This window comes from Ascidiella aspersa, chromosome 7 (genome assembly GCF_963924565.1).
Source record: "Ascidiella aspersa chromosome 7, kaAscAspe10.2, whole genome shotgun sequence".
NCBI classification, from domain to species: domain Eukaryota; kingdom Metazoa; phylum Chordata; class Ascidiacea; order Phlebobranchia; family Ascidiidae; genus Ascidiella; species Ascidiella aspersa.
In genome coordinates, this window is record NC_139453.1 from 14,428,746 (window position 1) to 14,572,924 (window position 144,179).

The 144,179-nt window shown below is 37.1% G+C and overlaps 3 protein-coding genes, 1 non-coding gene and 1 pseudogene across 4 annotated transcripts; 2 read left to right on the forward strand and 3 right to left on the reverse strand.

Moving 5' to 3' along the window:
• The first annotated feature begins 19,497 nt into the window (after positions 1-19,497).
• Positions 19,498-19,572, forward strand: Trnaa-ggc (transfer RNA alanine (anticodon GGC)). Its single transcript has one exon. It is a non-coding gene; the product is annotated as a tRNA-Ala (tRNA).
• Positions 19,573-28,923: 9,351 nt separating this feature from the next.
• Positions 28,924-41,031, reverse strand: LOC146137975 (uncharacterized). The gene is made up of 7 exons (XM_083394492.1): positions 40,863-41,031; positions 30,608-30,756; positions 30,378-30,541; positions 29,922-30,015; positions 29,657-29,860; positions 29,422-29,577; positions 28,924-28,989 (listed from the first exon to the last, which is right to left on the reverse strand). The coding sequence occupies exons 1-7, from the start codon at positions 41,029-41,031 to the stop codon at positions 28,924-28,926; spliced, it is 1,002 nt and encodes a 333-aa protein (XP_083250618.1).
• A 47-nt stretch (positions 41,032-41,078) lies between these two features.
• On the reverse strand, positions 41,079-42,514 carry LOC146137976 (uncharacterized). The gene has a single exon (XM_083394493.1). It carries the CDS (start codon positions 42,219-42,221, stop codon positions 41,079-41,081), a length of 1,143 nt encoding a protein of 380 aa, XP_083250619.1. The 5' UTR covers positions 42,222-42,514.
• Positions 42,515-43,544: 1,030 nt separating this feature from the next.
• LOC146137977 (uncharacterized) lies at positions 43,545-46,674 on the reverse strand. The gene is given in 2 exon segments (XM_083394494.1): positions 43,545-45,582; positions 45,584-46,674. Coding segments are annotated over 2 exon segments (3,129 nt in total).
• Positions 46,675-111,547: 64,873 nt separating this feature from the next.
• Positions 111,548-115,037, forward strand: LOC146137978 (uncharacterized; annotated as a pseudogene).
• The last annotated feature ends 29,142 nt before the right edge of the window (positions 115,038-144,179 follow it).

Here is a 144,179-nt window from a genome sequence, read left to right on the forward strand (position 1 = left end):
AAAATAAATAAAACAGCACAGAACCAACTACTACAAAAAATGAAAACATCGAACGAACCAGAAAGCACAAACAAATATATACAATTAGACGAAATGTCGAACGCATTAAAAACTATGAATAATAACTCTAGCCCCGGAATCGATCGACTAACAACCGAATTTTACAGAACTTTTTGGAAGGAAATGAAAACAGAACTACATGAACTTTACATAAACATAATACTAAAAGGAAAAATGACAAAAACAATGAAAACAACCATAACAAAAATCATATCTGAAAAAGGAGATCGAACACTAATCAAAAACTGGCGCCCAATTTCAGTACTAACCACTGAATATAAACTGCTTAGTAAAATAATAACAGCACGACTGGAACCCAAACTAAACGATAAAATAAGCACAGACCAAAAATGCGTACTCAAAGGTAGAAACATGGATGAAAGCCATTTACAACATCACATCAACCATAAACCACGCAAAAGAAAAACAAGAAAACTTAGCAATAATCATCACGGACTTTGAAAAGGCATTTGATCGAGTAGATCATGACACAATTTTTAACCTTCTCAAAACACTCGAAATTGACGACAACCTTATATAGACTGCATAAAAACACTTTATAATAATATATACAGTCAAATAGAAATCGATGAACACAACACACCACCCCAAAAATAACAATTAAACGAGGACTTCGTCAGGGCTGCCCCCTGAGCATGTTGCTTATGCATGCATCGGGGAAATGCGCAACAAACTAATAATCAAAACAAACAGTAACATCAACGGCTATAAAATACGAAAAACACAAATAACAATTCAGCAATACGCGGATGACAATTCGTTCATCATAAACAACAAAAACAGTATAACTGAACTCTTTAAAACACTCGATATCTATGAACAAATTACAGGCCAAAAACTAAATAAAGAAAAAACTCAGATAATTACCTTTTCAAATCAACTCAATAACGAAATAAAGCACTCCTACCCCAACTGTATAAAAAACGAAGTTAAAATACTGGGCATCAAATACAATACACAAAACGACATCGTCAAAATTAACTGGTTAGCGAAACAAAACAAAATCATAAAAATCTTCCACAAATATAAAAATCTAAAAACATCGATATATGGTAAAATTCAAATTATAAATGCGCTCATGATGTCGCAAATTATCCACATCATGAACATAATACCGCCAACAAAAAACACAATCAAAACCATCAACAACATCATGTTCCAGTACCTATGGTATCCGAATAAACTCGAGCCAATCAAACGAACAAAATTAATAAACGATAAAAGACATGGAGGTATACGAATGATCGATCTAGAAAGCAAAATTGCCGCAGCACAACTCAAAAAAATCTCGCAACCATATCACGCGTGGTACCAATACCAATTAGGCTTCCAATTAAGACACATAAATCCCGAAATATACAACAACAACTACCCCAAAGCCTTTCACATGAATAAAACCTGGCAATATATACTCAAACATTATAACGCCATTCAAACCTCAACACCGGAATTCGACTGGAAAAAGAACAAAATGAAGGCTATATATAAATAACACATTCAAATATCGAAAGGCAACAACAATAACACTAAATATGCAACAAACCCCTATTAACTGGACTCATATTCACCTCAATAATAGCAACCAAAAGAAATTTTTCAACAACGCCGACAGAGAACTGAGCTTCAAAATTGCACATAAAGGCTTTCTATGGGGAGACTTTAGAAAATCAAAAAACATTTACAAAATCATAAAAGGATCCAATGAAATTAGCCACTGTCACTTCTGCCGTAACGACCACGATAACATCCTACGTCTAATCTACGACTGTCCAATCACCAAAAAAATCTACAATGAAACAAATACTTTTACAGCCAACGAATACCATTCCATTCCAACAAACACTCCTCGTCAAATACGCCTTGTCCCACTCGTAATGCCAACTTGTAAGCGGTTAAAATGCCAGAAAGTAACACCACAGATCTCGGGTTCGAATCCCGCATCCGACATTTAATATCACAGACAGAAACACAATGACTGTCGAGTCAACTAAGCAGCACTGCCTTCACCAAGCATGACCAAAATAACCATATACATCAGACATATATTAATACAGATTGCTATCTATCACCTATACATATAAGACTCTACACAGCTTCTACATACAGCAGGAATGTGTCCTCACGTATATGTATAATACACTACCTTTCACCAAGCATATCTACAGTTTGTGCATACTGCAGGAGTAATAATATACACACTACCTTCACCAAGCATATCTACAGTTTCTGCATACTGCAGGAATATCCTCATATATGTGTAACATACACACTACCCTCACATCAAAATAACTCAACCTCTCACAAAAAACACTCCCCCGGCTACATACAACTCAAGTGCGCAACGAGCGCCAACATACATTACTACCTTCACTAAAAAGGAACACAACTCGAATATAATCACCTGGCCTCTTGTACTCTGACCGCACGTCGCCTATACAGTTCTCTACTACCTTCGCCAAGATTACAACAATTCGCCCGCTCACTAGTCGTTTTATTCCACAATGTCGTGTTTATGATCAAACTAACACAAAAAGAGAAAAAAATTAAGAAAATTTGCCACAAAAAGAGAAATTCAATGTACCACACCATGACCATTTATTGCATTTTTTATTTATTTAAGGAAAAACATATGCTTGTTAGAGTTTGTAGTAGATTTGGCTTTTTTATTTTTTCTATCTGGCAACCCTGCCCTAGATAGCTAGCTAAAATAACCTGGGTATTTTTCTGGTTTAACTTAACCAATGATCTGAGTTTTTTACCTAACAGAAAAAAAAACGCTCATTTAGGAAATGTTCTTTACACAATATATCCTAAAGAATACTTTCCATACAGTAATTTTTCTTTAGTATGCCAGTAGTGTTCAGTGGGCAAATTAAATTTATGCCGTACTGCTGCTCTAAATAGTCTTCTTTCTATATAGTTGTTCCAGTGTTACAAATTAAGTCACATTGAAATTGATACCATAAACTAAAAATTAGTACCAAATTCTTTGTAAACATCGTTCAAACGAAAATTTTTTGCTATTTAACTAGCAAATATTATGGCGATGTGCTGTTTGTGCGAGTGAAGCGAGCAATTAGCATTTGTAAGGTAGTTACATTTGGAATCAGTAGTTACCAAATTTCACTGAATTCAGTTAATGATTTTGCAAATTATATTATTTGATTGCTCCGTATTGGAGTATGTTATAATAATGTTAAACTTCTCCACTTGGTTTATTTTTATAGAACTTGCTCATATTTACTAGTTGAACTAATAAGAACACATATTATTCGTCTGTAACTGTGATTCATCCATTCTGGGATTATGTTGGACATTGCTTAAAGACATATATCAACAGTACACTGGTGAAAAAAAATAGTCAGTCTAAGTCCTCAGAGATACAACAAACCTCTGGTAAGATTATTGTGACAATGAGATCATAGTGTAATGCAAACCATTATAGAATAGAGTATTTAATCTAGTTTAAAGTTTTCAGGGTATGACCTCTTTTATTTAAACTTTTAGACTCACTAGGTTTAACAGTTTAAAAAATAACATTTCTGGATGACTGCTTTGGCATGCATTTATTGAACTAATGTGCGTTACATAATTTGCCATTAACATACCAAACAGAAAAAATAACAATTTTATAAAGGTAGCACTTTGTATAAAATTTAACTCCATGAGCAAGCCCCAGTTTGAAAAGCCCTGGTCTAAAACTTAATCCGAGTAATTTTACCAATGTTTTGTTTGTGACTTGCTAGCATATTTTAAGTATTTATTTAAAATCTTTTTTTTAATTTAGTATTATGTTACACTGTTTTTCTATTATACAGGTTGGAAAAATGATTGGAAACCTCCAATTAAAAAGTTCTGGTCACAGAATGAGCAGATTATTTAAAGAGTAAAACACAATAAATTTCTTTAAATAGAGCAGACTATATACATGCGTGCCAGGAGCAGATAAACGATTTTCGTTAGGTCGGAGCATGAAGTGTTTAAAGTAACTGTCGAAAGATCAAACTTTCTGCTATCACCAAATAAATTGACCGTTATACGTCAAATTGAAATTGAAAACAAACAGCACGGTCAATACTGATCCAAACATGCTTAGATTTGTTTTATGGGTTTTTTTGCAGGTTGGGTCCTATTAGCCACCGATTTATTTTTTTAAATAAAATGTGTGCACTCCCCATTTTAATGGAAGTATTTTCTTTATGCTTGAATGCATTTCCCACAATTCCCAGCAGAATGTCGTGTGACAATTCTAGGCGTGAGGAGAGTTTCGTTGTTTTTATGTTAAAAACTAAATTTTAAAGGGTTCGGAAATTTTGCTATAACTTTCTAGTTTTTGGGCAGATATTCAAATGGTTTAATTTGGTAACAAGTAGTGTCCTGTTTATTTGAATAATGAAAGAAGTGTAGTATTTAATTTAATAGTTAATACATGTGAACTTGTCGAAATGGAGACAGTTGGCACCTATGAGCCACCTTGTGTGTGGGTCCTATGATCATATGGCTCATAGGATCCTACTTGGTGGAAATCCAAATCGTAATTAATTTATTGTTAGCAAGGTGCTTGTTGTTCGTATTTAAGCTAGTTAAGACTAAGTAAGCTGTTTGTGTGTATTTCTCAAGTATTGTTTAACATACATTTGTAGACCATATCTTTACATAAGCTATATAATTAATAATTCCCAAAACTAACCATAATGCCTCGCAATAACTGATAAAACAACTCATCGTGGTAAATTTAACCCTGGTGATATAAAGAATGCTGTCGAAAATGTTATGTTGTGGAAAACATCCATACGGTCTGCAGCAAATCGTTACAACGTTGACAGGATGACACTGACAAGATACTTGAAGGAGAAAAACAAATAAAGAAGAGGATGCACTTGCAGCTTACCTGATCAAGTCCTCTAAAATGTATCATGGTCTTTCACGGGAATCTACCAGACAATTGGCATACGAATATGGCCAAAGCTAATAAAAAAGCCATTCCTTCTAGTTGGGATAAGAACAAACAGGCTGGTAAAGACTGGTTCGTTCTATGGGTTTATAAAACGGCAAGACAGTCTTTCAATGAGGATGCCGAAGGCCACTAGCCTTGCTCATTCAATGGCTTTTAACAGGCACAATGTTGACCTGTTTTTCTCCAACCTAAGGGAGGTGATGGGACGATTCAATGTAAGCCCAGAACGAATTTGGAATCTAGATGAGACTGGCATAACCACTGTGCAAAAACCCAGAAGAGTCCTAGCTGAGAAGGGGCTGAAACAAGTCGGACAGTTGACATCAGCAGAACGTGGTGTGCTGGTAACAATGTGTTGCTTTGTAATTGGAGTCGGCCAAGCTCTACCGCCAGCATACATAAACTTGGCAAGAGACAATGGACTTAACATTGTGACTTTTCCACCTCACTGATCGCATCGCATGCAACCTTTAGATGTATCTGTGTATGGACCATCCAAGACTTATTACACGTGGCTCTTGTCAAATCCAGGGTCCTACCTTACCATATACCAACTTGCAGCATTAAGCGGCAAAGCCTTTTATCGTGCTTTTACTCCTGCCAACATAACGCGTGGTTTCCAAAAAGCTGGAATTTTTCCATTTGATGAACATATTTTCCCAGATGATGCTTTTCTACCAAGTCTGGTGAGTGATCGCCCCAGTCCAGTGATGGAAGAGCTCGATGTAAATAAGAAAGGCCCGTTGTTGGCGAACCTTCATCCACAAATGATGGTACTGGACCTAGTGGGTTAGGCCTACTTACTGAGCAAGTGAGTCCTTATCCTAAAGCTCCAGCACGGCTAAAAATATCAAAGCGGAAGAAGATCAAGTCTGCCATTGTTACTGATGTGCCTGAAGATGAAAGTTCATCAGATTCGGAGACCGAGTTGCCAATCACTAGTGGAAGTGAGATAAGTGAAGAAGGAAGTGAGGATGGTGTTTGTGATTCGCGTGATGATCCTAAAGAGGGAGACTACGTGCTCGCTCGTAATGTACGAAGGAAAAAAAAAGGTGCATTATGTTGGTATGGTTGTAAAAGAGGAAGATGAGGAGGGCGACTTAGAAGTGTCGTTCCTCAAAAAGCATTTAAAAGTGCCTAATGGGTACATTGAACCCATAGTGGAAGATATTCACGCTGTGCCAGTTTCCTCTGGGTCAACAACGAAAATTTTCGAATGATTTTTCTGCTGTTGATCTGGTGTAAACTAAAAATTTTAGAAATATTTCAGTTTTATAATCACTTAAGCCTCCATTTTTAACTTATAACAACCCATTATCTTTAAATGTGTTGTTGTGTTCCAATGTATTCATGTAAATACGTTTATTGTTTTAATTGTACCGTTGGCTAAGCATGGGGTCCTATGAGCCACTTCAACAAATTTACATTTTTTGCCTTAAATAAAAAATCTGACAACATACGGATTTTTTCTTTGATGATTTGAAAGGTTACCAAATTATGCTAGCGTGAAATATGAGATGGAAATATTAAAAAATAAAATAGTTATGGTGCTAAATCAAAAAGGTGGATCATAGGTCCCGACCTTCCCCTATGTATTATTTAGCTAACCAATAACATATTAATATAGAGATCGACCGATACTAAACACCTTTTTTGACGTTTTTGCCAACCCATAACTCCTGTATTTTGTTTCATTAGGAAATATGCTTCAGAATCTGGCTTTGGTGACCTCTTAAAAATTATATTTTGGACAGTAAAATTTAAAAGGTGCTATGCCGAAAAGACTATTGCGCTTATGTATTATTTTGCATGTTGTGTTGTAAAAGTCAACAATAAGTTTAACAAGTGCTTGACACATATTACCTAGGCACATTTCTAAAAACAATAAAATTATGTTACCAAAACAAAAGTCAAAAAAATTGCAAACGAATCCCAACATAATCTTGAGACCTAAAAAAAATCAGTAAAACGGTAATCCCTGTTTTTCAAGTTTTTATTAAATTTATTGTAAAAAAGTTAAACCAACCTGGGAAACCATCGGTTTCTTCTAGAGGCAGATTGGCCAAAATTGCTTTCAAATTTCTTGACTTAATATGCCCTTAAACCAATTAACTTTTGAGCAATGTTTTTGAAGTCTTTTCGATGTCCGGGATGGGTGGAATGTTAGGTTGGACTCGCTTAAATTCCCTTAACATCTTTGTAAAAAAAAACATTTTTCATTACAGGATCATGGATAAATGAACATAAGTTATCAAAATATTTAGTATGGTTATATTGTTCAGAATTTGTATAGGTATATGCGAACCCATATTTGCTGCTACTGTATTACCATTACTTTTTTCAATAAATGCCATTAGCTGTAAAGATTCTACTGAATATACTCAGTTTTCTTCCTTCTAATAAGGAATGTATCAGCCATTTTTTCTGCAATAAGTATTTTATTGCGTGAAACAGAAATCTTTTTAAATTCAAGCAGCAGTATCTGCAAAACATAATATGTTTACAGCGATGCCAAATTATTTAATATATTTGATAAATCTTACAGGCTATCAAAGCTTGCATTGTTTAGTTCTAAACTAAAATTTTCATGATTTGTCCTTTCTTCTCTTAAGCAAAGTAGTGTCAGCAACCCAAGAAACATTATTAAAGGCACGTTTGGAATTTGATTTTGGTTTTTAATAATTTTCGTTGATACTTTGCTTGTGAATTGACTTTGGAGAGATCTTTTTATGTCGAAATGTCTGTGTACAAAAACCTCTTCTTACAAATACCCATTAAACACGTCTTGGCTAGAAAACGTTTTATTTTGGTGTACATCTGGAAACTCGTCTTCGACTTAAATTTGACGACTTAGAAACGTCTTGAGACGTTTTTTGAAATACAAGAAAATTATGAATATGGTGTGGTTTTAAGAAGACCTCTACAAGTTGTATAATAATCGGTTTGTAAAAAACGCTTTTTTAAAAACCGTTAAAAAACGTACATGCTAAACCTAAATAAATGTGTTTTTATAATTCGTCAAAAAACAACCTTTTTAAAACCTTTTGTTAAAAACCATTATGGAGCGTTGCTTAAATGTAAGTACATTTCACGGTCCGCCAAATATATTACAAATTTATATTTCAATTACAAAATGTAGGATGTTGAAGGCTTATCCATCAAATTTAGAGAACTCCGCCAGCTACATAATTTGCAGCATTCTGACGACTTAACATATGAGTTAATGGTCTACTTTGAACTTCATTGTACGTCACAATGCTGCAAGTGTTTTGCTTCACTTTTTAAAAGTAGGCTGCCACGTGCAACCCGTTTAAGTCTCAAACTTTAATACCAGTTGTATATGAAAACTAAGAAGGGTTTAGTGCCCACTGTTGCGTAATTAAATTTGGGGCTGATTTAAATTTTGAAGGTTCACCAGTCTGCAAAATTTATTTTTAAACTTTATCGGTCCGTGTACTTAAAAGCTTAAGAACCGAAGTAACTAACAATAAACGTCGTCAAGTTCGTTTACTATAGCTTTAATTAACAATTTACAACATAGAGTGCTGTAACAAAAAGAACGTTATTAGTAACGAATATAAAAGAGTACCCAATAAGAGAAACTGACAAAAACTGACGAAGCATAGTAAAGTTACACGAGTTATAAAGGGAAGGAAAGAATGCAACAAGACGCGGGACGTATAATGATAATTACGGAGAGAGGCAAGGAAAAGAAAGGAGAAACGCACAGAAGAAGCAAATAGCATAGAATAAACATAAATCATTACATTCATCCCTTCTAGATAAAAGACCCTTCAGACAGTCCAGTCCCGTCGGATGTCGGGGAGAGGTACTTCGATTTCAGGAGAGGAGGCGGGTTCCGAGGTCGGTTCATCTTCAACAGGTACCGAGGTGCTTCGCCTTCAGAGGTCCGAGAGGTTTTGGCGTCGCAAGGGGGAAAAGCGACACGGAGCGAGGTCGAATGTAGAGACTGTACTTTCGCGCCCATCAGAAAACCGAACATGGGCGTAGGATGGAATTTGCAAGTTAATTTGGAAGTCAAATAAGCTGAATATTGGCCTAATGACCTTGGGTGGTTACCAACCGCAGAACACACTTCTGAGTGTTTTATGGTGTAATGTTACTTCGGCAACTTCACGCCTTTTGAGGAAATTGCAAAATCGCTGCATGTGGAGGAGTAAAGGTTATTATAGCAAGCAACTGGTTGCCTTCCTGAAAAAACGCTAACGCCCACTCCATGTGAATATTTATAGCAAGCACTAAATTTGTTTTGTCACCAACATGAACCTTATTGGAAAATGGCCACTCACATAAAATTTAGATTTGCCTGATATAACCAGCAAATTTAGTTGGTATCCGATATTCTACATTAAATACCTTTAGGGTCGAATTCATAAACTCGGATCAGGATTGATCCGAGATTCACAATCCTGAGCTGGGTTCATTTCACAAACTCGGATCAACTGATCCTGGATCAGTTTCGTGATGCATTTTCGCTACAGCGATGTTTTACAACTTAAATTTCACAGTCGGGTGGTTTCAAAAGTAGTTGTCGAGGTTATATTGACAGCTAAAAGTCGTCTTCACACGGCAATACAAAGATAAAGTAATTTAGTAGGCTTTTAAAATGAATAAAAACAAATAATTTTGGCAAAAATTGTTTAACAGGGTAGGTATGTGAATACCATAGAAAATAAAAAGACAGACGTGGTCTCTAGCGTCTGTAAAAACGCGGCATGGTTTCGGATTAAATTGTCAAAAATATATATATAATTGCATAACACCACGGCAAAAGCGAGATGCCAGATGCCAAGCATTTGTGGCAGCTGTGGAAAAGAACCTGAAGGCAAGTGGGGCCTCAACAATTCAACAAGTAGAAATGTTTCTGGGAAATATTTTTTAGAGCTGTGTAACAAAACACCCGTAAATAATATATTTTTAATTCACAACAAAGACCAATTATTGGTTGACAAAATAAATAACAGAAGACAACATAAATGGAAAAAGACCAGCACGAGTGGTAAAGATAATAACACGAATAAAAAGACAAAAGACATGAAATGAAAATATTACTGATTCGCAAATCTATATCTGAATACTAGTTATAGCATTTTTGTCTTTTCTACTCTTGCTGTTTAAAAAAATAAGGTTTATGGAAAAATAGTTTTGCACAATCTGCTGGCGATAGCGAATCGCCAGCAATGTGCCCGCCCTCTCTCCTTCAACAACGACCGTCATTTCTTCCTCAATGGATGGTGGACCTGGTGGTAATTTCTCTTGCATTTCATCTTTAAACTTAGCCAGATTGTAAAGGAAGAACGTCGCAATTATAACTGGTAATGAGTTGGCCAGTTATAGACGCAAAATAATTCGAACGCAACGAAACCTTTCTTTTCATCATATACTGTACTTTTACAATGACTCAAAACAGCGTTCATTGCAACCGCCAAATATAAAGTTATGGTATCCGGCTTTATAATATTATATTTTAATTAAAACAAGGGGCCCCCTAACGCCAACAATAAAGATACGCAAAAGATCGAGGTACAAAAAAAATGTTCAGTTGCTGCGCGCGTAGGATTCAGACGAGAGGCAAGATACGTCCTTTTTTTTTTTTCTCTTTTTGATTTATTGGATAAGAACAGAAGTTAGAAATGATAAAAAAGAAAATTACAACGCAAAGGTTAGGAGGCGATTTAAACAGTTAACAGTTACGGTTACATTAACAGATAAAGTTACGGCTACTGGCTGGAGGGAAAGAAGAAGGAGAAACATCATGTTATATGATTACTCCCTCACAATTCCTACCAAAGCTAGTCTGGGTTGTGTGGGGGCTTTGATGTTCCGTTATTTCTTTGTTTGTGGTGCTTTGATTTTGGTTTATGTGTAGCTTCTGGGTTTTTTTCGTTGTCTTGTGGGCTTACGTAAGGGTCTTTTGCTGGCTTCAGATCTGTCCGGTATGTTGCTCTGCGGTCGATTAGAAGATTTCCCTGGATGTGATGGCTGTTCCGGTTCAATCCTGTGGTCTTGTTTTGGAGTGGGATAGGGTTTTTCTTTGTCCTGTGGTTCTTCTTCTATCGATTTGTTGCCAGGTTCTGGGATGTCATAGGTGGTTTCGTTTTGTGTGTCATCAGTGCTGTTTCCATGGATTATAAGTGCCGGGAAGTCGTTGTCGTTGACGTTGGGTTGACTATTTTCAATTTCCAGAGTTCTTGACATTGGGCATACAGTTGCCCAATGGCCTGGCTTGTTGCATTTCCAACAGTTCTTGTTGTTGAGTTGTTCCCAGGATGGAAGGAATGTCATTTTTTGGCCGTGTAGAGAGATTTCGCTGGGGATATTTTGGCGGTTTGCTTTATCGAGGTAGATCTTGACGAAGGCATTTTTGATGTTGGGATATTTCTTGTGGGTGCATCTCGTTGCTAATTTTATTTTCCCAATATTGAAGTCATCAAAGCATTCTCATAATATCTTTATTTTCCCATTCGCATGGGACGGGGTGAAGCGTTATTAACTCCCATGGTGGGTGAGGGTCCTGCGAATATACTGAGAATTGTTGTTGGTTGTGCTTGATCAAAGGGCATCCTTTGAAGTGATCATGAATTTGCTGTTTAAGGCTACCTTGATATGTGACGATTTCAAATATTTGACGCTTTTTATTGACGGTTCTGCATCCTTCTATATCCTCTAAAGGGTATAGTGTGGCTAATATCATGTCTATAATATCTTCAACTGTAAATGGTGTAGAATTGCCCAAAACGTGAAGGTAGAGAGTTCTTCATGGATACTGTTTGTAAAGTTGGTGTACAAGAAATAAAGCGTGATGGAATAAAGACTGAGGCAACCACCGTTAGGAGGCGCTATACAATTGAAAAATTGGCTAGGGCTTCGCCCTTTATATATTTGCCAACTGCGGCGGGGTAATCGAATTAAGGTAAGCATATGGACCAATGACTCTCCTGGCTTTGTTATTTGTATTTGTCTTCCAGCGACTGAGATTTCCGGTACTATGTTTTTCAGTTTTATGTCCTCTAGGAAGAGGTTAACATATCCGTTTAGTTTACCGGGGTGCGATCTATGTTGGCAGAAAAAGGCTCTTTTTACTGTGCCCCATTGTTTGTCTTTCGCTAATGTGGCTAGATGTGTGAAGTTCCATTCGAATGGGACTGGGAATAGTGTTATTTTTGTGTGCGGTTTTTGTGGTTCGTGTGATGTGGCTGTGATAATTGTGTGACTGTTGATTCTGATTCGTTTCCCGTTTTCCAGCTCGGTGTTTAGGCGATAGTTGTTGAATTTTTCTCGATAGCTCTGTTCGGCAAAGCTTATTTCGAATATTTTCTGTGCTCTGTTGAGCGAGCGGGCTCCTATTATGTTCTCGTCATATGGTTTAAGGGCGTCTTCGTTATCAAAGAGGCCCATGAAGTCAAAGATGGTAAATTGTTCAGTTCCTGTAATTTGTATATTTAGGGCTCTTGACAGTGTGTAGTCCGGTCTTCTTTCCATGTTGTTTGCTGTTTTTTACCGATGGATTGATTACGATTTGTTTTGCCGTTAGGTGGCGGCAAGGAGGGGTACGGGAAGGAGAAAGTGGTTCTCAGCTACTTGTCAGAAGGGAAGGCGTAGCGAGCGTGGGCGAAGGGATTAGCAGTGAAAGGGGCGAAGGAAAACACAAGGGTAGGCGATACAGTTGCAGTAAGCGGTTTTTCAGTTAAGTGTGGGTCGATTAGTAAGTTTAACACGGTTTGTGGGGTTTACGAGTTGCGATGTGTTTGTGTCAGAATCGATTGCGGGTTTTTAGGTGTGGTTATCGGTCAAAGGTCAAACACGAGGGCGTGTTGAGCGGGACAGGTGCGGGTCCTACTATGTGTGGTTCTCGTAGGGGGCGCTAGAGAGCCCGAAAAAATACCGGGAGCTCCGCTATTTTCAATTTACGTTATTTTCAATTTACGTTGCGCGAAATTGTTTAAAGTACAACAAGGTGACGTCCGAGTGACGTCACTGTTGTACTTTGGCGATGGTGGATAGCGGGGGGGGTGAAAAATGGACAAGTCTGTGGCGTTGTAAACACTAAGGGGAGCTAAAGAGCTCGAATTTTTGCCGGGAGCTTCGCTGTATCTGTGAAACAGCGAGGTGAGAAAGTTTCTAAGTCCTGGGGGGGACGTCCCTGTGACGTCACCGGCAGGACTTAGCGAAAAAATAAACAACGTAAATGCACGTTATAGTTGCCTATAAGGCAAAGGGTTGTCGCTGTGGTCAGACACTAGGTGTCACTACAGAGGAGCAATTACACGAAAACACAAATCTACAGTAAATGGCGCAAAACTACAATATTAACCACAAGTAAGAAAAAAGTTAAATGTCGAGCCTACACTACTGAGAGTTAGGACCACGAGAACAGCGACCTATACTAAAAAAATACACAAAAAACCCTACAAAGCCCTACAAGGCCTGCCTGGCGCCTCAGCAACTGTTTGTTGCTGCGGCTGCTGCCTAACCCTCTATCAGGGTCTGTCACAGAGGCGAAAAAACCTCTAAAGGTTGTGATTAAAACGCCTGTCTCAGCGTTGAAGGAACCGAATTCGCGGTTGCAAGTGTGATTCACTCGGGTAAGAAAATGTCCGGCGGAACAGTTTTTTTTTAATATTATACTCAGGTATGCAACTGAACCCTTATTTGGTCCAGTGCTCCGTAGATTATTTTTTAATCACATACGGTTGGATCATCATTCGTATAATACATCTTCGGCCGGAGCCGGTGCCGCATGAGGGCGCAAAAAGTACAAGGTAAGTTTTCTATTTTTTATTATGTTGTAAGAGCGTAAGGTGTTGATTGTAGAAGGTAACAATATATAGAAATATATGTGAGCACAGTCGTACATATAAGACAAGTTTAGTAGAGAGGAGCGCAGCAACGTCTACCGTCTCTTGGTCCGTGAGGTTTGTATTTAAAATTTCTGTTAATTTTTCTAATCCTATTTTTATTTTTAGGTCCGAAATGAAAGTTTTAAATTTGAGTTCGATTTCATCGGTGAGATTTGTTACAAATTGATTTTTGTCCGTAATATATTCATTCCTAGTTTCTGAAATGGTTTTAAATTTAATTATTGTTGTTTTCATAATTTGGAGGATTTTCAGATTGATGAGATTATTTTGGAAGCCTGAGGAATTTTGATTATAAAGGAGGACATCCTCGTCTGGCAGGAAGGTTTGATTAAAATTTTGTATTGTATATGTATTTAAATTTTGAATTATACTTTGGGTAATTTTACAATTTAGAATTAAATGTTGAATATTATTATCTTTATTTGATTGACAGAAATTACAATTACGTTTAATTAATTGTCCTATTTTGTTTTGGTAGATTTGCTGGGGAGACATGGGCAATACGGTATGCTATTTGTCTTTCATTGTTGGTAAATAATTCTTTCGTGTTTGGTGTTTTAAAGAGTAGCGCTAACCAATTTATATTTTGGTTGGAGTCTTTAAATTGAAATACGGTTTTTGTTGTCGTGATTTGGTTTAGGGTCTGATATATGTTTTTTAGTTTAAGAGTTTTTCCAATCAAATTCTGGGTCATGTTGGTTAATTTTTTCATACTGTGTTAAAATGAATTTCCATTTTGGATTGGGTTCTGGGCGTTTCGGGTAATTATTATTGAATAAATTTTTGTTGATGGTTCTAATTTTAAATCCAATTTGGTAAAGCGCCCAGTCATGATAAATCTGATTTGTTTGGTTTATGTTTTTAATATATCTTATCCTTTCTAGGTGGGCTGCGCTTATTTTATTCCGTATGTCTACCATTTTAAGGCCACCGTCTTTATATTTGGATTGGATTTTGCTTCGGCTGAGTGGTTCTATTTTTAATGGCGACCATAGAAATTGGTTTATGATGTGTTGTAGGTTTTTTATTGTTCTATTATCGGGAATAATTATGCGTGCTACGTGGATTATTTTTGAAATGATTAGGGAGTTTATCAAATTAATTTTCCCAAGCATAGTCAAGTTGAGGTATTCATATTGCTTTATTATACCTATGATTTTGTCTTTAGTTGCGTTCCAGTTGATTGCGTTATTTTCGTTTGTTTCATTGTATGTAATTCCTAGTATTTTTAATTGGTCAGTAAAATATTGGTTATAGTTAGCAAATAAAAGCGATTTAAAATCTTGGACAAGCGTTAGTATTTTGGTTTGGTTTTTGTTTAAAGTTTGGCCCGTAATTTTTTCATAATTGTCTAGTTCTATAAATAAATGTTTAATTGAGTTTTGGTCGGATATGAAGAAAGTGTTGTCATCGGCATATTGTTGCATTTTGATTGTGTTTTTCCTAATTTTGATACCTTTGATTTCTGGATTGTTTTGAATTAGTTCGGCTAACACTTGTCCAAGGCAAATATATAGAATCATTGATAGTGAACAGCCCTGACGGAACCCCTCGTTTGATGTTTATCTCGTTTGAATTTTTACCGTTAATTTCAATTTTGCTACTAATATTACGATAGAGTATGGTGACCCATTTTATTGTAAATTTATCGACTTTGAATTTTGTTAGAATTTGGTGAATTAGGTGGTGGTCCGCTTTGTCGAATGCCTTTTCAAAGTCGGTTACTAAAAGTGCCAATTTGTTGTTTTTTTCTTTACTATATTCTATTGCCGAATTAATGTTGTAATGAATTTCTTGCATTTGTCTATTTGTTACGCCGCATTTTTGTGATGTGTCAATTTTGTTGTCGAGTTGTGGCCTTAGTCTATTGGTAATAATTTTACTTAAAATTTTGTAATCAGTGTTTAGCAATGAAATGGGTCTCCAGTTTTTTATGTAATTAAGGTCGCCTTTTTTTGGTATTAGTTTTGTTATAGCCAATTTCATGTTATTTGTCATTTCTTTTTTTAAATAAATGTTCGCGTATAATTCAATTAGGTCGTCCATTAGATAATTTTGAAATTTTTTGTAAAATTTGCTAGTAAGTCCGTCAGAGCCGGGGGATGAATTATTGTTTAAAGAGCTTATGGCTAGAATTATTTCTTGTTTATTTATGAAAGAGGGAGGTTCTATGTTTTGGTCAGGGGATTTGCTTTTGCTTTTATTTCCTATTATTTCTAGAATTTGATTTTGTTTGGTGCGGTCTATTTTATTTTCCGTTCCCCATAATTTGGTGTAAAATTGATGTATTATTTTTTCAATGTGATTTGGGTTGTTCGTAATTTGGCCGTTTTCATTTTTTAATTGATAGATGCCTGTTTTGAGTTGGTTTTTCTCCATTTCCTATGTGTTTTATCCTAGAGCGTATTTTTTGTCCTTCTAGTTTTTCCGTTTCAATAGATATTGTTGCAATTCCACAAACATAGTGCAGTTGTCGGCCATCTTTAACATCAACAGAAAATCCTTGTTTTTCAAGTTCCTCCATTTCAAAGCCCCAAATAACTTCACATCAGACGATTTTACAATAGCTACTAAGCGAAGACCGGTATTTATGTTCTACATTTCCAACAGTGCAGTAAAAGCATGTCTAGACGTACGTACCAAGGGGGTTACATATTTCAATATCATCGCGGTATAGATGCAACCGAAGTATGACCTTTTTTCCTCTGAAATATTGATTTGAATTAAATGCACTGCCATCTACAAAAGAACTGAGTAATGAATGTGTTGAATAAAGTGTCCGGCCAATACTATCTATGACATCTGGGTGCGACAAATAGTGCATTAATGATTTTTTTACCGAAACATAATGAAAATGGTGACTTGAATTTGATTTATTTGTTTTGGTGCAATGTATCTATCCAATTGAAGAGCAGTATTGTTTAAAAACATGTTCCTGCTGCAATTTATTCCATAAAATTTCTGGAAGGTTAGTATTCTGTGAAACTGATTTTTTAACAACTAATGATTCATTAGATTTATTTAATGAAATGTGGTAATCCACCAAAAGTTTCACAATATTATCCCCCATTATATGCTTAGACACAGTATTTTCCCTACATTTCAAATAGAGCAAACAAAATTGTTCTTCAAATAGGTTGTCAATGAATTCAAAATTTAGTTGTTCGCAAGCTTCTTCTTGGGTTGAAGTGTTGGATAAGTTTGTAAGTACAGCCCCTTCAACAATTGCATCAGATTGAGATGTGATTTAAACAAAGATTTAATCTTTCTTAACTTCTATACAACTTTCTATGGAACACTTTCTTGACATAATAACAAAAAATTGTTTGCAATGTCAATATGTAATGATAATGGGCTTGAATACCATAACTGTACGATTGAGTTTGCAACCTGAAAGTCATTCATAAGAGGGGGTTGCTTTTTTTGAATAACTGGTATTATTCAACATTGTTGATACTCAATAAGCTAAGCCTTTATGTGAAGTGATGAACAGAAACAAGGAAAACTGACCTAATATAGCTTCAAAATTGTCATCATACAGTTCAACATGGGTGCACAACAACACTGCACAGTGGATAAAAGATAAACCACCCTGTATCTTATACAACCGATGGTTCTAGGGGTTTAATAAATACACAAATCTGGATCGTAAGACAAAATGTTTTTTTTTGCAACTAAAATCGCTAAATTATGCAGGTAGGTTGCTCAAGATTAACTGCTTTAGAAATAAATAGTAGTGTAATTTTGCATATCCGGTTACAGTATAGTGCGAATTGCGAAGTTCGGTAGACGAGCGAGCCGGCAGAATAGCCTCTTCCTAAAATAAGTTCAAGGAAAATAAAATGTATGTAAAGATTCAAAAACTTTGTGGCAACCCTGATGACTTAACTAATTTATTCGATACAAACGCCCAAGCGGCGCGCCCATCACCCTTGGAAATAAATCGGCGCTGTTCTAGAATGCTACCTTCCTTCTATAGACCTACTTAAACCTGCCCAAACGCAAAGCTGTCATTAATTTCAAACGTTATGTGATATACAGTTTGGTATATATATCATCCAGCCAAATTTTATAAATATAGCATAGGAAAACTAGAACGACGACACAGAAATGTCCGGAAAGTTTTCACTGCTAAAACCACGCCAAATGCCCCTGAATTTCAGCATTGCTGTTCCCACTTTCCAGACGTATAATCATAGAAAACTTAGTATTTAACGAAATAAAAAAAAAATTATTAGGGCAATTGTACTAACTACCAATCGGTATGTTGTAATAATATTCAAGTATTTATAACTTACTACTAAAACCTAATTTAAAACATTTTTTGATGAAAAATTTATCACTTAAAAAGATTTAAAATAATGCTCTTAAATTCTATAACGAAACCGATTTAATGCAAAAGTGTCAAGTAAAATAATAAACGAACGCCTGTGTTTATATTACGAATAAAAATCAACTAACACTTGTAAACAAATACATTTGTGTACCTATTTCCAAACGCGGTAAATTACACAATATATAAGGGTGTTTAAAACAAAACACCTTTAGTATGAGTTTAAGGTATATTCCACCCTGTCGTGCAACTATTGGAGGGGTGTAAAATGCCTTAATCCGCCATTATGGGCAGAACGTACAAGTAAACACCCGCCAAAGATGGGTGGAAAATAATTCACCCCATGCTATTCCACCTTTACGATTTACAGTGTAGCGACTTCACGCTTTATCAGTGAGAATCACTTTCAGAAATAATGGCTGGCGGAGATACGAAAACTTGTAATCTCGGACGAAATATAGGACTTGTAGGACATATTGTCTCTAGGAACCTAATAATGCTTGGTGTTATGTATTCAAATATTTTTTTATTGTAGTATATAATGTCGGTTGAGATGACCGCTCAGTCAGCGACCATATCTCATACTTAATAAAATAAATAACCGTTTAAACATAAAAAACCGAAAAGCCTCATCGCACACTCTGTCGATCTTTGAGGCAAGCAGAGCACAAGCCAGAAAAACAACTCCGTATTCGGCGAGTCTGCGATGGCTTTTCGGTGTACTAGTGATACGGAAGCCGTAATCGTTGGTCATAAATGTTATTAAACACGTATGTGTGTGTGTCTTTCATTGATTGATACGGACTGATGATATCCCCCAATGTGAAGTTGCCTGTACTAACAACAGCATGTGCAATTGGCGTATGGTTGTTTCTCGACTCGCTCCTCTCTGAGCCTGCATAGCTCAGTTGGTAGAGCGACGTTCCCGGCTTGACCGGGGAGGTCGAACCTCACTGCAGCCAGTTGTTTTTCTGGCTAGCTCTGCTTGCATCATAGATCGACAGATTCGGCGAGTCTGCGATGGCGGCTTTTCGGTGAACTATTGATACGGAAGCCGACTGTAATGGTTGGTCATAAAGCAGTTTCCGAGGGGCTAGATCACAGATGTTGTTAAACACGTATGTGTGTGTGTCTCTTTCATTGATTGATACGGACTGATGATCCCCCAATGTGAAGTTGCTTGTACTAACAGAATGTGCAAGAAGTATTGGCGTATGGCTGTTTCTCGACTCGCTTTTTACTGAGCCTGCATAGCTCAGTTGGTAGAGCGACGGCCCCGGCTTGACCGGAGGTCGTGAGTTCGAACCTCACTGCAGGCCAGTTTGTGTTTCTGGCTTGCATCATAGATCGACAGATTCGGCGAGTCTGCGATGGCTTTTCGGTGTACTATTGATTAGGGAAGCGTAATCGTTGGTCATAAAGCAGCTTTCGAGGGGCTAGATCACAGATGTTATTAAACATGTATGTTGTGTGTGTGTCTTTCATCGTATAAACATAAGTTTGAAGTGAATGTGTAAAAAAATATATTTCAGATAAAATCAGAGACAAAAAATATCATATTACGTTGCTGCAGGAGACACATTGTTTTCCCGCGGACGAAAAGTCATATGGGCACATGGAACTAGTAGAGGTGTGGCTATTTGTTTTCCAAGCGCCTAACGTATTCATCAGTAACAGATTTAATCGCCGACCCACAACTAATAGATATGGCCCAAACTCTGACAGTCCAACATTCTTTGATAGCGTATTTTCAAACCTAATGACGTCAAGCAGCCATGACCTTATAATAATAGTAGTAGTGACAAATTAGAGTACAGGCGCCCACAGCACGCAAACCGCAACTCACGCTAGGCTTGCATAACGCGTTTCGTGTCTTGCATCCAACAACCCCAAAATATTCCAGGATTAGAAGTAATCCAAAGGTAGCAAGATTTATTTCTGGTTTCCCAGACATTTATGTGTGATGTCTTACCCACTGACATGTCCAGGGAATCACGTCAGACCACAAAATAGTGACAATTTCTATTAAATTAGCTCCAATTCTACACGGAACTGGTTATTAATTGGAAGCTTAACAATAACTTTAGGGGATAAAAAGTACCTCACTGTGTAATTCGTAGTACAATTAAAGATTATAACATAACCAACAAAAGGTCTATGTTAGGTGGGACGCTCTAAAAGCAGTTACGTGGGGTGTCAATTAAATATAGCTCACATGAAATAACGTCATCCACAACCCCTATTCAACAAAAATGAACTAACAAAACTTAAAAACGAACTTGACATGTTAGTTAAAATTAAAACAAAGGGGCTATTATAAGGAGTAGAGAGCACAGTGGGCAGAGTTGGGAGAAAAAAATACAAAATATTTCCTCAATCTCGAAAAAAGACACACCGCTAATAAATCGCTTAAATGTGGGAGACACAACATGCACTGGCCAAACTCAGTACTCACTGCCTGCAATTAAATCACGGTTAGTTAAATTAAATCTTCCGCAACTAAACACGGAACAGTTATTGCGGCTAACTGCACATGAACCACATACAGCGGATCCTTTGTATGCCAAAAAACAAATCCCCGGGACTGGATGGGTTTCCGGCAGAGTTTTATCAATCATTTTGGCCTGAGATTAAGGATGATATATTCCTCGACTTCTAAAACAACTACAGACCAATCACGCTATACTTAATACCGACTATAAAATCGTATTAAAGGTACTGTAGAGAGGATTTTATATGCAAAGCTTTGGTTTTGGAAACAACATTTTACACTGGCTGCGGTGCTGCTACACAAACCCATCCATGTAAAATCACAAACCAAAAAACTTTCTATCCCGGGCATTCGTAATCGAACGTGTTGTGAGGCAAGGCGACCCACTCTCACCTACACTTTTTGTACTGTGCATAGAGAATGCCTGGCCTCAGCACTACGCGCTGATGAATTTGTTGGTATTAAGCTTTTCAATAACGAGTTTAAAAAGGGTGCTCAGGTTGTAAAATTAACATGAACACGTCAGGCCCGGGCGACAGATTAGGACGGAGCGTCCCTTTTTAGATAGTTAGCTTGCCCCCTGCAGAATCGTCAGCGTCATCCCGATGAACCTTCCAGAAAACTTTTTAAACTGATATATTATTGGTATTCGCCTGGTTTGCTGGCTGCTTTAATGCAAACATGTCAGCTAGTTATTTACCCTTGTTATGAAACAAACAGCCTTGCGTAAACAGCTTTAAACACAACAGACGATAATTATTGTAGTTTGACTGTAATAAAAACCTTTTCATATTTGTGTTTTTACCAATAATATACACTTAAATCAAATAGTATACATATCATAAAAGAACTCTAGATATTTCAAAAGCCTTTCTCACTTAGCAAATTTACAAAACTTAATGCAGCCGTAAAGCTGTTTGGTCATTGCCTTTACAACCTAACTCAATTTATTTGGGGTTCTAAATGGGAGAGGATAAAAGGAACAAAATTATGCGCTAGCGTTGGTCAAGGTGGCGCTAACATGCATCCCGCGCTGGGTATCAAAAGGGTAACAAAACTGTTCGATGACAGTTATAAGAGGCGCCTTGGAAAAAAATGGAAAGAAGTAGTATAAGCAACAATAAAATAATAGAATGTTCCTCTGCCCTCTCTCAAAAAGCCCGAAAACTGATTCCTTTGCAAACTATCAGAAAAACAATTGCGGACTGCAAACAGCTGGTTAACATAATGTTTACAGGTATGTCTTACGATAACCTCGCCCAAGGATTATTTAGAACATCTAAAACTAATTTAGGCTATGGACAATAATGGGCCTTAAATAAACCTAGTAACATATATCCATGATTGACAACAAGTTGCAGACTGCTACTAAATTTCACTTAAAACTTGATACAGTTAAAGAAATTTAATCACATATTAAAGATGCTGGCTTGCCCCCCCCAGTCAAACAGCAAATCAAGTGGGAATTTGGAATTAAAGAAATGTAGCGCACGTGTTTTATTTTTGTACCAAAGTGGTAACTTTCTGGGAAAAAGTAACTGCCTGGATCTCGGCGAAACTTCTGATTGATTTACGCCCTAATCCTGTTCATATGTTGTTTGGTATTGTGGCAGATCAATCTGAAAACCCTTTTGAATTGTTCGTTGTGTGCGTGTTTTGTAATTTACCGCTGTAAGTACGCCGAATCCGTGCCGAATTTCAATATGTTCTCCTAAGTATGGTTAAATCGGTTCAGAAATCGGAGAATCTATTACAAAATTAACGACTTTCTTTGCAAGTGGCAAGGGCTGTTTTATAGCTTTCTACATGTTAACCCGAATCCCAACTGAATTTTAATGCCTTCCTGCTAATTCGTGCGCACACCTTATAGCCCCGGTAGGTCACACGTTTCATGTACTTCGATTTTTAGAATTTTTTGTTTTTAGGCGAGAAGCTTATCTGTTAAGAATAGCTGTATATGTATATTTTCGTTCGCTTTATTTAACTTTTCACTTCACCTCACTTGGTTTGTTTCGCTGCCTTTCTACTTTTGCGTTTTTCACTTGTTACCACTAATTGTTTTACTCTTTTTTTTTGTTACGGGCAATTCCTTAGAGAACCCCGGCAGTCTCGTTTTGAGCGTGTGCGCTAGCGCTTTGTGCGTTCGCACCACACGGCCATACTGATAATATAAATACTAATGTTTAACTTGAATGTGGCATCCGGTCAGTGACAGGCCGTCAAAGCAGTGAATAAGAAATGGCGCAACAAATAGCGAGCACGCCAGGACCCCTTTATTATTTGTTTCTTTTGTTACTCACACCTTTACGTTTTTACTCCTAATCACTGATTGTTCTGCCCTAAAGGACATCTTTTTTGTTTGCGAAACCGCGCACGAGGGCATCAGTCTCGTTTCAGTTCTGGTGTGGCGTGGTCACCTTTTTTATAGGAGCAAGCATGCAAGCTAGCGTTCGCGCTCGCGCCGCGTGGCCTTTCTGCAATAAATAAGTTATCTAATTTAGTTGTGTGCAAGGTCAGCGACAGGTCGTCAAGTAGGAACCGTATTTTTGGCGTAACATATCATCGTCACTGGTAAACTAAAGAGACTTATGTCCAATTTAAGGCACAAAAAAAACATCTTTATAAAAAGATGCACCCAACGGGATTTATGTCTGGACAAGTCTTTTCCGCCTATGTCCAGTTTATGGACAAGCTTTTTTACGCTGTCAGATGTTGATGTAAAGCGTGCAAAAAATGCCCTGGAAAAGATTGCAGAAACAAGCAAACCGAATATGCGTGGTATAAGACAGGGAATCACAATACACTGCCCAAAGACCGCGAGGAAAACGTAATAAAGCATATAGAAAAATTTAAGACGAATCATAGCAATACCTACCCGACTGACTGTCCATCGCATGTATAAAACATGACTTTTATAAACGGATGTTTAATGAAAAATTGTTCGTGATATAAACAAAACATTAAAAAGTTAAGTGAAAGATCATAATTTGCTTGATGTAGTGGTTGCTGCGTTCGACCTCCTAAAAACGCTTTAGGCACCGCAACAGCCTCATACTGGTACTACAATTTTTCTCGCTTTTTTTTGATAGCGGACATAATAACAAGAAATCGCTTTCCACATTTTCTCAAGATATTTTTAACTTTTTTTACCGTAGACCTCGAAAGAACGTCACAAGAAAAGACCTCATAAATTGACTTCACAATAGACAAATAGACTTCAGAAATCTGCAGTTTTCGGTCAACAAATTTAAAAGGATAAAAAGAGTCTAAATACATTGAGTGCAAAAACGTTTTATTATTAATTAAACTTTTTCCTTTATACAGGTTATACACTAATATTTCAATTGGTCAGTGGACCCCAGTTTAAGAATCCCTGCTTTAATATGATGCCGAAATAAAGGCCCGTGAGACAACGATCCGCTTTTAAAGACTGCGTGATGCCATGTTACAGGAGAGCGCCACCCTGTTGATTAACAGTCATGCCTGGTATGATTTACGATTTCATGGTGTATACCCGTTGCCTGAAAACCTAGGCGTTGCTGGAAATGTTGTCAGGAGACAAAGAACTTCAAGGTGTATTTTGATATCTGGTTTAGTTCGGTTGGCACCATCCGATCAAACAGACTGAAAGGATGCACACTAAAGAGTGATTAAACAGCAGGGACGTGGAAGCCTGGACAACAAATGTGAAGATACTGAAGAAGTTGTTGCATTGTGAAGTGTAGACGTACTGCACCATTGATCGCGCAGACAAGTGCAAGCGCTGGAGTTCGTATAAAATAAATAATATATAAAAAATTATAAATCTTACAAATCCTACTACAACAAATTAAAAAAGTAATCCAAACAGAAATACTTTGAAACTCAATTAAAAAGATAGCAGTAGTTCAGCTAAACTTGGATATTATTCAAAGGTTACAAAATAATAGTAAACCAAAACATGTATGTGACGACTGTGACGTCCAAAATTTTAGGACTGTCACGCATAGGCTTACAAGTCAGCAAACCTAGGCTTGTGCATTCGTAATTGGCGTCATCAGGAACGATGAGTCGGAAATTTACAATTGTCCTCTAAACTGCACAAACTATGGTTTTCAGTGTTATATTATGGCGATAAAGGTGAGAGAGAACGGTGGACAAATTCGGCAACAAATACAGTTCGCATCCAAAGAGAGGGCACTCCAGATCACAGCATACAGAGGGTTTAACAGTATACAGGAGAGAACACGTTGAGATTTCTGAATTTCACAGTACCTAAGGTGTTTAGCATTACGGTGTTGGTGGTTTAATCGTCTAATCTAAACATTTAAAGAATAACAATAAACAAATGTAACCAAAACACTTTTTTACCTAACTAGACATTAACTAAATTGCAATTAGCTTACATTAACGAGCATATAAACAACTAAACTTAGCCGATTTCAACAGATAACTGCCATTTGCAACAGAAAGTACACAAAGATTGCACTACTAAAAAGGGTGTATCAAAACCATGCCAAAATACACAAAGGAATCATTCCGCGACGCATGGTTGCACTTGACAGAAAAACATAGAAAACTTATATGAACATTGTTACTTTGTCCTTAACAAAATGAACAAATAAAATACTAAAATAAAAATTACAAAATTCTTAAAAAATCCCCATGGACTTAAACTGTGTTCACGTTATTTCTGGCAGTAAGCGTTGCCGATGATGATTTTGTTATATTATATTACTTGTGTTTCAAATGTGAAAGCGTAATGTGATTCTATATACTCTTCGTACAACTCAGCAAGTACTGGACCCACAGAGCGCAGTACGAAACATCAACATAACGCTTATGACGTCACATACACGGCTATGGCAGACGAACATTTATAACAACTATAAATTCTCTATCAATATAAAAAATAATGCATAATTGTCCGCATTAAAACCCCAACAAAAAAAGCCATCCAGGAATTTTAATCAATAAATTTCTATGGCACCCCCAAACCTTAAACATATCGACCGACGCAAACTGGAAGCCGATTCAAAATACTAAACATAGAAAAAAAAGTCATAACCGCACTACTTGAGAGAGTAAGACATTTAAAAAAACTAGAACGCCCAACGGAAATATATCATAATTGGACACTCTATATAAAGTCAAAATTAACTAGACGGGGGTGCGGTTGTTGAATATTTTGTCAGGGGCTATATTTTCAGGGCGTAGTGTTTATTTTTAATTTTTACTTCATTTTAATTTTTTTTTTTAATATTTTGTATTGTGTACTTTATGTTATATAGTTGTTTAGGCCTGATGTTGGTAGGAGCAACAGGCACAACAGGTGCTAACAGAGAGGCGTACACTGCCTTGAGATTTCGAATTTAAATTTGCGGCGGTAAATACACCCTATTGACACTTGATTATTAGGCGAAGCTTATCGCTAAAGAGAAGCCTCTTTTTAAAATGCAAGTCGCACGAGCCCAGTGTTGGACGTGCCACTTCACACAATGAAAGTCTCACGCGCGGGACAATAAAGCACAGCAGGCGGTGAGTCGCTTCACTAGCTGGACAAAGCAAGCGAATGTGAACGAATTCTGTATGAAAGTTTTTCTGTTGCTAGATGGCAGTCGTTAGCTAGAAAGAGGCGCAATATTTCAGAAAACGCAATATTTCAGGTTTTTGCCCCCCAAGCAAAGGCCCCTGGGGGTGCAGCCTCATAAACTTTTACAAAGCACCTACATACCACTCTACGCCACGTCTGAAAATTTGAAGGTTCTACGATGTGTACTTTTTCTATAAAGCTTCGGACAAAAATCGGTCTGAAACATACCAACTAGACGGGGGTGCGGTTGTTGTATATTTTATCGGGGGGTATATTTTCAGGGTTTAGCATATATTTTTACAAAATTTTTTTTTAATGTTTTTCGTTTGTGGAGGGGGGGGATTGTGGAGCGTTATACATATCAGGGATGCTTTTAAATGTTATTTATTTGACTTTGGTTTGTGGTGTAGTATAAACGTTGCCTGTTCTTTTATTTCCTTAACTTGTTTGCCTTAACTTATGTCTTAGATACGAAAGGGGTACTTGCCAGGGTTTAATTTTCTATCGTTTTGCCATCAAAATATTTTATTCATTTAGTTTTTTCATTTTTGCCACTTCAAAAATAATTTCCGACAAACACTTCACGCCTGAAAAGGGCACTTCACGCCTGAAAGCTTTACACCTTCAAGAACATTTTCTGTTTTTTTAACTTATGATTCCATCTGGCGACCGAGTTTACGAACGTCATATAAATGAAGTTTCTAGCAATGCCTCCCTGCTTTACGATGGGTGAAAAATTATTTTATACTGGTCGCCGATATTCTGCTTTGAACATCCCTACTCGCAATGCTTCCCTGCGTTAATTGCACAGTGGGTGAAAGTTTATTCACGGCCTTACCTCTTTGTGTATTACCGCGACAATAAAATGAAATACGATTAAGTTTTGTGAGTAGTAAATTATTTTACTAAAGCCTCTTTCTTAAATGCAAGTCGCACGCGCGGGACAATGAAGCGCAGCAGAATGCCAGCAGCCACTTGCGAGCTGAACCAAGGAAGCGATATAAACGAATTCTGTATTGAGTTTTTCTGCCGCTAGGTAGGAGTAGATAGCAACAAAAAGCTAAAACGATGACGTTACGATATTTTAGGTTTATTGTCCCCCAGTCAGAGGCCCCGAGGGGTGAAGACTCATAAAAGTCTGAAAGTTCTACGATGTATACTTTTTCTATAAAGCTCCGGACAAAAATCGGTCTGAAACATTTTCGGGCAAAAACAAGATATGTCCCGAAAATAAATTTTCGGCCCATATAATTAACAATCCATATATCTAAAGACATATCCTTGTTCGTGTTTTATTGTATTGTTATCATTGTAATTATTGTATTGTATGGCAAAGGTGCCATTCACAAATTGTGCCCCTTCTGTCGCTTGTTTTGCACCGTTGCCCTTTTGTTTTTTGCTGTTTGTTTGTTTGTACCTCTTTTTGAAAGGTTGCACTGTTATAGCAGCCACTAATGTGGCCAAAATTATGTTGTTTCATTGTATTTAAATTTGTTTTTTAATGATTTAATTTGCCGTACCTGTACATGTATTCTGATTATATTGCGGTCAGGGAGCGGCTGACTTTGATGACCTAACGGTCTTTCGCTGCTCCCTGGGAATCTACTTCCCTAACAATAAACATATCTATCTATCTATAAGCCCAACAAAACTCGGCAATTTGTTCTGAACAATTATCATCAAATTAAAAATTTAAACAATGAATTCGGAAAAATCAAAACTGAAAACGCTTTAAAATAAAAATTCGAAAACCCTAACGAACAAATAAAATGGGACAAACTAACACTAAAAAACAGCAACAATCGCTAAGGTTATTTTGGGGGTAAATTCATTTTCGAAATTCACTAGGAGATAATAAAATCAAACTAGATTGCAACTTTTTCCAATCCCAAAACGATTATTTCAACCACTTAATCTTAGATTGTCAAATTACCAAACAAATTGTAAAAAAATCACCACAATCGACTATAATCAAAATTTCCTGCAACCAAAATTCCAATGAATTTGACAATAATTTATTTAACCCTAAAATAACCATTATAATTTTTGATAAGAAATTTTTCAACCCGTTTACCACAAAATTTTATTGCCAATCTAAGAACTAAAAAAAAACATGTTCAAGAAAATTTAATAGCAAGTTTTATAAACGCTTATCAGAAAACCTACACTCTAAAAAAAGTTGAATGAAATTTGAATCAATTTTGCTCCCTCTCTTTCAAAGATTGAACTGGATTGAATCTTAATTTATTCATTTCTTTGAATGATTATAAAGAATCGATTATATTTATTTGAACTATATTTGAATCGATCAGTTCACTTATTTTTAAATGATTATAATGTTCAGTTTACACCTTTTTCATTTAACCTTAAAAATCTTTAAATCAGTCGTATTCATTGTTGCTTTCACTTTATTAACGAAATCAAGCAGCACAGGTTACAAAATTACATGTTACAGGGCAGAAGGCAGAGCATGTACAGAGCACATAGCTTTCATGCTGAGGCAGTGTACCTCAAAAAAGTTGTAAAATGCTGCAAGTTTAGCATAATACTTAACGTTAAAAGCTTCAAGAAAATCTAAGCCCACTGGTACAGGAGTGTTGTCTAATATTAGAAAGTAATTATCTGGAAGTAGTTTTGTTTTCCATTCATGTACTCTTCAATACTGCAGTTTTCCTGAAAACACGTGTTTTATTGCATAGTTGACAATATGCAATTTAAATACATTGTCAAAACACGAACATACCCCATTAAAGACAATCACAGAATGGTGTCCTTTAAGTCCCTTCATATTTAGTGGTGGCAGAAGTGATTGTAGAAGCCATAACTGCTGCTAAATTTTCTAAAAAGCAAAGAACCGCATTATATTAAATCTACAGAAATTGTTTGGGGGACATTATACTTACTGTCTGAGTATCTCTCCAATTGAGACATGGTCAATGCTTTTTTCATTGAATGGTTAATAATTTTTTGTGCAAGACATGAAAAAACAGTTTTCATGTTTGTTGCACAAGGCTTTTTTAACTTGAAATAATCCATCAAGATCTGTTGAACACAAACAGCAAAAGTAAAGCAACTAACTATGAAATATATCATTTTATCACTTACAAGTTCTCCATAATTAACATCAATAAATCTTGGATATTTTTTCAAGATTGAAGTAATGGAAGGATAGTCATTTTCAATATCCAGGCGCCTATATTCAAAACATACATCCATTGCACTGTATATCAAAGGGAGTGATTCTGTGGTGGGGCATGTATCCTGGAGCCATAATATCTGTCAAATTTGATTTTTACTAGTATTTCTAATGCAATAAAGCAAAATTGGTATTCATAAATACCTTTTTTTTAATTGGAATCATATCATCACTGTCTCGTAAGTCAACTGTAGAGTCTGACTCAAAAGAAGTGCTGCTGTCACTGCTTTGGTTTCGCTTGAATCCCCTTTGTTTGTACGCTTTTTGGTCAGCAGGAAGTTTTCGTCGCATAGTTTTAAGTCTACTCTCAATATATCCAGTTTTCGACCTTGGGTCGTAGAAATGTTCCTGTAAGGTAATGTTCTATTATGATATTGAAAAGTACAGAATTTCCAGTTTATGTTCTTACATAGCCATTGCATCCAGAAATTTTGCTTTTCAGTTCTGGAAACTCTTCAACAATTGCCTGAGCAAGTTCTAATTTAAGTTCTGATGATGGATATCTAAATATATATATATATATGATTAAATATATCTTTGAAAATTTAGCTACCTGTAGAGTCGGATATAGGACTCAACAGAGTCTATTTGTTTTGCTTGAGTCTCGAGTAAGACTTCCCAGGTCCAGAATCTGACTTAAATTTGTTCAACTGGTAAGGCCTCAAACAGTGGGTAAAATAGCATATATAATATTTTGTAACTACATGTAGTGAGTGGATGAAATATATGACCCTATGAGTGGGTTATATCAAACATATTTTAAATACATAAATGGGTAAGCGAAGGAGCTTGACTCTGTAAAATCATATATTTGGCTCGAGTGGTATTTGGGAGTCAACTTTAAGGTCAGTAATAAATTACATACTGGTTTTTGTGACCACATTTGATAGATTCATCCACAAGAATATCTGTGCATAGTTTTACAAATTTTTTTTTATTTTGTGTATTTAAAAAACCATCATCCTCCAACTGCTTAACCACCATAGAACCATTTGAATGTTGAAGGACTCTTTGTTGTAAATCACTAAACTGCAAAAACAATAATTTTAGATTTTTAGCCAAACAGATTTTTAAACAAAAAGTAGTATGCATTACCCTTTTAGTAGAAAGCTGTACATTTGGCGAACAACTTAAACTTGCAATAAAACGCATGACAGCTTTACGTTGCCCAATAGTGTCAAATCCAACTTCCTTAAAATCATTTTCATTCAATTCTAAAAATGTTTGGCCATCAACTTTTTCTCCTGCACAAAAATATAACAGATATAATACTGGTGAAGAATATTACATATAAAAAACTGTTAATTTACATATTAATATTAATTACAAAGACCCCAATGTTTTGCAACAATAAAGCAATCATTTCCAATGTAGTTAACTGGTGCTTTTAAATTACAAGGATAGATATTCTTTAGTTCGTCCTGTGAAATACACAGGTGACTCTCTGGTATGGAAGGTGTTATAGCAGAAGCATGGTACTGAGTGTCAAACACATGTGTAACATACAAAAGAACAATAAAATTAATTTTATCATCAGGTAACAACAATATTTGAACAATCTTACCATATAAAGGTAAGTTTTCATGATGACCTATTACAACAATATAATTTTGTTTGTATACAATGCTACCTAGTGAAACTTCATGTGGAACAAATACGTTCGCTAATAATGAGCCATTCTTTTGCAATATTAGGTCAGCATGTTTTAAACTGCTTACAGACTCCACTATCCCAGTGCCCACATTAACCTTATTACCAATGTCATAATATGCCATGTCAAAACACTGCTTTAATTGTTTTTTTGTTGCCATTGATTTGGCAATGTTTTTAAAATTACATATCATATGAGCATGTTTTTTAAAAACATTATGCCTGGCTTCATAGCGCATGCAAGACATTGTGGTTAATGGTCCAAACTTTGCTATACATGTTGGATAATGAACCATGTGATGATGTTTATTCATAAATTTTATTCCAGGAAAAATTTGTTTGTAGAGCATGTGATGCTCAAATATTAGATCTTCAAGTTGAGCCAATTGACCAATAGATACAGCTGTGGAAAACACTATATCCATAATTCTGAGGAGTAGCAAAATAATTTCCAAGTATAGATCATCTTTCGCAAACAAATCTCTAAATAAAAGTGGAAAGTGTCGAATAAAACACCAAGATTGTGCTGCTTTTTGTTTAAATAGTGTCTCATTTAACTTCCTTAAGCTATGGTCAGCAAAATTTGGCGACGGCTTGTCTTTTGACTCAATCACACCAAAGTTGAATGAAGCAAGGCGGTTGTTAATATTGTTAATTGTGATGACCTTTTTCACATACACAAGATAGTGCAACACAAACTTAATTTCTTTGGGAACCACTCCTTCAAGTAAATCATGCATAATATCAAACGAATAGTTTTCAACAGTGGTGAAATATTTTGAACTGGCAAGAGGTGAAATTCCAGAAACACCACAGTGGGGAAATTTTTTTCTTGGATAATTAATTTATGGCTGTCAGATGATCTCATATGAAAGTCTGATTCTTTAAAATTAGTTAAGTATGTTGCAGATGGTGACTCAGAGTGTGCAGCTAAAGCCCGATTCCCACTGGCGTCGTAAGCTCGTCGTTAGGGCCTTCTGATCCGACAACGACGAACGTTAACGACGGCCAATGCCCACTGCGTCAGAGCATACGCAGAGCGGCTGTTTTTAGCGATGCTTACGACGCGTTAAGACGAGCTAACGACGCTACGACAAAGTAGAAACTGTTTCTACTTTGTCGGGCCTACGTAAGGACGTCGGGAGTGAAGTAGGCTAGTCAAATCATGGTCTGACTTGTATTTAGTTTTAACCAAGCATAATAATAGCACAGAACAAACAAACAGGGTAAAAGTATTTACAACTTGTATTGTCAACAACTGATTAATAGTCATACATTTATAAAAAAGCAAACACACCTTTAGTTTGCATCATTTTACATAAAAAATGTCTTTATCCTTTCAATGGCAAATGCAATTATTGCGTGAAAAAGTTGTGTTGGTTCAACTAGAAGCAGCTTGTTTGTATAGTCTCTTGAAAACAAACGAAGCCAGGTATGTTGAGTAAATAAAGTTTATCGTTTTTCACAAAAAAACAGTTTTTTTTGTTGCAAAAAAAATCCAGAAAAATTTAGGGAATATATGCGAATAATCCCTGATCAATTTAATTATATTTTGGAATTGCTATCGCCTCATATAGCAAAAATTACAACAAACTTTCGAAAACCAATAACTCCCAAACAGAGGCTTGTATTGACTATCAGGTATGACATCAATATATTAAGTATAACATAAAACAATTAAAAGCTAAATAATATAAATTCATCAGGTATCTGGCAACGGGATCTTCCCAAAAGCAGTTGTCATTCAACTATTTGGAAAATCCTTAGAGAAACCCTTTCAGCAATTTGGAATGTCCTTGCACACTACAGATTTATTTTGGTTGACATTGGGGACTCTGGTCGTCATAGCGATGGAGGTATTGTTTTCAATTCTGAAACAGGACGAAGACTTGAGAGCAATCTCCCGGGTATTCCAGCTCCATCCAAATTTAAGCAATCAAGTTCCGTGAAAAAAGCATCTGATGAAGCCATATCCTGGAAGATTTCTAACAAAAGAAAAAATAATATTCAATTATAGACTAAGTAGGGCCCGCAGAGTAGTGGAAAATGCGTTTGGTATTTTAGCTGTAAGATGGCAGATTTTTTACAAACCTGAGCTTGCAGAAATGGCAGTCCAAGCAAGTATTGCACTTCATAATTATTTGCAGTCACCATCCAGTAATTTTGGTGACATCCCAGATGAGTCTGGAGAGTGCATTCCTGGTTCCTGGAGAAGTTCGATTCCCACCTCAGTCAACCTTAGCAGGGTCACAAATATCGGATCGAACTTCTATGCTAGAGAAGCAAGATTTATTAGAGATTTATACAGTTGGTGCTGTGCCATGGCAGTGGACCATAGGAGACCATAATTAGACATTACACTTATAAAGGCAATGTTATAAATGAATAACCACTGAGACAGTGTACTTTTTTCAGTCTTTAACATTATTGCAGTTTCAGACAGTGTAATAATTGAAAACAGCAATGTTATAAAAGTGAACAACAGATGTTTTATTTCTTTGTGGAGAATATTTACTATAAAACATATTTGGCATATTGTAAAATTGTTTTTGGTTTTCACAGCATAATAATTAATTAAGTACTGTATAATGGAGGAAGAGACTTGGAATCGGAAGCTGATTGACATTGTGTCAAACCTACCTATTAAATTTCACCCTGACAAAAAAAATAAAAACAAAAATCAAAGTGCCTGGAAAGAAGTCGCTGCCAAAATGAATTCATCTGGTATTTTTGTTTTTAAAACTTTTCATTTAATATTATTTTACTGTTATACACTATCTACTGCTCAAATCAGTTTACTGATATTCTTAAGTTAAAGCAATGCTTACCACTATTTGTTTCACAATACGCAGTACAGTTCTGCCAGATGCGATGGGGAAATTTGAGAAGCACCTATGCACGAAACCATAAAAAGTTATCTGGTGCTCCAAGTGGATCTGGTGTGCAGGCTCCGGAAGCCTGGCCATACTTTTCAAAGCTGTCTTTCTTGGAAAGTTGGTGTGACTTGTTTGTACTCCCAGAAAAACTTCAAGGAAGAGTTATTAGAATGCCTTTATACAGATTTGTTGGAAATTCATGCATTAATATTCATACAGATTTTGTTTCTTAAAATAATTCAAATTCTAAGTTCTATTCCAGCACCAAATTCATCCATAAGAGATAGGTAGTAACATTAAACCATATAAATATGCAGAGCTTTAGACAGATTTTTTTTCATTGTTTTCATTTGACAAACAACAAATATTTCTGCATCATTTTTCTAGCACAAAGGACAACTTTTTCTCCCAAGAAATCACAAGAACTGAGGAAATGGTTACAGTTTCTGAAAATTTTGGTAAAAACACTACTTTATTGAACCTCTATCACTTTATGACAAGAGTATGTAATTTGTATATATTCAGATGATGTATAAACATTTTATTTCTCGAGTCTGAGGAGTGAGAATCGGTAGTAATTTTCGGACAAAGGAGTAGCATTAAACTGAAAAAAGGAGTTTTAAGTTACACAAATATTTAAAGCACAAATAGTAAATGTATGACTATTAATCAGAGTTATAATTGAAGGTTTCAGGCACAAGGTTTTAAATCAACTCCACAGCTCTGGTTGTAATGTAAATAGTTTTCTTCCTTTATATTTCAATGAATTTGCTTTTATATACTGTAAGTACAATACAGATTGTAGTGCCTTTTCAAATGGAGAATTGGAGGGACAGTTAAACAACAGTGACACTCCAACATGCAGTGAGACACAGTTTATGATGCAAACGGCAGCAAGAAGAGGAAGACAGTAAAATAAAGTGATCAAAGAGAATTTCAGGTAAATACATTGTTACTAATTACCATGTAGTCTTTTTTGCAGTTTAGTATGTAAAGAAAATGTTAGGTGTTTGGTCTATTGCAATATTACCATGCTAATATTTTTTTGCGGGAAAAATGCTCAATGTTTTAGAAACGTTACACTCAAGGTTGGCAAGTTTAAGTGAGCCCAGGCAGAATGATAGGTTTGACAATTTTGGTGCTTTTATAGCATCAGAGTTGAGAGCCAAGTCCCCACAGCATGTAACTCTATACATGCAACACATGACGCAAGTACTTTACGCTGATATATCTTCTGATTTTTTATACCATTTTGTATTTCCCTTGATGATTGCTTTTTGTTGCTCCTCTTTTACTTTTGTGTAAAAAATCAAAATGAAAAATGAAACTGAGTCTTATTTTCTGAGGTATATGATTATATCCAAAGCGTGAAGTAAGCCACGTGCACTGAGAAACCCTGCTTGAATAAGATATAACAGCTCTTTTATCTTAGTTAGACCTTGTTTTTTTGCATAATACACTTTTATGCTGATCCTACGATCATAGTATATTAAAATTAGGTATGGTGTTGTTTTAAAACATTTTTATAGATGCAGCTTAACATACTATAGCACCGTTATAAGTATTGAAATAAATCATTTTTTACAGTCTTTGTCAAACTGTTTAAGAGCATAATAATGAATGATTAATTTTGATTTAACCTAGTCATCATGATTAAATATGAGTTAATCATTAATGGAATTTGTTACAAAATTTATTTACATTTAGCGCTTGTAGGCGTACGATATATTAGAATAAGGTCGTTTCACAATCGTAGCAGTGGGCATCGACCGTACGTAACCAACATCGCTGTCGGATCAGTCGTGTTTTTCAAAATCGGAGGAAGCATGGGGATTCCCCGATCGTAGTCGTATCGTTAACCAGTGGGAATCCCGCTTAAGGTATCCGCAACAAACATTGAAATTGTTCCTCTTAAACGACAATCATTTTCAATTAGGAATCCATGTTCACTTTCAAGCTCATGAAGTTCTTCAATGAATGGCTTTAATATTTTTTCAAAACCATACTTTTTTATATCAACAGAATGAGCTGTTGCCAACAAATGAATATTTTGCAAACAGGAGTTATACTGAAAAGGCAAGTTTTGTATGGTGTAATAAAACATTGCTATTTCATGAACTTTGGTCTTTGATCCAAGTGGATTTACAACTTCTACATCATCATAATATAGTTGAATTTGCAAAGCCTGTGGGTTATCCTTATATAAAGGATGATTTTTATACACTTCCCCATCATAATACAACTGCAAAACCCCATCTGATGTTTTACCTGTACTAAATAAACAAAGATGCTATATTTGTTTCAGATAAAAGTTTCTTAAGCACGGTAAGCATTGGAATGTCTCGGTGACAGAAACTTGAACGAATTTATCAAGATCTTTGTATAACGTTCATCGATTCTATGGCCTAACGCAACTTCTGTTGGGTGAATCATTTGCAGTTTTTCACAAAAGAATTGATTTTGCTTATAGATTGTGTCCATTTTGGTAATTATTTGTGTAATTTGACTAAACAGCTGCCCAATTATTAACTGCAAAGAATATGTTCATACAGGTTTTTAAAATGGCTTGCTCAATGTCCTGCAAATATTGTTTTAAAAATTGTATAAACATTACAACTGTACATTCATTAATTCCAGATTTTGTCCGCATTTTTAAAATGAATTGCAAAAGACTGCCCTCCAGTAAATGAGTGTACTCATCATTTGAATTTTCACATGGAATTGGATCCGACAAATTGCTTGGTGTGATATTAACTGGGTCGTTTGAGATGACTGTGTTTAGTGGATGAATATTTTTTAAATGTCTTATATAGTTATTTAAACGAGTAAAAGTGGTACAGAGCACCCTTGTTGGCAGCATTTTAAATGACAAAATTTAAGTTTGCCATGGTGCTCAATTCGAAGATGTTTTGAAAATCTTTTTATTTCTCTCACTTTATATCCACAATCAAAGGGGCAGGTGTAAGTATCCATTTATTTAGCAATATTTTTTTAAATATTAAATTTACAGCCTATGCAAAACAACAAAAAAGAATAAAAATTAACTTACTTCTCATGGTTTCTTCTATATTCTCGTTGATTAAATTACGAGTCCTTAAAATATTCATTAGACCATCAAGACGCAATTTCGGACGCCAGCATAGTTGCTTCAAATTGCATAAAAATTACAGATTTAAAATTTTAAACACCTTTAATAACTGTCTAAAACTTTCTGTCATTTTGGACGCAACGTGCAGAAGCGAGCCTAGTTATGCCATTGTTATTAAACAATTCGATTGTTTTTCTCGACTGTGATGGCCAATAGGAGCGTCTTCTGCTTTAGTTAGATGGCGCGCAAATAAAAAAAGAGAAAAAAATTCTCTCATCGCAAGCAAACAAAAAAGTTTGTGTCGCGTTTTCTGCGTTTTAAATCGTAACTTCACTGAATACGGCCGCCAAAGAATCAAAAACACCTGCAATAATTAGAAAGATTCATTAAAATGAATGAAGTTTTTTTAGAGTGTATACACCGATATTTTTATAAGTATTGGACATACGAAGATATTTACTCATATTTTATTGCAGTTTGTATAAAGTATACACTGCTTGCAAAGAGCTATATCTCAATTTCTAAACCTTTATTGATACAACATCAATGTAACCAATAACCACATATTTTATTTTTTTCATTAGACAAGAAAGGTTGACATCGGGAAATACCTGCTTATAATAAAGACGTAACAATAGCAACAATCAATGAAGGAAACGAACAACGAGGCAATAGTTTTAAGGTACAGTATTGAACATTCACACAAAGAAAGGTTCTTAAACAAATGTTGTAAATAAACTAAATCAATTCCTGATAAATTTTCCTGAAAATGAATTATGTGAATTTGAACATTTTACAGTTTAATTATCATGCGATAATCGAAACTTGACAGACTATGACCTTTTTCCTTTCCCACGATTTTCCTAAACAGTTAAACTACCCAATACAACACTTAATAACATAACGTTAGCCACTAACTCATGTCATTCAGATTTTCGCAGAAAAAGTAACTTATTCGAAGACCTCTCAACAAAAAAAATGCTATTTTCTTCGTGCAAAATCTCAAAGAAGAAGCATATGGTTTTAGAAGATAAGGCAATTCAATCACCCGTTGGAATGAAACTGATCAAATCCCGGGGATTCAGACTGTGGTTTGCCTCATTGGCCGCCTTTCAACGAAATGACTTTTGCAAAGTACAATTTATCGTAAAAAACGCATTTTAGCGCAGTACTGTATCTAAGTTTAGCGCCTAATAAAAAAAATATCCTCACCCAAGAATTCGATGAAAATCCATTCTAAATGACATTAAGCCTGGTCACTAATTTGACCCATTCACCATATTCAAACGAAATGACTTTTACGAAGTACAATTTATCGTAAAAAACGCATGTTAGCGCAGTGCGTGCATCTAAGTTTAGCGCCTAATAAAAATTTATCCTCACCCAAGAATTCGATTAAAATCGCTGTATGGCAAGCTAGTACATTCTAAATGACATTAAGCCTGGTCACTAATTTGACCCATTCACCATTTTCAAACGAAATGACTTTTACGAAGTACAATTTATCGTAAAAAACGCATGTTAGCGAAGTGCGTGCATCTAAGTTTAGCGCCTAATAAAAATTTATCCTCACCCAATAATTCGATAAAAATCGCTGTATGGCAAGCCAGTACATTCTAAATGACATTAAGCTCGGTCACTAATTTGACCCATTCACTGTTTTCCAACGAAATGACTTACGAAGTACAATTTATCGTAAAAAGCGCATTTTAGCGCAGTACGTGTATCTAAGTTTAGCGCCTAATAAAAATTTATCCTCACCCAAGAATTTGATGAAAATCGCTGTATGACAAGCCAGTACATTCTAAATGACATTAAGCTCGGTCACTAATTTGACCCATTCACTGTTTTCCAACGAAATGACTTACGAAGTACAATTTATCGTAAAAAGCGCATTTTAGCGCAGTACGTGTATCTAAGTTTAGCGCCTAATAAAAATTTATCCTCACCCAAGAATTTGATGAAAATCGCTGTATGACAAGCCAGTACATTCTAAATGACATTAAGCCTGGTCACCGATTTGACCCATTCACCGTTTCCCAACGAAATGACTTTTACGAAGTACAATTTATCGTAAAAAACGCATGTTAGCGAAGTGCGTGCATCTAAGTTTAGCGCCTAATAAAAAATTATCTTCACCCAAGAATTTAATGAAAATCGCTGTATGGCAAGCCAGTACATTCTAAATGACATTAAGCTCGGTCACTAATTTGACCCGTTCACCGTTTTCCAACGAAATGACTTTTACGAAGTACAATTTATCGCAATAAACGCATTTTAGCTAAGTGCGATTAGCAAAGTTTAGCGCCCAATAAAAATTTATCCTCACCCAAGAATTCGATGAAAATCGCTGTATGGCAAGCCAGTACATTCTAAATGACATTAAGCTCGGTCACTAATTTGACCCATTCACCGTTTTCCAACGAAATGACTTTTACGAAGTACAATTTATCGTAAAAAACGCATTTTAGCGCAGTACGTGTATCTTAAGTTTAGCGCCTAATAAAAATTTATTCTCACTCAAGAATTTGATGAAAATCGCTGTATGGCAAGCCATAATGTCATTTATTTAAGGTTGGTCACTAATTTGACCCATTCATCGAAAACATTCAAACTTTTGTAGATTTAACTATTTGTATTTATATTTGTGGTACCTTATTGTAATGTCATAAGGTTACAAAGCTTTATGTGACGTCATAGAGGCCCAATGCACTTCGCTTAATTTTAAACGTTTGCCAAGTGATAACTAAGCCACACCTTCAGTCAGTTATCAGCGCATAACAGTGTATTGTGGTTATAACGTTCGTTATATGCGCCCCGGTCTATGCGCAGAACGCTATATGAGGCTAAATTCTTGTAGGGAAACGCGTCTCCTATTTCAGCCTCTTAAACAACCACACACAGTTTGAATTTGAAACTTGTTGTTGAACTGAAGAAAGAATCAACGAAGCTGGCACAATACGGGAAGGAGACGGTTTCTACACAAAGGCAACGTGTCAAAACCAATTAACTCGTAGTACAATTTTAAATATTATGCTCACCAACTATTTGGGCAACCGGGAGAATTCGAAGCAATCAGCGTCACTAACTTATCAAACGCCTAAATAAAACAAGCAATTTAGCAAACAAGGCCTCATTATGACGTCACACACATAAACATAAACTTACCGAGACTTAAAGCAAATTTATGTAGTCAAGAAAGAGTGAGATTTCACTCTGATAAAGTTCACAAGAAAAGGCACTGCAAAACAAGAGCAGTGTAAATACTACATTAATGACGTTATCATATACACGAAGCCATATTTCTAGGCGAACTGATTACTTGTGGTATAGTAAATTTAGCAAATGTTACTTTACATATTGACATATTACCAGGGTTGCAAAACCACATTATACACAACGCAACTCACCAAGAATAATCTTTTGAGTAACAAATACTTCATTTTACACAAAACAGCAGCAAAACAACTTTCACCACGACAGTCAGGCGAAAAAGAAAAACCGCATGTATCGGAAAGTAAGCTCACAACGGTACAGCACCAATGTCTCATAGAAATCGGTAATTACTGGCAAATACGATGTAACATACCCCCCAACAATGTACGAACCCGAGGAGTACATTCATAACAAACACAAACATCGGACAGTAATTGCGAATACAGCATATACGATTAATCACGCTTCGTGTCATCACGAAGTAACCAACACAATTTCGCGATCGGGCGTCTCAATTCACCAGCACGAGTCTTGACGATCACTTGACGCACGATTCCCTTTCGATCAGGAAGTACATCGATCACGCGACCCAGAAGCCATTTGCTCCTAGGCTGGATGTCATCTGCCACCAGCACGACGTCGCCGGCTTCGAAATTAGTATGTCCTTTCGTCCATTTGGATCTGGTCATGAGCGTCGGAAGGTACTCCCGAGACCATCACCTCCAAAACTGGTCAGCTAGGTATTGCACCTGCCGCCAGCGGTTGCGATGGTAACAGTCCTTTTCCGTAAACAGCCCGGGGGGCATGTTCGGCGCTGCACGTTGCAGCAGTAGGTGGTTAGGTGCCCTTCATCCCTGGGATCGAACGTCACAGGGACCAAGGGACGAGAGTTCAGGATCGCCTCGACCTCCACCATCAGAGTGTTCACCCTTTCATCTGTTAAGATCTGCTCCGCAAGAATTGCATTGAGAATTTTGCGCACGGAGCGTATCATGCGCTCCCAAACGCCACCCATGTGGCTGGCAGTGGGGGGGTTGAAGTTCCACGCAATTTCACGTTGCTGTAAATATGTGTAAATCTGATGTTGATTCCACTTCTTTAGCTCTTCGCGCAGTATGCGTTCACCACCAACGAAGTTGGTGCCGTTGTCACTGAAGACTTCGTCCGGACGTCCGCGACGACCGATGAAACGTCGTAGAGCTCCAATGAACGAGTCCGTCGATAAGGAATGTGATATCTCGATGTGAACAGCCCTGGTGGAAAAACAAGTAAAAATACACCCGTACCTCTTTACCTCGCTGCGCCCTTGTTTTACAAGAAAGGGTCCGAAGTAGTCGACACCAACCGCTGAGAACGGTGGTCCTTTGGCCTGTAGCCTTGCAGCAGGGAGGTCCGCCATCATCTGCTTTCCCAAGGAACCGTTTCGTCGTCGACAGGAGACACACTTGCCCAGAACACGTCGTACCGCTACACCACCTTTAATGATCCAGTAGCGTTGCCTGAGGGACGACCACGTGTGCCCCATCCCAGCATGTCCGACTTCATCATGCTGTTGCATGATCACCAGGTCCGTAACTCGGTGGTTATATGGAAGGATGATTGGATGCTTTACATCAAAGTCGATCATCGCTCGTTCGAGTCTTCCTCCAACTCTCAAAATTCCGTCCACCAAAATTGGACTTAGCTTTCTCAGGGGCCCAGTCTTCCTTTGTAGGCAAACAGCTTTGTCCTTTGTCTTAGACACCGCAGCGATTTCTTCGCCGAAACTGGTTTGCTGCACGTATTTCACTATTTCGCGCTCAGCAGCTCTGAGTTCGACAACAGTCAGGCGGCCCATCGCAGCTTGATATTTTGACGGGAACAGCTTTGACAGCAACATCAACTTGTATCGAAGTAACCAGCCAGCAGCCCTCTTCAGGCGATTCCAGGAGGAGTATTTAGCGATTAAGCGATCAGTGGAAGACTCATTGGCAATCAAACAGACCGTTTGATCCTCCTTCCTTTCATTCAAAAACTGGAATGGCAACGGGGACAAGTCCGGTGGGGAGGCCCAGGTATCCTCGCTTTCCCAAAGAAACTTTGGGCCAGTGAGCCATCGACTTGATTTCAGGTATTTTTTGACGTTTAATCCACGTGATGCCTCGTCGGCTGGATTTACGTTCGTGTTTACGTGCCTCCATTGACTTGGACTAGAAACATCTTCAATTTTGGCCAGGCGATTGGCCACGAACACAGGAAATCGCTTCTTGCAGTTGCGAATGCTTTCGAAAACCGCCGTCGAATCCGTCCAGAATACCGATCGGCACTCGCCCAAATCCAATTCCCTCCTCACAAGTTGGTCCAATTTGACCGCGAGAACGGCTGCAGTTAACTCCAAGCGCGGAATCGAACATGTCTTTAGGGGAGCAACACGTGCTTTACCCATCACAAACGAACAGTGAATTAGTCCTCGGTCGTCTTCCAGCCTCAGATATGTCACCGCACCGTAGGCCGCAGATGATGCATCTGCAAAGTGGTGCAATTCTGTGTTTCGCACCTTGCCGAAAACGCGTGGCAGCACACATCTAGGAAGAGTGACACCTTCCAGGCGCGGCAATAGATCCAGCCACCTCTTCCACATTTCAGTGTCTTCTTTGGAAAGCACGTCGTCCCATCCAAGCTGTTTCCTGCATAGATCCCTCTGCATGATCTTTGCCACCACACAAGCACGGGAGCTGCAAAGCCAAGAGGGTCATACAACGAACTTACCACAGAAAGGATTGCTCTTCGAGTGAACGACTTCGGTTGCTTCACATCGACATTGAAACCGAACTCGTCGGAGCTAACGTTCCAACGGACTCCGAGGACTCTTTCGCACGAACCATCCAGGTTTAGCTCCTTTGCGGATTTTGCTCGTTCACTTTCATCGATGGACGCGAGTACTTGCCGGCTGTTACTTAGCCATTTCGTCAATCGAAAACCCTTCTTCTCGAGAAGTGTGCGGATGCTTTGGACCAACAGAACAGCCTCCGCTTCTGTTGGCACGGACTTTAGACAGTCGTCGACATAGAAATTCTTCTTTACTGTTTCGACAGTTTCTTTCGGAAATTCATTTTGCAGGTCCTCGGCGGCTTGCTTCAAGCAAAAGCTCGCGCACGAGGGTGAGGAAGCAGCCCCAAACAAGTGTACTACCATCCTGTGAGCAGTAGGCTTCTTCGAAACGTCACCCCCACCATAAAAACCGAAGTGCGTCGCAATCTGTCGGTTTCACGCGTATCTGATGGAACATAGCCTCAACGTCCGCCACAACAGCAATCCGTTCCATCCGGAATCTAGAAAGAACACCAACTAACGAGTTAGTTAGGTCAGGTCCTTGGAGTAAAGCTTCGTTCAGCGACTGTCCACGATACTTGGCGGCACAGTCGAATACCATACGTATTTTACCAGGCTTGTGTGGATTTGTAACAGGGTGATGCGGTAAGTACCACATCACGTCTTCATCGGGTTCCTCTTCAGGGATCGCCTCGGCATAGCCTTTAGCTATGTAGCCCTCAACGGTATCGGTGTAAGCGCGGCGCAGCACGTCATCACGAACAAAGCGGCGTTCCAACGAGCTCAAACGATTAAGAGCCATGACACGGTTGTTACGCAACGGCTGTTCATTTGGGCGCCACGGCAACGGCAGCACGTAATGTCCTTGTTCGAACTTTACTTCTCTCTTCATTTGATCCAAAACATAGCGATCCTCCCGTGACATCGGCATCTCGGTGCAATTGGTGTCATGGAAGTCGGTCTTCCAGAGTCGTTCCAACTTCTCCTGCAGCGAGTCGTCAGCCACACGAGTGAAGTTAACAGAGAACGAATCATTAGATCGTGTTCCGATAGGTCCTGCCAATGCCCATCCCAGCGGAACCTTGAACGCAATGGGTTGCTTTGGTTTGCCCTTCCGTACGTCTTCCACGATAAAGGCCTCTGGAACATCCAGTCCAATAAGCAGTAGAGCTTCACTGCAGTCAACACGTGGGAATGACAAATCCTTGATGTGTGGCAGTCTGTCCAACTCTGCTCTTCTTGGAAATCTGTTAGCCGTGATTGGCAGACAGTCAACAGCAATCACTTCGGGAAGTTCCACCGTCGCAGCACCGTCAAGCGAGGCTACGGAAAAACTCACCATTTTGCCGTCTCTCCGGCGGCTGTCTCCATTTACCGTCTTAATCGTCACACTGCTAGGTTCTCCTTGTAATCCGAGCTTATCCGTCAGCTTCTTGTCACACAAAGTGACACCAGAGCCAGTATCCAAAAGGGCATATGTGTTCACAGCTTTGCCATTGACACTGACCCGCACCGCAACCATCATCAAATTTACGGCCTGGCAACCAGATGAAGCATGACAATCTTCCTCTCTCGCCGACACGACCGAGCATACTGTACGACGTTCCGGAGCTGGACCTTTGGTAGGGGAGAGGTCCTCTTCTTTCTTCTCCGGAGGGTGCATCAGGTCGTGATGAGCTCCATTACAGTCCTTCACGGAACATGCCTTTGGGCTATAACACCTTACAGCGAAATGTCCGTATCGAAAGCAGTTGTCGCACAACCTGCTGCGTCGGACAACGCGCACGCGGTCACTGTACGACCGGGCTTTGAATTCTTTGCACTCTGTGAGACTATGATTTTCTGAGCAGCAGGGGCACAGTCGGTTCGTGGGAAGCTTGGAGGATCCAGGGCGAGCCTGGGCTTCGGGCTCTCTCCAAATAGCGTGACTTGAGGCCCTTACATTATTACCTTTAGCTTTGACCTTTTTGGCTTCACTCCGATGCTCGTCCAGCATCCGACTAAAGAGTGAGTTCGCGATTCGGTCTTCAGTTTCCACAAAGTCAACGAGATGCTGGAACAGAGGCTCACGACCAGTTTTTTTGACAATCTCGTCAACCCGACGCTTCCAAGCTTCCTGCATCTTAAACGGGAGGCGGCTTGCAACAGCAATCAGTGTTGGATAGTTGTTCATTTCTGAGTGCTCATCAATGTCTGAAAGAGTGAGTAAACAGTCGCGCAGCGATTGCGCTAATTCGCTTAGTACAGCGACATCATTCGGACGTAACTCCGGACCATCAACTACGCACCTTACGCATGCATGCGCAATAATATGCGACTTGCCGTATTGGTCATATAGCAGTTGTCTTGCTTGTCGATAACCATTGTCCCTCACTCTGTAGCAATATTCGATCAACCTTCGGGCCTTGCCCTCACAGTGCTGGACCAACATCGACCTTGTCGTCGATACGAGAATCGAAATTGCGAATAAATCTCCAATAGTCCATTGGGTTACCATCGAATATAATTACCTCGGGCTTCGGTCTGTTTATATGCTTCACGAGCGAGGCGAGTTCACTTTCATGCGTGGTTTGTTGCTTGACCGTTCTATTTTCACAAACGGGTAAAACTTTTGGGATTTCTGATGTTAGGTAATCTCGATCGTCAAAGGAGGGCGTTGCGTTAGGGAAATATCGCGACGGGGGATCAGATAAAGCTACACTGTCAACCACATACCGTTGATCCGAGGGGCTTCTCCTGGACGTGACAGGTGGTGACGTGAACATGACGCGACGCTGCTCCTCGAGCGGCTGCTCTCGTAATGACGTAGGCGTTCCTTCAGAACCTTCCTTCACCGTCATGTACTCTGTATTTCCTGACACCTCGTCCCAGACTTTCTCCTCCACCTCAGCTGCCTGTAGTTGATGTTGTAGTTCCAACATCTCCATCGCGTCCTTTTGTCGCTTCTGCTTTTCTTCTTCAACGCGACGCCTTTCTTCTTCGGCGCGGCGCCTCTCTACCTTTTTGTGCTGCTGCTCCAGTTCTTGTCGTTGTGCAGTTTGCTGAATTGCAAGACGCGCAAGTCGTGTTGTCGCTTTAACCCGGACTCTACTGCTAGTAGTAGAACTAGAGCGCACACTACGACAATGCGACGAGCTAGAGCGCACGCTAAGACCACAAACTGATCTGTTTTCCTTTGGAACCCCGCCTTGGGTTTCATCGGGGGCTTCAGGGCTGGTTGTCTGCCAAGGTAAAGCAACATTCGGCTGCAAGCTAATGCGACGAACCCAGGTAGAAACTCGGTCGTCAAATTCATTTTTATTTTCCTTTATGCTTGCTAAATCGTCTGAAAGTTGAGGATAGGGTTCGTAGGCCTTTACCGTGTCCGCAAAGAGCTGCTCTAAAGTAACCAACGCAACCTCAGGAGCATCCTTGTTGCGGCTATCCTTCATTAAGCACTCTGCGACTAGGTATTGACTACTTAGTCGTTGTCGACAGTCGGCGACCACATCAGGAATGTTGGACAATTTTAAATTATCCATAGTGTTGGACTTCTTTCAACCAGGAATACTCATTGGGATTTAGCCAGAGCTAAACCTTTTCGACCAATAGTTGAAACTTTATATAACGTTCGTTATATGCGCGGTCTATGCGCAGAACGCTATATGAGGCTAAATTCTTGTAGGGAAACGCGTCTCCTATTTCAGCCTCTTAAACAACCACACACAGTTTGAATTTGAAACTTGTTGTTGAACTGAAGAAAGAATCAACGAAGCTGGCACAATACGGGAAGGAGACGGTTTCTACACAAAGGCAACGTGTCAAAACCAATTAACTCGTAGTACAATTTCAAATATTATGCTCACCAACTATTTGGGCAACCGGGAAAATTCGAAGCAATCAGCGTCACTAACTTATCAAACGCCTAAATAAAACAAGCAATTTAGCAAACAAGGCCTCATTATGACGTCACACACATAAACATAAACTTACCAAGACTTAAAGCAAATTTATGTAGTCAAGAAAGAGTGAGATTTCACTCTGATAAAGTTCACAAGAAAAGGCACTGCAAAACAAGAGCAGTGTAAATACTACATTAATGACGTTATCATATACACGAAGCCATATTTCTAGGCGAACTGATTACTTGTGGTATAGTAAATTTAGCAAATGTTACTTTACATATTGACATATTACCAGGGTTGCAAACCACATTATACACAACGCAACTCACCAAGAATAATCTTTTGAGTAACAAATACTTCATTTTACACAAAACAGCAGCAAAACAACTTTCACCACGACAGTCAGGCGAAAAAGAAAAACCGCATGTATCGGAAAGTAAGCTCACAACGGTACAGCACCAATGTCTCATAGAAATCGGTAATTACTGGCAAATACGATGTAACAGTGGTATTATGGTGAAAAATAAATTTTGTGTTATTTAGGCATGTTATTGTAGGGTATATTACAATCACGTGTATATCAAGATCATTTTTGGTTGTTTTGCAACAACTTACAAACAAGTCGAAGTAAATTAAAAAAAAATGCTGATGTTTTAATGCCGTAACAGATTTTGTCGTTTGGTTATAAGCCTTGACATAGTGTAAAGAATTGGTATGTTGTGCATTTTTGTTAATACCTGGAAATATGTTTAATGTACACGGCAGCCGCTGAATGCAGTAGACAGTGGTAAACGTAAGCTTTAAGATGCTTTACAACAAAAAATAGTTTGTCAGCGTCATTATTAAAAATAAATTTTAAGCAAACACATGTATGTAGACGTGCAGGCTATTAGTGTATTATTTGTGCACAAAGTTTGAGTTATTGATTTTGAAAAGCACGAAACAGTAACAGTACTGTTTGCCCTTTTTCTTGTTTTTTTGTGATATTCGGGTTACTGGTTGTACAAAATTTTAAAAATGTTTAAAGGGCTTGTTTAAGGCAAAACTGCTGATATACCTTTAGGCCTTTGGTAAAGGAAATAAAGCAAAAATCATCAAACAGGCCCTATGGAAAAGTTTAAATACCGTATATGCAACTAAATACTTTTTGTTTTGTTTTGTTTTAGTCTTGATTCTAAGAATTTAAGCAATTTTGATTGTTTTCATATTCTGTATAAAACCGTTGACGTCGGCGCTTGTACAAGTATGTATATCTACAGGGAAAAAGCGTTTGATTATTTTAACTTGATTCCGCTGTCGACTGTGGGACACCTTAGTGTTTCAAAGTTTCTTTAGTGTGTTTTGCAGGTCAGTCGGTGATGTTTAGACGCAAGGAGAGTGTTCGAGGGCATCGGACGAGGACGAAGAAGTACATTCCCGGTGTGAGCGGGAAGCAGACGGCCTACCTTCGCCCTAAGCCGTCCGGGCTGCCTTCGGTGCTTCTGGTGACGGACAGCAATGGCCGGAGGAACATCGTTTATCCGCAGGTGAATGAACCTTATTTATACTTCCGCTGCATCTATTTATGTGTCCTGCGAAACTTTAAGTAGTCGATTTAAATGACCGTAGCATGTTTTTGTATGTGACGGTGTCATTGACATTTTTGACTTTGTATACGGTATACTATAATTACAAATTGCACTGTGCGAATGAATGTTAACAAGTGACCTACAACTAATTTTCAATATATTTTGTAAGCATTGACCCGCAGGACTGCAGACAAATATTAATTTACCACTTGCTTCAGGTGCTTAGGTTGGGCGGCTTTTCATATCTTTTTGACCTTTACACGATTACAATATAGCTGTTTTATTATCCAGGTGGTGAAGTGCGCGAGTGATGTGTTCTCTCTGTCTGCGATTTCGATCCCAGGCGGGGGGATCGACCATGGTGCGATCGAGCTGACGGAGGGGACGCGGTTCGAGAACGTGAGCTACATCGTTCTTGCACTTGGCACCAACGACTTCAGGAGGTGGTGGGACAACGACATCGGTGCCAAGTGTGAGAACATCATCGCTGTATGTCGGGAGTGTTACCCCGGTTCCGAGGTATGCAAAACCTTAAAGCCAGTATATAAAAAAATATTTTTTTATTAACTCTACATCTACACTTTAACACAATTTATAGTTTCTTTCCAAATATTTTTAGCCTTTTTTCAATCATATTATTTTTTAGATCGTGCTCGCCGAGATCCTCCCGCAGATCGGACCTCCTGTTGCTGTCGTCGAAGCGGCCAACAGCGTTCTTTGGAACGTTGCTTGTCGTGAGAAACTTTCGTTTCTTCGCTTCGACATCGGCAACGGGGAGAAGATGTGGAGTGATGATGTTCACCTCTCTGATGCTGGTCTACGGAGGTACATGGCCAGCATCGAGAAGCACATGGGCGCGCTTATCCTGCCTCGTGTGGTTCAGGAGAGGAAAGCCATTCGCCGCAGCGATGTTGGTATGTTTCGAAGATATTTAGACAGTTGCCTTTGGTAAAGCAAAATATCCATGATTTAAAAATAAACTTCTTAATTGCGTTTTTGTACATAAAGAAAAAATGGTGCAAATATCCCAATTATTAGCTTAAAAGTAACTAAATCCAAATATTTAATTGTTGGTAGACATTCCATCAACATCAGCTGCGTGCATCCCCGCGGTGGCACCACGGTCCAAAGGAGGGAAGTCCAAACGAGTGTTCCGGCCCCTCTACTCTCTCGGGAGTGCGCAGACGACAAGACACCAGGAGCACCACACCACAGCTCGTCCGCTCGTCCGCTGCCAGGTTCTAGTAATACTTGCCTAGCAGTAGACTATCATCCAACACTTCCTCCTGTATCGTATGCTGCCAAGGTAACTCGTGGGGCCTTTCCGGCATCGGTTGTGGTTGCGGTTGGGCTCAAGGGGGGTTCAGATAGTGCTAAACCCAGTGCTAAACCAGGGGTTTCAAAGCCCCCCAATACTTCACCTTCTGTGAAGTCTGTTGGGCCAAAGGGGGGTTCAGTTGGGGCTAATCCAGGGGCTTTAAAGCCTACCAATACTTCACCTTCTGTGAAGTCTGTTGGGCCAAAGGGGGGTTCAGATGGGGCTAAACCAGGGGCTTCAAAGCCCACCAATACTTCACCTTCTGTGAAGTCAGTTGAGCCAAAGGGGGGTTCAGTTGGGGCTAATCCAGGGGCTTTAAAGCCTACCAATACTTCACCTTCTGTGAAGTCTGTTGGGCCAAAGGGGGGTTCAGATGGGGCTAAACCAGGGGCTTCAAAGCCCACCAATACTTCACCTTCTGTGAAGTCTGTTGGGCCAAAGGGGGGTTCAGATGGGGCTAAACCAGGGGCTTTAAAGCCTACCAATACTTCACCTTCTGTGAAGTCTGTTGGGCCAAAGGGGGGTTCAGATGGGGCTAAACCATGGGCTTCAAAGCCCACCAATACTTCACCTTCTGTGAAGTCAGTTGAGCCAAAGGGGGGTTCAGTTGGGGCTAATCCAGGGGCTTTAAAGCCTACCAATACTTCACCTTCTGTGAAGTCTGTTGGGCCAAAGGGGGGTTCAGTTGGGGCTACTAATCCAGGGGCTTTAAAGCCCACCAATACTTCACCTTCTGTGAAGTCTGTTGGGCCAAAGGGGGGTTTAGATGGGGCTAAACCAGGGGCTTCAAAGCCCACCAATACTTCACCTTCTGTGAAGTCAGTTGAGCCAAAGGGGGGTTCAGTTGGGGCTAATCCAGGGGCTTTAAAGCCTACCAATACTTCACCTTCTGTGAAGTCTGTTGGGCCAAAGGGGGAATCAGTTGGGGCTAATCCAGGGGCTTTAAAGCCTACCAATACTTCACCTTCTGTGAAGTCTGTTGGGCCAAAGGGGGGTTCAGATGGGGCTAAACCAGGGGCTTCAAAGCCCACCAATACTTCACCTTCTGTGAAGTCTGTTGGGCCAAAGGGGGGTTCAGATGGGGCTAAACCAGGGGCTTCAAAGCCCCCCAATACTTCACCTTCAGTGAAGTCGGTTGGGTCAAAAACGGGTAGTACTTCAAAAGCTGGTCCTTCGAAAAGCTACTTGGCACTGCAATACACAACAAGTTTGTTTGTTAGTCAATGTTTTGGCTTTTTTGCTAGCTTATGCAATGGGATAAGCTGTTTGGTGTCAGGAATTGTATCGTTTTTTAAAACAATGTTTTTTTTCAGTTTTTTCTATTTGCTATTTGCTATTTGTAATGTTCTGTTTTGACTCTTTGTTCAAAATTTACTTTTTGAATGTGCTCATTCCAATATTCCATTGGCTATTTTTCTCTATTGGTGATCTGCAAAAAAATTTGGTTTATTCAACATTTTGCAAGAAAATTAGAAAAAAAAATCGAAGTTTGAGACTATGCAAACAAAAAATTAATTATTTGTCTTTAAGGATTGGCGCTGTACAAACATCTCGATTAACAAACAAATTCACACTCTTGCCACATTCCTATTTTCAAAAGGAATTTCAAATCTGGACAAAGAGTCTGCAAAACTTTACATTAAAAAATATCCACAATTTAAATCGTACAAACAAAGTTTAAAACGAATTTTAAGTCTTCACAAGAAATATGAACCGGTTATTCGACAAAAAATTTCAGACCTAAAACGCCAGAGTAATGCCAGGCATGTCTTGCATTTACAAAACTCAGAAAGCAATAGTTACGGAACATTCAGTCATAAGCCTTGCCAAAGTTTTAGATAACATCTCTCATGAACTTCCAAGGTCAATTGCCATAAAGTATTTAAAATTAATTTCAAGAAAACCCAACTCAAAAAATGCTTTACGTATAATTAAAAAATGGTCCTCAAATTTAATTTTCCGCCAACAAGTTATTAAACAGTTTAGATTGATACATAACATCAGTGGTTGTGTTGATTTGCCTGCAGATGGAATTAATGTTGACCTGGCTGTTGATGGTTTAATCGCAGACTTTTCTGCTGAAAATTTAAATAGTAAAAGTAATGTAAATTTATCTTTGGATGCTGACAATGATGAAAATAATGATGTTAGTCCTATTTATGATAACTCCAGTATTGACTTGCCCGTTGAGAATTTAAGTGTGGAAGCACCCATGGTCACAGAGTGTTTGTCTTCTTCCTCTGTTGTTAATGATAATAATGTTGAAGTTCTTGTTAAGAATTTGGATTTGGATTCTAATCTTGATATTAGCTTTAGGAATAAATTTTTGAACATTGATTCTAATGTAAACCTAAATGATAATCCTAACTTGGTCTTTTGTGTTTGTCAAAAACCTTATGAAAATGATATGATGGTTGAATGTTCAACTTGCAAGGATTGGTTTCACCCTCCTTGCATTTTTGAAAATTCTTCACCATCTGCATATCCAGAGTCTAGATGGCATACCTTGGATTTAGTTTGTGAGGGCAAAATGTCTAAGCTAACCACCCTAGACAGTGTTTACCATCACCCGCCCATTCCCGGTAAAGAAAATGATCTAAATATATCTATTTTCTCCTGCAATAAACAAAATCTTGTACCTTTTAACAAAACAGATTTAACTAATACTGACAAGAATCACCTATGAAATTGAATCAATCTCTTCCTTAGACTCTTCAGGGAGCAATGATTTTTCCAATACTTCATCCTGGATTGATAGAGATGTTTTGTGTGATTTGGCCGGTCAAATAACATCCGGTCAAATACTATACACACTATCAAAATGCAATTAAAGTTAAAAATAAACCTCGATTTTAACTTTAAGTACAATAGTTTGCGAAACAAAAACAATTAATTTTGATTATCAATAAGAATTTTTGCAAAACAATGCCCATCTTGCAAGCAATACTATAGCAGTATTGTAGTAACTATTACCATTACTACAACAACCAAGTAAGGCCAACAAGTTTATTAACGAAATTTTACAATAAATAAATGCATCAGTAAAAAAGATTGTGGTATACCCAGTGGTGGGAAACATTTTTATTGTTAGCAGTTTCTATCGCAAAAGTTACATTTTTAACCGGTCCTGTTACAAAAAGTCTTATTTTTAGGCAGTAAACAGATAATTTTTATATATATATACGACAGAACTTCGTTTTATCACATTCTTATAAACCAAACTATCTAACAACCTATTCTTGAGATTAAAGTAGTTGCAAAAACTGGGTGCAACTCCAGGTTCCAGCAAATGGTGCGAACTAGCTGAATCCCATCACTGCTATATAACAGCCACATTAAAAAGAAACGTTTTTGACTTGTACTTATGACGTAACAATTCAATTTTCAGACAAACAATCCAGAAGAAAAAAAAATAATTATAAAAAATTAACAATGTATAACTTTTACTTGAGAATGAAAGACACACACAAACATGTGTTTAATAACATCTGTGATCTAGCCCCTCGGAAGTTGCTTTATGACCAACGATTACGGCTTCCGTATCAATAGTACACCGAAAAGCCATCGCAGACTCGCCGAATCTGTCGATCTATGATGCAAGCAGAGCAAGCCAGAAAAACAACTGGCCTGCAGTGAGGTTCGAACTCACGACCTCCGGTCAAGCCGGGACCGTCGCTCTACCAACTGAGCTATGCAGGCTCAGAGAGGAGCGAGTCGAGAAACAACCATGCGCCAATACTTGCACATTTTGTTAGTACAAGCAACTTCACACTGGGGGATCATCAGTCCGTATCAATCAATGAAAGACACACACAAACATGTGTTTAATAACATCTGTGATCTAGCCCCTCGGAAGTTGCTTTATGACCAACGATTAACATCGCAGGCTTTTCGGTGTACTATTGATACGGAAGCCGTAATCGTTGGTCATAAAGCAACTTCCGAGGGGCTAGATCACAGATGTTATTAAACACATGTTTGTGTGTGTCTTTCATTGATTGATACGGACTGATGATCCCCCAGTGTGAAGTTGCTTGTACTAACAAAATGTGCAAGTATTGGCGCATGGTTGTTTCTCGACTCGCTCCTCTCTGAGCCTGCATAGCTCAGTTGGTAGAGCGACGGTCCCGGCTTGACCGGAGGTCGTGAGTTCGAACCTCACTGCAGGCCAGTTGTTTTTCTGGCTTGCTCTGCTTGCATCATAGATCGACAGATTCGGCGAGTCTGCGATGGCTTTTCGGTGTACTATTTTACTTGAGAACTTAACCATTGTACATTATGAAAAAAACAAACACGGGAGCTACTATGATCTCAAAATTCGGAGTATCAGATAAGATGCAAAAATCTGTTGACAGTTACCAGTAATGCTGCTAACCGGTTTGCTGATCTCATAACATTTTGTTGGACGGTTCTGTAGAACCGGCTGAATCCCACCACTGGAACCCATGTTTTCTTTTATGACAAACGCAATTCATCATACACGTGCATTTATTCTAAACAAAATAAATCTACTTTGCTATTACAAACACTTTGTGATTACCACAGAACATGTGTTTGCATAAGGTAAACCCTACCATTTTCTATGTGAATTGTTTAAAAAAGTTACAATCAAGATTATTAAAAACTCAAATCACAAAACAACTCCTAACCAATTTACAACATTTAAATCCAATATAAGTATTTGACCGGTTAAATAAAGTGTGGTCAATTGACAGGCTTGCCAACCCTAGATAAAAATTTAGTTGAAAATTGTAAACTTGACAAAATTATTAATTTAATTAAAGATTTTACTTTAAGATTAGAAGAGTGGAAGAGAATGACCAAAAATCGTACAGAGCACAATTTTGGCGGGGATTATTATAAGGAAATAGTTTTAAAAAAGCTAAGAGGGGTGTACTGCGAGTGTGTGCCTAATGTTTCTAGTCATTATTTAGTTGGAAGGGAGGGAGTAGCTAAACTAACAAATTCTGACCAGTTTTATAAAGAGGGAACAATAACTTGATACTGTGGGCACAAAAATTGCTGTGGGTGTCAAATTGACATTTTAATTAATTTTCATTCTTTCAAGGATAAAGTTAAATCAACAGTTAAAATTAGTGTCACACGTCATCATAAGAAGGGGTGTAAAAAGCGAAGGCGTGTTAGTGGAATATTTTGAAAAAAACTAGCAAAATCTCTGCAGGCCCGCACCGCAGTACAACAATATGGAAAACTTTTTTAAAATTTAACATAAGAAGAGCGTTTACAGGGAGCTTATACATATTTGCCCTCACATTCAGTTTTAAATATTATCAAAAGTTTAGCAAGTTATGGTATGTAAATTTGGATTTAGTATGCAAAGAATGGCGCCCTTTTGTTAGACAAGTTCGACAAACACCTCCAATGGTTGTTTTGTATTCAAACCCTCAAATCAAGATTTATTTTGAAATTTGTCAGAAGGACATTTTGTATTTGGGTGCAACTGGTAGTGTCATACGTCGTGCAGAGTGTTTTAGTGACTTTCAGGTTTACACATTATTAGTTCGTAATCCAACAAAAGGAGGTGTTCCACTACCAGTTGCTACTTGTGTGTCATGATGCAGTAAGCATTAGTCACTTTTCGGAAAGTTTTTTGTTTACAGTTTTACGCGAATGTGGCCAGGCAAAAAAACCAGCCCTAGTTATTGTTGATGGCTCTATGGCCATGTGGAATGGGGTACTTAAGGCGATGTGCCAAGAAACACGCCTTCAGTATTATGAGCGTTGTTTTAGAATCGTATGCGGCATTCCTGAAAAAACTGATTTGCACAAAACAATTGTTCATAATTGCTATAGTCACACAATGAAAGCAGCTAAAGTATTTTGTATGAAACATGCTACAAACAAAAAGTGTTGTCATTATTATCTTTACATGTTAAATTTAATGTTTTGTTGTGAAAGTTTTTTAAAGCTCAATGCCATGGTACACAGCTTTTTTGTATTAACTAATTGTAAGTATACATCAGAATATGTGAAAAAACATTTTAATCATTTAAAATGTTCTGAAGCACACTTAGATGAAGCAAACCATGATTTTGAATGTATTGTTCCTAATGACAGTAGTGATTTTATTTTTGCCAGTAAAGCTCAGGATAAAAAAAACATTAGAAGGAAAATCGCCATTGTTTGGGACAACTTGAAATATGTCTTAATTCGGATCAATATCTTTTTAATTCAATTGAAAAAACGAGTCCCCCTAATAATATATATATTATGATCCATTTTTTTGTCAAAAAGTAATTAAAATTATCCTTTGTCGAATTTGTTCAACCTCAAAACTTTTGCTTGGAGATCTGTCGCGTCATATTGTTAAAGGCAAATCCAACTAATTGGTATATGACTTACAAAGAAAGTGTAAAATTTTAAAGCAATCAAAGTTCTAAACGATGTTTCCAGTATTCTCCAAATCGTATTTCATCGTATTGTCGCAGTAATACACAAAGAGGTAAGGCCGTGAATAAAGTTTCACCCACCGTACAATTAACGGAGGGAAGCATTTCGAGTAGGGATGTCAAGGCAGAATATCGGCGACACATTTATAATGCTTGCTTTAAATGCGGCGTCAGCATTTTTTCGGGCGACCAATTACTTCGCGATAAGCTTCGCCTAAGTGTCAAATAGGGTGTATTTACCGCCGCAAATTTAAATGCGAAATCTTGAGGCAGTCTACGCCTCATAGCACCTGTTGTGCATCTTGCTCCAACCAGCATACCAACATCAGGCCTAAACATATCTAGTTTCGATTTAATAGTTTGCGTATTAGGCACATAATAGTGTTTTTCACATTGTTTGAAACGACAGATTTAAAGCCTGTTTTAACAGTGATTGCTCGGACCAAGCTATGGTAAAAAATTACCTAGTGAAAGTTTGCAAAAGTATAGCAAACCATAGGCGTTAAACCATTTTTAGTCTTTAAGAGAATGATAATATTTGATTTTCAAACACGTAAGCTGGTCAAAATTTAATAAAATAGCCATATGCATTATCTAAGCAAATTCTATTTATCAAATATATGTTTCGATCATTCCCCAAATTCTACGCCATATTTGAACCCCTTTCGCATCAAAGGCATATTTTAAGTGGGGAAGTTTTCGGCCCATATCTGTTTTTGCTTGCAGAAACAAGTTAAGGAAAATGAAAAACAAAATATATAATATAAAGTACACAATACAAAATATTAAAAAAAAAATTAAAATAAAGTAAAAATTGAAAATAAACACTAAGCCCTGAAAATATACCCCCTGACAAAATATACAACAACCCCGTCTAGTTCGTTTTTGTTTTTGAATGTATTCATACATTTTCAAGAGGATCTTGCTGTCCGACGGAGGATACAAAACTATTTCTTCATTCTCTTAACATTTGGAAATTCATTTTCGTCCATAGAATTGTCGTTACAATTTCGAAATCTGTTTACAAGATTTTCTTGAGAGAAAAACCACAGGCAAAAATTTTTGTGAATACACGAACGGTTTCGCAGCACTTACAATCAAGCAAACCACGCGACATATTTGCAGTAACTATAACTCTTTTGAAAATACTATAATAATGTATTTCGGGCTCGTGTATAGAAAAATGACTGACGATTAGGGGGACTCCAGCTCTTAGTGATGATTTTTCTATCTTTTGATCAGTCAGAATAATGTCTAATGAATGGTGCACACGCTTGTTTTACGGTTTGCAAATGATGACATTCACTGTCGGTAATACCACTTCGCCATGCAACTTGCATGTAGTCGTAACATTCAGTTTGCTCGCAGCGAACTAGTCCTTTCCGGAGATCTTTTTGTACGTGGAGCGGATTGCCAACTCCCCCATGCGTACTTTTACGCACCATGAAAATTCCATTGCTAGGGCCATATAAACACACATGATTTGTGTTGTTATTGTGTTGTTCCCGCAAATGTCGGTTGAGACTATAGGACAGGGTTCTTTTTTTCGGCATTTTTCTGTGAATTCCGAATAAGTTGATTTCTGAATATTATGAGATTCAAGCAATGTTTCATCGATTACTTTTGTAGCAATTTCAAAAGCGCTGCGGTGGCTACGAAGATGTTTCAAAAATCTATTTGGCTTTTCCTGCACAGTGACATTGCAAATGGTAGTGATGCCTCTTCGGCTTTTTGTTACTGAACTTTTCACGACTACAGAAACACGCGAAATATGTAGTGGAGTGTGAAACTCGATAGATTTTTTTAAATGGCATTCGCGAAAATGCCTCAGACATTAGTATGGAGTGCTTATGCTCTACACAAAAGACAATGGCGATGCGTTTTCTGAAAATGTTTGGTCGGATTCGAGGAAGAGCATTCTTTTTCTAAACAGACAACAAAAAACTGATTCAACACGTTGTCGAGCTTCGCTGACAAAGCAGCTACTTTTTTCATTTTCTTTAAATATCACAAATCGTTCACACTTAACATTAAATTTTATCTTTTGAAAACATTTATCTAATAAAATTTTGAAGATATTTATTGAGAATTAGGTCGGCGGTAGACTATACTAAAAATAAATAACTAGTAGGCTACACGAATTGTTTGAAACACTGCTGCATACGTGGAACTTACGCCTTTTAAGTTACACAATAGTTTAATAAATTTTCTTGTTTTGCACAACGTTACACGGAGATATTTCGTATTGCTAAATCTTCTGTTCTTTTAAAACAGTGTTGTCCAAACCCACTATTTGCGGATCCATGTTTAAACAACCATATTCCTTAATCGACGTCAACACGATAGCTACACCTGTGGCGGCACCCAAAACCCAGTATTATTTGTACATTACTTTAAAAATAGTAACCATGTGAGTAAATCAAAATTCTTATCGTACCGCTAAACCTAACACAAAGTTCTGGCTATAGGAAAAACCTCGACATATTGCAACCTTATACTTATGTCTATACATTACAGAAAGTGTCTATAAATAACATCAAAAGTGCAAAATAAGAACTGGACGTTTGTAAGTAACTTTAGTGATAGGCTTGCACTAAATAACGTTACAGTTTCAAATACCCTTTTTAATTCATCTATAACAACATATTACCAAATTTGTTTTGCAGATCTTGCCTGTAAAACAATTACATTAACTTCATCCCTATACTAGCCTAATTCAAGTTAGAAAAAAGATTGAAGAATCCTAAAATTAGCATATGTCTAGTGGAGTGTTTCCCAAACTTTTTTGTCCAACTCTCTTTTATTCACATCCAAAATCTTGAAACTCTCTCCGTGTAGTCAAACATATAAAACAATAAACGTCGTTCTTGGTAAAAGAATAAAAAGTATTATCTTTAATTCAACTTTTAGACTTTTCTACTTACAATTTCTCGTTTGTTTTTTGTGAATTTATATACCCACCCAACCAAACTTGCAATTCCAGCGATCCCAGCTATCAGAGCGACTCAGCAATTCTAGCGATCCAAACAATTTATTTGATCTTGGCTACCACGGACTACGGTACCCAAGGACTCGATCCCTAGGTTCTGCTAAAGATAAGGTTTGCCTTTACTTTCTCTAGCCAGACTAATAGGATAAAATATCGAGTCAGTTTAAAACACGTCCGCTTTATTCTGGTGTCTCGACTGACCATATGCCCTATGCACTGCCTAAAGAAACGCACATGCACCAAAAGAAAGACGAGGTTCCAAAACCGATCTAGAACGGTGGTTCCTGCGGCCAAAGGCATTGCTCAAATTTTCGGCACAAAGTCACGATAATTAAACGGTTGGAACGCATAAACGTAGCCCAAAGGTTTCCCTTGCCAATAGGCTCGGTTGGAAACAATGACGGTTTGTGTCCGCCCTCTTCGGTATTACCAGTTTCCTTTCGACAAACCAACCCTGGTAAACTAAATTGCTCCTTGCAAAGTTGTTAAAGCTTGCCGTAATCGTCCTGTTTTAGTTTTTTCACAATTACTACGCGAATCCCGACCTCCGGATAACCCCGAGCCGTAGCACACCATCGATGTATCGTTGCAGATGCTTACCTATGCTAAAATACACGGTGTAGGTTTTTGGGTAAATGTGTTTGTCCATCAGCATAATGCCGTGCTTGATAAAGTCAACGCCATTGAAGATCTCTGAGAGCAGAGATTCAGAAGTTCCGCGGGGCGTCGACTCATCGCATCCCGCCGAGGCTTCAACGACCAGAGAAGCTATTTATTTAACATGTTGGCATGGAATGTTCGATTCTATCGTCCGAAAACGTAGTAGTTAATCTCAGTCTGGTCAATCAACCGGAATAGCCGTTTCAATTGCAGAAGTAGCTTGTTGCTTTCGGTTTAAAGCAAGATAAGTGCAATTCATGGTAAATTAGATGTCAAATCATAGCAGGGCGTTGGAGTCGAACTGTGTCTCGAATAGGACTAGGTAAAACTACCCGAATTCGAGCTGATAAGGTAGCAAACTGTAAATTGCATATTTTCCATGGCCCTTATTAGTGGATGGCTGAATATCGAGTCTGACCCGGACTCGGGAGTCTCACTCGGCTTGCTTGTAACTGGCTTCGGAGCCCTGGTTGCCAGTGAAAAAAACAAACATAGAAAAATGTGGCACGCGAGTTGTTAATATTTTGACATTATTTATAAACTGGCACACTGCATCCGAAAGGTTGCAAACCCCTGATATGGGCTTTCTGTTCAATTGTTTGGGCCGATCGCAACCCAGGCTCCAGCTTTGAGCACCCTTAACGATTCTTGCTAACAAAATACAGCAGCTGCCAATTAACACATCCAAAATCCATTTGTATTGGATGAATAAAAAATATAAACAAGACTATAAAATAAGAAAACGGTTTATATAAGGTTATTGTACTGTAAAACGTAAAATAAAATAAAATACCGCGAAATCCAAATAAGAACGCAACGATATTGCAATAATAATAGTATACTCACATGCAGTAGAAGAGGCTATGTCTATTATTAAAACAACAGATAAGTAAATGAAAAATAAATAACAGCCGTAGTATACATCAAACTAGATTTTTTTTATTAAACACAATGGTTCTACTGAGGACCGCGACCTATCCAAATATGAGTAATTTTCTTCACCACTAGATTAGTGTGACGTCACGATAAAGCCACATGATATGACGTCATAGCTGTCAGGCAACACAAACATTTTATAATGGCCAACGACGCCTTACACCACCACACACAGTATGTTCGGCAGAGAAATTCGCCCGTATATGCAACCTAGCCAAATATATGGGGGTAATTTGCTACACCACTTGATTAGTGTGACGTCACGATGAAGACATAATATGACGTCATAACATCAGGCAACACACATTTTATAATGGCCAACTAAAATTTATTCGAACGCCATTCCGACGCCTTACACACCACACAGTATGTTCGGTAGAGGAATTCGCCATATGCGACCTAGCCAAATATATGGGTAATTTGCTACACCACTTGATTAGTGGTGTGACGTCACGATGAAGACATAATATGACGTCATAACTATCAGGCAACACAAACATTTTATAATGGCCAACTAAAATTTATTCGAACGCCATTCCGACGCCTTACACCACACAGTATGTTCGGTAGAGGAATTCGCCCGTATATGCGACATTATGCGAACGCCCGTATATGCGACCTAGCCAAATATATGGGTAATTTGCTACACCACTTGATTAGTGTGACGTCATAAACTATCAGGCAACACAAACATTTTATAATGGCCAACTAAAATTTATTCGAACGCCATTCCGACGCCTTACACCACACAGTATGTTCAGTAGAGAAATTCGCCCCTATATGCGACCTAGCCAAATATATGGGTAATTTGCTACACCTTTTGATTAGTGTGACGTCACGATGAAGACATAATATGACGTCATATAACTATCAGGCAACACAAACATTTTATAATGGCCAACTAAAATTTATTCGAACGCCATTCCGACGCCTTACACCACCACACAGTATGTTCGGTAGGAGAAATTCGCCCGTATATGCGACCTCGGCTACCAACCCTGATGATCTTCATGTGTACAGTTGGTCCAAACATTCTAATGCATGTGGGATAATACAAGGTGGTGATGTTTGTTTATTCTTACTTCAGGGTATAAGTGAACAAAAAGAGAATGGTGCATTTTAATAATACCGCTGAGCAGGTTTAATTGGCCCAAAGACAGAGATTGACTGAATACCAAATCAACAACAATTTGTATTAAAAGTAAAATAAGGTTGTAATGCAAACTGTCTTCTTCAAATCAATCTCCAAACATTAATGGAAAGTTTCGAAGAAGGCACCATGTTTGAGCAGCCTTTTGTTTAAGAGATCCAGCTAGATAATTTGCAGATGGCGTCTTTCATATCAACAAATCCATATTTAAAATTGTAAATTCTGAAATTTATGCCTTCATTTGAAATCTTTCGTTCGTGTAACATATAGGAAAATATAAGTTTTATTTCTTTCGGAACAATACCCTCCAACAAGTCATGCATAGGATCAAATGCATAATGTTACGGCGAAATGCCGTATCCCCATGCAAAGATAGTCAACTGCTGAGAAGCTAATTACGGCAGTCACACATAGCAGTGCGATCAATCTGAATGTAGCAGTCATTTAAAGTTGGATGTCTCATTTCAAATTTCACTACGAGAAGCATAGCACAAACGGCACAAGTAATTGGCAGAAGGTGATTGCATTCGAAATAACTCATGATCTCAAGAAACAGCCATATTTTTTTATGGCTAAAGTATATGCTACTGCCAATAAATTAATGTTAGATAAAGCACTTCTATACTTTGCAGACAAAGTTGGATTAACAACTTCAATATCATCACAGAAAAGTTGAATTTGAAGAGCAGCTGGATTTTTGGAAAACAAGTTATGAGAACTAAAAGAATATCCGTCAATAAAAGCAATCCTAAAACAGATTGCACTGGTGTATATATTGAAGAGTCGGAAACAGTCGACTGTGTGAAATTTCCTGTTGCACTTTCAAAACACTGATCCACACGAGTTCCTAATATTATCTCCTTAATGTTGCACTGAATATGTGAATAATAGAAATCACCTTGACCCTTGCAAGATAAATGTCGACCTTAATTCCTGATCATTAACAGCAAAATAATCTAGCAAAGCTAGCAATTCAGGTCAGACACATTAACCAGATCTTAAAAAGATATATATATATTTCGCCAACTAAGGCATCGTCAGTATATCTGAATAAAAACAAACGCAACAGTATAAGAATGAGTCAGAAAACATTAAAGTTTAAATAAAACAAAGTAAAATAACTAAAATATAAAAGCTGTTAAATAGTAATGGCATCCAAGTTGTACAACCCCTGTACAGAAGCAATAAGAACCGGTCGAGAGAAAATTTAAACACACTAATAACACAACAACATAGTATTTAATTGTTGCATAACGTTTTTCTGCGTTATTTATACTCTCTAGGAAACTTTTATACGCTGGTCTAGATAGAATCCTAACACTTTCTTATCCAATTTTTTTATGGCTAACATTATGTGGTAGGATTCTAGACCAGCGCCAAACATTTTACTAATTTTCCCCTTAAAGCATGATTGGTCAATTCTCAAAAGTGCGTAACAATGAGAGAGATGACGCAACTTTTAAGGTTGGTAAACATAATTTGGCGCGAAAGCGGCTCTTCTCGCAGTCGACAGCGGAGAGAAGCGACATGAAAAAGGCGATCGACTCTGAAAAGAGTTAATTTTTTTTCTTTCTTTGGAAAGAGGCAAAAAACGACTCTTTCTTTTTTAGAGTGTAGGGCGTCCAAACTACACATCAAACGGCCCATGTGTGTCACACCCATGGCCCTTGTCCCATACACTGTTAAAAAAATAAACGGTTGTTTTCCTGGCGCTTTGGAACAGGAAGAAACCCCGTTATATATTTACGGTATATCTCGTATTTAATTTACACCCTATCCGGATTTTTACGAGAAGCCCGTAATCATTTAACTGCTACTCCTGTTAATTTGTTTGAAGCCTGTATTGTTTACAGTTATATTCAAGTTATCTTGCACTACTCTTTCCGTACATTCACTTTAAATACGACATCAAAAATAACACCACTTTGTAAAGAAAACCACTTAGTGAAACTTTCTGAGATAATAACACTATATGCTCTTTCCCTTGCATAATCTTTTTTGTGGAATGTGATTTGATTTGTTGTGACATCTCTCCTATGAAACTGCGCTTTATTAAACAAAAAGCTTAAAGCAGCTTTTTTTAATTAAACATTACGATTACAATGTGTACTTTTATTATACTTTCGGTTGAATGAACTTAAATGTCAGGCCAGCGTATTTGGGATATTCTAAATTTAGCACGTAGAAACCCATGTTTAGGTTGGCAACGGCTTCTGCGAAAGATGTCGCTCTTCATGCGATGCTTCGGTCTATGCTTATGATAAATTCTCGACCAGTTGAAGGTGTGGCACGTCCTTTACAGAAAACAAATTTAAACTCTAAACACTGTGTTCAATATTAAATTAAATCATGCACTACATTTCAAACCAAGGTGTATTTTGCATTTAAAATTCTGCAAGTCGGCCCAACAACACTGTTTAATACAACTTCACAATTATATGATAGTACTCTTAACTCAACTATGCAAGCCAACTATCAATGACACTATTGTCTGCATCCTATTAGAACGAACTAAAACACTGGGAACATTCAGTTGGTATATATATATATCAAACATATCCTTCTCAGCAAGCAACCGTTCGTTTAACTACATAAAAGTGGTGACTTCATAGGAATTATGTAATAGCAAAGTTAATTACTGACATAACTACCTTTAACTATTATAAATGGTTCAACTGGCACTTCCTCTACTTGCATCTCATCCTGTATTACAATGGTAAAACTAAAAAAAAATTAAAACTTATACAACTTTACAATGATAGAGAGTGTTACCAAATTACCTAAGCAAAAATTTGTGTTATTTACAGCTGTCAGTAGTAACTGTCACCAATAAAAAATGAAAAAAATACCTCAAAACAATTGTAAATTTGATTGTCTCCAAAAAGTTTTAGGCGGGTCAAAATATGAAATATATAGCCTGAACATCAAAAAAATTCCTACAAAAGGTTTTTCGACGGTTTTGGGTAGTATTTATGATCAACAATCACATATTAAAAATCTAGGACAGAGGTGGGCAAACTACGCTTACGGCCCCGACAATTTTCTGTGCGTCCCGCGGGAATCTGAAGCAATAATTAAAAAAAAAATAATAAAATGACCTAAATAGTTTAATTACATTCATTACAGCCCTGCCGGCTTCGCGGTCAAGTATTTCAATTTCTCGCGTAGCTGCCGTACGATACAGGTGCGCACCATATGTCACAATGGAAATTTTTAAGTTCGGCCTGTCGCATTACAAGTGTTATCTTAGATTAGCAGCTAGTTGTTTAGCAAGTTGTTAATTTATGAGTGATGTTCTTAGTTTAAAACTGTTTTGTGCGTGTGCTGTGTGGAGTACTAATAGAGGGGACAACATTGTTGTGACAGCTGGTCGAAAAGTAGACTGTACAGACCTGGCTTTAGTTTTGTTAAAACAGATGTTTTTGCAAGGACTATATTAAATAGAGTGTTGTGAGAGACGTTCTGATGATTGGTCATTCGCCGTGAAAGGTCGTATTGAATATTACGGTGGCGATTTGCATGATGCAGACTGTTTATACCACCATTCTTGTAGTGTTAATTTTAGATATGGATTTAACGTACCCTTGCAATACGGCAAAGTACCTGAGGCAAAACGTCGAAAATCTGGGCGACCGAAGGATGAGGAACAGGAACAGGCATTTCTATTAACGATATCAGATCTTAGATATAAAATGAATGAATTTTTAGCAAATGATGATACGGTGAATCTGTTTATATCCATTCTTGTAGTGTTAATTTTAGATATGGATTTAACGTACCCTTGCAATACGGCAAAGTAAATCTGGGCGACCGAAGGATGAGGAACAGGAACAGGCATTTCTATTAACGATATCAGATCTTAGATATAAAATGAATGAATTTTTAGCAAATGATGATACGGTGAATCTGTTTATATAGCTAAAGATCAGGACCTTCATGGCATTGTTACTATGAGAGAGAAAACATCAGAAATCCTCTTAAAACTGCCGCAAGGCTCATCAAAAGTGAGATCAAAAATGATGTACCATCTGTGAATGATCACTACCCAAGCGCAGACGCACTCAATCTCGGTCCTGCTCTAATGTACTTGCCTGAAACTTTGCGAACACTGTTGAGTTCCTTATTTGTAGGAAAACACAAAGCAAAAGGTTGCATGTATTGGCCAAGCTATTGTCCAAGCTGTTAGACCACGAGCGGTGATTGCAAATTGGTCTTGCTGTTCAAGGACATCATTTGTACAGGTCGAGATTTCTTGCTACGCAGAAGTCCAGAGATTTGAAAATAATGCAGCTGATTGTGTAGCGTCAAATTCCATTGTTCCAGAGAACATAGACCCACTCGAAAGTACACTTTTATTTGCAGCTGACAATGTTGATCATAATATTATCACCCTGGATGCGAAGGGGACTTTCCACGGGATGGGAATGATTGCAGCCTTGGCACCGGGTCAGACAACTCAACATCTCAGATCAAACAACTCCACACTTTGCCAATAAAGCGCGTCGTGCCATCTTGTTTCAAGATCTCGCTAGATTTCTTGATTACAGGATTGACATTTTATGGGAGCTTTCATTCAATTTTAAGCAAACCATGCCCAATTGGCAAGGTATGATGCACATCCTTCACCAGAGGAACGATCATCCTGGCCGGTCATCGATAGTGTTTTTGCCAATGATAGACATGTATTCTGGAGATAAAACGTGCAATTTGTCCACGTTAGAGTGTGTTCAATTCTGATCTTGCAAAATTGAAGACGTCACTGGCTGGTTATGTCCCTGAGGAAAATTGTGAATGGTGTTGTGGCCGAGGATGACGTTAATGTAACATGAGTTTGAATCAGTCGGAAGGAGTATTATGAACAAAATGATTGGACAGTCTGTTTTCTCAATATCTTTTAGGCGGAAGGATAAAGCAAATACATTTGGAAACATCTCATCAGTAAAGGTGACAACTGAAAGAACCCCTGGTTTGCGGCTACCATGGAAATGGGGAGAAACCTACGGCGCCATTGCACAATAATCGTATGCTGAATTCACGACTCGGCGTTATCAAAGGGCAACGGTTGTTTTTGACAGATACAGGACAACACACACACCAAAGGCGTGGAAAGAATGTGCATGCAGTCATCAGCTTTACGAAAGAGACAGTGTTTGATGGAAAGAAGGATGAGTTTCTCTCAAGGAACATGAACAAACAAACACAAAATGACGCCCGAAGTGATCAATGCCGCGGGGGATGCTGATTTTCTGATTGTGAAGGCTGCTGTTCTTAGTGGAGTGTCACACGCGACAACGTTGATTGGAAAAGACACAGATCTGTTGGTCCTTCTTCTTCTTCATTATGCGCAACAGGCAAACAAAGATCTATATTTCCGTTCTGACCATGCAAATGCTGACAAAGTGTATCATAGAAACGAACTGATGAAAATGGTGTTAGGTGAAGAAATGTGTTCCCAGTTAACTTTTTCTACATGCCTACACTGGATGTGACACCACATCAAGGATCTTTGGTGTCGGTAAGAAATCTGTCTTTCACAAGCTGGTGAAGGGTGATGCTACTCTGAAAGATTGTGCCAATTACTTCCTTCTTCCAAAGCAGACAGCAGCATCCATTGCAAACAAAGGTTGTCAAGCAATGGCTGTGATTTTTGAGGGTACGCGGACGGATTCCCTTCTCGTTGCGCTATAGTCTCTTCCCAATTATTTGTGACACCAGAATGCCTACCACCACTGTCTAAGGGTTTACTACCAAATAATGGTCTGGCTAGGACAGGAGAGTGATACGGAAACTTTTGTACCACTGCCAGGTGCAGCTGTAGGCAGAATAATCTACCTTGTAGCTCAGTATGTGGACAGTGCCAACTTGATGCCTGTGACAATCAGTCCTTACTGGATAAAGATGATGACCAGGATTTATTAAGCAACTGAATGCAAATAACTTAATAAGTGGTGTGTGATTATTACACTGACAATGTTTCACTATTATTTTTGCTTGATATAAGTGTAATTTTATTTTGAATTATTTTAATGAATTTCTCCTTATCATCTAAAACCTCAAAATTAGAGCTATAGCATGAGAATTATTGTCATTCTACTGTTTTGGCAGCCATCTTAAAAATGACAACTTTCCGGTACCCCGATCCTCCTAGATTTTTGATATGTTATTCTTGATGTTAAATACTACACATAACCGTTGGAAAACCTTTTGTAGGAATTTTTTTAAGTGAAACCATATATTGACCTGACTATTTGTTTATCTGGAGGTCACACTTTTGATGACGGCACTCCTGTTCAATTTTGCATATTGCTTTTTTAAGCATCTAGATTAAAAAAAAAACAGAAAATTACAGTTGAGTTATATAACAAATGGTTCCATGAAATCAAGGTTTCTAATAATAAATGTATTATTATTTCCTAAATAAAATATAAAAACACTTGTAAAGGTTTCCGGACTTCTTCAATGCAATATAATTCAGTAGCTCCTGCAGTGCGTTTTCTTTTTTAAGAACAATGGAATATAATATTGGGAAAAAAAATCCTCATTGAAAAGAAATTTTTTCTGATTTTAGTTATTTAAAGAGAATTTCGGATGTCCTCTTTGAAATGTTTTTTTCATAAGTTAAAGTACCTCTTTCTGATTTAGAGATTGCTGCCGACTTGATTCTAGACCAGCGCCGGTTTAGTCCGTAGTGTGACTGTTTAGTCAAATAATTTTGATTGCAGAAACACACCTAGATTTTTTGACTGGAACTCGTATAGTTATTTTTAAATAAATATCAGAATTTCAACAATGCATGAATTTATGGCAAATAATAATATTGATGAATAACACAGTGCAAGTTTATTTTTGGTATGTAACTAGTCTGATATTAAACTAACAATATAATTGTTGTTGCTGATTTGAGTATCCCAGATTACTTAGTTCCTGAAGACTTTTGTACTGTAAAAAATAAAAAAATAAAAACTTCAAAAACAAACAACTTATCGGAATGATTTAAAGAGCAAGAATCAGTTCAAGCCACAAAACAATACATACATTCTGGGCCACTTTTTTGTCATGGAATGTGTGATGTGGATGAGAATTTGTTGACTGGGTAAAACTAATATAAACTTGAAAGCACCGAAGGTTGTAGTTTGACAATGAATTAAACATAGATAGAGTTTTGTTAACATTTTTAATAAATCTTTATTTATTTTCAACATTCAATACTTAAGGGTATTTTATAGAAAAGGCAACATATAAAAACATTTTACCAATTTACCTTTTATTTTCTTGTTTAATTACAAGTGTCATTTGACTTTGTTTTCCTTAGTAATGGTTGTAGATAGGTGCTGTGTAGAAAATAATAATTATAAGTTATTTATGCAACGACAATAAACAAAAAAGTGCTGGATTCTGGTGGATGACACAGACAAACACCATATGAAACACAGCAACTAATTCAGGACATCCATGAGATAATAAAAGCATTTAAATAAAATACCTGATTCTACTTAAGAAATGTTGTTGTAAGAACAGCGTAAAGGGCTCTGCACACCAGACGCGGTTGACGGTGACGGCTGGCGATAAGCGGCGCCAACGGTTGATCGCGTTTCTTCCGCGCAACGTTTGACGCAAAAGCGGCGTTCACACCAGCTGTACGTTTGGCGACGCGGCGACAAAGTCTTTTTGTCTTGCAAACACAGCGGGATAGGAAATGGATCATCTTGTACTGAACAAAGGCTTTGCCAAAGTCAAAAGGGCACGAAAAGTAACGGCTCATAACTTATGTGTCCATGGTTATTTGCGCTGTTGGACGCTTATAGCCAAATAAAGTGGGTCAGTGTGCTTGACAGAAGGAGTATATTAAACCCCATCCAAGTAAAAGATTAAATAGTCATGCATGTTTTTTTATTTATTAAAACAAATATCCTAGCAATGTGAACAATTTGTTATTAAAGCCCAGTAAGGATCTGCATTACCTTTGCTACATATGAACCTAGTTCTTTTCATTCACTGTTTTGTTAAATTTGTTTTTATACATATTCAATAAAGCAAACAAAGCTTTTGCACATTTTCATGTTTGATAAGCCAGAAACAGCATAAACATTGGCTAATAATACAGAACAAAAAATATAATGAGGTAACAGAACACCATGAGTACACACAATTAACCCTTGGAATATTAAAAAGTACAAAAAAAAATACAAGACACTTACATTGCACAAAAATGTTTGATACAGTATAGAAAAGAGAAAATACAAAGAGGTAACAAAACACCAGAAGTATATGCAATTGAAAACAACTAGACTGTACAAAAGTGCACAAAAAGTGCAAGACACTATACATTAGTAGATGTTAAGTTGAATGGATTGAAACCAAACAAATATAAAAATACCATCTTCTGGTGTAGCTTCATCTTGTGTGAAATCAATAATTGGACTGGAGGTTTGGGGAGAGTTGCCAACAGTCCTATGAGAAACCACAGTTGTTAACAGAGCACATTAAAAAAATTTATATTAATTTTAAAAATCAATCACACTTTATGCCTCAAATGCTCTTGCAAAAATTTAAGAGCCTCATAGTGCTCATCCCACCCTGTAAATTTGCAGCAGCAGCACCACTTTTTTGTGAATTTTCATTCTTCCTCTTTTCTTTAGCAAAGCGGTCTCTCAAACTTTTTCAGCGCTTCATGCAAGTTTCAACTGCAACATTGATAATCGTGTCATGATCAAAATAATTTACCGGGTATCAAGTCTTACCTGTCTGGCCAGTTTGTTGGGCAATATGTTTCCACACATTTTCTTTCCGCTTTTGATCCTTGTACTGGCTGCTACCAGAATCATATATACAGGGAGAATCCTGCACCAATTGTATTAGCATTTCATTGAATTCCATTGTTTTTTAAGCAAAAGTTTATCTAAACAAAAGTCTACAACACAACACCAAAATAATTAAATCAAAACAACATTATTGTACCTTTTATTCTTTTTGCGACACTTTTTCAAAAAAATTTTTAGGGAAAGACAAGCTGTACCCTTACTATAAATAAATATTACATAAACCTTCTATCCTCAAGCAAACCAACTAACTTAAAACTACGAAATTGTCCCGTTGCAACAAGGTTCTGTACACAGCTCTTCAGTCTGCAAGTAGTGCGGCTGACGGAAAAGTTAAATCTGATTTAACTTTGCCGTCAGCCGTTTCAAGCGAAAAAATCACGCCGTCACGGCATGACGCCGTCTGGTGTGAATCTTGCTTTACACTACAAGAAGTCACATAGCCTACACGAGTACACGACACACCAAATATGCGGGCATTTATTCAAGCTTAACGAAGAAAGGTTTCATTAGCTGTGACGCCATAATAGCGGCATGCCAAAAATCATAGCTAAATCGTTTAATATGTTTTCTGGGCGACTTTGCAAAAGAAAAAGGCACGCACACAGCAGTGTATAGAACTTTTTTCTCTTCGCGTATTTTGACATAATTAATCTTCGAAAAAGCTATCCGCGTCAACTTTTCTGCCGGTCCGCCAAAAATATTACAATTTTGTATCTCAATGGCAAAATGCAAGATGTTAAAAGCTTTTTCACTAAATTAGCGGGGTAATATGCAACCTTGCATCTGGAAATTCGCAAACCTCGCTGTCCTACAGAGATACCGCATTGGATTGACCACGGTACGTCGCATTATTTCAGAGACTTGCGAAGCAATATGGACGTTTCTGATGCCAGAATATTTGAAGATGCCTACATCAGCTAAAGAATGGCGCTCTATAGCTTCGAAATTTGAAAGCCGGTGGAACTTTCCACATTGCATCGGGGCTATAGACGGCAAACGTGTTTCCGAGTCACTCCGGCTCGGAGTTTTACAATTACAAGGTTCTTTTTAGTATTGTTTTGTTAGCTGCTTGTGATATTTGGAAAAAAGTTGAGTATCTTTCTGGCACTAACCAAATATTGTATGGTTGCAGATGCAGCATTTCCAATGAGATTTTTCCATAAGACGACAATAATGACGGAAATATTTAACTATCGCCTCCTCTCTAGAGCAAGGAGAATCATCGAAAATGCGTTTGAGATTCTTGTTGCGCGATGGCGCATTTTTATCATTTCGGACGCGAATAAAGCCGCTGCAAGTAAAAAGCAACATGCCCCCTCCATAATAATTTCCTACAAAAATCATTACTCCGTACTCTTTGTACTCTTTCTGGACGACAGTGGGAATGTAATAGCGGACAGATGGCGATCGGAGGTTGCTTCTACGGACAACCTTACTGATATCACAAGAATTGGGTCAAATATGCATGCACAGGCTGCGGCTAGTTTACGCGTTTAGCTAAAAGATTACTTTCTATCTGATATTGGACTTAACCTTATTCACCAAAGGAGGAATAGTACTGCCACCGGCGGCAATGGCTTCAGTTTTTCCTAAAAAAAATATTGCTTTCTTCAGTAATTTTGTAATAAACCTTGTCTTGTTGATTCTGCAGCTTGTTATTAGAATTTGACATTTACATATAAGCTTTGGCTCGGCTACATGTGTTGAGAATTACGTTAGGTTCAATAATTTTGATATTGCAAATAGAAAAAATAGGTGTTCAGATTAGGTTTATCTGGATATCAGAGTTTTGGTTTCGTTGCCTACGTGTATGTTGTTTAGGACTTCAGGCTGATCGTCAGTATCAATTGATCCTAATTATATAGCAATAATGCTTAAAAAGGCATTTTAACGGCGTTAATCTAAATAATTAAACAAAACATGTATAGATAAGGCTTTATTTTATATAAATCACTCTCCTTAAACAATGCACAATTTCTTTTATTTTTGGTAAAATATAATTATACATATAAAAAACGATTATACTGAAATATATTTATAAGTCAGGAAACAATAGACAAAATGCATTTTGTCTTCTTCGTTGCAATCGTTGGTTAAGTCCAAATGAACAATTTTAGAATATTTTGAGCAGCTATTTTAGAACATGTTTTGGTTTGTAAGAAAATACTGTCACCTATACCTCATAATTAGAAACTACATCCACAAATTAATATAACCAAAGTGCCCAAGTAATTTTTTCCGGATTTTGAGATTTTTTGCTTACCTCACTTCCTTGTTACACCCCTTTCCCCCCCCAAAAAAAGTGCTCCTGTCATTATTTTACACATGCGCAGACAACAATTTAGTTCTGCGCAAGTCCCAAGTGTATGGAAAAGATTATTATTAGTGTTGATCCAAGTTATTTTGATGCTGGATACATCCGCACTAATTCCTTCTAGATCATAATATGTTAGTTATTTGTAATGCACAGTCAAAGTAATTAGATTTGCAATAGTACTTCCTGGAGATGCTATGCTAGTTAGTAAATGTAAGTTTCTTAGTTAAAATTCATATTTGTATTATTGGCTACAATATATAGGTCTGGCCCAGCCAAGTAAAATAAATCATTTCATTTTAAAAGATTCATGTTTTAACTTATGAATCTTTTTTTTCACCCAGGTAGTGTGAATTTGATGATTCAGTAGAGGATCCTAACTTTCTTCCTCCATCTCTATCGCTGTATGTGATGAGCAGAACAGCATGAAGTTGATTGTAATGCCAGTGTGAGTATTCTAATTTCTAATAGAACATAGGTTGTCAGCAATTCTGGTCACATACTTCTTGATTAATTTTTGTGTGTTTCTATTAATTTATTTTCAGAATGTAGTACCTACCACTTACAAAGCGCCATAAACGAGACCATCAACCGAAACTTGAAAGTCGAATATCTGCAAAAAGGGGCGCCTTGAGGCGTATAAAAAAAAACAAGCAAGGAGTTGAACCAGCACGGCAACTTGGCGAACCATGTAGTTCAAATTACTGTCGAAAATCTAACTTAAGAAAATGCGAATTAGTGGATAATCACCAACGAACTTTTGAATCATTTCTATGCAATGAAGTCATGGAAAGAACGTCGTATGTTCATTTAGTTTCCAAGGTAAATTTTATCTGAAATAATTACATTAACTAAAACACACATGGCGCTCATTGTGCTGAACCTATTCTCCATTTTGTTAACTTATTATGGAAGCAAATGACAATTTGTTTTTATTTTGTTGATTACAGGTTGAAATTAAACAAAAAAAAGTTTCGCCCGATTTTTCAAGAAGAAACTGTGGTCATTTGTGTATAGACTGAACCTGGAGAATGGATCATCTGTTCAAGCTATTCTTTGCCTCAACCCTTGGCCTTTCACAGAGAACGGTTGCATATTGGCTTAGCAGTAACGAAGGCCCACATACAGATAAACCCCATATACCTCGACAAGCACTGTTTTGGCATTTCAAATTATTTATTGACCAGTAATCTAGTTATTTATTTTATATTTCTACCCTGATTAACTAAATTGATTGATAGTTTGAATAAATAAGAATGTTTACTCCTTATCATTGAGATAGTTGTTTAGTGTTATATTTTTTATATAGGGAGAACTTCACATTTAAAGGAGGATGATGACACTCAGTGGCTGGCAGGATTACCTGCTCACCTGCCTATAAGAATACAAAGTTGCTGCAGAGGCTGCTGGAAAGAGAGTCATTTGTAAAACACGTTTTAATGACATGTTTATACCCAGGAAAGACCAATGTGACATCTGCGTAGGTGCAAAGCATGGTAAACATTGACAACGATACATACCACAAGGACTCTGCAAATGAGGAAAGGTCTGTATGGACACCATGGATTTGCAGGCAGTTTTATTGTGCCCACAAATAAAGGCTAGTACATCTAAGGAAGGTTATTGTTACATCTGGGAGGAAGCATGAAGGGAATCTTAGCAGCGAGGTATTTGCATGGTTGCAATACTCCTCCCATTTTGCTCGCCTACTTGAGCAAAACCAACAAATTCAAGAACTCATCATTTGGAGTGACGGCTGTGGATACCAAAATCGTAATTTGACAGTTTCAAATATGTATCTGGAATTGGCAAGAAAAAATAACACAAAAATACTTGGTGGCTGGGCACACCTGTTCACTCCACGTGATTATGTTGTTGTAATGGAAAAGTGCAAGAATTAAGCCGAAACCTTCATGTAAAGCAAATATTGCATGGATAGCTTTTCTTAAATAGTATTAGACCGGGTAAAAAAGTTGGAGACCCCACAGTTCATGACTTAAGAGATTTGCTGTATACAGGTTCCCATGTTTGATGCCCCCCAGCCAATCAGTAAACGCAAGTTCGATGACTTACAAACTATGAAGCATGTTTTCCCACAGTGCACACATTATTATTTTGATAATCTACCACATTGTTAAATTTAGAAAGTGTTAAAATAGCTCTAAATGGTTCTTTTGTTTTGTAAATATTTTTGCCTAACTCCAGTGTATACGCCAAAAATCAGTGTCGTAAATGCCTTAAGTCACCGTTCGGCATAACGTCATAATAATATGTATGTGTAACAACCACGGTTTTTATTTTACTCTTTATGTAACTTGTTGGTGTTTAAAAAATGTCGAATAAATATTCGTTTGTAAAGAATTGAGTAAGTTTTTTGTGTTTTTCTCAAAATAGGCACAAAGTGTACATTCTGTGCCGAAGCTGTTGGCCCAGCTCAGTTCTTCAAAATATTCCCATACAGGGGCTCTGAACTTGAAGCTGATCCACTTGCAGCAGACTTCAGCTGAAAGTTTAATTATTTTAGAATGCTAAGACTATTTATAGAATATTATCACCAAAACATGTGCTTTCCTGGGAAATACTTTTTGCAATAACTAGTACCAGAGCCTGTTGTTGAAAGCTGAAATATTAACACCTATTGCATTCAGGTCAGCATTTTCAAATTACATGACTGTGACTTACTTAGGTTTACATAGCTCAGTGCAGGTTTGGCTTAACATTAGAATGCTATAAATTTATTGCTTAAAACTTCTTGAAAACACTAATGAATTAAGAATCTGGGACTTCATGTAAAATACTTGGATTGAAGATTTTTTGTAAATGACTTTTGCTCGTTTGTACTCCAATTTCATCATTTTTAGAAGGATTTTATATTTCAAATTGTTAGCTAGTACCTCAGCTGATTGACGACCCACAACTACTTTGTGTAAATGGTACCTTCCAAAATTATGTAGTAATCAGCAAATAGCTACTTTGTGAACCTGTTATAAAATTAAACTACACTGAGAGTAGTACACTGGCTCCTTTTTCTGGTAAAAAATCCTAAGTGAAAAAAAATATATATTTAAGGGAATTTAATTTGCCATAACTATGCTTGTTTTCTACTTAAATTTAAAAGTGAAATATCATACCTGGCTGTCCGAGTCTCCGCTTTACAACCTTTATTTCGTTGCATTTACTCCCCGAGTAAACTATTTTAACTAATGAAGCTCTTGCCTAAAGGGTTTTTTGTTCTTGAGGCCGCATTGCCACCTTCGCTATTAATTCAACACACAACATATATGTCCTTACGTCACTGACGTTACAGTCGCTCGACCAGAGGTAGTATACGCAGACAGTTCCTCCAACGACAGCACCGTTAACTTCGCACTCGCCATTAAACACTCACGTACTCCACATTTAGGAGGCTTACACAGCTTTGTCATATGCCCGCTGCTGGAGGGGGGCTTGTCCGTGTACATCGAAGCGTACACATTGCCTTTCTCATAATACACTGTTTTACATTTATATTGGCGTGTTCGTATTGCGCGAAACACTTCATGTCGCAGCTAAAAAATAAACCAACATAACGCTTTAAGGCCAACTTTTATTCAAATGGAACAATTTAATACATTTTCATTAACTTTCTACAAACCTGAGGAATAACTGACATATCTAGGGTTTTCGTTCTTGTTTCATATATTTTTGCGTTAGTTGTTTTAGTTTTAATGTAGTTTACCTGAGAGAAAATTCTCTCTACACATGCCGACGAATGGGGTAAAACCGTTAGTTTAATCATGAAATTTGACAATAAGGAATATATGTGGACAATTGTTTAATCCATCTCGAAGGGAATACCAATATTTGGGGATTTGCTCAGTGGCAACAGTCAAGTGATCTGACGAAAGTCGAAAGCTTCGCCACTGGTCCATTCAGTTCATTTAACTGGTCTTCACGTACAACTGAAGGGAAATGCATGGCCAATGGAATGATACTTGAAGGAGAGCTGTTTAAATGAGCGGCTAATTTTGGGTCTAACACCCTTCAACTTTGAAATAATACTATCTTCTTTAATCGAAAAACGTTTTTTTATTTCGTATGCAAGTTCAACAAGGACCTCTTTGTATGATGAGATCCTGGTCGTCCACTAAGAGATACATCATCAATGTTTTTGTGGAACATTTTTTTGCAAGGATCAATTTCACCTAATTTCATTGTGCTCAAAATATCTTCTTTTATGAAGAAACTAATTATATTTTTGTATTGAGTAGATACAGATGTAGAGAGTTGATGGGAGTCTAAAATGTTCTGACACTTTCTGAAGGACGTATTGCAGGAAAAGTATTGGTGAGAGTTTCATAAATTTTATTGGCACCTTCAATATTATTTGTCCTGGATTCAGTCTGAAAGTAGAACCAGTGCATCATACTGTTCCAAAATAGAGGTTATAACGTTCTCTCGAGATAGCCATCTGGTTTGTGCTAGTAACACATCCCATGACAAAAACTGTCATCAGTCAAATCATAGTCGAGCAGCAGTTGTCACTTCCAAAACCGATGATATTGCTTAAAGTAATACCTCTTTTTTCAAAGAGATTTTTCACTGCATCATTATACAGGCTTTGTGCAGTTTTCCATTTTCAACAACAAGCGTATTAAACAGTGCATCCACCACATCCAGTTTATCTTCATCAAAATATCGTACATATCTGTGGATTCATCCAAATGTCATCTTGGGTTAACTTTTCGTGAAAAACAATTCCATCTTGTATGACGTAAGAAACTTTAGTTTTTTTCATTGCCATCTTCTTAGCAATTTCGCTGTCCGGAAATGCCTGTTTACATAAATTACCGAAGTGATCTGCATGAGCAAATGGTATGTTATGTTCTGAAAACCCAGCAATGAGCAATTCACTTTTAGCTACTTGACACGTTTTCTTTATTAAGAAATTGAGTGATATTAATAGTAGATTTTGCATTTCGAAAATTAGATTGATGTTTAGCTGAATTACTATGTTTAGTTAGTGAAGATTTTTATTGGCATTTTTCATTGTAAAATTACAACATTTGCAGAAGCTTGCATTTTTGTTGTTCTTGTCTGGTTGCAGCCAATCTTTAAAGTCTGGTTCTGTTAACCATTTATCATTGAATACCTGGTTATACCATTCTTTTTGGGAGGATCTATAATTAAAGGTGGTTAAACACAAGATAGCTAAGGTACTAATAATCATTAATCACTAACTATATTTTTTTAACAATCAAAGAGATTATAACCATGAGGACAAACTGTGACGTAGCCCATTGTTCTACTTTCGACAGCGTTCCGCTCTAGTGCATAATGTTTGAATTAGATGTCAAACTTTCATTGCCGAGTTTCGTGTAAACACACTTAAAAATGCCTGTAGGGCATTGCGATATCAGTTGAGCATAGTACACTATATAATACACTCGTTGGCGCGCCAACGTCGTCTAGTTAATGACTGCGGAAGCGTACAACGCGTTGCTGTTAGACCAGTGATTCCAACCCGGGTGCCGGAGAGGAATTTACATTTTTTATTATTACTAGTAAGCCTTTTAGTTTTTGTGGCCAAACTGTGACGTAGCCGATTGTTCTACTTTCGACAGCGTTCCGCTCTAGTGCATAATGTTTGAATTAGATGTCAAACTTTCATTGCCGAGTTTCGTGTAAACACACTTAAAAATGCCTGTAGGGCATTGCGATAACAGTTGAGCATAAGTACACTATATAATACACTCGTTGGCGCGCCAACGTCGTCTAGTTAATGACTGCGGAAGCGTACAACGCGTTGCTGTTAGACCAGTGGTTCCAACCCGGGTGCCGGAGAGGAATTTACATTTTTTATTATTACTAGTAAGCCTTTTAGTTTTTGTGGCCACTTCCTTCCACTTCCTTCCACGAACTTTCAGTTTTGGTGATGATACTGGTTATACAATAATGGCATATTAGAAATTAAATCAAAAAATCATAATAAGTTGTAAATGTTCAGTCGAATACATATAACAAAACATATGTCATGTCCATTGCCAGGAAACAGCACCAGACGTATTGAAATATTTACACAGATCATCTCTAATATATCTAGCGTCATTGCCATAAAAATTTGATCCCATATCCCCAATTCTATGAAAAGTTGACAGAGTTTGGAACGGATTGCCTCCGAGAACCAGGGACACAGACGCCAGAATTAAGGCTTACATCCCCATAATTGGGTGTTACAACGGTTGAACTCTCTGTAAATAGTTATGCAATACAACACTTGCTTGAATAATCTTTTCAGTTAGTTCAGGACTGATCATGTTTATAATAAATTTGGCCAACGTACTGCCAAAATGCCAAAAGCATTTTTTTCAACTGCCCTACGAGCCCGGCTTAGTCTCAAAGGAACGCCAAGCATGTTTTTATTAAATCTTTTTCACATCTCAGAATTTAAAAATACACACACCTCCATCACTGTGACGTCCAGAGGGCATCATCACACAAAGCCAAAGAGGGCACTTTATCCTTATGTGTTTGCCATCCAAAGAACCAAGACAATTTGCAAAGAAGTCCTCGGCAATATTAAACCAAACTTCTGTACTTGGAGGTTTGAGGTATTTTGGACCAAGGACAGTGTTTCTTGCAAAAATTACTCCGACAGTTTATGTCCAACACGGAATGAATATGAAAGTTGTTTTTGCGATGAACCAGTTGCCAAAAACCTTAAAATAACCAAAAACATTTCTATGATTGCTATACCAGGCAGTCAGGTAAATAATAAAACCATACCGGGGTGTCAAAATTAATATTTGCTTTGGACTGATAGGCTTCCGAAAATTGGTGTTCTGTTTTTGTATAAATGGGGTTACTTGCTGCAGAACATCACAAAACTGGTTTGGGGTCATTCTAGCATACTGGCGAAATTTTTCTACATCACTTCTGCCAAGCAATTCAACAACCAGTATAAATTCAGAATTTGTGTCTCTTTGTTTTAATATCATCAACCCATACACTTCTAAAAAATGTTTTTAAATTTAATTCAGTTAATTATATAACTTGGTTTAAATTCTGCTTGTGTTTAGTTGTTGCATCCATGACAGAAAACCATCATTTGTTGTTGTAGTAAGAATAACTTTTCACATTGAAGCTTAAATGTCCACTGATCAAGCTTCCGTTTACAGTTGCAAAAGCGCAAACGGGAAAAAATGGCACTGCGGCAATGCCCATAACTATCAACTCGGCAATTTTACCAAACAAAGAGCGTCGTTCGCAGTTGCAAAAGCGCAAACGGAAAAAAATGGCACTGCAATTTTACCAAACAAAGAGTTCCCGACGCGCTAAAGACGCCCGACCGGGCCGTCAAGCACTTATCGCGTCGGGAGAGCTGCAAAAATTCGCTTCTCTCCGTATGCTTTGACGCGGTGTGCATTGCCATACTTAAACGCTCGTCGGCGTCGCGTCGGAATGCGCTTACGACACGATAACGACGCCGGTGTGCATTGGGCTTAAGCAATCATGCATTACAGGTGAAAACCTTGTAATAAATCAGAAGAAGCACAGGCTTCAACTACTCCGTAAGGTGTGAGAGTTTTATCCTTAGTAACAGCTTCAACATGTTGTCTGTGAACTGCAGGGTTTCTTAATGTGAAGTCTGATTCTTTAGATTTAACTTTAAGGTCACTATAGTAGACACACATAAAATCTGAAACACCTTCGCAAACCAGCAAGCTGATGGGCACCAAGATTGTCTGCTGAAATTGTAGCAATTGTGCGTGTTTTCATCGCAATTCCTTCAAATTGAAACTTGTTAATGTCATCCAACAATGGAGCTACTATATTTAAATGTTTTCTGCCTTAACATTCAAAGCCACAAATATATTACTAAAATTTGAGAAATGCTTTGATCCAATGTTTTCAACAAAAAAGTAAAAGCAAGCCAGTTTGTTTTTTGATTTAGAAGATCCTAAAGTATTGCAAAGTTCTAACTCATCAAAGTAAAAAAAAAGTGAAAGTCTAATTAAAGACTTGTTAACTTAAAAATAAGGATGTTCTTGAAAATATATCTACCCTGTGTAAAACCAGAGCGCCCGCCCTGTCTTGTTTTCAGCACACGCCATAAAAACATCAGGATGAGAAAAGTAGTGCTTTAATGTGTCAAGTATCGGAACATGAAATGAAGAGCTATCATTTAAGCAATGTGTTACTGGTTGTACCATACCGAGAGCGTTACAATGATTAGTAAAACATTCAGGCGATTTAAAATCACTCCAAATCTTAAGCAGAAAATCCTTTTCCAAGATTTCAAATTACAACTTTCTCTAAATTGAAAACTGTCCATATTAAACGAATTGTCCACCATGGCTTTATTTGTATGAGCATCTACAACTATGTCTATAGGGATAGTATCTGGATAATAAATCAAGATGGCCTCTTACTAAATGTTTTTCATAGCTGCATATGCTTGACTAAGTGTGTAATAACAGCTACCTTGCAAGTGTGAGAGCAACGTTCGTTTTGGACTTGAAAAAGAACAGTCGAGGACAGGACAAGGAATATCCATTTTTTAACAGAATACAGAAATATCAGGAGCTGCAAAATGATAAGTTTTGCTGGCTTTTTATTATGTCTTAATTCAAAACGAACAGTGTATTGCTTCACTGATAATTCCTAACCAGACATGCTTAATTTGTTTCAGAATAAACCGAGAATACATATTTACTATTTTATCTTAAACGCTTTTCGCTTACCACTTTGTAAACTAGGAATAACTTACATGATTTATTCGTCATCATTTGGCCTCGCATACGGAAACGCTCCTAACTTTTCCGCGTCTTCCAATGTACTTCCTATTGCTATAATAATCTATTTGTCTTTCCATTGTGACATTCACCGGATTTCGTCCAATCAGAGCGCGTCTGGTTTTCAAAAGGATACGCGCTATGAGAAAGGAGAAAATGCGGAAAATGGCGCGGCGCCATTCTTGCAATCGGCCGGAATTGCTACTGTTGTATAAAAGTCACGTAACTATTCTTAGCATTTTGAAACTATCCTTCCTAAAGTTTGCTATATAAAAAAGGAAAATCACAACGATTATTATTTTTTGTTTCCGCTAATGTATTGTTACAGTTCTTAAACGATATTGGTCGTTTCATGAGGATGGGGATCTGGATCTTGATTTTTTTCTGTGTTTTTTTTCTGAGGATCCTGGGCTTCTGGGGCGCGTTTCGAAGTTGTGATATCGCCAGCAGTTGGGTTTGAAGAGTGGCTCTTTCTTCAATTCTTTTTGAGAGTTCCTGTCAATATTTCTCCTGTTGTTGGAGTTTTGCCAGTTTGAAGGGGGAGACAGGCTCAGATGGAAGAGGTGCCGGTGGCCGAAAGGTAGTAAGGAGGTACTCTCCCTCTGATGAGGAAGATGAAGAGAGAAGGACATTGTCGTCAAGCAGGTCATGTGTTGCGTTATCCATCCCAAGACCGATGGAGTCATCATCCTCAATCACCTCAATGAGAGGAAAAATGCCAGTTGGTGGAGAAGGTGGCGAGTCGCTGGTCCGCTGATTTTGGCTGGGTGACGTTTTGGTTGTGTGCGTCATCAAATCACGTCTATAAGTTTGTTAATTGTGTCTGTCTGGAAGATTCGATTGGTCCTGGACGAGATTGTTCCTGACCAGGCCTAATTACCCTGATGTCGGTTTCCGAAAACTTTTCGAGCTCCCATTCGCAGGGGACCGGTGCGAGGAATTGGTTGTCGTGGATTTGAAGTTCATGGTGAATTTTTTCTTTGTTTTCTGGAGATTTGCAGGTTGCGATTTAAAGTTCAGCAACCGATAATGTCGTCTTGGAACGTTTTAAATGGTTCGTGTGACTCTTTTAATAGTTAATAGTTCTAAAACCAGTTATGTGCATCACTTACAAGTTTGAGCATACTTTCCAGAGATCGGAGGGTTTTCTATTATGAGGATTAACTTGGAGCACATTTTGAAGTTTTGAAATTGGAAAAATGAAAAACAAATTACCGCTAAACCAGGGGATTTTAAACTTTTTTTACCGCGGACCCCTAAAAATTTTGGTCCAAAAATGGAAAGTGGAATGGAGTCTAAATAGGATTCATTGCAAAACCGTTTTATTTTTAAACAAACGGTTTTCTTTAAAAAAAGATAACTTCTTAAATATACACTAATATTTTTCATGGACCCCAGTTAAGAACCCCTGGCTTAAACAATGTTAATTCCTCCCCGAAAAATTTCGCAGTATATGGATATGATGTGCAAAGTGCGTTTTTATGATTCATCTCAGAGATAACATTGAACAATAAATACAAAAGTAGGGTACAAAGCGTTTTAATGTGAACCAATGAACTTCATGTTTAAACCAAAAATCAATGAAAATTGAGGAGAAAAGCGTTTGTAAGTGTAAAGTGTTTCTCTTATTTGGTTAAAATATCTGTCATGGCAGTAAAACCACATTCAACTTAATATGTAGTCGGAAATGGAAGAAGTGTTTACTTTAGAGACTTGAAAGTGTTGTATTTTTGTTGCGGCCTTTTTTCAATGTGATGTGCGTTTTAGTAACAATTGCTCAAAAACACCGTTAGACAAACTAGCAATTTTGGTAAAATTGGAAATTAGATAGAAAACTAGAATTATCTAGTTGTCCCAAGTCTGGGTAGTGTATAATGGAGGACTACGTTTCAGGATTAGGTGCCTTTTTTCTTTCTTTGTGGTTTCTTTGCGTCTGTTGCATAGCCTAATGTGCTTTCAGTATGGTGTGAAGTGTGGGCTTTCGTTGGTTCTTTTCTTGGAGTTTCCGAACCGGGTTGGCTCGGCTGGTGGATTACTTGTTGATAATGGAGGGAAGACGTCGTTGTATTTGTTGCTGCGGCTTGCTTTTGTGGTATGGTTGGGGCATTGAGTTTACGCTTCCAGCAGTTTTTAATGTAGAGTTTAACAAATGCGTTCCTGATGGACGGGTATTTTGGGTGTGTGCGTTTTTTTATATTACCAAAGTTATGATCTATTAGGAAGTCGTCAATTTTAAAGTTTTCCCATTCACATGGTACTGAATGAAGTGTAATTAAAGTCCAGGGAGGATGCGGTTCCTCTACAGTCTACATGTATATTAAATTCAAAATCTTTATAACTGAAGCAGGTGGTTTCGTCCATTTTGATTTTTTCGGATTGAAAGGTTACTCCGAAAATTCCTTGTTTGTTATTAACTGGTGTTCTACAGCAGCCTTGTATATCGGTAATTTGGTATGCGAATGATAAAAATTCAAGCATATCGTCAAGCATAAAGTTGTCATGATCGGTAATGATGTCAAAGTACAGTGTTTTTTAAAATCATAGTAAGGCATGTTGGTAAGGTATTGTCGACAAGTGGTGAATACGATGGTAAATCATAACACATAATAAGAAATGGAGATGGGCAATTTCCGATAGACGCGTTAAGGAGGAAAAAAGACAAGAGTGCAGTCGCCACTAAGAGACGCTATATTACAGAAATTTGACCAGGGCTTCTTCCCGTCTTAAGACTCATTCAAGTCAAATTTTTTTTTATATCTCGGGAGTTTAGCCACGTTAAAAAAAAACAAACAATACGCAACGACAAAAAATACAAAACGAAAAAATAAAATTAAACACCGAAAGAATGTAATTTTTCGAACAGTAGGATGATAAATATATTCAATTTTTGAGACCCGGTAGATCGCGCTGTTGGCTTGTAATAGGTTTTAATTTAGCGTTAAGTTGGGATTTAGAATTAATTATCAGTGCGTTAGTTAGGAAGCAGTTATATTACTCACGCGCCATTCTATCTGTGTTTGTAAAGATCATTTATTAATGTTTTTGTAATTAAGTAGTGAATTTCCAGATGTAAAATTTGTTGTTTAAACAAGTTCAGCACTACATCAGAACAAAATCAAAACGAATAAATGTTCGGTAATGCTAGATTTTAATCAGCAATTTTGTTGCTTATTCTTTTTAGATTTGTATGACCCCACAAGCAATGAAAACACTTCAGATATCAATAAGTCTATTCAAGTAGCAGTAGAGGCACGGGGCCCCGACGGGGTTGGATTGGGTGGGATGAGTGGCCTCATCAGTATTCTAGAAAGATTTATTGTGCTGCACAAAAGGATTTATAGGAAAAGAAGCTGCACAAAAGGATTATAAGGAAAGAAGCAAAGCAGCGGAGGCAAACAAATAACAAAAGAAGAGGAAATAATGCATTAGGCAAAAGAAACCAAATGGATAAAGTAATCCATAAGAAATTAAAGGTAGTATGTGCTATTTAAGGCAGCAGTAGCGGTCTCAAGTCTGGCATATAGATTTTAAATTTACATTTTATTTCCCAAATTGCTTTATTTATGAATTTGGATTGATTAAAAATATATTGGTCTTTAAAGTCTAGTTGGAGTTTTTGTTTGAAAAGGTAAGTTTTTAGAATTAAAAGTAGTTTAAGATTAATTTGGTTATTTTCCAATTGGTTAAAATTTTGATTATAATATGTGGCATCCTTATCTGGCAAGAAGTTCCTTTTAAAATGTTTGTTGGTATAGTTGTTAATTTTGGGAAAAATCTGTTTGGTTACTATGCAGTGGAGTAGGAAGAAGTGTTGTATATTATCTTTGGAGTATTTACATAATTTGCAATTGAGGTTTTTTAAAGGATGACCTACCATTTCTTTCTTTTGTTCTCCCATGATAAATGCCCTATGTGCTATTATTTTGTATGATATTTTTCTTTCCTTATTATTATATAATTGTTTTTTAGTATTACTTTTTCCCATTTAATTGGTTGGTTTGTATTATTATTATTTATTGTTGTGGTTTCAGAAGTTAGATTGTTTAATATTTCATACATTGTTTTCAATTTAGATTTGGACTAGTCAAAACTCGGGTCGTTTTGATTAATTTGGTGAAAGTGTTTGAGAATAAATTGCCATTTTTTTGTTGGAGTAAGCCGTTTTGGATAAGAATTTGAGAAAAGGTTTGGATTCATTTTTCTAACTTTAAAGCCTAGATTAGAACGGGCCGAATCTTGATAAATTTGTTGTGTGCTGTTTATTTGTGTTATTTATCTAATTTGTTCGAGTTTGTCGGATATTATTTTTGTTTAATGTTTATCATTCTAATACCTCCATTTTTTCTTTCCGATTGTAGTTTAGTTCTACTAATTAGTTCCATTTTTTGGTGGGTGCCATAGAAATTTTGATATTATATTTTGTATTTCTTTTATTGTTTTTGGATCAGGCATAACCGCTCTAGCTACGTGCAGAAATTTGGATATTATTAATGTATTTATGATTGTTATTTTTCCAAAAAGAGTTAAATTGAGGTTATTGTGTTTTTTTATTATCCCAATTAATATGTATTTTTATTTCGTTTAGTATAAAGTTTTGGTATAGTCCCTGTGCCTGTTTGGTGGGGAGTGTTTGGAGTGTTTACATGCGGTAAGTTTATTTAATTTTGTCCAATTTTCTAAATTTGTTTTATCTATTTTATTTGTTTCCTGCAAAGCGAGGATGTCAATTTTGTTTGCTTTTATAAAATTTGATATTTTTCCTAATTTTTTGTTTATGCCTCGTATGTTTAAAGATGTTATTTTTATTTCAGATTCAGACTCAGATTCTGCATTTAATTCAGGACCAAGAGGCGGTTTGAGAGAAGAGTGTGAGTCCCCTTGGTAGTCAGCTGTAGAGATCAGGATCCCCAGGTAAGTCTAGTCTAGTCTTCGGTTTGCGTCTCCTATTTTGGCTTTCTTTCTTTCCTGTTCTTCTTTTGGTGTCAGTTTTCTTCCTTTGTGTGGTGTTGATGGTGTGTTGTTTGGTGTTGGTTGAGTGTTTGTTGTTTCGTTTTCTTTATGTGTTGAAGGTTGAGAGTGTTCTTCTTCATCTGGTTGATTGAGGGGGTTTGCGTTTTCGTTTTTTTGGTCGATAAAGACTGAGGAGTCAAGATTTGTAAATTCCGATAAGATTTCGTTATTTGTTAGCTCGTCGTCAGCGTCGTTGGCTGTATCGCTTACGACACCTTGTTTGGAAGGTGGAGGTTTTTCTTTGTATGTTTTTTTTATGATGGGGGATATAAGTCCCGATGGGCCTGGAAGATTGTTTTGTTGTCGTTCGTCTATAAGATTGATAAGTCTCTCGTGGGTCGAGCCAGTTGGCAAGTCTTGAAAGTTGGTAGGGTCAGGGTTAGTGGTAGCTCGTGTTGTTTGTGACATTTGAAGAAGAGTGCATCTGTTTGCCCAATGTCCGGGTAGGCCGCATCGGTTGCATTTCGGTCGTGTGTTCTCTTGTCCAGGTTTAATGGTGCGTATGCGTTGTCCAGCTACGATAATTTGATCTTGAACGTTTTGCATTTGGATTTTCTCGATATATAAATGATAGAATCCGTTTCTCACGTGGGGTATGTTTCTGTGGGTGCATGTGCGATAGTGGACAAAAAGATGGAAGAAAGGAGAAAGGGATAGAGACTTTAAAGTCACTATGAGGCGCTAGAGAGCGCACACGAGAAGTGTTAAGAAAAAGGGCGGGAAAGAGAAGTGACTCTATTAGTCACTTTTAGGCGCTAGAGAGCGCGCGTCGCGCGTGAAAAAACGACAAAGTATAAAAGTGACAGAAAAATTGGCTAGCGCTTCGCCCTTTATGAGGGCCTTGCTAGCGGCGGGGGCAATTAAGGTAATCAATTACGTCACGCAAGATGTAATCGATATACCTTACTTACACAGGCGAAAGAAAATACGAAAAAAGTGCAAGTATAGCGAGTGATAGAAAAAACTAAGTAATACAGGTAGAACGATCTTTTTTGGTTCCCACTAGGGGGAGGTAGATTTATAGCAAGAGAGGCTTAGAGCCAGGCGGGCAGGTTATGAGCCCGGTCCTACTCTACACTAGAGGGGGCGACAAAAGAAAAGGCTAGACAGTAAGAGTGGCTTAGGGTCAGGTAGCTAGGGTATAAACCCAGTCCTACACTACTCTAGAAGGTACACAAAAGGATAGGCCTATAATATATACTAGAAAAACACACACCTGCAACCTGCCTTGGCGTGGGGCAAGGGCCCCCTGAAGCCGGTTTATACGAAAAAGCGATCTGACAGTACAATATAAAGGAACGTTGCTGCGCGCGCAGTGATTCAGACGAGATAAACAAAGTCCGGTGGAACGTTTTTTTAATATATTTTATTTCAAGGAAAGGAAAATACAACGAAAAATAAAAAGTTACATAGTAGAGTGGTAAGTAGTGCGTAATGGGAGAACTACGAAAAATCGTTGTAATCCACGACACAAAACATTAAGTTGAGTCTTCAGTTGCGGTCGAAGTGCCTTTTTTTCTCTGTTTGTGGTGTGTCTTTGAGTTTGGAGCATGATCTGGTATGATTCAGGTATGGTGTTGAGTGGACTTTCGTTGGGACTTCTTGGGGTTTCGAAGCCGGGTTGAGAGGAGGGGATCGTTGATCTTTCGTCGTCACTATTTGGCTGTGAATCTTGCGGCGGATCTTTTTCTTCATCTGGTGGTTCTTCTATTGTATCAGCTTCAAAGTGGTCGGTTGTATTTGTTTCAGATTGATCACAATTTGTACTTGGTAAGTTGTTGGCAGGTCTTTGAATGTGTTGAGGTTCGACTATTGGTGTTAGTGGAGGAAAAGCGTTGTTGTAGTTATTGTTGCGGTTTGTTTTCTTAGTACTGTTGGGACGGACATTGAGTTGCCCAGTGTCCTGGAAGATTGCACTTGCAGCAATTGACTTTAGTTGTTTTTTCCCATGATTTGATTATATTAATCTTTATCCCCTGTATTGTGATTTGTTTCGGTACTTTTTCACGATCAATATCTGCAATGTGTATTTTGACGAAAGCGTTTCTAATGGAAGGAAATTTTGGATGCGTACAGCGGTCTAATTGTTTTATAATTCCAAAATTTTATAGCCTGCTAGAAAGTTGTCGATTTCAAGATTGTCCCATTCGCATGGTACCGGATGTAATGTGATTAAGGTCCAGGGAGGGTGCGGTTCTTCAACATGAATGTTAAATACAAAGTCTTTGTAGCTAAAGGAAGAGGTTTCTTCCATTAGTTCTTGCTTTACTTTATTTTTAATGATTTCGGTTTGAAATGTCACTTCAAATATTCCTTGTTTACAGCCTTGTATATCTCTGATGTTGTTATGCGAAAGATAGGAATTCTAGCATGTCTTCTAACATGAAGTCGTCGCGTGGTTAGTAAGAATATGGAAATACAGTGTCTTTTTAAAGTCGTAGTAAGGCATGGTTATGTTGTTTTGTGTTAAATTACGTGTGATCAATATAATGAGCGGTCATAACAAATAATAGGAAAACAAAAGATAGTGTGCAATTTCCGCTAGACGGCGTTAAGGAGCAAAATGATGGCAAAAAGACAAAAGTGCAGTGGTCAGTCACTAAGAGGCGCTATAACTTGAAAAAAAAGGCTAGGGCTTCGCCGTCTTAAGGTTTGGCCCTCTAAGGCGGGGGGGTAATCAAGCCAATTAGTGACGTCACACAAACAACGACGTCACTCAGAGACTTGTAAAAAAAGCGAAAAAAAGACAAAGTCCTAAGCTACTCAGTTTAAGATTAAAGGTAATTTAAAGGGACACTAGATGTCAGCCTTGTGTATACAAATTAACGTTATTAACTTGTGGGGGTGAAAAAAAATATTACTGAAAAAAGTTAGGGAACGAGTGAAAGGGCAAAACACAATAAAAAGAATATAACGACACCTGCAAAACTGCACCCTGCCTTGGCTCGAGGTATAGAAACCTCCTAACGCCGAAAAATTATGAAAAGTAGTGTATGTGTGTAAGGTTTGCTGCCCGCGTGATTCAAACGACAAGGTAAGAGTCCGACGGAATTTTTTTTTTTTAGGCAAAAAACTCAGATTTTAGTCATTTGGTATTACTTTAAAACCAAAAAGGATACCCATGTAATTTTATTATATTTAAAAGGTGAGGGCTTCCGCCTCCGGACAAGCGTCTACCACTCCTTCAGTAGGGAATGGCACGGAATCCATTATGGGAGGGGAGCCCTATCGGGGGATGGTTTGGGTATGACTGGCCTCATCATTTGTTTAATGCCTCTTCGGCCAAGTGCCGGTGGTTTTTTTCCTGTTTGTGGGGTGTATAGTTATGATACGGTTATGGTACAAAATAAGACAAGAATACACAAGTACAATAATGGCAAAAATAGGGGTCACCAACAAAAATTTATAAAACATCAAATTATATATTTCAGGACCTGGTCACATTAACCAGGTAAATGAGAGTAAGAGGGAAAAAGATATGGAAGAAAAGAACTTAGTATTTTTTGGCCATCACCAAAGGTACATACAGTATTAATAGAGGGAAAGAAAGAAAATTGACGGAAGACGAGGTAAATTTTTTATTTTTTTGCGATTAGATACATTTGGGTATATTTGTTTTTGGTGCGTGCTCTGCACTTATATTCCGCAATTGTTTTAATTTGGTTTAAATATATCAATAATTTGGTCTTTTCCTAGTTTGCTAGTCATATCCGATAAGTAGGTTTTGAATTTGCATTTAATTTTCCAAAAAGTTTCGTTGACAAATTTTAGTTTATCCGTAATGTATTTATTTTCTTTTTCTAGATAAATTTTATGGTTAATAATTGATGTTTTATATAGTTGAAGTAGTTTTAGGTTTATTAAATTATTTTCGAAATGGGTGGAGTTTTGGTTATATAGGATCGCATCCTTATCCGGCAGGAATATGTGATTATAATTTTTAATAGCGAATTGATTTAATTTATATAGAATTTGTTTGGGAATTTGGCAGTCTGTAATTATATGTTTTGAATTGTCGGTAGTGGAGTTACAAAAGTTACAATTTAGATAAATCTGGTTTCCTTGAGAGTTCCTGAAGATTTCTTTTTTTCTATAGAAATCACCCCAGAAGAAGGCACCGTGTGCGATAAGGTAGGATGTTTGTCATTGAAATTTTTTGAATTTGATTTCTTAAAAGTAATTTTTGCCAGTTTATGTTATCGTCCGAGTTTTGCATTTTTATTGAAGTTTCTTGGGCCGTAATTTCGTTTAAAATTTTGTATATGGTTTTTAATTTAGATTTGTTCCAATCGAATTCACTGTTTTGAACTGCAATTTTTTGGTAGTTATCCAGTATGAATTGTTGAATAATTTGGTGTTTATTTTTCTAATTTTGAAGCTAATCTGATACAATGGCCAGTTGTGGTATATTTCGGTTGGTTTGGTTATTCGAGTAAGGTATCTAATTCTTTCCATTTGAGCCGCCGTAAATTTATTTTGCATGTTGATCATTTTTAAACCTCCTTTGTTAATGTCAGATTCTAATTTTCTGCGGTTTAGAGGCTCCAATCTTTGGGGTGCCAGAGAAATTTATTTATTAAAAATTGAAATTCCTTAATGAGTTTCCTAGTTGGTATTTTTATTCTAGCTATATGAATTATTTTGGAAACTAATAGAGAGTTGATGATGGTAATTTTTCCAAACATTGTTAAATTTAAATTTTCGTATTTTTTGATGATTGCTATAATTTGACCTCGGACCAGATCCCAGTTTGGTTTATTATTATTGTTGTTTTCGTTATAAATTATTCCGAGGATTTTAATTTGGTTGGTGAAGAATTGGTTATATTGAGGAAATAGCAACGATTTGAAGCTTTGGACAAGTGTTAGTATTTGGGTTTTATTTTTATTTAAAATTTGGCCCGTAATTTGTTCATATTTATCAAATTCCTTAAAAAGTTGCGTAATTGAATTTTGGTCAGTGACAAAAAAGGTGTTGTCATCTGCGTATTGTTGTAATTTTAAAGTGTTTGTTCCAATTTTAAATCCTTTTATTTGCCGGTTGTTATTTATTAGTTTTGCTAGCACTTGTCCAATGCAGATATATAAGAGCATGGATAGGGAACAGCCCTGACGGACTCCTCTTTTTATTTTAATTTCGTCTGAATTTTGGCCGTTAATTTCTATTTTACTAATTATGTTTTTATATAGGATAGAGACCCATTTGATTAGATTTTCCTCTACTTTGAATTTGTGGAGGATTCTAAAAATCAGATTGTGGTCAGCGCGATCGAAAGCTTTTTCAAAATAATTAGTAGTGCCAAATTGGTGTTTTTTTCCCTACTGAATTCTATCGCCGAATTTATATTGTAGTGTATTTCTTGCATTTGTCGAGATTGAAGGCCACATTTTTGTGCCGTGTCAATTTGGTTATCTATTTGTAGTATTAGTCTATTTGATATTATTTTGCTTAGAATTTTGTAATCTGTATTTAGTAGGGAAATGGGTCTCCAGTTTTTTATTAAGTTAAGGTCACCTTTTTTTGGTATCAATTTAGTAATTGCCAATTTCATGTTATTTGTCATTTCTTTTTGGATAAAAATGTTTGTATATAGGTCGGTTAGATCAAGAATTAAGAGTGATTGAAAGGTTTTATAAAATTCGCTGGAAAGTCCGTCAGAGCCTGGAGTGGAATTATTATTTAGTGAATTTATTGCTAATATTATTTCATTTTTGGTTATATAAGGGGAGTTATCTAAATTTTTTTCAGGGGAGTTATTATCGTTGTTATTTCCTAATTGATCTAGTATTTTTTTTTGTTCTTGATAATTTATCTGGTTATTTGTAGCCCAAAGATTGGAGTAAAATTGGTGTATAGTTTTTTTATTTCGTCTGGTTGTGTTGTTGTTTGGCCTGCATCGTTTTTTAGTTGGTATATTCCTGTTTTTGTTTGGTTGGATTTCTCTAACGAGAAGCAATCTTTAGTCGGTTTTTCGTTGTTTCCAATATTTTTTATTCGCGACCTAATTTTGTGTCCTTGATGTTTTTGCTTTTCTATTTTTTTTAGTTCTTGTATGATTTGTTGGTGTCTTTTGTTTATATTTGGGTCGTTTTGTTGAAGGAGGTTTACGGTGCGTTCTAGTTGTTGCTTTAGGTATTGTTCGGTCTTTCTTTCTTGTTTAATCTTGTATTTTGAGAATTTTATAGTGTGGTTTTTGATCCTTTTTTTTAATTGTTCCCACCATTCTAGTTTATTTTCTAAAGTATTTTCGTCCTTAAATTCATTTACTAGTTTTTCAATAGAGATCCGGTAAAATTTGTCCTGTAGTAAAGAATTGTTCAATTTCCAATAGCTTTTGCCGTATTTTTTATTTTTATTGATTTGGATCGTGATGGTTGGGGATTGGTTGTGGTCTGTAAATAGGGCTAGGTTGTGGTATGAGTTTTTTATTTTTTGTATCAAGGGGGCGGCGACGTAGATTCTGTCGATCCGGGTTGCGGATCGACTTGTAACGTGTGTGTATATTTTTTCATCCGGGTTTAGTTTTCTATAGGGGTCAGTAAGATTAAAGCGTTGTTTAATTTCTTTCCAGTTTTTTGCATCCATTCTAGTCTGGGTTATTCTGGTCATTGTATCGATTTGTTCGTATGTAAAATTAAAGTCTCTTAAGATAATTATGTTTTTGGTATCGAGGTTTGAAATGTACTTGGCAATTTGATTTTGCTGTTGTTTTCTAATTATAGGTTTAGCGGGGTTAAAATACAAATTTATTATGATAATTTTTTCGTTTTGGTGTTGGTTTAGAAGTTCTAAACAGTGAATTCTATTTTGTTCTATAATTTTGTGGGTGATTTGGTAATAGTTTGTTATGTTTTGGTTTACGAGAAATATGGTGCCGGTGCCTTGTATTTTTGGGGTGATTTGGATGTTAAGATAGGGTTTTATTTGATTTTTTTGCGCCCAATTGTTAAGTATTGTATGATTAAATTGGTTGGTTTCCTGCAGGGTAAGGATGTCCAAGTTATTTTTTGTAATAAAGTGAGAGATTTGGTCTAGTTTTTTCCTAATTCCTTGTATGTTTAATGTTGCTATGTTTAATTGTTTCAGATGCGAGTTGAAGGGAGTTGCGGAGGGGAAGAAAAAACCGACTACATTTTAGGCGACTGTGTGGTTGAAAGTCCCACTTGGAGGTCCGGGATTTACTGATGGCGAAAAGACTGAGGGATCAGATGGGGAAATGGATCTTGATCTGTTACGTTGTTTTTTGTTTGCTTCATTGGCTTATCCGGAACTTCTGTCTCTTTTGGTGGTCGGGGTCGAGGTGTGTTCTGGTTCTTCAGGTAGAGTTGAGGAGATTTTTTTGGTTGTTGGTTCTTCATTGTTTTCTTCTTCTAGTTGTGCTAAAATTTTTTTTCGTTCTAGGTCTTTAATTTGAAGTTTTGTCAGTTTACGTACGGTGGTTGAGATATGGTCTTTTTCAACCGGTGTGGATAAAGTAGATGGTCGATCATCAGACCGTTCCGAAGACGTTTTCTTCGTCCGATGAGGAAGGTGTGTCAGACAGAAGGATTACCGGTGAGTCTTCATTTTGTGTTCCAGATTGGGTTGTGTTTATGGGGGCCGTAATGTCCGAAGGTCCCGGGTCTTTGGGGTCGGGGTTTTTTTCTGGTGGAGGTGGAGGTGGTGGGGGTGTGGGTGGTGGAGGGGGGGGGTGTTTTATTTTTGGAGCTTGGTGGTGTGGGTTTGGCCTTCTCTCGGCTTGTTTCAGAAGCTGTTGCGAAAGAGAACATTCTGTGCCCATGCTCCTCCGCATATTTTTGAAAAGGGTTTTTGGGTGTCTCCACCAGAGCTACCTGTTTTCTTTCTCTCCCGAGAGTCTATTACTTCTATTAGGTTGTTAATTTGGGCTGTCTGCGTCAGTGGAGGAAAGTTTTGAGCATTGATTATCGGGGATGTATTGGCGACCAAGAGCTAGCCAACCTACAAAATCTCGCCCTATCTCATCCTACAATTTCAAAGGCAAAATAAACATATTTATTCAGCACCTAGAAAAAAAATATTTTACAACCACACTAATACAGGTCTATATTTTAGGAATATCAAAAAAAAAATTATCAAAAATTTTTCACTTCATTTTAAGGGAATGCTACTGGGAGCAAAAATGGCGATTATATCGCATGGTTATTTATGAATATAAATATCGGTTATCGTCGATTTAAACCCTTATCCCCCATATCAGTGGCATCGTGTGTAGCATCGTTGGAAAGGTGTGATCAAGGTCTACCCCAATTTGTTGGTTAAACGGTTGACAAGTGAAAATTTCACTTCATTTTAAGGGAATGCTACTGGGAGCAAAAATGGCGATTATATCGCATGGTTATTTATGAATATAAATATCGGTTATCGTCGATTTAAACCCTATCCCCCATATCAGTGGCATCGTGTGTAGCGTCGTTGGAAAGGTGTGATCAAGGTCTACCCCAATTTGTTGGTTAAACGGTTGGCAAGTGAAAATTTCACTTCATTTTAAGGGAATGCTACTGGGAGCAAAAATGGCGATTATATCGCATGGTTATTTATGAATATAAATATCGGTTATCGTCGATTTAAACCCTTATCCCCCATATCAGTGGCATCGTGTGTAGCATCGTTGGAAAGGTGTGATCAAGGTCTACCCCAATTTGTTGGTTAAACGGTTGGCAAGTGAAAATTTCACTTCATTTTAAGGGAATGCTACTGGGAGCAAAAATGGCGATTATATCGCATGGTTAATTTTGAATATAAATATCGGTTATCGTCGATTTAAACCCTTATCCCCCATATCAGTGGCATCGTGTGTAGCATCGATGGAAAGGTGTGATCAAGGTCTACCCCAATTTGTTGGTTAAATGGTTGGCAAGTGAAAATTTCACTACATTTTAAGGGGATGCTACTGGGAGCAAAAATCGCGATATTGCTCATATTCAATTATAAAAATGAAATTTTCTAAACTTTAAAATTTTTCGAATTTTCTTTTTTCATTGGTCAGGTACGCTAGACTTAAACGCCGTGCTGAAATTTCGCCCAGTTCCAATGCGAACTGTGTGAGCTACAGGCGTTTTACGATTATCGCGATCGGTTATAAATACGAATATCGGTTATCGTCGATTTAAACCCTTATCCCCCATATCAGTGGCATCGTGTGTAGCGTCGTTGGAAAGGTGTGATCAAGGTCTACCCCAATTTGTTGGTTAAACGGTTGGCAAGTGAAAATTTCACTTCATTTTAAGGGAATGCTACTGGGAGCAAAAATGGCGATTATATCGCATGGTTATTTATGAATATAAATATCGGTTATCGTCGATTTAAACCCTTATCCCCCATATCAGTGGCATCGTGTGTAGCATCGTTGGAAAGGTGTGATCAAGGTCTACCCCAATTTGTTGGTTAAACGGTTGGCAAGTGAAAATTTCTCTTTATTTTGAGGGGATGCTACTGGGAGCAAAAATGGCGATTATATCGCATGGTTATTTATGAATATAAATATCGGTTATCGTTGATTTAAACCCTTATCCCCCATATCAGTGGCATCATGTGTAGTATCATTGGAAAGGTGTGTTAAAGGTCTACCCCAATTTGTTGGTTAAACGGTTGGCAAATGTTTTTATATTTTAATATTCGGCGAATATTCAATATTAATATTTTTTTAAATTTTAAATTTTTTTTTTGATATTCCTAAAATATAGACCTGTATTAGTGTGGTTGTAAAATATTTTTTTTCTAGGTGCTGAATAAATATGTTTATTTTGCCTTTGAAATTGTAGGATGAGATAGGGCGAGATTTTGTAGGTTGGCTAGCTCTTGGTGTATTGGCGGGTGGTGCTCGGTCGCCATTGGGACATCTATTTGCCCAGTGACCCCGTTCTCCACATTTTCGGCATTCAGTGGGTCCTTGATTTTGTCCAGGTTTAATGATTCGGATGCGGTTTCCAAATATCATTACTTCGTCTTGGATATTTCCCATGAATAAATGGTAGAATCCGTTACGTATATGGGGGAAATTTCGGTGAGTGCAAGGGGTTATTTTCTTAAGTGTACCCCAATTAAAGATTTTTACAATGTCCTGTAGGTGTTCGAGTTCCCACATGGTACCGCTTAGATTGTTAAAGGTTAGTTGAAATACTTGATGGAGTCGGCTTATAGTTCGACATCCTAGTATTTCCGTTTGAATAGATTTAAACGGCTCATGTGAGGATATGAGATTTAAGAAGTCTTCTAGGGTGAACTCATTTGGTGAGTCTGCTTTGATGTTTATTGTTTCGACAAGGCGAAGCTTTCAGAGGTTGTCATGATGATTATATCATGATATTTAGTAAACAGTTACGAAGGTATATATATGTTGTGAATGTAGTCGGTTTTTTGTTTGTGGTGCGTGCACTTTTAATTAAACAGTCGAAAAAGCGCTAGGTGGCGCTTTTGAAAACAAGGGGGTTCGCCGATTAAGGCGAAAAAAATACACACAAAGAGTATATTACAAGGGCAAACAACAAGGGGCAGTATGTAGCGAAAAAATTGGCAAGGGCTTCGCCCTTTATACAAAAGCCTCTCGCGGCGGGGCAATCACGGCAATCACAGCCAATCAATTACGTCACAAGACGTAATCGAAGTGGCTTTGGCGAAAAAGAAGTACGAGAAAAATTAAAGTACGATAATAGATATTAAAGTTTGCAGGTTAGGCGACAATAAGTTTAGTGACTGTCCACTAAGTGACAGTAGAGAGCGGCTTTCGGCCTGTGAGTACGAAGAAGTAAGGCTTATGGCCAGGTAGGAGGGTTATGAGCCCGGTCCCTGCGCTACTCTAGGGGGGGCAATGCTAAATAGAAAACAAGGTACACTAGAGATATAGGCCTAAAAATAAATTACAACCTGCAAACTTCCTGGGCAGCGGGGCCAAGGGGCCCCCTAACGCCAACAATAAAAATACGCAAAAGCTCAAGGTACAAAAAATTTTTCAGTTGCTGCACGCGTAGGATTCAGACGCAAGACAAGCAAAGTCCGGTGGATTTTTTTTTTTTTTTTTTTCTATTGGCATAGATATCAGAATATAATATTTCTATTTATTTTCTTTCATCACTTACCTATGCCTTTTCTAAGCGAAAAACGAGGCAAAGCAAAAGGATGGGATGTGGAGAACAAAAAAAAAATAAATAAATCAGAGTATGATAAGTAGTGTGGGTCTTGTCATTTTGTATTTCTGTAAAGGAGAAAGGAACAAAAGACGTTAAAGAAAGTTAAAGTTTAAGGAGGTTCATCATTCTTTTTGTTTCTTTCGTATTTTCGAATTTTTTGTATGTTTTCTGTGGTTTTCATTGTGGTGTTGAGTTTTTCTTCATTTTCAGTTTTTTCCATTTCTTGGTTTTCTTGAGATGTTATTTTTGAGTGTTCATCTTTGGTTGTTATTTGTGAAGGTGATTCAGTATGTGTTGTTCTGGTTGAGTTTATTTTTGAAGTTTGGTCTGTACATTGGCGTTTGCCTGGTGGAGGTTGTGAGGGGGTTGGGGGGCTTTTTGTGGAATTGAAGTCATCGTCGTTTGTTGTGTTGTCTTCTGATGATAAATATTGATATTCGTAGAGTTATTCTAGAATTTGAGTTTTGTAGTTGTTGTTTTCTTTTGGGTTGGGACAGTTGTTTGAGAAGTGGCCTGTTTGGTCGCACTTTTTACATGTTGGTGTTTTCTTGTTTCCATTTTGTTTAATAATGTTTATGTTTATATTGAAGAGTGTAATTTCATCGGGTATTATTTCTGGATTGATTTCTTCGTAGTAAATTTCGGTAAAGCCATTGCGAAAATTTGCGTAGTTCTTGTGGTTTAGGAATTTTATTTTTTTAATTTTCCCCCATTTATATTCGTTGGAGATTGTTTCAATGTGTGTGTTTTCCCACTCACACGGAGTTGGGGTCAGGGTAATTTTGACTAGAGGTTTGGGGGGTTCTGCTATGATTTTTGCTAGTTGGTCGTTTATGCGTACAGTTTTCGACTGGTTGAAGTATTGTAGAAATTTATTACGGAATTCATGTGTGCCAAACGTTATTTGAAAGATTTGTTTGTTGAAGTTGACCATTCGAAAGCCTGTTATGTGTTTTAGTAATCCTGAGAATACTCCATTTGGGTCGTTGATGAATTGAAGCAAATTATGCAGGGATCTGAGATATTTTGGTTTTAGTATGAGTAAGTTGATTGATTTGCTTGGACCGAAAAAGTCGAATCCAGACATTGCCAGGGTTGAGCACATTGTAAGATTTTAGGGTTGGAAAATAGGAATGAAAGAAATATGGCCGCTAGACGGCGCTGTGGAGCATGAAATTTGAAGGAAGAAAAAAAGAAAACGAGTGTCGTGAGCACTAGGTGGCGCTATATGATTCGAAATTTGTCAAGCGCCGTACTAAGGCTTGGCCGTCTAAGGCGGGTGTAATCAAACCAAAGAGGACGTCACTCGAAAGGCTTGGGCGAGTAAAGTCCCAAGTTATCAGAGAAAAAACTAATGAAAGTGACAACAAGGAGACACTAGGTGTCAGCCTTGGCTATACAGAAGACTGTTATTAACATGCGGGAAAAAAAAAGGGATTAATGAAAAAATTAGGGGACGAATAAAGGACAAAGTACAGTGAAAATAAATATAGCAACACCTGCAAAGACTGCACCCTGCCTTGGCAAGAGGTATAGAACCTCCTAACGCCGAAAGTAACAAATACGAAAAAATATGAATGTTGTGTGTAATGTGAATAGGTTGCTGCTCGCGTGATTCAAACGAAAAGGCAAGACGTCCGGGGGAACTTTTTTTTTTTTTTTTTTTTTTTCTGGCATAGATATCAGATATTGTTCGTACAAGTCCTAGGGGGAATTCCCCTCGTTGTATTGATCGTTATTTTCAGTATCATCATTTTATCTATGCCTTCCGGACGCGCCGGTATATTTTATCAGTTTTATTTACAGAAAACAAACACCATCACCGTATATTAATAAGAAAGAAAATTGCACCAAAATAAGTTGATAATGTAAAATAGATTTGGTCTCGGATATATTGTGTGATATTACCAACTGTGGTAATAAGGGGGAAAAAGAAGAAACAAATATATAATTAAACGAGCGACAAAAATGAAAAGAAAAGAAAGGGGGACGAGTACAACAAAAAAAGAACATTATAAAAAGAGATTTATTTAAATATATAAAATATGCAGGAAGGAAAGAAAGCAGAAAAAAAAAGAAGCCACAAGAAGGTATAATACATATTTTTTAGTTTGGTGATATATTGCGTATAGGGTATTGTGTTATATTTACATTTATATTTATATTTACGTTAACGTTTGCATTTATATTTACAGGTTTTAAGATTGAGAAGAGGAAAATGGAGCAGCAGCTATTTGCTCCTCCGGGCCTGAAATATCCAGGATCTCTTTCGATTTGGTGAGGCCGAATTTTTTTGTGAGATCCGATATGAATATTTTAAAATTTTGAATAATTTTATTTGTTAGGTCCAGTTCAGTTTGTGTTTTACTTGTTACGTATTCATTTCTAGATTCTAAGCTAGTTTTGTAATCAATTATGGTTGTTTTAATTTGTTGGAGGATTTTTAGGTTTAGTAAGTTGTTTTGAAATTCTGTTGAGTTTTGGTTATACAAAATGCTGTCGTGATCTGGTAAGAAATTTTGTCCGTAATTATTGAGAATAAATTGTTTTATGTTTTTGATAATGTTTTTTGTAATTTCGCAATCTGTCATGATGTGTTTGATATTGTCTGTATATTTTTGGCAAAAATTACAGTTTAGTTTTATTCTATTTCCATTTCCATTTTTAAATATTTGATTTTGTCTGTTGAAGTCGCCCCAGAAGAAGCCGTTGTGGGCAATTTTGTAGCTATTTTGTTTTTCGTAATTGCTAAATATGTTTTGTTTTTTGTTGTTTTGAAGCAGTAGTTTGTTCCATGATATTTCTTAGTTGTTATCTGTAAGCTTAATTTGTGTTTTGGCGGATGTGATGTTGTTTAGCGTTTTGTATATATCTTTAAATTTGGAATTTTCCCAGTCAAAATTGTTGTCGAAATGATTAATTGTTTCGTAATTTTTCCAAATGAAGGTCCATGTTGGGTTTGGTGCGGGTCGTTTTGGATAGTTGTTGTTGAACAATTTGGGGTTTAGTTTTCTAATTTTAAAAGCGATTTGGTAGAGGGCCCAGTCATGAAAAATTTGATTTGGAGTTTCTATGGTTTTTATGAATCTTATTCGTTCAAGTTGTGCGGCCGTAATTTTGTTTTGTAAATTTATCATTTTTAGTCCGCCTTCATTGTATTCAGCTTCTAGTTTTTTCCTGCGTATGGGTTCGAGGGTTTGCGGGTGCCATCAAAATTTATAAATAAGTTTTTCGATTTCTTTGATTGTTGTTTTTTCTGGTATTATGATTCTCGCTATGTGTATTATTTTAGAAATTAAGAGTGAATTTATTACGTATATTTTTCCGATCATTGTTAGGTTTAGGTTTTGGTATTTTTCTATTATTCCTATGATTTGACCACGTACAGCATTCCAATTTAATTGTTTGTTGGCGTTAGTTTCATTGTATTTGATTCCTAGTATATTGATTTGGTTCGAGATGTATAAATTGTATTTGGGAAATAAAAGCGATTTAAAATTTTGGGCAAGTGTTAGTATTTTGGTTTTGTTTTTGTTGAGTGATTGTCCTGTGATTTTTTCGTACGTATTTAGTTCTTTAAAAAGTTGTTGTATTGAATTTTGATCTGAGATGAAAAAAGTATTGTCGTCCGCATATTGTTGTAATTTGATTGTGTTGTTTCCTAATTTTGTCCTTTTTATTTCAGAGTTGGATTGAATTAGTTTGGATAACACTTGCCCAATGCAAATGTAAAGAATCATGGAGAGTGAACAGCCCTGACGGACTCCTCGTTGGATTTTAATTTCGGGTGAGTTTTTACCGTTAATTTCAATTTTACTTATTATGTTGTTATATAAGATAGAGACCCATTTGATAGTGTTCTCATCAACTTTGAATTTGGTGAGAATTTTTTGGATTAGTTTGTGATCTGCTTTGTCAAAAGCTTTTTCAAAATCTGTTATCAATAGTGCCAAATTTGCGTGTTTCTCTTTGCTATATTCAATTGCCGAGTTAATATTATAATGTATTTCTTGCATTTGTCTTGATTTTAAACCGCATTTTTGGGAATGGTCAATTTGGGGCCGTAATTTATTTGTAATAATTTTGCTTAGAATTTTATAATCAGTATTAAGGAGAGAAATGGGTCGCCAGTTTTTAATGTTATTCAAGTCGCCTTTTTTTGGTATTAGTTTAGTTATAGCTAATTTCATGTTATCCGTCATTTCTTTTTGGAGAAAGATGTTTATGTAAAGTTCGTGTAGGTCGTTAATTATGTTTTTGTAAAATTTTTTATAAAATTCGCTTGTAAGCCCGTCAGAGCCGGGGGACGAGTTGTTGTTTAGAGATTTAATGGCCGAAATTATTTCTACTTTTTGTATATAAGGGGATGTTACTATATTTTTATCAGGGGTATTGCAGTCGCTTTGATTTCCCAATTTGTTGAGTACCTGTTGTTGTTTTATTTCGTCTATTTGGTTTTGTTGTCCCCATAGTTCCGTATAATAGTTGTGTATTATTTTTTCAATTTGGTTTTGTTCATTTTTTAGTTGGTTTATTCCTGTTTTCGTTTGGTTTTGTTGTTCTATATTGAAAAAGCTTTTGTTTGGTTTCTCGCTGTTTCCTATGTTTTTAATTCGTGCTCTAATATTTTGTCCTTGTAGTTTGTTATCCTCTAGTTGTTTAAGTTGGTTTATTACATTCTTGTATTCTATGTTTTTTTGTAAATTGTCTGCCGTGAGCGAGTTTGTTATGTTTTTTAGTTGATTTTGTAAATTTTTATGGTGGTTTCTTTACCTGTTTATTTTGTATTTCGAGTATTTTATTGTGTGGTTTTTTATTCTTTTTTTGAGTTTTTCCCACCATATTAGTTTGTTTATTTCTGTCGTTTCTAAGGAGAAGTCTTTTATTAAAGTATCTATTGAGTCGCAATAATTTTTGTCTTCTAAAAGTGAGTTGTTAAATTTCCAAAATGATTTACCTTGCCGTTTTGTTTTGTTAATTTGTATAGATATATTGGGTGATTTGTTGTGGTCCGAGAAAGTTATGGGTAAATAATTCGCGTTTTTTATTTTATGGATTAATTGGTCACTTGCATATATTCTATCTATTCGCGTTGCTGATTTGGCTGTTACAAAAGAGAAATCTTTGCCGTTCGGGTTTTGGTTCCTATATGTATCGGTTAGTTTTAGTCGAGTTTTGATATTTTCCCAGTTTACTTGGTCCGGTTTGATTACTAATTGGGTGATAGTGTCTTTTTGGTTGTAAACGAAATTAAAATCCCCTAAGATGATGTTGTTTTTATTGTTTGAATTAGTTATGTGTTGTTCGAGAGTGTTTTGTTGGTTGATTCTGGTTCGGACGTGCCCGGATTTAAGGTAAGTATTAAAAATTGTAATTGTTAGATTGTTATTTTTGGTTGTTATTGTTAGAGAGTGAATTCTGTTTTGTATTATTATATTATGTTGAATATCAAAGTTATTTTTTATTTTAGAGTTTATAAGAATGGTGCCAGTTCCTACTACAAAGGGGGTTGTTTGGACGTTGTAGTGGTAAGTTAAGTTATGTTTGTTTGACCATTTTGTTAAAATGTCTTGGTTAATTTGGTTAGTTTCCTGTAAAGCTAGTATATCAATTTTATTTGTTTTTATATAATTTGCAATTTTGTCTAATTTTTTTCGTATTCCGCGTATGTTTAAAGACGCTATGTTTATTTGTTGGTTTAGCTCGGTGTCAAGGCCTGGAGGAGTGAAGAAAAATAGAAGGTATTAAGATTTTATTTGGTTGCATTTGGAGTTATTGCATGGTCCGAAGGAGGTAGTTCATCTTGTCGATATTCCGGAGGTTTCCCATTGGTTTTTGTTTTTTTTCCTTTACGTTTTTCATTAGGGGGAGTTTCCATTCTATTCCTTTTGGATTGTGACGATGTGTTATCTTCAGATGGAGGGTCGTCATTTGAGGGTTGATTTTGTTCAGAGTCTTGGTTTGAATTTACTTGGGGGTTTTCTTTTGGTTGTTCTTCGTCAGATGGTGGACTTTCTGCTTCCTTCTGTGAGCCATAAGGGTATACCGCATTGTGGATGAGTTTTTCGGTTATTGGGTTTATGAGATATTTTGCAGTGTGTGTGGGTTGAATGTTTTGGGAAGGAATATCCTTTAGTATTGGTGATATTTCCGGTGATACAAAGTTGTGAGGTCCGACGGATTTGCGAGATGTTTCTGGTTGGTTGGTAAGATCGTTTTGTTTTTGGTTGATGATTTTGACCATGTCGTGAACATGATGAGCTTCGGTGGCGGTGGGAAATTGTTCCAGGTTCATGTTTAGATCTGTTGTTTGTTGAGTAGATTGTTGAGTTGTTTGCGTATAGTTGGGGCATCGATTCGCCCAGTGGCCTGGTTGCTGACATCTGCGGCATCTCGGTTGTGTGTCTTCTTCTCCGGGTTTCATAATTCGTAGACGGTTCCCTGCGATTGATAACTGGTTTGGGATGTTGTTGAGATTGACATTTTCAATAAACAGGTGATAAAAACCGTTGCGTATATTTGGGAAGTTCCTGTGCGTGCATGCTGTAATCCGCTTTAGTGTTCCCCATTTGTGTTTCTGTGTAATTTGTTCCAGATGTTCCATTTCCCATTCACATGGGACCGGTACTAGGGTGATTTTGGTTTGGGGTTTTGGGGGTTCCATTGTGGTTATGGTGATTTGATGTCCGTTGTATAGATATGTATTTTTTTGTTGCAGGATGTTGAGGAGGCGTGTCTTTGCAGGGGGGGCCACAAAGGTTAGTTGGTAAATATATTGGTGTCGGTTAATGGTTCGACAACAAGCCCTGACGAAGTCCTTGTTTAATTTTAATTTTTGGGGTGGTGTGTCCATTAATTTCTATTTTACTGTATATATTATTGTAGAGTGTTTTTATCCAATTTATAGTGTTGTCGTCAATTTTTTGTGTTTTTAGCAGGTTGAAGATTGTGTCGTGATCTACTCGATCAAATGCCTTTTCGAAGTCTGTGACGATTATTGCTAGGTTTTCTTGTTTTTCTTTTGCGTGATTTATGATTGATGTGATGTAGTGTATTTCATCTATGTTTCTGCCTTTGAGTGCGCATTTTTGATATGTGCTTATTTTGTTGTTTAGTTTGGGTTCCAATCTTGCTGTTATTATTTTACTGAGTAGTTTGTATTCCGTGGTTAGTATTGAAATTGGGCGCCAGTTTTTGATTAAAGTTCTGTCTCCTTTTTTTGGTATGATTTTGGTTATTGCTGTTTTCATTGTTTCTGGCATTTCCTTTTTTAGTATTATGTTTATGTAAAGTTCATGTAGTTCTGTTTTAATTTCCGTCCAAAATGTTCTGTAGAATTCGGTTGTAAGACCATCAATTCCGGGGCTAGAGTTATTATTCATATTTTTTATTGCGTTTGACATTTCTTCTAGTTGTATGTATTTGTTTGTGTTTTCTGGTTCGATGGATGTTTTCATTTTTTGTAGTAGTTGGTTCTGTGCTGTTTTATTTATTTCATCCTTTTTGCCCCATAAGTTGAAGTAGAAGTTTTTCGTTATTTGAAGGATTTTTGTTTTAGTATTCTGTATGTTTCCGTTTTCGTCTTGTAGTTTTTCTATGTGTAGTTTTGAGTTGTGTTCCTGTTCTAATTTGAAAAAGTATTTGTCTGGTTTTTCGTTGTCCGATATGTTTTAAATTCTCGATCTTATTTTCGCTCCGTTATTCTTCTGTCTTTCTATTTGTTTGATTTCGTTTTGTGTTTTGATGTATTCTTTGTTGATTTGTCTGTTTCTTGTTGATATTTGTGTTGCTAGGTGTTCAAGTTTTTTTTGTAGTTCGTTTTCTCGCAAATTTTCTATTTTCTTTTTGTCTATCGCGTATGATATCGAGGCTTTCTTTATTTTGTTTTTTAGGTACTCCCACCAGAGGGTAATGTCATCGTGTTCGTCTTTTTGTTCTATTGTTCTTTTAATGAGATTTTTTATGATGGTTTTATATTCGTCTTCTTTTAAGTGTGAGTTATTTAACTTCCAGTAGCTTTTGCCGAAGGTGTGTTTGGTTGCGTTGTTAGTTTTTAGCGTGATTTGGGGTGATTGGCTATGATCGGACATTGTGTGTGTGATGTATTTTGCTATGTGTGCTTGGTAGTGGTTGTTTTTTGTTTCGTATATTCTGTCTATGCGTGTAGCGTTCGATTGTGTAATTCTGGAGTAAATTTGTTTGTTTGGATGGAGTTTGCGGAAGGTGTCTCTATTAGGTCCAATTCGTGTTTGATACGTATCCACTCTTTTATATCTTGTTTGTTTGGGTTGTGAGGTCCTGTTTTGTCTATGTGGGCTTCTACAAAGTTAAAATCTCCTAGTATTATTGTGTCGTTATTCGTATTTTGTGTCATGTGATGGTGTATATTTTGTATTTGCTCAGTTCTCATTCTTATTTTTTGGGCTGATCCGCCCGATTGTAAATAGATGTTTATAATTTGTATTTTGTTTTGTGAGTTATCGTTTGTTTTGTTTGTTAAGATTATTTCGTGTATTCTGACTAACATTAATTTGTAAAATTGATAATAAGAAATGACATTTTTGCAAAGCCGCTCAAAAAGCGGTCCTATATATTTTAATTTATGCCAAGTCATTTTTTGTTTTGTAATGGAAATCGAGATCAATAATTTGAAAACTACATTATTACCAAAAAGGTTTATGATCGCTCGAATTGTCTTACCTTTGCATAGAACTTGGCATATTTCTGGGCTGTTGTGAGAGCATACCATTCTTTCCGGATGACACAGTTTGCATTGGAATACCTCCGGGTTTGTGAAATCGTCCATTTCTTGAATGTGCCAACACCCAGGTACCAGCTGCGTTAAACACCAGCGTATTGGGTTATTTGACTGGAATACTTTTTGACGCTTTTAATAGCTTGACCTACCTTGTTGTTTAGCCGAATTTAAAAAAAAACTTTGTTTTAAAATGGATTTAACAGTAGTTAACATTTGTTGCTTTAAAAATTTTCACCGTATGAATGACGTTTTACGTTTTTAAATCAAAAGTTCTATTCTAATAGAACGTGTATAACACACTACAACAGTAACAGCACGGGTAACTTTAAACATAATATTACCGTCTGAAAAACTAAAAACAAGTGTACCATTTTCAAGTTGAATTAAATGTACCAATTTATGTTGGGGCCGACCAAAGCGACAATGGCGTGGTTTATCTAGACATATACTTATTGATTTGAGGGTTGGTGGAAATAGAATTAACTTCCAAAACTGTTTGTCGTATTTGTGTATTAGGCATGGCTGCCTGGACTCGGGACTATGGACTTATACAGTATTCAGACCTACTACGCGAGTCGGAAATCGTGGGCATGCACTGGCAAGTTCTAAACTGATAAGGTCACAACTGTAAAAGTAGAAAGGTGGAACAGCATATGATGGAATATTTTCCAGTCAAGTATTGTGGGTCATTAAGTTATATACCCGATATGCAGATTGCAGTAAATTCAACCTTTTTGGTTAAGTGGCAGGGCCGTAGAGTCGGAGAAGGCCTCGGGACTCGACGACACGGCCAATTAGGCTGCTGGGGTCACACTCAAGAATCGGATGTCGGATTGACTTTATTTGTTTCGGCCGGATAAGGTAGTCCAACTAGGGATTAATTCTAACCAACTCCTTAGCCCTGTTTTTTAACACAACACCAAACTACCAATCAATCTCGAAGGTCTTGCCTGTTGTGCTACACGCAAACCATTACCTTTTCGACTTGTACACCACATCTGCACTTTTGGCAACATTCGTTTAGGCACGGATGGCCTTCCGGGCTGGTTTTAATGCACTGTGCGTGGCATTGGTATTCCTTGTGATTTTGATCGTATGGATGGTAGAATAGATGGCAAACGTGGCCACAGCTCAATTGGAATTGACAAGGTTTTTCACAGCCGCCTGTTGCAAACGGTTGTTAAAGAGAAGTAACATAGCAATAATTGAACCGTGAAAAATTTAGCTTTTTTAAAATAGCACTTCCTTATATGTGGTATGTGGCACTACATCGGACGTCCAAAGTCATTTTTAGAATTGAGTTTCATCGTTGTAATTTAAAACCTGTTTGGTGTGATTATGTTGTGTTTTATTTCCCAGTTGTCTTGTATATCTTTCGTGTAAATGAATGCAGTGCCGTGCCAAAAGTATTTGTCGTTTTCGGTTATTTGTATGTTGTTATTACTTGCAAAATTTTCTTTATGTATCCAGTTTTCAAATTCTGTTTTGTTTATTTTGTGTGTTTCCTGGATAGCCAGTATATGTATTTTGTGTTTTTTTATGAACTGTGTAATTTGTTGTAATTTGCCGTTAATCCCGTTGATGTTTAGCTCCATGATGCGTTAAAGGAAGGGGAAAGCAAAAGCGTTTTTAACATTGAAAAGCATTTAAAAGTTTTTGTTATTTTTGTTTTTGGCTACGTTTATTAGGGTTGCGTGGCGTCGGGGGGTGTTTTGTCTGTTTGCTATTTTGCAGTCCTTTTCTTTTTCCGCTGGTGATCTTTGTCCTGAAGTTCTTTTGTTGCTGTGTGGTTTTCCTGGTCGCTTTTTAGAGGGGTTTCGGCTTGGCTCTTTTGGGGTGTTGAGGGAGGGTGCGGGGGCGGTTTTTTATTTAAAGATTCAGGGTCTTCGGGAGGGTGTTGAGACGTATGGGAGGTTGGGTCAGGTGTGCTGGAGGTGTTTTGGGAATTTGAGGGGTTTTCATCATTGGAGGAGGCCGGGGGGGATGGTTGGGAAAAGGAATGGTAGAAGTCCGATGTTGATGGTATGTGGGGTCTGTTATCTGGTTCTGTGTCGGTCGCGTCTGTTAGGTTGAGTATTCCAAGTAGTATGTTGATTGATTCTTCTGGTTCATGTTCGGAGTCTGATTCAAGGATGATAAGTGATGCGGATGCGGCGGGGTCTGGTTTTTCGTTATCGTTGTCTTCGTTCAGGTTTTGGTTGTCTGGCGGTTCGTTTTCGTTTTGGTCCATTGGGGTGTTGTTTTCTTCGTTTGTGCTTTTGTTTTGTTCTTCAAGTTCTTTTTGTTTGTTGATTTTCTCAATTCTGCGTTTCATGGCTTGTTGTGGGTTGGCAATAAAGCTTTGGTTTAGTATGATTTCATTGTCTTGGTTTTGCAGAACTCTTTGGATGTTGATTTGTCCGTGTGGGTTATAGTAATTCGTTGGTGTGGATTGTTTGTTTTTTGCCAAATTTGGGTATTCATTTTCTTGTCTGAGATTTAGTGGGTCATCGTCTTCGTTTTGCTGTATGTCTTTCAGAATTTCGGATGCTTGCGGGGCATTCTTTCATGAAATGCCCGACCTGGTAACAAATTCGACAGGTTTTTTCATTGGGATTTGCCGTTTTGCCGTCTGCATTCTCTGATTCGCGAAGGTGATTTCCGGTCTGATGTTTTTTGGTTTGGCATTTTCAATAAAAATGTTTACATAGCCATTCCGGATGTCGGGTCTCGTTTTATGGGTGCAGAATAGGGATTTTTTAACTTTTCCCCATTCGAATTGTGTGGCGATTTTCTTTAGATGTTTTCATTCCATTCTAGGGGTGGGTACCGGGAAGAGTGAGATCTTGTAAAGGGGTTTGTCTGGTTCGGCTGACGTTATTTTTATTTTTTGGTGACCGAAATTTATTTGTTTGCCTTCTTCTAGTTCCGCGTGTAGGGTGTCTTTGTTAAATCGGGAATACTGGAAGCTTTTGAAAGCTACTTGAAATATGTTTCGTTTTCTGTTCAGGGCTCCTATTAGGTGGGGGTTGTAGGGTTTTAGAGCGGCGTTTACTTCGAAAAGCTGTAGGAGGTCTAATATGGTGAAGTAGTCTATATCGTAAATTTGGATATTTAGGGTTCGTCTAATGGTGGAGTCCGGCATGTCTTCTTTTAAGGGGCTGCATCTGTCCATGTCTTCTGTTTGTGGTGCGTACGGGTTGGAGTTTAGAGGTTTTCCAGGCGCAATTTAGGTTGTTTGCTGTGTGACGCAGTGAGTCTGTTACTCACTGGAGTTTGAGGAAGGAAGAAAGGGAAATGTTATTTTTGGAGCAAGGTTCTAGTAGGTTTTTCGCGTGGGCGAATATGTGATCGATTTTTTGAGCACAAAAAAACTTTGTTTGCGGAGGACGCACTTCTTGCGTCAACAATATACGAAAATGGCGAAAATTATACAAGAAAAATGGCGGGAAAAAGTGTTTGTGTGTACGGGATAACGTGTCAGTGGAAAAGCGCGCGAAAAATTCAAAGTAACTGAGGATGACGTCCGGGTGACGTCACCGTTGTACTAGGGCGATAGGGGCGAGATAAATACGTAGAATGTACAAAGTATGTAACTGTGCCGCCACTAGGGGGCGCTCGAGAGCTTGAAAATTTGCCGGGAACTTCGCTGTAGAAGCAAAAACGGCAGGGCGACAAAAGTTCTAAGTCCGGAGGGGGACGTCTCTGTGACGTCACCGACAGGACTTAGGCGAAAAAACAGGGCGAGATACACAAATAGTTTGACCGCAAGGCGGTGGTTTTGACACTAGATGTCACTAACGAACATAGAACAAAGCACAAAATATATACAGTTTACGGAAAAGAGCGCAAAATTACGATTGTTAACCACAAACAAGAAAAAATTTAATTTTTGAGCCTACATTACAGTTTTGAAAACCACATATGAAAGGCGACGTAATCTAGAAAAGTACACAAAAAAGCCTACAAAGCCCTACAAGGCCTGCCTGGCGCCTCAGCAACTGTTTGTTGCTGCGGTTTCTGTCTCACCCTCTACCAGGGTAGGTCACAAAAGCGAAAAAACCTCTAAAGGTTGTGATAAAAACGCCTGTCTCAGCGTTGAAAGAACCGAATTACGGAATCCATTATGGGAGGGGAGGGGAGGCCTATCTGGGGATGGTTTGGGTATGACTGGCATCATCATTTCTTTAATGCCTCTTCGGCCAATTGCCGGTGTTTTTTTTCTATTTGTGGGGTGTATGTATGGTCAGATGCACATGTTATTATAAAATAGAGAAAAGTAAAAATAAGGAGAGTGGCGGGAATGAAAAACATGGAGAGGAGAAATAGGTACACTACTACCGGACAACACCACTATTTACAAGGATAGACCTACACCATAGAATGCTTTAGATATAAAAAAAAAACATAGAAATTGAACTTTAGAGCATGGGGGAAGTCCCGTTATTGAAACAGAGTTTTACACAAAATAAGAGGGTGGCAATAGTGACCCAATCAATTTTTTTCACGTGATCTTGTATCCACTCATGCGTTACGTTACTTTTACCGCGTTTACCACTTTTTTGACCTGAAAACGACGAAAGCACACACTCTTTCAAATACGAATTTTAAGAATATTAAAATGTTTTCATGTTTGATGAATTTCTTTGAGCCCAGAGAATATCGCAAATGTCGAATGTGTGTACCCACTCCGCGACAAATGCTGATGCAAGAAAGGTTGTCGTCAAACCCAGAGACACAGGTACTTGGTTTTAAAAATCACTTTACCTCTAAAGCAGCCTTTCTCAACCTGAAGTAAATCTTCGTTTTAGGGGGTAAATAATCTATTAATTAAATTATCCACATTAGTTGAAGGGACAGAAAAATTGTGCCAGCTGTGGTATTGATAGCCTGTAGACTTTCCTAGTCAAGATTAACTGCTAATTCTGAGCTAGAGAACCTATTTATTCTTTATCGTCTAGTGTCGGTAATGTGATGCTTCGCCATTGTTTATACTTTTTATTAGTTTATTGGCAACATCCTTGTCTCTTAGTTACTTCATTTGTCGTTGCCGAAAAACAAGGGCAGCCATCGCATTAAGTTTAACTGGTGTAATTTGTTAATTTCGTTTTTATTAATGAGAAACATTTTATATTTTGGGGTAAATTATAAAGGTTAAACATACGTTGAAGGTTAGTAACCGCTGCTCTAAAGTATATTTCTTGTTGATATAATATTGTAAAATAATTTTACAGGTGGTTCTTATATTACAAAGAGTAGTTTCCATGAACCCCAAAATTTAACTTTTACTTTGCAGATTTTTATTAAAGTCAAAAGAACAAATGTGGATTGCCAGAAAATAAATCCTTGTCAGGTAACTAGAGCACCCACCCACTGTATAAAGTTTTAGGTAACTTTAACTACTATGTTTGTATTAAGTGGTTTGCTTCCTATGATTCAGCTGAGCAGGCTGTTGAAGATTTTGAAATATCAACTTTGTCAAAATTTATTTTTTATAACAGCCGTTCCTTTGGTAAGTATTATTGCTTATTTGAAGGACCATGAAAGTTTTATAATTGGTTGGCGCTCGTCTAGAATCCTACCATATGTATTTTAACAGTATAAAAACAAGTTGTATAAGTTGAAATTGGAAGAAATAGGTAAATATGTTGGGATTAATTTATTAATAATACTTGACCCACCGAAGCCACACCCTAACCCAAATATTGTTAGCAACATAAACTCCCAGACGAAAATGTGGTAGGATTCTAGACCAGCACCAAATTAATTTGTTTTGATTTATTTTATTTACTGGGCAATCAGATATTGCCAAAAGTTGTGTGGAGTGGAAAGAGGATAAAGTCACTCCATACATTGTTGTGAAGCAAAAAACTTTAATATGCCAGCATGGAAAAGATTATAATAAGGCAAAAAATGAGAGACGCCGAAATAAGATTCCCCAGCATGTAAGTGATGGTGATATTTCACACAGTTTTAAAAACATTTTTAAAAAATAATAAAAACCACAGCTGTTAGATCACCCACAACCAACAAAGAAGCAGCTACTTATTCAAGTTTCCAAAAAAATGAATTGCAAAGCCAAAATCATTATAAAGGAGATAAAATTGCTTCCAGAATATAAGGTTGGTCACTTTTATTTACTACAGCAGGGGTCGGCAACCTTTCGTACTCAGTGTGCCAGTTTATAAATAGTGTCAAATTATCCACAACTCGCTAGCCAAACAATTTTCTATGTTTAGTTTGTCCAAAGTTGTCCATAAACTCTAAGTTATGTCACAATGCTGCAAATTACGGAACTGAAGTCTCTTAAGTTGATATAACATGCATGTTAAATCAATCGGCGTGCCCTGAAAAAAAATATCTCGCATAACACAAGTGGCGTGCATGTAAGGGGTGGCCGACCCCTGCTCATTATGTACTCGCCTCTAGACTAAATTACACTTGCTATAAACCCTGTAGTGTAAGTACTATTTTTCATTATCATGATTCCTCCACAGCAAGACAAAAATGTAACTCAACTGAAGCTTTCCAATTCGTCTGTCAAGTTATCAGAATAGGGTATATGGTTTCCCACAAGTCAAGACCATTCTGGACATGTTTTAGGAGAGGTATAAATATGTTACAGAATATCATTTGTTGGCTATGAAAATAATGTAGACCACAAGAGCTTCTTAGCCTTTTATGCTTGGTCATTTTTCTTTACCTTTACTCTAATTAAAATATAGAAGTAACAACAACATGTTTACTCTTGTTCCTATATGTTAAAATGTTTTACATCCTGGACGCTAAAATAAAGTTCACATGTAAATGTGGGTTATTTAGAGTTACGTAACACCCGACCAGTCCGACTTTAGTGCAGTTCTAAGCAAAAAGGTCTGTGACAATTAGGGCATCCAATGGCTGAAAAGTCTTGACTTTTAGACCTTGAGGTCTTTTCAATGCACTAATTGGACTTTCAGGTCTCCTGGCTTAGATAGAATTGAAAATATTCACGAAAAATTGACAAAAAATGTGAGATAGGATTAACAATACAGTATTATTAAACTTAATCTGTTATGCACATTTGAAGTCAAATTAGTACATTCTCCAAGGCCCAAAAGTTAGACTTTTTGATGCTTTTCATGCACTAATTGCCGTGGACCTATTTGCTTAGAACTGCACTAATTTCTGACGAGTCCAGTGTATTTCAAGTTAAAAAAGTTTTTTTATATTGAACATATTCAGGCAGCTGGATTCCTTCAAACAGTTGATAAAAGAATCATTTTGAAAATAAGCCAGATGGTAGATGAGGGAATAGCTATTACAGTGCTTTTAAAAAGAGAAAACTTTCAAAAATAGACCAGTCTATGTGGAAATGTTAGTGAACGAATGGAAGCAAGAAGCTGATCCACAAGATAATTTTTTATTTCGCCCTTACATTGCCAGCACTTCTACAAAACCAGAATTAGTTAATGACGAAACTGTTCCGGTAATTTCTGGTCAACAAATGTTGTTATTTGTGCATCAAATGGCTTGGCAAAGAAGACTTCTTCTGCGTTATGGACAAAATATATGTCTTTTGGATGCAACATACAAAACATCTAGATATGCTTTGCCATTGTTTTTTCTCTGTGTAAAAACTAATGTTGGATACCAGGTGGTTGGCAGCTTTATCCTACAAAATGAGAGACAGTCTGACATAGAAGAAGCACGAGGCGTTATCAAAAAATGGTGTCCACAATGGAAACCATCCTTCTTTATGACAGACAAGTGTGATGCTGAAATTAATGCCATTGAAAATGTTTTTACAGGTAGTTTTAACAGTTTGTTACAGTTGATTGGTCCAGGCTAAAGTTAGTCATCTAGTCTTAATAAAAATGTGCATCTAATTTAAGGTAAAGTATTTAAAAATTTTTGCTTATCCAGACTGCCGGGTTTTGATTTGTGACTTTCATCGAGAGCAGGCGTGGGAGCGATGGGTTAAAAGAGCTGATAACAATGTTGGAGATAACAGAGACATAGTGCTAGGCCTTGCTAGAGATGTAGCCAATTCCGAAAGCGAGGCTGCCTATGTTAGGTCTATTGAAAATTTTAGAGCGAACAATGTATGGAAGAAAAATACAAAGCTTCAGAAGTATTTTGACAATGAATGGCTGAGGCAGAAAGAGGTTAGTAGTAAAAATTAAATATACAAAGCAAGTTGTAACAATATATTGCAATGTTTTTTGTTAGCGATGGGTATGGTATGGCTTAATCGAGCTGACAATTTGAAAGTTCTCATACAAACTAATAATGGTGTGGAAAGGCAAAACAGAATTTTAAAAGAATGCCACATTCGATTCCGTACCGACAAATCACTGTCAGGCTTAGTAACTGTTTTGCACAAAGATTTTTTACCACAAGCCAAACAAAGGTAAATGATTCAAGTTTTATGTAAGTTAAAATAGCAAATATATATGGTAAGTCTTTTTTACTGTTCTAGATATGTGGAAACTAATCTACGATCTTCAAGTGCTTACAGAAAGTACAACGACAAAGTTCCAACCTTTTTGCAAAATCGGCCTAAACAAATAGTAAAATTTTGCATGAAACGGCTTGCTGAATCAACCAGTGTGCCACTCAGTAAAATTGCAAAAATCGATAATTTATTTTCTGTGGGTAGTACATCTACTGACGAAGTATATTCTGTAAAGTTTGGTTCCCAAAATGAATTCCCAAAGTGTACATGCTGTGATTTTCGGAAACATTTTTTACCATGTAAACACATGTTTGCAATTTTTAATTATTTTGATGATGTTTCCTGGTATACTTTGCCAAAGTGGTATTCGGAGTCCGTATACCTAACGTTAGACGAGGAAATCGTTAACACTATTGATGCTCCTTTAAATAGTTTTGATGATATTGAAAAACAAACTTTCACATCCTATCAAGTGAAAATTGATAACCCCTTAAACGGCAAAGACCTAATAGATGACAAGACAAGCCAGCATGAAGAAACTTCTGTAAAAGATTCCACTTTACCTAAAAATGATTTGCCAAATGTTGAAAATGTCAAAAGAATTGCAGATAAAGCCTTTCAAATCAAATCTTTAGCATATGATGTTAGTTCACAAAAAACTTTAGCTCAAGTGGAAACATATCTTGATGCAGCAATAGAAGAACTAACAAAGGCTTGCAAATATGAAGCTGGACTAAGAGTGACCAAAACAGAAGACAGATTATTAAAACAAAAACTTCCACAAAAAGGTCCCACAGTTGATTCGCGAAAATCTGAAATCTCTGTTCCTAAAAGAAAATCCCTGAAGGTGAAAAGAAGGAACCCCTTAACAGTTCCTCATAACGATGAGCTACCCAGAAAACATATGTATCCAGATCTGGGGCTCATGCAAATTTAATGAAAAATCTATGTTCTGTCACAACATTATTCCCTTCAGTGTCAGTTCAGGAAAACGCTTCTTGTGTCACGAAAAAAACACCTTCTGAAAATTTATATTCAAAACTTTCCCCGAATGAGGTGGTTCATCCGAAAAAAAAAATCTTGGGAAAAGAATTACACCACATTTTGAGATTATGAAACACTATTGTCGCATTGATCAAACTGTTTTAATGAGTGGTCCACACTCTCTATCTTTGTTGCAGCTTAAATCCATTGAGCCACATTTAAGCAAAGGGGAAAAGCTTGTTCTTAAATCTCATGATAAAAGTTTTCGGACTGGTTGGCTGTATGATGAAATTGTTAATGGATTTATGTGGAAACTGAGTCAACAGCACAGCAACACCTTATATGTGTCTTCGATGGTCGCTCTAGTTTTACAGCAGAAGGGGTCAATCCAAACATTATGGTCAGAAATATCACTTTCTGACAAAAAGTGGATATTTATTCCATGGAATCCCAGTGGTCGCCATTGGATATTACTTGTTGTTAATATTGAAAAGCGAAGTTTATTGTACCTTGACCCAGCACAGATGACTTGCATCCAGACAAGCATATTTGTGAAAAATGCCATGGCATTTGTCAATGACCTTATGACTCAGAAGTTTGGCTTTTGTCTTACTTCTGTGGAAAGCAGCCCTCGTACCCTGCAGCCAGACACTGAGAGCTGTGGAGTTTATGTATGCATGTATGCAAGCTGGCTTTCCACCAATAAGAGTCTAGTGCAGTCTGGTACGGTACATGCATTTCGTCAGCAAGTATACAATGTAGTTGCTGGAGCATGTCTGAAAGGCCAACTGAAGCCTAACAACTGCAAACTGTGCAGCAACACTGAAAAAGTGGATTGGGTCAAGTGTACACGATGTCCTCAATGGTTCCATACTGACTGTACTGGGATGACATTGGAACAAGCAGCAAGTGAAAACTTCTTTGTATGTCCTAATGTAGCACAAGTGGTGGGATAACAGGTGAAATAATTTCAATCAATGTCACCTGTTAAGCCAGTTTTTAAATATCTTTTGATTTCACAACCTTTACTCTTTGTCTGCAAATCAGCTTCTCTTTTTACAAATTTTTTTACAAATCTATTTGTTCTTTCTGCTCTTCGTTAGCAAATTAGCCTTGCTTCACCAATCAATCTTCAATCATCTTTTTACAAAACAATTGTTTTTTCAGCTCTTCTTCTGCAAATCAGCGTGTCTTTTTATTCATTTTTTTACAAATCAATTGTTCTTTCAGCTCTTTGTCCGCAAATCAGCCTTGTTCCACTAATCAATCAATTAATCAATCTCCAATCATTCTTTTGCAAATCAGTTGTTCTTTCAGCTCTTCGTCAGCAAATCAGCCTTGCTACACCAATCAACCTCTTTTCAATCATTTTTTTACAAATCTATTGTTCTTTCAGCTCTTTGTCAGCAAATCAGCCTTGCTACACCAATCAACCTCTTTTCAATCATTTTTTTACAAATCAATTGCTCTTTCAGCTCTTCGTCAGCAAATCAGCCTTGCTACACCAATCGACCTCTTTTCAATCATTTTTTTACAAATCTATTGTTCTTTCAGCTCTTTGTCAGCAAATCAGCCTTGCTACACCAATCAACCTCTTTTCAATCATTTTTTTACAAATCAATTGCTCTTTCAGCTCTTCGTCAGCAAATAAGCCTTGCTACACCAATCAACCTCTTTTCAATCATTTTTTTACAAATCAATTGCTCTTTCAGCTCTTCGTCAGCAAATCAGCCTTGCTCCATCAAATCAACCCTTTTCTTAAAATACAGACCATCTTCACTACAAACGAATGCTCCTTATTTTTGTTCTACAATCTAAAGTTCTACAATCCAAAGCTTAAAAGTTCTACAATCCAAAGTTGTACAAGTTCTACAATCTAAAGTTCTACATCAGATCTGCAACTGGAATCTCTGTATTCTGTGGAATAATACTTGTTTTTTTTATTGTAATACTTTTTGTTGATTTCAAATGTTGTAGTGTGTACACTTTCTATGTATTGCATCTTATGTTTATTTGCTTGTTGTTATTTGAAAATATACAACTGTGTCGTATCGAAAATAAAATCCAAACTACCAAAATATGTGTGGAATTTAATACCCCTCGACAACTATTCAGTCAGATGGTAAACAACCGGATGTTGTACAGCTGAAAGCTCTATATTCACAAGTTCAACATTCTACAACATTATAAATAATTGTTTTGTGTATATTTTTGTTATCATACTTTTGTTTGCAATATGTCTTGTTTTATTATGTTCATCTATAAATTGAGGTGTAATTTTGTTTACAAAAGTTAATTTATTTATTTGCTGGTTGCTTACTTTTTTAAATTTTACAACTGTGTTGTATCGAAAATAAATGTCTATTTACATGAAAAGTGTGTTCAATTTTGATGCCTCTTATTCAACAACTCTGTTGAAAGTTCTATCATCCGAAGTATATATAACCAGAAGTTCTACAGCCAGAAGTTTGAGAATCAGAATTTCTACAATCAAAAGTTCTTTGGACCAAAGTTTTGATAATCAGAAGTTTTCCAATCAGAAGTTATACAACTGGAATTTCTACATTTGGAACTCTGCAATTGGAAGTTCTACAATTAGGATTTTCTCAATCGGAAGTTGTAGAATTGAAACTTCAAAAATGAAATATATTTTTGGAAGTTCCACAGAACTAATATTTAAATGTTCTACAATGGAAAGATGTGAAATGCATCTGCATGTAAGTTTTATTATTGTATATGTGATGTAAATCAGGGTAATTTGTTAGTCACTGCAATTTATTTCAGGTATGAATGAGTCGTTGAAAAAGAGTAATTTATTTTGATTGAAATTATGCTCTCACAGTCAAAATAGGTCATTCTCTGTGCACTTTAAATAAATATAGTCTACTCAGCTATATATTTGAAGTGAAGGTTTAATAACCATGTAAGTAATTAATTGTATATTATACAGTGTTTAAAACTGCACTTACATATTGCATTTATTTTACTTAGAAATGAGTTGTTGAAAAAAGGTGATTCATTTTGATGAAATCGTGCTATTGCTGTCAACATGGATCATTTTGTGCACTTGAAATATAGTCTACTCAGCTATATGTTTTGAACTTGGATATATTTAGTCATGCATGTAAGTTGTTTTAGTTTTATAAAATACACATGTAACAGGTTGATAACTTGATACTCTTTGCATATAAGATATAACAGGGGATAGGATTTTATTTTTTTACACTTTTTATAATAGGTCTCTAAGTGCCTGTGGCTTTAGGCAATGGTGTGATATATAGTTTTTGTCTTTCACAAACTAGCTAATTTCCTTTTTTCAAAGTTGTATTTTTTCATTAGAAATACACTACCAGTCATCAGCTTTCAACTGAAAAGGGTCACACATCGACTTTGCAAATTTTCACAATGGGCTTTATAAACGGCTCTTTTTAGAGCCAAAACTACAAACCGGCTCTTAAGGGCCAAAACTTTTACTTCTGTTTAATAAAAAAAATGTTTTTTGTTTATTTTCAAGAGCACTTTTAAAAAAAAACGTTTTTTGGGCAATTAAATAGTTTTGATCTACCTCTATCTTAACAAATTCAAATATATTTTCAATTGTTAAGTTTAAGATATGCAAATTAAATAAATATCGTTGTTTACCTGGGTATATGAGGTTTTGAGGAGCATTGAAATACTTTGCATGATTTGTTTATTGATTTGCATTATGTTAATTTGCTCTTGTCTACATAGGGTTTTAGTTATGCATGTTATTTGAGTTAATTATGCATGTTATTTTGGTTTTAAATCGTAATTTGTTGCATGATTAGTGCCATGGTGTTTAAACAGAGCTTGGGGGAACCTGCTTCTAAATATTTTTTGAATGCTGTTCAATTTTGAACAACTTTAAAGTGGTATGATCAGCAATGACACTGTAATGTGGAGCATAAACTGCATGATGATACTTTGCAAATATCAACAAAAAGTTAACTTTCATGGTTGCTGTGCAAATTTATATCTGACGTTTATGCCAATAAAACAATAAAAAATACTTATCTTTCAGTGCATATTGTTAAAAGCTAATGACGCGATATGCTGTTGCAGCTGGATTAATTTTTGAAAAGGTGTACATAACTGTTGGATTTACATTAGTTTGTTTGGTTTTAATTTGCTGTTTACGTTTTTTTAAGTTACTTATTGACATTTTAAAACCACTTTTGTGTACTAATTTGGTTTGTTTTTGAGGTGGCTGATTTACACTTCCATAACACCCGCAGTAATGTACTAATGTTTTTTTGAAAAAAACATGTTACTGTTGCATTCATGTTGTTTATACAATGGTTTGTAAATTTAGAATCTTTGTGTTAATAAATTACCACGCTATTGATTTGCTGCTAATCTTCTTTAAGTTAAGGCAGAGAAGACCCGAGGCTTGGTTCACCAAAAAGTATTGCTTTGTGCACCAGGAAAAGGGGTCATTACATAAATTGTCATCGCCGAAATTTCAGACCTCGATAGTGGTTTAAAAATATTTTCTTTGATAAGAATTAATGCTAACCTTCATTAATATTTGTAGGTATGAAACTATTTTCAAAACAAAAAATCATGGAAATTAATCATACTTATCTCTCAATTAGTTGTAAAGGTATGAGTTGTAAAGCTTACTTATTCAATTTAAAATAACATGAGGTTTATGTGTTTAACGCACCAAAGTTTAAAATGCTTAGGACCTCAAAATGGCATGTTCAAGTCCCGAGTAGAACCTATCCTCTTGGACTAGCTTTAACGTGCGTGTATCTGAATAAAAAAAAGTAGGATTTGTCAAGCACACTGTTTTGATCAAAATCGTTAACGTACAGAGATTTAGTGGGGATTAGTCTACTGAAAAAGTTGTATTTATTTTAAGTATACTAAAATTATTACATAAATGTAAGCTTTCTCGATGCTATGTTGTTTTAAAATACCAGCTTGTGGCGCGTTTATGTAGACATTGCGTGACTGGAATAGTGAATATACCGATTCCCCAACTGGGAGTTTATTAAATTTGATATGGAAGTAACGTCACAGTTGAGTGGCAACAAGATCACGTGAAAAAAATTGATTGGGTCACTATAGCCACCAAATAAGAGGATACTGTGCTGCATTTTGAGGCAGCAAAGGATTATACAGAAGAGAACGAAGTACATCAAGAAAAAAAAATAAAAAAATAGGAGACATATAAAAAAAAGGAAACCACAGGCCCTAAAAGGGTGGGTAGAGAGAACTACTCATTGAGAGTCTCGTTATGTTGTTTTTGTAAAATATGTTATTTTCAAAAATCTGCATCAGATATTATGTTATATATTTATGTGTAATAAGGGCAGCAGCAGCAGCAGTAGCAGCAGCAGGGCAAGGCGATAAGAGGATACAATCTTGATAGTGGCAGGTAAGTGTTGATAATTTATTATAGGTTATTGCGAGCGGTATTATTTTTGTCTTCCACATCTAAATTTTGACAATTTTGTTAAAATTTTCATTGCCTATTTTTTCTTTAATGTCTGAAATTGCAGTTTTAAATTTACATTTTATCTTCCAGGTGTTTTGTTCTATAAATTTTTGTTGGTCAAATATATATTCGTTTTCTTTGTCCTGGACTTGTTTTTGCTTATAAATTTGATGTTTAAATATAATAAGTAATTTTAGATTAATATAGTTTGATTCAAAATTGTGTTGATTTTGGTTAAAGATTATTGCATTCTTGTCCGGGAGGAAAGTGTTTTGGTAATTTTGTATAATGAATTGATTAAGGTTTTTCAAAATTGTAAAGATGTGTATTAAGTTATCGTTATTTATTTTACAAAATTTACAATTAAGTTTTCGAATGATGCCTGATGAGAATTTATATTGTTCTTTGTTTTTCAGATCTTCGCCCCATAGGAGACCGTCATTTGCAATAAGGTACGAGATTTCTCTATCTTGATTATTAAAAATTTGTTTTGAAGTTTCTGTTTTTAAGAGTACCTTCTCCCAGTTTATTTCTTGTTCTGTGTTTTCTAGTTTTATTTTGTTTGTTGTTGGATTTATATTTTTTAATTCTATATATAGTGATTTCATTTTGGAGGTTTCCCATTCAAAGTCTTTGTTGTATTTCCCTATAGTGTTTTAGTATGTATTTCCAGGTGTTATTTGGGGTGAAGCTTTTTGGGAAAAAATTATTGAAAAGTTTGTTGTTAATTTGTCTAATATTGAAGCCAAGCTGGTATCGTGCCCAGGTTTGATAAATTTGTACCGGGATTTCGATTAATTTTAGATATCTAATCCGTTCGAGCTGTGCCGCAATTATTTTTTTTCTATGTTTATCATTCTTAAACCCCCCTTTTTATATTCTAGATATGTTTTTTTTCTATTAATTAGTTCCCATTTTTTGGGGTACCATAGAAATTGAGATATTATGGATTGAAGTTCCTGAACATATTTTTGCGTCGGGATAATTATGCGGGCTATGTGAAGGATTTTAGATATTAGGAGGGAGTTTATTATGTTTATTTTGCCGATCATGGTAAGTTTAATTTTTTTATATTTTTCTATTGTCCCGAGGATCCTACTTTTTGCTATGTTCCAGTTTATGTCGCGTATTTGGTTTGTTTCATTATATTTTATACCTAGTATTTTAACTTCATGGGTGAGGTATTGGTTGTACTTGGGAAACCAGTTATTTTTTCATATATGTCTAAGGTTTTAAATAAATGATCTACACTATTTTGGTCCGAAATGAAGAATGTATTATTATCATCAGCATATTGTTGAATTTTTATGGTTGTTTTTCCAATTTTAAAGCCTGTAATTTGTTTATTATTTTTAACGAGATATGCTAACACCTGTCCTATGCAGATATAGAGTAACATCGAAAGGGAGCAGCCCTGACGGACTCCGCGTTGTATTTTAATTTCGGGTGAGTTTTTACCATTGATTTCAATTTTACTAACTATGTTTTTATAAAGTATGGCGACCCATTTTATTGTTTCTTCGGTTACATTTAATTTTACTAAAAGTTTTTGTATTAGTTTATGGTCCGCTTTATCGAAAGCTTTCTCAAAGTCAGTAGTAATGAGCAAAGCCAGATTGGTGTTTTTTGTTTTACTATATTCTATCGCTGCGTTAATGTTATAATGTATTTCTTGTATTTGCCTATTTTTAAGTCCGCACTTTTGTGATAAGTCAATTTGGGGTGCGAGTCTAGTTGATATGATTTTACTTCGAATTTTGTAATCCGAGTTGAGTAGTTTTTGTAATCCGAGTTTGAGTACCTTTTTTGGGTATTAATTTTGTTATTGCCAATTTCATATTTTGTGTCATTTCTTGTTTTAGATAAATATTTGTGTATAGTTCTACTATGTGTTCGGATAAATTTGGGTAAAAAGTTTTAAAAAATTCGTTGGTAAGCCCGTCAGAGCCGGGGGATGAGTTATTATTGTAGGAAAGGATGGCATTTTTAATTTCGATTTTAGTTATAAAATTTGGGTGTTCTATTTTATCTATGTTTTCATTTTTGTTATCAATTTGGTTTTTCTTTTCCCATAGGTTTTTATAAAATTTTAAAATTATCTTTTCGATGTCTAACTGGTTTGTTTTGGTTTGTCCCGTGTCATTTTTAAAATTATATATACCTAATTTGGTTGCGTGGTTTTGTTCCATTTTAAAGAATTCTTGCGTTGGTTTTTCGCTGTCATCTATGTTTTTATTCGCGCTCTAATTTTATGTCCAAGGTATTTTTGTTTTTCAAATTCTTTCAGTTGCTTTTTAATATTAAGGTATGTGATATTTTTGGTTAGGTCTGTTTCAGTCAAGTTTTGTTGTAATTCTTCTAAATGGTTTTCGAGAGTATGTTTTGTCTTCTGTTGTTGTTTATGTTTTTGTTGTGCGTATTTTATGGTTTGTTTTTTGATCGTTTTTTTTTAGAGTTTCCCACCATATTTGTATATTGCCATATTGGTCTTTTTCCATGGAGTATTGGTGTATTATTTCTCTTATTGTTAAAATGTAGTTAGAGTCTTGTAGGAGGTTGTTATTTAATTTCCAATTTCCTTTTCCATATTTTTCGGGTTGGTTAATTTGGAGTCCAATTGTTGGTGAATTTGTATGATCTGTGAAGGTTGTTAAATTGTAGTTTGCGTGTGTTAACTTATTTATTAGATGTTTTTTAATGTAGATTCTATCGATCCTTGTTGCCGAGTTGTGTGTGATGTGTGAGTAGGTTTTGGTGTGCGGGTTATGATGTCGGTATGAGTCTATGAGGTCTTGTTCTATTATTATTTTCTTCCAGTTTATTTCGTCGCATCTGTTTTGTATCTTTTTCGTGATCGTGTCTATTTGTTTATATGTAAAGTTAATTTCGCCTGCTATTATTTTATTATCCGTGTTTTGTTTTTTAATGTATTTCGCTATGCTGTTTTGTTGTAATTGTCTCATTTGGTGGTGTGGGCCTGATTGTAAGTATGCATTTATGATTACGAGTTTTTTATTGTTTTGTTCGTCGTGTAGTTTTATTGCGTGTATTCGGTTTTCTCGTATTATGTCGTGTTCAATCTTGTAGTTGTTTTGTATTTTATTTGTCGCTCATTTCGTTTTAGGGCGGGGTCGCTATTTATGAAAGCTAATAAATTATATTTTTTTAAGAATTCTTCAAAGTGTGGTCCGGTTTTATTTGTTTCCTGTAGGACAAGAATGTTTAGTTTGTGTTTTTTGATGTAATTTAGTATTTGGTCAAATTTTTGGGTAATACCCTGAATGTTTACTGAGCCTATGTTTACGGCCATTTTAGATGTGGAAGGGTGAGGCATGGGGGCGATTTAGTACATAGAATAGGAGGGGGGAGTGGATAGAGGAGAGGAAGGAGGAGGAGAAGGGGAAGGGAGAGAGTTAGTATTCTATCGTCTGGTGATGCTCGCTCCAGCGGTCGCACAGGGGGACGTGTGGGGTCGATAAGAAAGGTGAGCTTGATGGGTTAGGTGGAGGAGATATGCCCGGGGGAGTGGTGGCGTCATTTTTGGTTTTCTTTTGGTGGTCTTGTGGTGAGGGTGTGTCGCGTTCTTTTCTTTTTGAGGTTCCTGGTTTTTAGATGTTGATTGTGGTTGGTTGGTTTCATTGGCGTTTTCTTTTTCCAGGGAGGCTCGCCGTTTTTTTTCGTCGCGCTCCTTGATTTGTATTTTCGTAGGTCGAAATTGTCTTCCATTTTCAATCCAGATTTCCTCTTTAATGTTGATCCTTCAGAGGGATGATAGGTTTTTTTTCGGGTTTTCGAGGTGGGAGTTCTTCTGATTTTTCCTAGTCGTTTTCGTTTGGGTTTTCAGAGTCATCCGGGGGGGTGGCGGGGGGTTTTGGGTTTGTATTCCTGGTTGGGCTGGGATGTCCGTTTCGAAGGCGTCGAATAGGTTTAGGAGTTGTACTTCATCCGAATGACTGGGTTCCAGGTTTTGTTTCGGAGGGTCCTGGGGATCTTCTGGTTCTTCCGTACTCGCTGGTTGTTCATGATTTTGTGGTCTATTTTCGGGGTCGTCCTGCGGTTGGTTGTTGATTGTGGGTTCTGTAGGATGTTGAAGATGCCTTACTTGTTGCCAAGTGCGTCGGTATTCTGTGTTTTGGGACGTGGAGGGTGAGTTTGCAAGCTGAGTGGGATGTTGGCTTGTGGCTGGTGAGGATGTGTGTTTTTCTATGACCCCCAGTAGGTTGTTAATGGTAGCTTGTTGTTGGAGTGGGGGGAATTCAGTAAGGTTGGGTTCGTCCATGGGGTTTGGGTTGTGTTTGGGAGGTGGTGGGTTCGGGCATCGATTTGCCCAATGCCCTTTTCGGCCACATTTTTGGCAGTGCGGGCCAGAGTCGTCTCCTGGTCGTATGATTCGGATCCTATTTCCTTGGATATTAATTTCAGTTGGGATGTTTCCCATGTTTATTTTTCCAAAAAAGACATGAACGAAACCATTACGGAAGGTCGGTTGGTTTTTATGGACGCATTGATAAATGCGTTTTACGCTTCCCCATCCATAGTGGGAAGCGATTGCGGCTATGTCATCCTGCTCCCACTCGCAGGGTATGGGTACCATTGTGACCTTGGTTAGTGGAGTTGGGGGCGGCATCGCAGTGTTGGTTATATTATATTCGTTTTTACATATGTTTTTTGGTTCTTTAAAGTCTAATAGAATTTGTTTTGCTTGTTCCTCGGTCTCGAGTGTGATTTGGAAAACGCAATAGTTTCGGTTAATGGTGCGCACACCGGTTGTGTTTTCCTTGTAAGAAAGGAGGGCGACATCTATTTCAAATAGGTATAGAAAGTCTTCTAAGGAGAACGCTTCCTCAGAGAATATACGAAAATTTATTGATCGCTTTAGGCTCAGGCGATCCATGATTTTTTTTTTGGGGGGTTTGTGGTGCTCACCAGAGGAAGCAAGAATTTGCTTCTACACTCTAGTGTGGAGCACGAGTTAGTGTAGGGTGCAACACCTACAACACATGTTGCACCAAGAGAAAAGTACAGCGAAAAGTGTTACGACAAAAGACAGTATGAAAAGGTGACCACTAAGAGGCGCTATGGTTAGTTGGAGAAAAAAGGGCAGCGCTTCGCCCTTCTAGTTAAAGCCTCTAACGGCGGGGCAATCAAGCCCAATCAGTGACGTCACACAGGTGACGTAACTAACTGGCTTGGCGAGAAAAGGCGAAAAAACGTACAAGTATAACTACAAGAAGGTCAAGTGTTTACGTTGAGGTTAGAAACTATGCCCAAACCACTAAGGGGGGGCAGAGAGCGGCTTAGAGCCTGCAAAGTGACAAAAGAGGGGGCTTATGGCCAGGTAAAAAGGGTATGCAACCTTCCTTGGCAGGGGGCCTAAAGCCCCTTAAGGCCAACAAAATAAGTCAAAAAAGTTCGTAAAATACGCTCGCTGACTGCTGCTGATAGTCTAGATTCAGACGTAAGACGAGCAAAGTCCGGTGGAACTATGCTTACCTTAATTCGAATGAATCTTACCTTAATTCAAATGAATACTGTAAGAAGGTTACAGAGGGAAAATCGACGGCCCACTTTCGTGTCCAGGGCACAGCTGGTCGAAGCGCTACCGGCCCGGTCAATTTTGACCATCACACGGTGGCGTGAAGGGTAAATATTGCAGCCCCCACCCTTCAGTAGTAAGGGAATAGGATGGAAAATAACCCAACTTACCGAGGATTGCTCCATACAGCTTAGAAAGTAACCAAAAAAAGACTTGATGAGCCAGCAGCCTGCCCAGTTGCACAGGTGCAGGCTGTTCATAAGGTAATTGGCGTTCGCCACGGGTGGTGGGTATATTCACTAATTAGGCCCTAGTTAACAAGCAGCGGTTAATTACTAGGTACAGTTACTGCTTGTATGCATGTTTGTTGATTAAAAAATAGAAACCAGTGGTCCCATATTTTTTTGTATGTTTTCTTTATTGATAAGAGTGAAAGGAAATTACATTCGTTCGAAGAAGATACAACGTAAAGTAAAAAAGGCGGAGGCGGTATGATAAACGATATTTGCGGTAGAGGTAGTGGGTAAGCCCATCTACATGTAGTAGGGGGAGAAGAAGAGGCGATAAAAACCGTTTTAAGGGTAGTACTATACTCCCTTTGTAGGTTTGTTTGCCAGACCTAGACACAGGATAAAAAGGAGCGATAAATATACAGTTACGTTGGAAATTCAGTTTGGTGGCTTAGGGCCAGGTAGTTAGGGTATGAACCCGGTCCTAGACTACTCTATAGCGAGGCGATTACATTAGGCACAATTTTTATTAGAATGCGGTTACATCATAACGGTGGCGCATATTTACACAAATACACACTGGGCGGAATAGATGCAGTTGGTACGGACAGTGGCTTTGGGGACTAGGTAGATAGGGTATGAGCCCGGTCCTATACTACTCTATGGTGTGGGCGATTATCTGATACTGAAATACAGCATTGTATTTGAACCTGCTTGGGGAGAGATATTTTTTATTTGAGCGTGAGGGCCGTGTAGATGTGACTTTTAGCATAGCTTTGTGACTTGTGTTTTGAGCGCAGTGTTTCGATCACATTGTCATTCGTCGAGGTTACTGTGGTAGAATTCCTTCGTTTAATAATGGGGGTTGGGGTGGGTCGTGGATTTATTCTTTGAACTAATGTTCAGTGTTTCATTTCTACTCCTATATGTTGTGAGGTAGTGTAGTCGAGCATGTAGGTGGTATGTGTGTTTTAATTAAGATGTCACATATATTATATATTGGGGTATGTATATGTTATCATGCGTTTAGTCGGTAAATGTACATGTGTGTTTAGTATTAGTTGTACATGGAGGGTGTTCTGTATGTGAGTGTACGAATGTGTTCAGAGATTATAAGATTTAACTTTAGATTTTGTATTTTTTTTTGCGGTGGCGGGATTCGAACCACCTTTAGCAGTTTGTTGCTGTCGCTCTAGGCATTCAGCCAGCCGTATGCTTAGTGTATGGCGGTGTTTTTGTCCTTCTATATCGGACTGTGTTTGTGTTGGTTCCTTTCTAATTTGGCAGCTTAAGGCTCGTTTGCCCTGCAATGTGTAAAGGGTATTAGGGTTACCTTTGTGAGTAGGGTCAATTTCCACATGTGGAGCTCCGGGTGCTAACCGGGTCTGTTAGGGGCCCGGCGCTCCGCCGACTTTCATATTTTCAGTCTAAGCGGTGGTTTCGTCACTCGCTTTCACATGTCTTCGGCCGGAGCCGGTGCTAGCGTTACCAATCTGCATGTGTGGGGAACAGCTCTGTGAGTTGTTCATCACTTATTTTGACCTTCAAAAGGTCTATAAGTTCCTTGAATTTAACCTTTATTTTTCATAGTGTCGAGTTTAGGAATTCCTGCGGATTGTGTAAGTATTCGTTTGTTTTAATTAGGCATTTGGCTGTTATTAGGAGTTTCATGTTGGTATTGTTTGTTTGGAAACCGTGTTCGTTTTGGTTGTAAAGTGCTGCGTTTCTATTTGGGAGGAAGGTGTGCCCGGATGTGTGCGTTGTTAGTGTGTTTATTTTGCTGTAGAGATCTTGCGTGATGCGGCAGTTACAGAGAAGATGTTGTACGTTGTCGTCGCTTTCGTTGCAGAAGTTGCAGCGGTTAATTTGGCTTTTTCCTTTGATGATTTTGAATATGTTGTGCGGCTCTTTCGGAAGTCTCCCCATTTGAAGCCATTATGCGCTGTTTTGTAACATAATTCTCTTTCGTGATTGTTGTAGGTCATCTTTTGTTCTTTTGTTTTTAGGTGAATAAGGTTCCAGTTGACTTTTTTTGTTCCTATTTTCGGATCCGTTTTAATTGTTGTTTGATCATTTAATTCGGTGTATAGGGATCTGAAGTTGCAGTTCTTCCAATCGAAGTTTGGGTTTGAGGCTTGTATTTTTTCCATGTTTTTAATGATGAATTTCCAGAGTTGTGTCGGGTCAAAGGCTTTGGTGTAGTTGTTGCTGTACATTTCTGGGTTCACTTTACGAATATGGAAACCAAGTTGATAGCGGAACCAGTGATGGTACGGTTGAGTGATTTCGGATATTGTTGCCATATGTTTCAATTTTTCTAGTTGCGCTGCGGCGATTTTGTGTGTTACGTTTATCATCTTTATTCCGCCGTCTTCCAATTTGCTTTCTGTTTTTTTCCTGTCGATGGGCTCAATTTGGAGGGGAGACCAGAGAAAGTCGAAGAGTATTCTTTGAATTTCTTTTTCGATGTTTTTGTTCGGTATACTGACCCTAGCCCTGTATATTATTTGCGACATCATAAGCGCGTTAATTATATGAAGTTTCCCGTATATGCTGAGATTGTGCTTTTTATATTTTGTGGCGATTTTTTGGATCTTTTCCTTTGTTGCGTTATTCGTCTCGTTGTAGTTAATTCCAAGTATTTCGGCTTCTGTTTGTACGTTGTTTGGAAGTGTCATTTGCATTTGAGTTTTCATGAAAGGTGAGAAGTTAAGAATTTTGGTTTTTTGTTTGTTCAATTTTTGGCCCGTAATAGCTTGATGATATGTTTCCAGTGTATTGAATAGTTCCTCTGCGCTCTTTTTGTTCGTAATCAAGAAGGAGTTGTCGTCTGCATATTGCTGTAGTTTTATTTCCATTTTGCCGATCCGGTAGCCGTTGATTTGTGTGTTGTTGTTAATTTGTCGGTTTAGGATTTCTGCTAGGGTGAGGGTTTTTTGTTTGTTCAATTTTTGGCCCGTAATAGCTTGATATGTTTCCAGTGTATTGAATAGTTCCTCTGCGCTCTTTTTGTTCGTAATCAAGGAGTTGTCGTCTCCATATTGCTGTAGTTTTATTTCCATTTTGCCGATCCTGTAGCCGTTGATTTGTGTGTTGTTGTTAATTTGTCGGTTTAGGATTTCTGCTAGGGTGAGGTATAACAGCATGCTCAGGGGGCATCCTTGTCGGATACCCCTTGTTATTTTAATTTTTTCCGTTCACTTCTATTTCACTTGTTATGTTTTTGTATAGAATCTTTATCCATTCTATTGTTGCGTATTTTACATTCATTCTCTCTAGGAGGCGGAATATTAAGGTATGATCTACCCGGTCGAATGCTTTCTCGAAGTCAGTTAGGATGATGCTGAGGTGTCCATTTGTTTGTTTTGCGTGGCTTATGATAGACGTGATGTTATAATGTATGTGTTCGATTTTTCGGTTTTCCAGTCCGCATTTTTGGTCGATGTTGATTGTTTCTTCTATTTGTGTTTTTAGATTGTCCGATATTAACTTGCTCAAGATTTTGTAATCGGTTGTTAAAAGTGATATGGGTCTCCAGTTCCTCAAATCTTCTTTATCCTTATTTTTTGGTAGTAGCTTTGTTACCGAGGTCTTCATGGTGTGCGTCATTTCTTTTTGTAAGTTTATCGTTATGTAAACTTCCGCGAGGTCGTGTTTTAGGTATGTCCAAAATGCTTTCTAGAATTCTGTTGTGAGGCCATCTATTGCGGGGGTCGAGTTGTTGTTTAAGTTATTTAGTGCTTTAGTGAGTTTGTGTATTGGGAAAAATGTGTGCGTTTTGTCTGTTTGTTGTTTGCCTTTTTTGAAGAATTTATTCAGGATTTCCGTTTGTTTGGTTAAGTCTATTTCGTTTTCGGTTCCCCAGAGTTTGCGATAGAAGGTATGGACCGTTTTGATGATTTCTTCTTTTTTCGTTGTTGTTTATCCCTGTTCGTTTTTTATAGATTGGATGTATGTTTTTTTTCCGTGGGTGGCCTCTTCTCTGAAAGTGTTTGTCCGGTGTTGTGTTTCATTGTCGGTTGTTTGTGTTGTTCTTGATCGGATCTTAGCTCCTTGCATAGCACGTTCTTCTAATCTTTTCAGTTTTTCCATTGTTTCCAAGTATTGTTTGTTTTGTTGTGTGTTGTTTGGGGTTATGTCGTTAATTTTGGCTTGTAGGTGTTTTCGTTCTTCGTTTTGTGTTTTTGCTCTTGCTTTTGAGTATTTTATAGAACTATTTTTGATACGTTTTTTTAGGGCTTCCCACCAGGTGGCTATGCTTTCGTATTGGTCTTTTTCGTTCTGGAAATTTTTTATTAAGTTGATTATTTGTTCTTTGTAAGCTGTTTCGTTTAGTATGTCGTTGTTCATTTTCCAGAAGCTCTTTCCAAACCTTGTGTTGTTCGTTTGTTTTAGTTGTATGTATGGTGCTCGTGTGTGATCTGATAGGTAGTGTGTCAAGTAATCTGTTTGGTGTATCATTTTTGTTTGTATTTTGGGCATATATATCCGGTCAATTCTTGTTGCAGTGTTGCGGGTGATGCAGTCTAAAGGTATCTGTGAGTTTTGTGGTGTTTTTTATTTCTAGCCATCTTTTTACGTCTCTGTGTATTTTGCTGTACGTACTTTGTCTGTCAAGTAGGGTTTCCACGAAGTTAAAGTCTCCTAGTATTAGTGTGACATCATGTTGTGGTATTGTTTTTGTTATGTGTTCGTTTAGGGTGTTCTTTTCCGTTATTCGTCTGTCTATGTTAGTTTTGCCCCATCCTGATTGGAGGTGTATACGTTTATGATTTGGATTGATTATTTTGTGGGTTTGTTGTTTTGTTCTTGGAGTTCAATTGTTTGTATTTGGTTTTGTAGTATGGTGTGATGCGTTAGTGTGTATTTTTCGCTTAGGTTTGCTTTAATAAGGATTGCTGTTCCCTTGGGGCAGCGGGTTTTCCCTGGTGTTAGTTCGCAATTGGTATGGTGTATAACATTATGTTTTGGTCAATTTTATGCGTTTCTTGTAGAGTTATGATGTCTATCTTATTTAGGTTAATGAAGTCTGCAAGGAGGTTTAGTTTTTCATTTAGGCCACAGATATTAACGGACGCGATAAATAATTGGGACGACATATGAGTGGAAGGGAGAGGAAAACATTTAAAAACGGTTATTGCGGTTTACGTTTCATCGGTATCATGTTTACATTTCTATGTCGGTCGGAACCGACCATCGGTACGAGATTTTACTTTCGTATTCTTCCTCTTTATCTTCTTTATGTCCTTCTTCGTTCTCTTCTTCTTCTGTTTTTTCCATGATTATTTCTGTGGGTGATTTCTGTTGGTTGGTTTTCTTTTCTTCAGGTTGGTTTTTTGGCGGTGTTTGTGTGTTTCGTTTTCTTTTGTTTTTATTTTTTGCTTTGTGCTTGTTTTTGGGGGTGCTTCTGTAATTGGGTGAGCCGGCTTCTATTGAAGACGAGGGGTTTTCATCCGGAATCTTTGGGTTGCTTGGTCGTTTTGAGTTTCTTCTTTCATCTTTTCTTTGTCTTTTAATTTCTGCACGCCATTCTTGTTTAGCTTGCTGCGGTATTTTGGGGGATCGGAATGATCCTTCCGGTTGGTCGTGATTTCTGGCTGGAGTTGGGGAAAAGAGTGTGAGAGGGGTGGGGGGGTTTTCGTTTAAAAAGGATGCTGGTGGTGGTGGGAGTGATTGTTGTTGTGGAGTAATAAGCTTAAAGAAGATAGAAATGTGCATTATGAGGTGAGGTCTTAAAAGAGAAAGATGAAGAGGGTGATATTGAAGTATCTTTTTTACGTAAGCATAGTAAAGTGAAGGATTTGTAGAGTCCTCCATTGAGGATATTTATTCTGTACATTTTTCGTCTGTAGTAGATATATACTTCCACCTCCATTTGGTGTTGGTTCAAGAAGCAGGGTTAATGATATTAAGAGATTTGCTGTAGACTTAAGCTCATATAATTTTAGGTAACTTTTCCAGAAGTGGCAAAATATATATTTGTAGACTTCTAAGCCCGAGTGTAGTAATGCATGCAAAAAAGTTCTTGCCAATGCAACTTGTACTTTTAGTTGGATATGTCTATGTCGTGGTTATTCGTTTTTTAAATATACAATTGTAAAACAATGTTCTGTTTGATTAGTTTTTAGACAAAATAAATACGTGTATCATTGGTCCCTTCCTTCATGGTGGTTCAACGGACCCGACTATGAGGTCCCTACCCTTGAGCCATTTTAAAGACCCCGACTTTTCACCTTCTCAGTTAAAGGGTTTAAACTTAAATCATTTGAAACTTCTGCACAATCTCCCAAAGCCCAGTAGCACCAGTTGTCCAATTATTAGGTACGTTGATTTAGAATTACAGAAGTTGTGGGCAAAAGTTTTTAAAAAGTGGCTCACAGGTCCCGGTTTTCCCCTATCTATGTTTAGTTAGCTAGCTTGTCCCCGGGATGCAACACTAACAGCACTAGCATTGGCATTTTAAAACTGTAGTTACAACATACTGCTTGTGTTTTGCACTCTTCTGACTTTCACCAGTAAATTGTGTGCATGGAAATGAATTCACAGGCTCTGTGTAAAGTTCATATTCACTTAAAAGTGTTGAAACACCATACATGTGTGTTGTACTACTTCACCGAAAAAATAATAAAACTTAGGAGACACTGAAAAAAAAAACAGTCCAATTTTTACATTCCTGATCCACTGAAGGCACCGAAGTCTTGTAGCAGGACAGCAGCATGAGAACCAACAACATTGTGTAGATCAATTCAAGGTGAAAAGACACAAATTAGTCTTAAATCATCTTACTTTCAAAGTGCAAGATAATGGAATAGTTAGTAGTGTGCAGTGCACAAATATTGTTTTCTTTGAGTTCCCAAAAATAGCTATCATACAATGTCAGCTGTGAACTTTGATAAAAGCAAATTTCTTTGTCTTGCCTCAATATTTTGCTGTGTAAAATTTTTATGGTTTAGTATAACTTATTTCTTTTAATTAAAAGTATATTATTTTCTAGTTTTATATTCACTACTTTAAGTTTATCTTCACTTTTAAAGCTTTTGTTTATTGTATCCTGGACCACTGGTACACCATTGTATTATAATACCCCAAGTGTAACAGTTATTCATACAAAAATACTATTTTGATACATGCATGGACATTGCTGAAATTTACCTCTATGTTATAAAAAATGTTCATATTTCTGCATTAGTTGTTTAGTACTGAATATGTGTGTTTAATAATGAAGTGAATCAAAAGCACCAATAAAATGAGTACTGGCATAAATTTGCTGCTTTTGTAAATTCTGTAATTGGTTGAAAAAAAATAAAACGTTTATGTGTAGCGTAGACGCCGACTTTTTTTGACAGGGGTGCTAAGATTTTGTGCTAAATATGACGTTACAGAATGTCTATAACTACTGAAATATGTGTAAAATAGTACCTCATGTCGTAGGCATCAACAAAATATAAAGAATTGCATACCGGTTTACAATTTCTTTTTTTTTTGGGGGGGGGGTGTGGGTTGGTGGAACACGTAAGCACCCCTATAAACTCCATGTTGTGTAGGTAGGGAGATCGCCTAAATCCAAAAATGAACTATGAATCTTTGTTATGACATCCATTAGTGTCGACATAAAACGTTTATTGATTAAAAAAAATGACTTTAATTAACAGCACCTTAAAAACAAAAATCGTCCAAGATATCTTTAAAAGTAAGCAAGCGTTGTTTTTCATAACATAATTTTACATTAGTTTGAAAGCACCATGTATTATTTCAGAATGGATTTTTACTTGTCTATACAGAACCCCCATGTGCCATAAAATTATGTAATAGAATGTAGCCTATGTTGTGATTGATTATAATCTAAGCTTTATTTTATGTACTGCACAAGAATTTTTTTTATGAAAATAGATTGATCTTTAACCTGGAGCACCTGGCTGTATGAAGAACATTCTGTGTATTTCAGTAATTGCTTAAACTATATGGAATGGAACCACTCTAAACTATGTACGATAGGACTTTCTTGTTTAATAACTTTAAAATAATCACCATGTTATAACCTCAACAGGACGTTAATCCACATAGTTCCTGAAGTTTTAATGTTGCCTTATTGTAACACCACGAATGAGTAGAAAAAAACACTATATTTTGTTAATAGAATGCTTATGTTTGTTTTTTTCAACTCCGTTTCTAACCTTTTCCCTACTATGACATACTGATTACCTTTACATTTGATACCAAATATATTTTAGGGAGATTATTCTGACATTTTCGATACTTTATCTGTTATTTATTGCATAAATTGTCATTGTTCTTTCATTTTTGATTGTGTTTATTTATTACTTTGTCACTTCAAAATCCTTTCAATGATTTGTTCGTTGTACCTGCATTTTGGCTAGACTCATCGTGTTTTTGCAACTAGCAAGAAAATATAACGTATTATAAGCTGTAAGCAAAAAGAGCGACAACCAAGTTTGTTTGTTGGTGCACTAATTAAACTATTTGGTAAGTTAGTATCACAGTGTTTTTGGAACCACTAACAAAAAATAACATATTAGAAGGTGCAAGCACAGAGCTGTAACAAAGAATGTTTGTTGGTACACTAATTAAACTAATTCGTAAGGCACTATCACCCTGTTTATCGTACTGCCAAGGAACGAAAACGCATTAGAAGGCGTAAGAACAAACAACGATAACAAAGTTAGTTTGTTGGTGCACTAATTAAACTATTTTGTGAGTTTGAAAACAGTTAGAGAAGACAACGTTGTACAAGATCACGAAAAATAAAATATATGACAACATAATTGCAAATCCTGTACATCGAAAAAACTACAATTTTTTTCAGGCACAAAACTGCCGCTAAGGAAATTGCATTTTCCGTAGTCATTTCACGTATTACCGCCTTCAAAATAACACAAATGACATAAAATCGAAAGTTACGTCGTTCTCTACCCAGTCCGCCACAAAAAGTGCTTTAAAAAATTTGGCCGGATTTCGAAGACGATTTTCCCGCAGAATTTCATGTTTTACCCGATGTCTTAAATATTGAATCGACGATATCTTCGGATGGGGGAACACCCCTGAACGTCAAAAAATATTTCCTTAATATATAGATCTATTAAGAACTGACACATGCAATGCCAGGCGTTCAAAATTCGCCTTTGCATTTTCCCACAATTCCCAGCAGAATGTCGTGTGGCAATTCTAGGCGTGAGGAGAGAGTTTCGTTGTTTTTATGTCAAAAAACTAAATTTTAAAGGGTTCGGAAATTTTACTATGACTTTCTAGTTTTGGGGCAGATATTCAAATGGTTTAATTTGGTGACAAGTAGTAGTATTTAATAGTTTAGAGTTAATAGTTTGTGAAGAACCTGCTACATGCACCTATGAGCCACCTTGTGTGTGGGTCCTATGAGCTACTTGGTGGAAATCCAAATTGTAATTAATTTATTGTTAGCAAGGTTCGCATTAAGCTATTTAAGACTTATAGTAAGTTGTTTGTGTGTATTTCTCAAGTAATGTTTAACAGTAGTTTAACATACATTTGAAGACTATATCTTTACATAAGATATATAATTAATACTTCCCAAAACTAACCATAATGCCTCGAATAACTGATAAAACAACTCATCGTGGTAAATTTAACCCTGGTGATATGAAGAATGCTGTCGAAAATGTTATGGTGTGGAAAACATCCATACGCTCTGCAGCAAATCGTTACAACGTTGACAGGATGACACTGTCAAGATACCTGAAGGAGGTGAAGGAAAACAATTCTGAAGAAGTTAATTTTTCCAAATCTTATTCTACAACTCAAGTAAGGGTCCTTTGTTCTTTTAGTAGAATATAGTATAGGCTTACTTGTTTGAATTATACAAATATGACCTACTTATATATCTTTAGAATTCTGAATAGTTTATTTTATGTTTTATAAATGCTTGATGCTAGCTTTGTCAGCAGCACAAAAATACTTTCAGATATAATTATTAGCATTCATAGTGTAGTGTAAAAATGCATGGTGAGCACATCCTAAATTTTTGTACTGATTGATTTTATTTTTGTCTGATGTGTTTTGCAATCTTTACAGGTGTTTACAAATAAATAAGAGGATGCACTTGCAGCTTACCTGATCAAGTCCTCTAAAATGTATCAATCTACCAGACAATTGGCATACGAATATGCCAAAGCTAACAAAAAAGCCATTCCTTCTAGTTGGGAGAAGAACAAAGAGGCTGTGAAAAGACTGGTTCTATGGGTTTATTAAAAAGTCTTTCAATGAGGATGCCGGAGGCCACTAGTCTTGCTCGTTCAATGGCTTTTAACAGGCACAATGTTGACCTGTTTTTCTCCAACCTAAGGGAGGTGATGGGACGATTCAATGTAAGTCCAGAACGAATTTGGAATCTAGATGAGACTGGCATAACCACTGTGCAAAAACCCAGAAGAGTCCTAGCTGAGAAGGGGCTGAAACAAGTCGGACAGTTAACATCAGCAGAACGTGGTGTGCTGGTAACAATGTGTTGCTGTGTAAATGGAGTCGGCCAAGCTCTACCGCCAGCATACATTTTTCCACGTGTGCACTACAAGGCACACATGCTGAATGGCGCACCAACTGGGAGTTTGGGACTTTGTTGTCAGTCTGGCTGGATGAACGCGGAACTGTTCATTGAAACATTTAATTTTTTTGTAAAATTTATGAATGCATCCCCTTCCAGTCCAGCTATTCTGGTAATGGACAACCACCATAAAGCCACCTTTCAGTGGATGTCATAAACTTGGCAAGAGACAATGGACTCAACATTGTGACTTTTCCACCTCACTGCTCGCATCGCATGCAACCTTTAGATGTATCTGTGTATTGACCATTGAAGACTTATTACAATGCTGCATGTGATGCGTGGCTCTTGTCAAATCCAGGGTCCTCCTACCTTACCATATACCAACTTGCAGCATTAAGCGGCAAAGCCTTTTATTAAGCGGCAAAGCCTTTTACGTGCTTTCATAACGCGTGGTTTCCAAAAAGCTGGAATTTTTCCATTCGATGAACATATTTTCCCAGGTGAGTGATCGCCCCAGTCCAGTGATGGAAGAGCTCAATGTAAATGAGAAAGGTTCACAGGTTGTGGCGAACCTTCATCCACAAATAATGGTACTGGACCTAGTGGGTTTAGGCCTACTTCCTGAGCAAGTCAGTCCTTATCCTAAAGCTCCAGCACGGCAAAAAATGTCAAAGCGGAAGAAGATTAAGTCTGCCATTGTTACTGATGTGCCTGAAGAAGAAAGTTCATCAGATTCGGAGACCGAGTTGCCAATCACTAGTAGAAGTGAGGTTGGTGTTTGTGATTCGCGTGATCTTAAAAAAAGGTGCATTATGTTTGTAAGGTTGTAAAAGAGGAAGATGAGGAGGGCGACTTAGAAGTGTCGTTCCTCAAAAAATATGTAAAAGTGCCTAATGGGTTCATTGAACCCATAGTGGAAGAGAGACGCTGTGCCAGTTTCCTCTGTAGTCTTGGTTCTTCCTCCACCTATCACTACTGGGTCAACAAAAAGAGTGATGGGAATTCGAAAATTTTCGATTGATTTTTCTGCTTATGATCTGGTGTAAATAGTCTGTTAGTAGCGTATATTCGATGCATCGATTTTCATAAAAATGATGGCATGGTTGTGGCATGCTTAATTTGTTTCACATCTGTTAAACTTCTAGTCCTATATGATCTGTCACAAAAAAATAGGCCTAATGTGATTATAGTGAATTATTATTGTCTTTTTATTTAAAATTTGTAGAAATATTCCAGTTCCCATCCAATCTTGTAAATGTGTTGTTGTGTTCCAATGTATTCATGTAAATACGTTTATTGCTTTAATTGTACTGTTGGCTCATAGCAAATTTACATTTTTTGCCTTAAATAAAAAATCTGACAACATACGGATTTTCTCTTTGGTGATTTAAAAGGTTATATATCACAAGTTATGCTGCTAAATCAAAAAGGTGGATCATAGGTCCCGACCTTCCCCTAACATTGATTTAGTGCAGGGTTGACCAAACTTTATGGGACGCGGGACGCATTCGGCAAGGAAATTAGATCGCGGGCCGCAGTTGACATTTTTCCTCTTATACACTGTCTCACCGTACCAGATGTAAAGTAAAACACGTACATGTGTAAATGAATCTGTATATATTTATCATAAAAACATATTGGGGAATAGATTAAAGAAGCTAAGATGTGAATACTACGAATAAGAGAGTTTTGGAAATTTTGAGCAACGTCAGTAGACCAGGAAACCTTAAAAATATCTGACAAGTATGAATAAGAATAAACCCTGAACTTATTCGTAAAAAATATTTAAGGAAGTATGTAAAACGGTACAGTTTACTTAAAATTCAGTGAGATGGGTGTGCCTGTATTTTGGAAGCCAGCTCCTTTGTGTCAATGTCAACTGAGGTTAAGGCTAAACGAAGGCAGGCTTCGAGAGATGTTTGTTTAAGTAGATTCCTCTCTTTGGATTTAATCGACTTCATTGCGGAAAATGCTGCTTCACAAAGGTAGGTACTGCCAAACATTGACAGCAAGTGCAATCCAAAACGGCGTAAATTAGGATAATGCTCTTCAGAAAGAAGAGGCCAAAATCGAGTGATTGGCAGTGTAGCTTTGCTTAATAAAAACTGGTCAATTTGCAAGTCACACAATTCAAGCTGCAAATCGTCATCGGCTTCTAATATAGTTATAGTCAGCGGAGCATTGAATACATTGAAGTTTTTCTCAAGGTGCCGGAAATCTTGAAATCGCTTGTTGAAGTCTTCCATCAGGGTATCAAGAGTTTCAACAAAGCAGCAGAAGTTATTGTCCTCTATTTCTTTAGAAATAACGTCACAACTTGGAAAGTGAATCAGAATGTTACTTTGCAGATTACTTTTGAAAAGACATAATTTTTTGCGGAAGCCATCTATGAAACCATACAGAGAAGCAATTGTTTGATTCCTACCCTGTAAACTTAAATTGAGCTTATTCAGATGCTGAGTAATATCCGTGAAAAATGCTAGACCTTTCAGAAAGTTGACGTCTTGCAATAAACCTTTAAACCCATCAGTGTCTGCATTCAGTTCTAAAAAGTTTAGAATCTCATTACGCAGACTGAAGAACTGCTGCAAACATTTCCCAGCACTAAGCCAACGAACAGTAGAATGGAGTGAAACGTCAGAAAATTATGTATCCAAATCTTTCAAGAAATCAACAAATAGACGATGTCTCAGCGCTTTATTACCGCCTCTAATGAAATTAATAATTTTCATTACATGCTGCATCACATCAGATAAACGTATACAGCGACTAGATAACGATTCTTGATGAATAATGCAATGAAGCATTGGGCAGTCGACTCCAGCATCTCTCAAGTACCCTATAACCCCTCTTTTAGCTCCAGTCATTGATTTGGCACCATCTGTAACGATGCAAGAGCATTTCTGAAATCCACCATACTTGCTCACTAAAGAATTCAGCGCTTCATAAATATCAGATCCTTTCGTAGTGGTAAAAAGTGGGAGTAAGCCGAGTAACTCCTCACTGACATTAAACTGTGAGTCAATACTTCTAATAAAGACAAGCAACTGGCTGACATCCCTTATATCTGTGCTTTCATCAAGAGCGAGAGAAAAATAAACACACTGCTGAATTTGATTCACGACCTTCTGAACGAAATTGCTAAGCTCTTCAACACGTCTAGCAACAGTTTGATGCGAGAGCGGAATTTTTTCAAACCCACGAGCTGCATCGTTAAAGCCCATGGCCTTTCCCATAGCTATTGCACATCGCTTAATGAGATCACCGTCAGAGAATGCCTTTTTGGATTTAGCCATCAAAAGTGATACATCATAAGAAGCAATGGTTGTAGAAGACGAAGGCTTCACTAATTGAAACATGTTTTCTTGACGCTTACGCAGGTTTGACTTGAGATCATTGAGTAGGGCTCGCCGCGCCTCACCAGTGTATTTATCATAGCCAGTGACATGAAGAGTGCTGTAGTGTCGTTGTACATTGTACTCTTTCATAACAGATATCATTTCATTACAAATTAAACATAAAACTCGACCACTTTGTTCTTTTACCAGGAATCTCAATTCCCAACTATCCTTGAATTTACGTTTTTCATCAGAGATTTTTCTTTTCTGAGCCATCGTAAAAAATGTGGCACTAAGTCTGAAAAGAAAGAATAAAACAGAATGTAATGGAGGAGATTAAGTAAAACTGAAACTATAAAGAATATTCTCAGCATAAAGCACACAGCCAATATTGCAGAAAACATTTTATTTACAAATAAAATGCCTGACGTTTCGAGATAAACTTTTCTCATTTTCAAAGGCTACATTGTACCGGTTAGGGTTAGGCTAAACTGTTGAAAACTAGCAGAAGACGTACGAGGCAGAAATTTAAGTTACGTAATAAACAATAACAATGCCTCTTTACCATTGTATTCATACTTGGTTGTTATGTCACTTATATGCGGATTTTTATAAATTTACCATTTTAAGGTTGTTTTTCTAGGGTCGGCTTATATGCGAGGATATACGGTAATTTTTAAAAGTTTTCTAGAAGAGGCGGCGGGCCGCATTGAAGGAGGTCGCGGGTAGAGATGTAAACCGCGCAGCGTTTGCGGCCGCTTGCGCGGTTTGGCAAAATTACTGCACAGCGCCGCGTAACAAATCTAAACAACTTGCCGCGCCGTACCGCATACCGCGTAATGCATTTCAGAGCTTTATATTTCCTTTTTTCAAAATAGTGGGCTAAGAAACGAAATTAACAACGGTAGTGTACTTTTTCTTTTTAAAAGTGTTTTTTTGCTATACAAATTCTTCTTTTAAATTATTTAATGTAACATACTTCGACATTATATAAAATGCGGTAACGGGCATTCATAAGATTTTAAAATTAATTAATTTTGTAAACCAAATTTAACTCGACTGAAACAAAAAGGTCAAGTATTACATTGCAGTGTAACATTTTAAGATGGAAACCAAATCTATTGAAAATAAGCTTAAGGCAGGGCAGTTGTTTCTTTTGCCCAAGAATGGCAAGTCCAACATATGGCAGGACATCGGGGTAGTAGCCGAAAAAAAGTCCCAAGCGTGCCTACAACCAGGTGACCTTTGGAAAGAAAAAAAATAAATTGAAGAGGGCTCTAAAAAAAATGGCAAAGAACCAAATACCCAAATGGACAGTCGAGGAAGCAAAAAAAGGGATCTACCACATAATAAAGCAAGCCAAGAATATAGAGTACAACCAGGATCAACTAACGACCGACGAGCTGTTGCTAGTTTTGGTACAAGCGGGATTGGAGGCGCGATCAGAAGCAGGAGGTATAGAATACGCTCCGCATATAATGCTACACGGAGTAGCGGGGAAGGGTAAAACCTTCCTCGGGAAAATGTTCTTCCCGGTGGAGTATGCAAGCATCCTCACCAACGACTCGCAGGGCGTGGGGCAGATGGCCCTACGTTTTCGCCATAAAGTTTTGAAGATAGATGATGCAGGCAACGCCTTCTTTAATAATGACGCCCTGTTGGCCGCCGTGAAGTTTATGCACCACAATGCGTGGAGCGCTAAAACTCACGGCGACCGGCAGGACAACGAGGCGACCTGCGCATTTATTACTACAAATGCCAACAACCCGTTAGTCAAGATGGCAGGACTCGAGGATATGGGGCCAATGCGGCGAAGATTTGTTACCGCAGAGTGGAACGAAACAAGTGAAAATCCCAATCTCGGTCAGCAGAAAAGAATAACATCGGATATAACAGACGAAGTACTGATGGAATTAGTCAAAGAAATTGTAGAAAAGATGGAGAATAGAGAAATGGGTGTGCAACCGTCGCTCATTGAAATCGCCGAATACGTAAGAAAAGTAGCACAATTACTACAAGAAGATAGTGCAGAAGAAGAAGAAGAGGAAGAAGAAGAGGAAAAGAGTACGCAAAGTAGTAGAGGAAGTAAAAGAGCGTACGAATCAGAAGAAGAAGAGGAAGAAAAAAAAGAAGAAGACTCCGCGAAGAGATCACGTGTTGAGATTGCCACGGGCTTCGCGGAGAGAGCAGTCGCACCCTTACTAGAAATGATGGGACAAGTCGAATACGATGATGGGCGCAAATGTGAACACAATGGAATGGCAGCGCAATGCACATGTGCATACGAAAAAGAAGGAGAAGAATTACAAGAATCAGACTATGAAATGATAGATATGGTTGAGGCTGCAATGAAAGAAAGTGGAATTGAATTTTAATTGTATTATTGTATGATGTGTATATGATTTGTTATTGTGGGCACTAAACACTACACTATATTTAATGTAATCAGATCTGCACTAAGACACTAGTGTAAAATGAAATACATTAACTTTAGTGTAGTGTTTAGTGCAGAGGGGTTATGATGGGAGTTCGTTTGACCCTCCGAACTGCAAAAAAAGAAAAAAGAAAAAAAGAAATTTACAATAAAAAGAAAAAAATTATAAATATGCTAATTAGATACACTATTACACTACACTGCTTTAAGCTATCCCATGTTAGTGTTACTTTTCACCTTGTTTAATGTTATTGCTTGCATTGTAGCGACAGGGGTCAATTTAGAGGTTAATTGAATATTTTAAACGTTTATATAATCTGTGCATTTATCAAATATGTTATGATTTA

Coding starts and splice junctions, on each gene's coding strand:
- LOC146137975 (XM_083394492.1), bottom strand. CDS start 41,031: ATGACCAGATCCAAATGGACGAAAGGACATACTAATTTCGAAGCCGGC. Junction 30,542..30,607: donor TACAGCTTTCTACTAAAAGG/GTAATGCATACT, acceptor TTGTTTTTGCAG/TTTAGTGATTTACAACAAAG. Junction 29,861..29,921: donor TTTCTGGATGCAATGGCTAT/GTAAGAACATAA, acceptor ATTACCTTACAG/GAACATTTCTACGACCCAAG.
- LOC146137976 (XM_083394493.1), bottom strand. CDS start 42,221: ATGTTGCTGTCAAAGCTGTTCCCGTCAAAATATCAAGCTGCGATGGGC.